We start from the raw sequence: 142,307 nt of genomic DNA on the forward strand, positions 1-142,307 counted from the left end.
AGCCAAGAGCACAAAGTTTCATACATCCAAAGAGAGAAATGTTGGGTCAATCAAACGCAACGGGTACATAATAGATCCTTCTGAATCAGTCTCTTTTTTTTTTGTGTGAAAATAACATGGATTAGATAGCACTAGCCATGAATGGCATCTGTTAGGTGTACATCCAAGATACATGGCGGCAGAAATGGACTAAGGGGTGAGAGTGGGACAGTTGATCCTTGAAAATTTCAAATTCTCATACATTTTAGATATTTTATTTATATTTTCTATTGATAACTTGTTTTCGCCTACCTTAAAATTTTATAAATTCGCCCCTCCTAAAATTTTATAAGTTTGACCCTTAATTTAGAATCATACATCAGTCCATACATCACGGAGACTCATATACATAATAAACCAGCCTAGGTACAAATAAAGTGTAGTGTGCACATGAGCAGCCGCATTGGCGGAACGCCTAATGCAATGAACACTAATATGACCATGTGCATGTAGTAAGTGGCCTAGGTACAGAATCATATAGAAATTTCACCCATTTGAACAATAGTTTCTTACTAAAAGCAAATATTTCCTTGCATAAGGCATAACAACATTACCATGCTAGCATTAAGGGTGCGTTTAGTTCACGGAATGTAAGATTATCAGTGGGAATAAAAGATTACCAGAGAATAGAATTACTGTGAATGTTGTATTTTGTGTTTGATTGGTTTAGCAGGAATATAAGATTACCGTGTTTGATTAAAAGAATAAAATATTTTTAGAATATATATTTGACCAAATTGTCCTTATTATATATTTGTATAATATTACAAATTATAAAATATTTATATATTTTCTTTAAAAAAATTAAATTCATAATATTTATATAATATTTTACAAAATTAAAAATATAAAAAAAAATTAATGAAAGAATAAATTTTTAACCCATTAACTTCATATAAAATTTTAATTATAGACTTTTTTTTATAAATCTAAAATAATTTAAGAATAAATTTGTAATTTAACTTTCGTAGAATTTTTATTATTCAATGATAGAAGAATATTTTTGAAAAAAAAATGAAAATTTAAAGACATTTTAATCAAAAATGACGATAATGTTATAATCCCTAAGAAAGAGAGGTAATGACATTTTTAATAATATACTCTAAAAAATTTACTATTAATAATAAAATATTATCATGAATAAAATTCTTAGCCAACCAAACGAATCCTTGAACCAAGGGATAGGAGGAATATTAGGACCCATCACAGTGCCTGGATTCACAACCACCACGTCCAAACCTTTCTCCTTGGAGAATTCCCACGCAGCCTTCTCAGCAAGTGTTTTAGAAATCGGATACCATAACTAGCTCAACCAACAATGATCAAAACCCACAATATATCAGCCCATACGGTGCATCATAATATAGCCACTGAACAAAAGAAAGAAAAAACATCATATATTTACTTCATTTTGCTTGCAGTACTCAATATCAGTCCAGCACTCCTCCGTTATGATCTTATCAGCCGGCCAGTTGGGGCTGGGCCAACTAGCGGAGAGATGGAAGACGTGAGCACCACGCGTTTAACCCCGAGTTCTTTGGCAGCTGTGAGTACATTGAGCGTTCCTTTAATTGCAGGATCCAAAAGCTCCTTCTGTAAAATACATCACCAGAGTAATACCATCTACTATTAAAATTGAAAATAAACAGTTGTAAATGGATTAGGCAAGGCCGCGTGTACCTGAGGGTCTTGAACTTGGTCGACGCTGCAAGGAGAAGCGAGGTGGAAAACGCCAACACAGCCGTTGATAGCGGCGGCGAGTGAATCGTAATCGAGGAGATCGATCTGGAAGAGGCGCAGATGTGACGCAGCTCCTTCGAAAGATTCTAGATGCTTCGTCTCTTTCCCATCCTCTGCGACAACAAAACAGTAGAGAAGATGAAAAATAACATGTAAATCGAAATGGAATGAAGAAACATGAGGGGAAATAAAGTAACTGAGATTTCTGACGGTGCCGTGGACGGTGTAGCCGCGAGCAAGGAGGAGGCTGACAACCCAAGATCCAATGCTACCGCTGGCACCGGTTACGCAAACCACCTCTCCTTCTCCACTCATTCTCTTCGTTGCTCTGCCACTCCACTCCACTCCACTCCACTCACATCGGTGGGGTTTTTACAGACACCGTTTGATTTTAATTTTACTTTTCTGATACCGTTTGACTAATATTTCCAGAACTAGCATCCTTTCTGCTGAGTTGGCAAAGACGCGTCCTCGGGGGCGCGCTTTACCCGTGTTTTTCGCTGAGTTGGATGTCACGTGTGAAAGGCGCGTCCCCGGAGACGCGCCTTTGCCAACTCAGCAGACACTTATTTTGTTTTATAATAAATAGTTTATTTTTATTATTATTATAAATTAATAATATATTATGTAAAATGTTTCGATTATAATATAAGAATTATCAAGTTTCGAGTATTTTTGATTTTGATTATCGATCTATTAATTTTATCAGTTAATTATTTAAATGTTATCAATCTAGTCATCTCATATCAATATTTAACGAAAATATTGATGCATAAGTTAATAAATTAGTATAATTACATATTTAATCTTCAAGACTTACATATTTTATAAAATTAGTCTTATTGAAAATTTAATTTAATAAATTTAATTCTCCAATTAGAACATGAAATGTGTCATCGTATACGTAAATTTTTTAATAACTTTTAATTTGTTTAATTTAATATTTTTCTCTACTTAGAAGGTGGAATTATTATTATATTTTAAAAAAAAAATTATAACTAATAATATTAAATATTATATTAAATAAATATATTAAATATATTTATGTATTTAAAAGTTAAAAAAAATTATTTAGGTGTACATACATTGACAAATTATATAAATGCAATAACATTAAATTATTAGAAATAAAAAACATTCATTTAAATACAATATTAATTACATAAGAGTTAACGGTTATATGATGATAACAGAGCTGGACATTTTTTTCTATTGTGCCCGATGTTTCTACAATGCCCACATCGTTTTTGTTCTGTTGACTTCTCCCGAATATCCATATCACAATGTATTCTAGTAGATTTTGGACGACCTGAGTCCCTCAATAGCAATGGATCTGGTACAATTGTAAGCCAAGTTTGAATCTCATTTGGGTCTCTTTCGTTTCCTATGGGCGGAAACTCAAATTCATATACCTTGAAAACTTGTGAAAGTTGGTATACGGGATCAACATAATTTTTGTAGTCCAAATGCGAATGTGAGCAAGCAGCAATGACATGAGAGCATGGATATTTGAGTGCTTGAAAGAAACCACAATCGCACCACCTCTCTTGCAGATTAACTCTGAAAGAGTTAGCTTCAATCCCTTGCAGCGGACGTGGCATTTCGGTTACACGAAACAATTCACGGGTGCGAGAAAAATTTGTAACTAACATCCCATTTGATGTAGCCACTTTTTTCTGTAAATCGGCTACTAGTCTTGGGTGGTAAATATGTCCGTTTTGCATCCAAGTAAGAGCTTGTCCACCGAGTTTTGCAAAGAGTTGACCCAAACGAAAATAAGTCGTTTTGACCAACGTCGTGACTGGTAAATGACGCGCCCCCTTTAAGGTTGAATTTATTGCTTCAGCCAAGTTTGTTGTCATATGACCATAGCGATACCCCCCGTCATATGCATTTGTCCACATTTCTTTGCTGATGTCCATAATGTACTCGCACCCCTTCTTATTTTTGCCAAACAGCTCTTGTAGCATCGACTCAAACCTTTGAGGTAAGAGTTCGTAACCTAAGCCATTAGGAATATGTAATAGTTAATATGAAGTATAAATAAGTAATAAGAAATTGATAGAAAAATTGGAAAAAAGTAACATACCCATCCGCACGACTAACTGACGTTCATCGTTCTTCTTGTATTTTCCGTAATAGTTTGCAGCAATATGACGGACACAATAACGATGTTGAACATGTGGAGGTCTATACATTGTACCCAAAGAGTCCATTGCTGCTTTTATCCCGGCTCCTCGGTCTGAAATAATGCATAGTCGTTCCCTGGTGACAACATGTAAACGTAAATTTTTAAGGAAAAAAGCCCAAGACTCAGTGTCTTCTCCTTGAACGAGGGCAAACGCAACAGGAAGAATATTGCGGTTTCCATCTTGGACCACAGCCAATAATAAAACTTGCTTGTATTTCCCATACAAGAAAGTACCATCAATTTGGACAATTGGTTTACAGTACTTGACTGCATTAATACACTGAGGGTAAGTCCAAAAGACTCGGTAAAATTGGCAGCGATCGCGAACCATTCGATCATTCACGTAATGATGTTGAGTTTCGAACTCAACAATTGTCCCGGGATTAAGTCTTTGCACAACATGAAACCAACTGGGCAGCTCGTTGTAAAAGGAATCCCATTCGCCATGAAGTTTGCAAATGGCATTCTGTTTTTCCAACCACGCTTTTTTATATGAGACAGTGTACCCATATTGTGACTGTATAGCAGAAATCAACACTGCAACAGCTATATGAGAGCTTTGCTTCACAATGGGCATGATTGCTTGACAAATAATGTTGGAGTCCAAGTTGGGATGATCCTGGTTTATACCTGTTGCACAACATGTATGAGGACCGTTGTATCTGGTTAGTTCCCATAAGTTGTTCTTCCTCTTCCTCTTTGATACACGGACCATCCATTGACATCCGTTGTGACGTTGGACGCAGTAGCAGACATATTTCTCTGTGTTAGATCGATCAACTCGGGACTGAACTGAGTTACGAATATTGTAACTCTTTATTGCCATCATTGCTTCCTCCTTCGATGCGAACTCCATTCCAATATGTAAATTACCGTCATTGACTGATGATTGAAGTCCATAGTTGCCAACATCAGGAAGATCTGGAAATTCAGGCTCATACATTGCATCATAATCAGCCTCATACATATGTGCAGGAAGTTCGGCTGGTGTTGTATTTATCGGAACGTCATCCTCGTCATCATCAGAATGTACGTTAAACTGTGGTGAGTCAGGTTCAACGAATAATCCCGTTTCAGCACCATCTACACCTGGCTCCCGAAGAGGTTCTTTTGGTGGAGATGAGGGTTCCTCCGATAATCCAATGTTGAGGTCAAATAAGTTCCCGCTTGCGTGTCCTCCCCTTGAACTTGAGGCCATTGTATCATGTGGGATGTGAATAGACTGTCGTCTCGTTGGCATTTCCATATGTAAGTCGAAAACATTGGCAGATGAATGTCTGCCCCTTGAAGTAGAAGAGATGTTGCCATATGGATTATTGGTGAAGCCACGTGGGTTGAGATCATAAGCAGTTGCAGATGAATGCCTTCCTATTGAACTTGATGGCATGGTATATGGCGTTGGATCCGCCATTAATGATGTGAAATCATTACAGATCAGTTGTGTCGGGCTATCAACTTGATCAGTTTGATATGCAATGCCAAAGTGAGAGGAATATGAGAGACCACGAGTTGCACGAACCTCAATAAAAGTGGCATACATTTCAATAAGAGATTGTGAACTCCCCATATGAGCATCAACCATCATAGAAATATCATCATCGTTTGAAAGCTGAAATGATGTATACGTGAGCGGAAAAAGTTCAGTAGGAAATCTGTACTGAAGTGAAGATAGTCTTCTCTGGCCTGCTACACGAATCTTTAACGAAATTTTTGTGATTAACTCCTCAATTGTGATGTTTCTCTTCAAGGTTAAGGGGATATAATGATCTGACTCAAAAACAACCCCCTCTTCAGCTTCCTTAATTTCTCCATCATACAAAACAACAGCAGAAAGACGACTCATTTTCAGAGAATTTGAGAATTTAGAGTTTGGGAATTTGAGAATTTGAAAGATTGTGAACTGAAGTTTGTTTTGAAAGTTTATAATACGTTGCATATAATAGTGTCTATAATCGGTTCACTATTCACATGAAGGCGCGTTCCCGGGGGCGCGCCTTCCATTATTTCGTCAGAGAATATGTTATCATTGCCCTATTATGTCATTCATGTCCCTCGGGGACACTAGATATATCAGTACCTATTATTTCACTATTCACATGAAGGCGCGTTCCCGGGGGCGCGCCTTCCATTATTTCGTCAGAGAATATGTTATCATTGCCCTATTATGTCATTCATGTCCCTCGGGGACACTAGATATATCAGTACCTATTATTTCACTATTCACATAAAGGCGCGTTCCCGGGGGCGCGCCTTCCATTATTTCGTCAGAGAATATGTTATCATTGCCCTATTATGTCACTCATGTCCCTCGGGGACACTAGATATATCAGTACCTATTATTTCACTATTCACATGAAGGCGCATTCCCGGGGGCGCGCCTTCCATTATTTCGTCAGAGAATATGTTATCATTGCCCTATTATGTCACTCATGTCCCTCGGGGACACTAGATATATCAGTACCTATTATTTCACTATTCACATGAAGGCGCGTTCCCGGGGGCGCGCCTTCCATTATTTCGTCAGAGAATATGTTATCATTGCCCTATTATGTCACTCATGTCACTCGGGGAATAACTTAAATTTAACTTCTTTTGAAAGTTCAACAAGTTAAGAATAACTTAAATTAAAACGTTATGTGAAGTTTGAATAAATTAGATAAAATGTTATGGATAAATTGAATAAATGTGAAGTGATAAGTTGATTGTGACATTGAAATTGTATGGAATGAGCATTGAAATGTGACATTGAATAAATTGCCAATTCACCCCCCTCTTGGTTGATTCCGTCGATCGATGAACTCAACATAAGTTGATTTTAATGTATACGTTTTAATATATATGTTAATGATAAAATCATATGTATGGATAAATTTAATTTCAATTTAAGTATTGTGAACTATAATTGGAATATAACTTTTAATTTCGAATACAATTGGAATATTAAGTTGAAATTTAATGTTAAATTTCGAATACTATAATTTATATTTTAAATTTAAATTTGAATAATATTATTTTTATTTTTATTTTAAATTTCGAATAATATAATTTGTATTTTAAAAACATTTATCAAACATTTAATGTTAAATGTGAATAAAAATAACATTAAAAAATATGTATGTAACAACCATGAAACATTTAAATAACATAACCAAATTACATAAAATTCTGAAATTTAATTATTTAAATAACATTAAATATAATTGGATCACCGATGTCGTCTTCTCGAATGAGTTCCACATGGCGGTGGTTGCCTATTTCGTGGAGGATTTCTTCGTGGAACTTGTTCTTCAGTCTCCTCATCTTCACTATCATCATCAGCAGCATTTTCTTCATTTGGTGTAGATGACGCTGAAGGGGCTGAAGGGCCTGTATAAAATAACGACCCTGGAGGAGTGCTAGTAACAATCCCACCGCTCCCCGGGAACTGTGGAAACTGTGGAAACATTGGCATCGATGTATGTGATCCAGATGAAGATTGAGGTGTCTGCGGAGAAGCACCACCAGCCAAATAAGATGCATATGAACCATATGCTGGATCATTAAACATAGTCGTATATGCACCTCCATATGGTATAAAACCCTGCGGGCTAGGCATGTAACCTGGCGGGCTAGGCATGTAACCTGGCGGGCTAGGAATGTAACCCTGCGGGCTCGGAATGTAACCCTGCGGAGATGGCATATAAACTGGTGGGCTTGGCATATGAAGTGGAGGGCTGGGCATGTACCCCTGCGGCATCGACGAATAAGGACGTTGTGGTGGGACTGATGCAGAACCGGTAGCGCCTTCTCTCCGTCCACGCGTCGGGGGACGATGATATTGAGACGGTTGACGTCTTTCTCGGCGCCTAGGAATGTTAACCCCTCGTGCTTCCGCCGAAAGTAGAAACGGCTTCCCATTTTCATTAAACCAGTCCATATAGTTATCTGTAACCATATGACCAGTTTCAGCGTAATATTGTCGAGGGGCCAACAGTGTATATCGGTTCTCCCAAAGCGCAATCCAATCTCTGTGTCTCACCACCCAGTTAACATCTTTCTTTCCCCGTCTATCTATGTTATGCACGTCGTCTAAATTTCTAGGAGCTCCAGGAATATATTGCGTACAACCATACTGACGGAGCACGCGATCAACTGGATGCCACTCAATAATAGCATAACATATAAGAGGTATAACCGATATCCATACCTCTAATGACCCACTAAGGTGGGGTGGGATGCAAGCTTTCACTTCATCGCTCGCATAAGGTATCCACTGAAACTGAAATATAAATATACAATTCAAATAAATAAAATATTCTAATTATATCTAACATTTTAAATTAAAATATTAATAATTAAACAAATTTAAAAACATACCTCAGACCCAGCTTTCGTATCAATAAGTAAACGAATTTCCTCTAACCCAGTAGGTATACTTTTATGGTCCTTTCTTTTCATCGACCACCTATGAAATATAATATAAACTAAATATCACCCTATTTAATTTAAAATATTTAAATCAAAATTTAGTTCGAAAATTACCTCAACAATAAGGGGAATACGTATGGTTCATTCACGATCGGGCATAAGAAAGGCATGCGGAACCACGCCCATGATTGTAGAAGCAGAAGACATCCACCGATAGCAGTTTTCTTATAATTCGTCGCCCGACACATTTCTCTAAAGAGAAATGCCAAAACTGCAGCACCCCAACTATATCTTCCAGCTTCATCAAAATCGATCAGATGCCGCAACCACATACAATGCACCTGGTTGCGAGATTTGTCGGGCATCAATATTCCTCCAATTATTCGTAGAATATATGCCCGATCACATGCCTTTGCTTGATCCTCTGAAGCATTTTCATTTAAAACCTCAAAATTAACTTTCAACCAAGATAAAGCTATTCTACCTCCATTAAACTCTGGCGGAGCAGCTCCAAGATAATCAATGCACATTGATTGCCAATCACCATCCGCCATACCACACATCATATTTCCGTCGACGGGAAGCCCCAGATGCATAGAGACATCCTCCAATGTAATTGTTGCCTCTCCACATGGAAGGTGAAAAGTGTGTGTCTCGGGCCTCCACCTCTCAATCAGTGCAGAAATTAGGACAGGTTCGAGTTTGCAACCGCCTATAATTGTTGCAATATACCCGAACCCAGCAGAAGCCAAATATGGCAAAATACGTTCCGGTGTCGGTATACGTGGATTTTTAATAAAAGTTTCTAAAATACGATCAGCATCCTAAATAATATATATTATAAAAATTAAAAATTAATATAAATTCATAATAACTTTAAAATAAAAATAAATTTAAATATTAACATTAATTATAAAAATATTACCATATCGCTAAAATGTCTGGAGATATGATCAATATCCAATCGCAACAGCATTTCGTTTTCCATTATAACTGTAAACAAAACAATATAATTAGCAAAAAAAATTAATAATTCTAAATAAATAATAATTATATAAATATTATTTTAATAAAATAATAATATTTACATAAATATATTAATATAAAAAATAATAACTATTTAAAAAAATACTAACATAAAAAACTTTCTTACCACTAATAACAAATTTAAAACTCAAATAGTTGGAGAATTTGAGTTATATAAGAGAGGAGAAGATGATTTTGGTGTGAAGAATGAGTGAGGGTTGAGGGGGTTTATATAGGGGAGGAGGAGAGGTAGTTAGGAAAAACGGATGGGGGCATTTATGACATTTAATGGAAGGCGCGTCCCCGGGGATGCGCTTTCCACACGTGTCTGCTGATATGGCAAAGGCGCGTCCCCGGGGACGCGCCTTTCACACGTGGCATCCAACTCAGCGAAAACACGGGTAAAGCGCGTCCCCGGGGACGTGCCTTTGCCAACTCAGCAGAAAGGGTGCTAGTTTTGAAAATATTGGTCAAACGGTATTAAAAAGGTAAAATTAAAAACAAACGGTGTCAGTTATGTAATTTAGCCCGTGAATGTCAAGTGTTTTAAGTTCCGTGTTTTTTGTGTGTCCTGTTTTTGTGATTGATAGGCTTTCCCTGCAATGTGGGCCGAGGCCCGTTATATGATGGAGAACAGCTCTGAAAATATCTCTATTTATTGGCTTAAATACAAAATAGCCCCTCGTAATTGTACCCGAAAATTAATTGCCTTATATCAAATAAGTCCTTAATTTAAAAGTTGTGATAAAAAAAGCCTTTTAATTTCATTAAATGTTAAACACACAAATAACCATTAATTTTATTGGCGTAAAAACATTTAATTTATTGAAAATTGTTTTTCTTTAAAACTATTAAAAATTTGAGAAACAACAATCATAACAAATTATAATTTTTTTTAATTATTAGAGAACATAAAAATAATTAATAGACGTGAGGTTGATTTTTTATTTGTGAGAGAAAATTCTAATAATGTTATATCTCCAGAAATCACTAGCTTTCCGCTAATAAAAAGTTTTAGATCGGCCACTTCGACTATAAGAGTCTCCAAAGATAACCTAACACTTAACATCTGGGCCTAAATACTATGTTAAGCCAAATATCGCACACAGATGTACAGAACAAAATCAAGGAATGCATTTTAGGAATATACAAGTACGACCCCAAATATATGCACGTACATAGAAATATATATGTGCATGCTACAAATATCATATAAAACATCACATGTCAAAGTATCATTATACAAAGCAAAATTTCAACCAAATAGAACAAGCAGCATAATTTATCTAACATATTAGCACAAAAGAATTAAATTAACATAAACGAGGAAAAAACACACACTATCGTGCACCAAAATATTTATCTGACAGGTAAGGAATTTATTCGAACAAAAACAAGGGAGAACACATGCTTATATGGCTTATTTGAATTTGTCAGAATACTCTTGGTGCGATTTGATGTAATGATGGCTCATGCTGGGTTTGACCATATCATGAGAATCCATGATCCTTACTTTGATTTCAAAGCTAATCAACATAACACGAATAACTAATAACGACTACGTTATCAATTTTATAACTTACATAAATAACATTTAATATAAAAGTTTGCTCCCTTACCACCGAATTCGAACCTCGTGCACAACACTTACCACTCCAAGACATTGGCTTGCATATACCAATTTCTATGGAAAAATTAAATCGCATACCATTATATTTACCATTATAATATAGACTTTGAGAGATAAACACTTGGACCACTTTAATATTTGCTAGACATTTTCAGTATATAGAAGTGAGATTAATTTAATGATTTGAGTTGAGCTAAATAGGGTTTGGGTCTACTTGAGTTTGCGTCATTGTCAGGTTAATTTCAAATCAAACTCAATTTGTGTTTAGGTTACGATAATTTCAGGTAAGGTCAAAATTAATTTAAGCTAAAATAATTTGGGTCTGAATCGGTTAAATATCAAATTAATTCATGTTGGAAGGGTTTCGGGCTAGGTCTCGTTCAAATTGAGTAATATCTATTTTGAATGGACTTCAAGTCGGGGTCTTACCAAGTACATAAGAACTTTAGGTTGGTCATTTTTTGGTGAACTATTTTCTACGTTTCATCAAAGTCTAACTATAATTGTACTATATATAATATAGGATACAATCTATTTACATAATATAAAACTCTTTTAGTTATATACAAATTTAGGACTGTTGATGAGTAAAAATATATGGATGAGATTAACTTGTTTTTTCTCAGTGAATATCTTCTCATTTATTACTTTTAATCTCAAACATCTATTTTTACTCATTCAACGACTCAAAATCTATGTAAAACTATTTTTTTACATTGTGTAATAATATCCTATCCCAAATATTATATATATATATATATATATATATATAGAAAATCTTATGGAATTATATTATATGCTTCTCGCCATAGGCACAGGCTATACATATAGCTATGTAATGGGGGATAAATATAAACAGAGACATTCAAATAATTATTTCTAAATAAATATAGAAAATTATTACAAACCCTTGGATTAAATTGAAAAAATTAAAATTTAAATAAATTAAATAACGTACAGTGATTAAATTAAAATAATTGTAAAATGTAAAATTGAATATTTATTTTTATTTTTGAAAAAGGAGTGTTTTGTATGTTATTAAATGATCACACATACAAAATATGACACGAACACGGACCTCATTAAAAAATATCCATAATCCTCATTAATGCTAAAATGAATATTAAACTAAACTAAATTGTGTTTATTTGAAAAAATAGGTGTTTATGTCGAGTTCAAATCCAAAATACTTAGATCTAATTCATATTCACTTTAACATTAATTCAAACTCGAATCAAATTCAAATTATCATTATGTCATAACACCAACAATTCAAACTCATATTAATTTCAATGAATTTTGCAGGTCATGTAACTTTTTTTATATCCTTAGTTCGGTAAACAAAACTCTAGAACCCCATCGATTGCATTTATTATTATTCCTGTCCTAATTAATTTAAAACCCACGAAAGATTGAAAGGAAAATAAAACAATATCGGTTATTGTTTATAAGATATTTATTCAATTAAAACATCAGTAGCAGATCTATATGGCGCTGAGATACAAATATATATTTTATATTAAAAAAATAAATTTAAAAATGTATGTAAAATTTAAGAGATTTGGAATTCTAAAATTTTAAAAATATAAAATTAAATTATCAATAAAAAAATATAAATTATATATTTAAATTATATATAAATTTAATTTTTTAAAAATATTCAACCTTTCAACACTTGTCAATCCATCTTAATGGTACTAGGCCTTGCATGTCGAGGTTCTATTAGTTGGGGCCCGATCTTCCACTGTTATTAATGTCATGTACATCAATATCTTAGTTTTGGAGTGTGAACGTGGCAATACAGCAGCCAGAGCTTTATGAAAGCAGTAGCAACCAAGTATTTGGGTCTCAATTCTCTAACAGTAGTGACATACATATCTCACAATTTCATCGACTGCTGGATTGTGCTGGGTTATGTCTCGTAAATGTTTCCTGTAAAATTCAATCTTCCAGTTTTGGCCATTAATATACTTATTAAGCCTCCAAACAATATTAATATTACAAGGATACCTTATCATATAATTTGTAGGGTATATTACAGCTAACCCTACATGTAAACTTTCAACAACAATTCTAAAGTAAAAACTACATGTATAATCCATTGATGGGGTGGTCATCGCTCCTTCAACTACATTCAATCATCCACTTGTCTGTGGGTCTATTTCATCACCAACTTTGGTCATTCTTTCAATAAATTCTTAGTCTGTATATTACGTAATTATAATGTACCTTTTGATTGAGTAGTTTTAAACAAATTTCATTGTTTCTCTTGGCTTATTAATAAAAGTAACAGGACACCTTTTGACTCAAATATTATTATCAATTCTCGTCCTCTTGAATTGTTTTATTCTAATATTTGGAGCGCTAAACATGCACCTTATGATAGATATCCTTATTATGTGATCTTTTTTTTTTTATCATTTTACCAAATACATTTGGTTGTATCCATTGAAATGGAAATTTGATGTTGCTATCATATTCCCTCGGTTCAAAAGGCTTGTTGCTATCATTTTCTTTTTTTTAAAAAAAAGAATTGGGTTCAAGTTCGGGTTGGGCCAAGGTTTTTAGAGAATATGTTCGCGTTGGGTCGAGTTTGAGTTTATGGTGAAAAATATCTGACCCCACCCGAAAAATAAAGTAATTATATCGTATATATTTAGAGATAATTGTAATAGTATCACTCTCAATATGATTTTTCAATTATATCCCTATTTTTATTGAATGAAGTAATATTTTTAAAAAATATATATTTGTTTCGGATCAGATCAGATCATGTACAAGTTTTATCTCAAAAAGTTCAATCAGGTTCAAGTAAGATCGAACTCCGAATATTTTTCAGGTCAGGTCGGATTGATGATAATATATTTGGGGATAATTAGTTTTTGTGTGTGATATTATGCTTTCTAGCAATAATATTGCATTTCTTGATCACTTTATTGACTGGTTACCCATATGATTTTCTCTAACGAGTATAGGATTTCTCGATCATTTTTTCGGTGTTTAAGCTGTGTCTGACCCGCCTGGCTTATTTATATCTTAGGCATAGTAGATTTAAGATATTCTAACTCAATTTTACGTGGATGGTGCCAAGCCTATTTCAACACCCATGTCTTTCCCTGAACAGCTACCATCGTCTGTTCTTGGTTGTATAGGTGTTTTGGTGTAAATGTGAGTGGTGATTTCGTCATGTTGTATTACTTAGCGAAGGGTCTCATCGATATGTCTGAACAAAGGCATTTCTGTCATGTCCTGGTGTGGTAGTTTCTTCGTGGAAAGGTTCTCAATACTAAATGTAAAGATATTAATTGTATAAAAGGAGTAGCGGAATGCATCTACACAGAGGGTGATGTCTCAGGTAGAGGATTTTAAAGAATATATTAAAAACTTAGTGAAAAATGATTTATAAAATATCATATAAACATCGTCAAATAACTAAAAATATAATTATCTAAAAATATTTTTAGTAAAATAAACATACCCTAAATTATTTATAATTTGAAAAGATAAAATAATTTACTTTCTTTATGGATCAATGATATTTAAGTTCGAATTAAACTTTAAGCAGACGAATCAGATCTTTTGAAGCAAAAAGAGAGAGATAAAGAAGAAGAAGATACTAGTATCAATCAATCAGGTCCAGTATAGTCATAGCGTAGGAGCCAATAAGATTAGTTTAACAATAGCTACCCCAAAAATTAAGTTGATGGAACAAGAATCTCTATAAAAATCGGGTACAACCTAAAATTTAAAATTAAAAAAACGTTGGAAATGGGACACGATTAAAAGTGCAATACAAAACATAATATTTCTTCAACTTAACTTAAAATATAATATTATTCATAATATTTTTTATTGTAATCTAAAATAATATATTATTTATAATTTTTTAATTAATATATTTTTTATAACATTTTAAATTATAGCAAAATTATTAAGAAAAAAATCACAATTTTAAATTATATTTAACTTAAAATATAATATATTTTATCATATTTTCAATTACGTCTTTTTTAACATTAAATTAAGTTACATCTTTTTAGAATTTGGTATAAAAACTAATATATACAAATCTTTATATTAGAGCAGATCAATTTCTTCTCTCTTTCCGTACGCTCTTCTTTCCCCTACCGAACCAGCTCGCCTATGGCTATTTCTTTAAACGGAAACAGCAGGCTGTCCGCTGCCATGGAGAGGACCGGCCAGTGGTACAAATACTTAGCTAAGGCCAATTCTTTTGTATATGATTTGTAGAATTCTACTCTGATTCTTAACTAATCATCATCATTTACGGCTAATTTCAGGGTTTTCTCCCAAGATATCCCCACTGATGTTATAGTCGAAATTGGTGAAGCCAATTTCAATCTTCATAAGGTATGAAATTAATTTTTTAGAACTAATGTTTAGTGCGAAAATGAGGGCATTTCGAATTGTGTAGTTCTTGCTCTAATTCGTGACCGAAAATTTTTGATCAAAAAATCCTAATTTTGGTGAAATATTCTCTATAAAAATTTTCGACCGAAATCCTAATTCGTCAAAATGAAGCCTTCTTGCATGTTCTTGCACATTCAAAACACGGTGCATCTTCCAAGGAAGCTAGTTCGCAAGAGAAGATTTAGCCAAAACTAGGTTGTTGGCTGAAAATTCTGTCACGAATTGGAACAAGAAAATATGTATTTGTCGCAACCGTCTTTCGGGTTGGGTCTCAGAATTGGGCTTCGACGTGGATTGATTGGGTTAGAGTCGCCACCGACCATTTTAAAATGAATTTAGGTGGGTCGGACACCATCTTACCTGATCTGCGTTATACCAGAAACGTGTCGGGTTCGGGAGTCGATTACGGTCAAGGAAGGGTTAGCACCCTTGAACCGCCCTTTCGGTACCAATTAATTTGTCGATTGTCTTAGTTGCGAAAATTTAAAACTTAAATTTAAATTTAAAAACTCGATGCAAATCACTTACCTTTGATCAATTGGAATTTCTGAAAACAATGAGTCGAAGATGTTAGGGAAAAAAAAATAACAAATAAGTAATGAATTAGGAAAAAAAATAAATAAATAAATGAATATAAATCAAATGGCAAGAATTTTTTTTAAAAAATACTAAAGTCAAAATAAATAAAAGAATAAAAAGATAAAAGGTGAAGAAAACGAGATAGGGAAAATAAAAATAATATTAAAGTAATAATTAGAACGAATATAAAAAACGTTAACGTTTAAAAGTAAACAAAATAAGAGGAAAAAGTGAAAAGTGTAATATGGGAAAGAAATAACAATAATAAAATAAAACAATAAAAATAGATAAAAAAGGTTAAAGTTTGGAATTAGAAAATGTTAGAAAAACAAAATAAGGTAAATAAATAAAAGGATCAGAATGAATTAAATTGGACCTTGCGCACTGAAAGTGATACTAAAACCAAACTGTAAAAAAAAACAAAATTAGAGGGTTAATTCACAAAATATATAAAAATGTAAAAGGTGACCAATTTGAATGAATTGAGAATCCAGAGACGAAATTACAAGTGATGGCCAAATTGAAATGCGATTTAAACTACCAGGGACTGCGGAGAGAATTAAAGAATCTTCTATTTGCATAATGGTCCCTGCTATATATATATACAAACCAGCTGAATTTCGTTTCATAATCTTCATTTACTCTCAAATTCTTTCTCCCTCAGCCGAGAGAAAGCTCTCAACTCTCCCAGAACTCTCCCTAGGCGATTTCCGGTCGCCGCCTTGTGTCTCCTCCGCCACTCAGGCCACCGCGCCGGCCGCCACTGCCGGCGGCCTATGAAAACCCGAACCCCCACCAAAATAAACCTCACGTCCCCGTGAACCCAAAATCAACACTCAAAAACCCAAACAACCCCCTTGTCGGAGTAGATCTAAAGAAAACCCTTTCGGGTTTTACCTTTCCGGTGACTTCTCGCTTTTCCGATGGCCTCTTTGATACGTGCTCCGATGTTTTTTCTTTTGCTCTGCTTTTGGTTTTGGCTTGTTGTGTTCAATGATTTACTGTTTATTGATTTTCTTTGGGTTCTCTGTTCGGTTGTTGGTGTGTTTGGCTATCTTGTTTGTGGTGTTTGGCTTACTATTTGTTTTCTCTGTTGACGGCTTTGTGATGGCTCGGTTTGTTCGACCGTGGTGGTCTATTTCACTGTGTTCTCAGTTTTTGGTTGTGATGCCTCGTGGGTTCTCCCTCGGTTCTGGGTTCTCCGATGATCCCTCCCCCTTCGTCGTGGGTACTGTTGTGTATTTATACAGTCCCGATGGGGGCTGTTTCCGGCTATCTTGGGGTCGATCCCGGATTTTCCGGGGTTCTTGTTACGGGCTGTTGTGATCCCTTGTTCCCCGCCGGCCGCCTCGGGATGGTTCAGTCCCGTTGGTGGCCGGGAAGTGCGCTGGGCACTGACTGTGTCGCTCCCTTCCTTGCGGCGCTGATGACAAACATTGGAAACCCTAGCGTGGAATCCGGGCTGGGTCAGGCCCGTTCTGTGGACTAGACTTGGACTGTTATTGGACATGGACCCTGCACAAAAATAAATGAGAAATAAATAAATTAAAAATAAAAATAAATAATAATATATATATAACGTTTTCAAAAACATATATATAAATTTTTAAAATGTTTTTTTAAAAAACTATATATATATATTTTCAAAATGGTTTTTAAAAATTATATATATAAATGTTTCATAACGTTTTCAAAAGTATATATATATATTTTAAAAACGTTTTCAAAAACTACATATTATATAATTTTCAAAAATATTTTAAAAACTATATAATATACATATTTTCAAAAATGTTTTAAACTATATATTATATATGTATTTTCAAAAACAATTTGCAAACTGTATAATATATATGTGTATATATGTATAAAATAAAAAATATGGACGGAAATTAGTGTCTACAGCTGCCCCTCTTTGTCCTTTTTCGTGGAACGAAAAATAGGACAAAGACAAAAAGACACAAATTTTCGTTCGGTGGAGTTGAAGAATAACTCCCTGTCGACTTGAGTTGTAGATGGCTCCTCCGTCGTGAAGTCGAGTCTACATTGAAATGATATGGAATTGAAGCTGCAATTCGGAATTTGAATCTGGATGTGGCTTCTCTTTTCCAAATTGTAGTCAACTTCGGTCTTCTTCTCGGTTTAAAGATCTGGGTTGGAAAATTCGACTTGAAAGTAGTCTCTTGACTCCACCCTGTGGTTGATAGGCCCTCGAGCTGAATAAAATCGAACTCCGAAGGTCTTCGTTGACAAATAGCTTTTCTCGTCTTAAGCTATACTACCAGAAAAACGGTTTTATTGTTACTAAGGCACGGTTAACCCAGGTGTTCTTCTCGACTTGAAAACCTTGATTGCAGCCGGACAATAGTGTGATTGAGGTGTCATCGAGCTTATTGGAATCGAACTCGACAATTTTATTGACAGATAACCCTTCTTGCCTTGAGCTATTCTGTAAGCTTGATTTTCCTCTAAGTTGAATATAATCGAACTCAAAGGTCTTTAGCAGATAACCCTTCTTGACTTAAGCTATGCTGCAAATGATGTGCCTTGGAGCTGAGCGGAGTCGAACTCGAAGGTCTTTTGGTCACAGATAACCCTTCTAGCCTTGAGTTATGCTGTAAATGATGTGCCGTTGAGCTGAGCGTAGTCGAACTCAAAAGTCTTTTGTTGGCAGACAACCCTTCTAGACTTAAGTTGTACTGCAAATGATGTGCCCTCGAAGCTGAGTGTAATCGAACTTGGGGGTCTTTGGCAGATAGCCCTTCTCGACTTAAGCTATGCTGCAAATGATGTGCCTTGGAGCTGAGCGTAGTCGAACTCGAAGGTCTTTTGGTCACAGATAACCCTTCTAGCCTTGAGTTATGCTGTAAATGTTATGCCCTTGAAGCTGAGTGTAATCGAACTTGGGGGTCTTTGGCAGATAGCCCTTCTCGACTTAAGCTACTCTGCAAATGATGTGCCTTGGAGCTGAGCGTAGTCGAACTCGAAGGTCTTTTGGTCACAGATAACCCTTCTAGCCTTGAGTTATGCTGTAAATGTTATGCCCTTGAAGCTGAGTGTAATCGAACTTAAGGGTCTTTGGCAGATAGCCCTTCTCTACTTAAGCTACTCTGCAAATGATGTGCCTTGGAGCTGAGCGTAGTCGAACTCGAAGGTCTTTTGTTAGCAGATAACCTTTCTTGACTTAAGTTATACTGCAAATAGTTTGTTAAAAATGGCTTCCCTTTACGGGTCGAAAACGATCATGATTCTTCAGGTGGTTCCCCGAAGCTGGTCTGGGAAAACCTACTGATAAATTCTGACAGCCGGATATCTTCCGTCGTGGAATTGAAATCTGGCTTGAAAGTGTTAACTGAAAACATGTTGCTCATTGTTGAGTTGAGCTGAACTGAATTTGATCTGAATTGGTTCTCGAACCCATCTGAAATTGGTTCTGAGATCTGAGGTGTAGCTTCTTGCTGCTGAATTACACCATCGTTCTTTAAAGGTGCTTACAAGTCAAGTAACCTTCATCCTGAAGTCGAGGCTTGCCTCTGAAAGCTGCAAAATTATGTATGCTAAAATGATGAATGTGATGCACCTAAGTATGTCTAAGATGCATGCAACATGAATAAATTATGTGTTATTTCTTGGACGGAGTCTCGTGCTTTGCCTGCCAATCTGGTCCATGGAATCGATCGTGCCCCATTTGCTTCTCGAGCTTGGGCTTTACAGACATTTCATATCTGAGATTGTTCTGTTTGAAAACGTTTTTCTCCTTTTTCTTGTTTCAGGAGAGAGAAATGATAAAAATGTTGTAAAGTATTGTTCGCAATTGAATCAAATTGTAAATGTGAGTTCAAAAATATCAAGGAATCAAGAGCTCTTTTAATGCTTTCAGAGTTACAAATCTTTGACAAATGTTCAAAGGGATGAGTCGGCTTTAGGTTGGCCTCCTTTCTAAGGTTTTTTTTTTGGTAAAAAATGTCATTTTTTAAATATCGCAACATGCTTTGGTACTTTAATTGGGTGCGGACAAAATGACGCAACTAGCATGATCAATTACTAGACCTTTTATCTCAGTCCTCTGAAATCTTCCATTTGTTCAAGCTTTGTAGGCTCTTCCAACAAAGGCAGTGCAAAAAATATCGGTCTAAAAATGAAATTCTTGAGTGCTCGTGTGTAGTTGACTATAACAGGTGTTCCTTAACTCCCTTAGTCCATTTTATCGAAAATTTCTTAGATAAATTTGATTTAATTTATCATTATCTGGCTAGCTGAATCCATAAAGCCGGGGCATTTGACCAATTGCTTTAGAGGGACAGCTTAATATTATAATCACAGTTATCAAGTTAACTGAAGGGTTCATCTCATCACAGAGTCTTCAGCCTGACAAGAGCAGTGGAGCAAACACCGAATTGTCAAGTGTCCGAGCAATGTCATGGTTTGAACGTAATCTACTCATAAGGCCAGGGCTTTCAAGTTTCCTCTAGAACCAATTGCCTTAGCGGAATAGCTCAGTTTTTTAAGGATTTAATTTCCTAAGATTGTCAAGAAGAACCTGTTATAGCCTAGGTGTTTTTTGAAAGTCAAGGAATCTCATCTTTAGAGTTCAATTTTCAAGCAACTGACCTAAACTGGATTCACATACTCGACTCTTTCATTTGTAAAGATCATCATCGTCATTGAACATCTTAAATAAAAAACATAATAATTGTCATATGCAAATGATGCCCCATGTTGTCCGTACCTTATGAAAGGAAAATTGGTTAATTCCAAGAACGGGGTATGGTGTTTGAGGGTATATTCTGGATAAGGTCAAAGTCCTTGTTTTAAATCATGTTACTTCGTCAAAGATTCGTAACTTTGAACCGTTTACAGAGTTTCTTAATTCAAATGATATGCAAAGAATTACAAATTTGCAAATATGATCCATTGCTTTAACATCTTTTAAAGTAACATAAATTTGATTAAAATGTCTTTACAAAAACTTGAGAAAAAAATGGAAGAAAAACAAAGTCAAATAGAATGCCTCAAATGATGAAATGATATTCCTCACTTGGATGCCCCCAAGTTGTTGAAGTCAATCAGTTCTGGTTACGCATCTTTTGTACAACCCTTGAATGCGTAACAGTCTCAATTGTGTGCCCTGGGACTCCGCCGTGATATTCACAATACGCATTCTCATCATACCACTTGGGGTATGGGGGTTTCATGGGTTCTACTGGATATGGTGACACCACATGGGTGTCAAGAAGTTGCTGGTAAAGCTCTTTGTAGGTCATGGGAATTGGGTCGAAATGTTCCCTTTCCCTCCTGGAATCTTGTTTAGAAGTACCTAACGGTACAGCTGCAGTTGATTTTGGGCTGGAGATTGTAACACCTTTGCTGGAGTGTTTGATGTTGTTAACCTCTCCATCCCTCTCCCTCATAGGAGGCTTCTTACTGGCTTCCCCATCCTTAATCTTGCCTTGCTTTATGGTCGACTCAATCATTTCTCCGGCATAACCAAGTCTGAAAAGCTTCCTGATGTGATCGCCACCAGATGCCCGAAGTATGGAGCCTTCAGAGTCTGCACGAAAAGTTTCCGGGTTTCCTTTTCATCTAACTGTGGATGAACTTGCACAGCCAAGTCCCTCCATTTCTGTGCGTACTGCCTGAAACTCTCGTTATGCTTCTTTTCCATGTTTTGTAGCATAACTCGATCTGGCCTTATGTCATTGTTATGCTTGTATTGTTCCAGAAATGATTTGGCCAGGTCCTTCCAGGTCTTGATATTTGATCGGCTTAGCTGGTTGTACCACCGAATGGCTGAGCTCGACAGACTATCCTGGAAGCAGTGGATCAGGAGTTGGTCGTTTCCTCCATATCCTGTCATCTTTCGGCAGAACATAGTGATGTGAGCGGATGGACAACTGTTTCCGTCAAACTTCTCGAACTCCGGGGACTTAAACTTCGGAGGAAGAACTAAGTCCGGGACTAGACTAAGTTCTGCTGCATCAATTTCATGGTAGTCATGGTCTCCTTTGACTACCTTCATTTGGTTCTCCAATTGTTTGATTTTTTCCTCCATCTTCTTCGCTTTGCCATCCTCGTCCAAATCCGGTATATGGTAATACCCCGGATTGTTCTTAGGGTTAAATACAGAGGACGAGGGCTTTTTTTTTGCAACAGATGAGTCCCCTCGAAGTTCTGGTAGGATTTCAGGTGAGATAACCACTTGCGGGGTAGGTTGTATAGTTACCCCTTCCGGTGAACCTGCCCCGGGCGCACTGGTCTGTTGTAGGCCAACTAACTTGGCAACGATCTGATCAACCAAGGACTCTTGGTTCTTTGATATTGTTTCCAGAGTATTTCGACTGTTCTGGTTTATTTTGTCTTCTAGTTCCTTTTGTAGTTTTAACATATTCTCCTCGATTTGTGTAATTCTGGCTTCCATCCTCTTCTTCTTCAAACGAGTGTTATATGGATGGGGTGTGTCCAGTACTTGAGGCGGTGTATCCAGTATTTACTCCTTTTGATGAGACATGTTATATTAGTTAATGTGAATGCAAACAAAATGCACAAAAAATAAGAAATGAAAAATGTCTAAATATGTATGCATGAAATGTCTGAGGCATTGATCCAAAAAATGTGTCTGTTATTCTGAATAACCCTTATTGGTGACAAAAGTGTTACGTCTGAAGAGACAAAAACTCTTTTTGATGGTACGAATCCTGTACAGCTTCTGACAAGTTGATTCGTCTTTTCACTAGTTGAATCCTGCCGAACCATCTCGGCTCCTTTGGCTAAAATGTGCAAATAATGAGATGCTTGCCCCCAAAAGGTCTCGAAGGACTGCATCTCCGGCTCTCACTATCTGCCGAGCTTGTTTCTAAAAATGCCATTGGAGCGAGAGAAACTATCCAAAGCTTGCTTCTGAATTCATCAGCAATGGCATCCCGCTCAGTTAGGGTTTCACCATCTTGTTCTTGTAGTTTTTTAAAAAGAGCGACCGGGTCAGTGACCTTTTCGTATTGCCCCTGCAACTTTGCCTTTGAGTATTCTCTGACCACGGCTGGACTTTGAGCTTTTTATCTCTTTGTATTGTAACCCCTTTGTCCATTAATGCTGATTATTCATGTTTAACAAACACATTTTTGGTGGATCAACACCTCGTTTTAAATGATGCGAATGATGAAAATAAAATAAAAGAAACAAAAAAAAGAGTTAGTGAGGTAAATCAAACAAAAATGAAAAAATCCTACCCCACATGATATCTACCCCACATGCTTTAATTCCTACCCGGACATGATCTCTATCCTGCATGCTAATTTCAAACAAATCCTAACCGCATATTTGTCTAGTTCGCATGCTTTTGAGCCGAAAATAAAGTAGGAAGTAAACATCCTAGGGTTTGGAATGAGGTTTCGGTGGGCTCTAATTCCCTGTACCTCCGGTTTAGGTTCTAAAAAGGTACTCGAGTTCTCCTTGCCGGTGCCCCTTGGCTTGTCAGACCTAGTCCTAAGCCCATTACAAGCTTGTGTGGACTAAGTTAAACTCGAGAGGAGACATTTGCTAGGCATATGCGGTGAATAAATTCACACGAATGCGTCGCTTTCACCCCACTTAAAAGGGTTTGGAGCTCGGTATAGAGCCAAAGATGAAATTTTGAAAATCTGAAATCATTGAACAAACGTTAGTACAAATTTATTTGAAAAATAATCAAAGGTAAATAATTGGAATCGAATAAATAAATTTAAATTTAAATTTACAATTTTCGCATAAAAGACAACGGAAAATTAATTCTGGCCTGACTCACTTACCTGTCCCCAGCAGAGTCGCCAAGCTGTCGCAACCGTCTTCGGGTTGGGCCCCGGAATTGGGCTTCGACGTGGATTGATTGGGTTAGAGTCGCCACCGACCATTTAAAATGAATTTAGGTGGGCGGACACCATCTTACCTGATCTGCGTTATACCAGAAACGTGTCGGGTTCGGGAGTCGATTACGTCAAGGAAGGGTTAGCACCCTTGAACCGCCCTTTCGGTACCAATTAATTTGTCGATTGTCTTAGTTGCGAAAATTTAAACTTAAATTTAAATTTAAAAACTCGATGCAAATCACTTACCTTTGATCTTGGAATTCTGAAAATCGAGATGTAGGGAAAAAAAATACAAATAAATGATTAGAAAAAAATAATAAATAATGAATATCAATGGCAAGAATTTTTTAAAAAAACTAAAGTCAAAATAATAAAGAATAAAAAGATAAAGGTGAAGAAACGAGATAGGGAAAATAAAAATAATATTAAAGTAATAATTAGAACGAATATAAAAAACGTTAACGTTTAAAGTAAACAAATAAGAGGAAAAAGTGAAAAGTGTAATATGGGAAAGAAATAACAATAATAAAATAAAACAATAAAAATAGATAAAAAAAGGTTAAAGTTTGGAATTAGAAAATGTTAGAAAAACAAAATAAGGTAAATAAATAAAAGGATCAGAATGAATTAAATTGGACCTTGCGCACTGAAAGTGATACTAAACCAAACTGTAAAAAAACAAAATTAGAGGGTTAATTCACAAAATATATAAAATAAAGGTGACCAATTTGAATGATTGAGAATCCAGAGACGAAATTACAAGTGATGGCCAGATTGAAATGCGATTTAAACTACCAGGACTGCGGAGAGAATTAAAGAATCTTCTATTTGCAAATGGTCCTGCTATATATATACAAACCAGCTGAATTTCGTTTCATAATCATTTACTCTCAAATTCTTTCTCCCTCAGCCGAGAGAAGCTCTCAACTCTCCCAGAACTCTCCCTAGGCGATTTCCGTCGCCGCCTTGTGTCTCCTCCGCCACTCAGGCCACCGCGCCGGCCGCCACTGCCGCGGCCTATGAAAACCCGAACCCCCCAAAATAAACCTCACGTCCCCGTGAACCCAAATCAACATTCAAATACCCAACAACCCCCTTGTGGAGTAGATCTAAAGAAAACCCTTTCGGGTTTTACCTTTCCGGTGACTTCTCGCTTTTCCGATGGCCTCTTTGATACGTGCTCCGATGTTTTTTCTTTTGCTCTGCTTTTGGTTTTGGCTTGTTGTGTTCAATGATTTACTGTTTATTGATTTTCTTTGGGTTCTCTGTTCGGTTGTTGGTGTGTTTGGCTATCTTGTTTGTGGTGTTTGGCTTACTATTTGTTTTCTCTGTTGACGGCTTTGTGATGGCTCGGTTTGTTCGACCGTGGTGGTCTATTTCACTGTGTTCTCAGTTTTTGGTTGTGATGCCTCGTGGGTTCTCCCTCGGTTCTGGGTTCTCCGATGATCCCTCCCCCTTCGTCGTGGGTACTGTTGTGTGTATTTATACAGTCCCGATGGGGGCTGTTTCCGGCTATCTTGGGGTCGATCCCGGATTTTCCGGGGTTCTTGTTACGGGCTGTTGTGATCCCTTGTTCCCCGCCGGCCGCCTCGGGATGGTTCAGTCCCGTTGGTGGCCGGGAAGTGCGCTGGGCACTGACTGTGTCGCTCCCTTCCTTGCGGCGCTGATGACAAACATTGGAAACCCTAGCGTGGAATCCGGGCTGGGTCAGGCCCGTTCGGTGGACTAGACTTGGACTGTTATTGGACATGGACCCTGCACAAAAATAAATGAGAAATAAATAAATTAAAAATAAAAATAAATAATAATAATATATATATAAACGTTTTCAAAAACATATAATATATAAATTTTTAAAATGTTTTTTTAAAAAACTATATATTATATATATTTTCAAAATGGTTTTTAAAAATTATATATTATATAAATGTTTTCATAACGTTTTCAAAAGTATATATTATATATATTTTAAAAACGTTTTCAAAAACTACATATTATATAATTTTCAAAAATATTTTAAAAACTATATAATATACATATTTTCAAAAATGTTTTAAACTATATATTATATATGTATTTTCAAAAACAATTTGCAAACTGTATAATATATATGTGTATATATGTATAAAATAAAAAATATGGACGGAAATTAGTGTCTACAGTATTAAATAGATAATGATGAATAGATAAAAAAATATATATATAAAAAATCAACGAAAAAATAACTAAAATGATTAACGAAACGAAGTTGAAAATTCACCCTAACATGTATAAAGTTGGCATGAGAGGGTTATATGGCTTGTGAATGGCATGAATGATGATGATGACGACAATGAAAATTTGTGTCCTAAGCATTCTCCTAATCGCAATTAACTAGACAATCGATATGATAGGATCTAACCGACCCACCTAACCACAATCAAAATGTAACCCGAAGTGTGAAGATATTCCTCACGTTTTTTTATTCAAGAAAAAATTGATTTACAATGGTAAATGGAACTTCCTTTATATAGGTGAAAAGTTCCAAAGTTCTAAGCAACTAATCCAAAGATTTAGTAGCCCATGAGACAAAAATTAACACAAGATAGCATCGAGTAAAGCATGAATATTAAAGAAAACTCATAGATATTGATTTCAATGGAGGCTGAACCAATCCAAAGAATCAAAGTAAAACTAGAAACCCTAAGCAATGATCCAAGGAGAAAATATGGATCGGTGGCTAAAAGTCTCTTCCTCTTCCTTATGGTTCTGTCATAATGTAGTTTCTACCAACTTTAATTCGCATTTGGTAAAACAGGACAACCAAACAAAAAAAACTGATCAGATTTACCCCAACCCCAAGGAATATTTTTTCCTATGGTATTGAAATACAAATCAAAGTTTAAAACCCTTTCAACATATTTCAAATTAAAAAAAGAAAGTAAAAGCCTATGCTCCTGAACAAAACTAGAGCCCGAGTTCTGCAACTAAACACTTCAACTAAAATTTGAAGCCACCAGGTGGAAAACTGGGCTGCTGGTTAGCTCCAAAATTAAAGCCCTGCTGATTTTCATTCCTACCATCTTAGAGATTCTGCTCGTCTTCTTCCTCTTTAGCCCAGTATTTCTCCAAGATCTTTACAGCCTTCTCGTAAATCTCATGATTGTCATGATTTTGACGGTTTTCAATTTTATCCAACCCATCACATTCATCAACCATTTGTGCATATAGATTGATTCCACCGTTCATTCCCATTTCTTTATCAGCCTCACCAACCTTCAAAATGTTCTCAAGCCCCTCGAGGCATACAGTCACAATCCGTGGATCCGGACAGATTAGTAAATCACAGAGAGGCTTGATGCAACCTTGAGTCACGAGGAATCTGCAAAATTAAACATCATTTGAGGTTCAGGGCACTGTATCTCCCACTGTCTCACATGCATATGATTTAAGCATGCGGTTAAGAACCATTATCATGTAAGGTTTAATCAAATGAGAACCAGATTTTCAATATAGATTACCAGTAAAGCATATAGCTGTTATTCACTTATTAAAACTAGATTCATAACCAAAAACTGATATATGATTTGTCATTATAATTATGATGAAAGAAATTGAAGAAGAAAACAAGACAAGCATTGCATTCATTATTATCTTGATAACTAATTAATTGAGTAAGCCTAAAGCTCCATTACCCTTGATATCTGAGTACACGTGTGCAGAATGATACTGATATTGCATTTGGACAATATCTGTATATATTCTCAAGTTAATCCATCCATGGAGGTTTACATGAATCTATGTGTCTTATAAACATGAACGAATACTGAATCCAAAAATGAAAAACTGAAATGTAAGCAGAAAGGGAGCAGGACGTACTGAATCTGCTCATGAGATCCTCCAGAGGTTGCATTTTAAATGGCTCATGCAGCCTCCTTAATATCAAATTCTGCATATTGAAGAAGGTGTACAAGAGGGAGAATAATATTGGCCTCAATAACTGCCTGTGCCACAGAAAATCAACAAAAATATCAATAACACAATTACACTAATAAGACACTGCCCCACAACTAGTATCAACTGAAGTTACAGTCCAAACAAGAAATGGCACTGTTGCCATCAACTAAATTTCTCAACACCTCGGAATTTTCAGCAACATATGGTACCAGTTCTTAGGCAGGCACGCAAGATGGCCTTTCGGGCAACTGTACACATTGAGGCAATATATCTTCAGAGAGAGAAAATATTCCTGTATTTGAGATCTATTCCCAGCTGTTATATTGGAGATTGTCCAGCAAGCTTCTTTCTTGATGCTTTTTTTTGTGATTTTGTATGAGAAGTTGATAGAGATGAGGGAGCACCTTGTTGTCAATCACATACTGAAAAATATACCTAGAGTTATTGCAGCTTTTGAAGCAAAGAAAGAAACAACTTGACAACAATTGTTTTTCCATGTAAAAGAATATGAAGCTTGTTAACTATTTCCTTACATTTGCATTAATGCTGATTGATGACAATCCAAATGAAACAAGGAAAGCAAGTGTGATAAACAACAGAAATGAAGCCAAGACTGGTGTGAACATGCATACTTGAGTCTGATTATCATCTCCTGTGACAATGTTCCCTACAGTCCGAAGAGCAGGTACAAGAACTGTAGGCGATGGATGACTGGCATAAGTGAATTTTGATCAGCATCAGTAGTCAAAATATTGGAACAAGAATAAAACCCACAAAGCATACAGATAAAAACCCTGTTACAGAAGTGAAAGCTATTGGCAGTAGCTGAAATGGAAAGGATGCATGATATCCACGCTGAAAAGATACTTGGAAAAGGATAGCAAACTAAGGTTGTTAGCATTCCAGTATTTCTAGAGTACTTCATAAGCTTACCCTAGAAGTTCCACCAGTCGTGGGCAAACCCCAGCCTCAATGACTGCCTGAATTTTGTCATTTTGGCCATCTGAAAGATAAGATAGTGCCCAGCAAGCATCTGTCAGAACTTCTTCATCATTCAAATAAATAAGTTAGTCAAAGCCCAGGCAGCCTCAAACTAAAACCAAAGGCAGTTAGTCTCAGTAATAACAATAATATCTCTTATACAAATTATTTCAATTTAAACAAAAGGCTCAAAACATCATACTTGCAATTGAGGTACATCCTGCCTTCCAAGAAACTCCACAAATCAAGGGACGACTCCAGCTTTGATTACTTCATCAATTGGAGGACTGCGCTCTACAGATAAAGTAGATGAAAGTTGACAACGTATATGGACATATTCCTTAATAAAAGAACTGTTCTAAGAATATGAATTAGAAAATACAACTCACCTATAGATAACAGCTTCCTAAACTGAGTTGTGGCTTCTAACTGTGAGGCAGGGTCATCAGACCACACAACTTGTACCAACAAAGGACCAACAAAGGAATACTTTCAAGCTGTTAGAAATCATCAGGAATAATATGATCGGGATCCATATAGAAAAACCTAAAATTGAGAGGATCAAAACCATAACAAAATCCTCTCCCACACCTTCTCTGCATTCTAGCAGACCTCTAACAGTTAGATAACCTAACTCAAGAACACAACGTCAAACACATTTAACCTTTCCCAAATCTCAATTTTGCCTCATGAAAGAGATACGATCTAAAATGCTAAATTTTTCCATCACATAAATCCAGTTTATCAAGCACTAAAACCAAACAGAAAATGGTTATTGAAAACACTCCACTAGCTGAAAAGCTAATAGATAATAGAATATCAGAATATTTTCATCCTAAATACACAAACCAAAACCTCCCCTTTTCACTTTTCTGTCAATTAAAACAAATAGGTATTTCGGCAAACCCTTCAATCAAAAGACTACTCAATCTCAAATCCTTGAAACAATAGGGGGAAAACAGAAGCGTGCATTAAAAGAAAATGTTTTATTTTTCTTATTTTGAATAGAAAGGTAGAAAAGACCCTTTCTTTATTAAAATACTTCCAACTTGAACCACTATAAATCAGAAAAAATAACCCAAATCTCGAGGAAATCTATTCTTCTAGCTCAAGTTGATAAAGGAAAATGCATCCTTCCCGATCATTAGAATAAACAATTGTAATTGAAGAATAACAGCAACGATAACTAAAATGAGTAGTAACAAGAAATAACTCTGTCGCATCGGGATCCCTAAATTTCCCATCAACAAATTAAATCCAAACCCATCAATAAAAAACCCAAAAGGAAAAGAAAAGGCACCCTCTTTTCAATAGCGGAAGCAATTTGGAAAGCATCGAGCAAGGGCTGCTGAGACTGAAGTAGAAGGCCTTCTCTACGTTTTTTGAGGAGATTATCTTTGCGCTTGTTCTTCCTGATCTCAACCAAATTGTCTTCTCTTCTCCTCCTGGCTTCCTCTGCGTCCACTCCCGTCTTGTAACTCTTCTTTCGCACCTCCGTTTGGGTACCTGGTCGAAGCGACATTCTATTCTATTTTGAATCCTTGTATTGATGTGTTTGTAAAATAAATGGAAGAGGACTGATTCCTGGGTGTAAGGTACAGGGTTAGACAAAGATTGTGAAGTAGAAAATCGATCGTTACTCTCCCGTTTTAAACTATATATTTTAGGGTAAAATGTTTAAATAATCACATAACTTTCAAAACATTTTTAATTTAGTCACTATTGTTAGAAAACCGTGGAACATCTTAGGATCCGTCAATTAACAACCACTGCATCCGATTGAAATATTTATACACAGAATTGCAAGTAAACAGTTAAGTTAAACAAACTTAAATAACCCTACCCAAAATAATTCGATTTGAGCAATTCGATTGCCACCTCTTTAAAAATTGGTAAACTATCAGATTGGTTACTTATCTTTTATATTTGTACATTTTTTCTCACTAAATTTAAAAATTTACGTTTCAATCACTTACATTATCAATTATTATATTTTGATCATTGTACCGTTAACTTATGTTAGTTGTATGTTAGTTTAACGATGTGACATATTAGTCAAAATGAGTTAATTTTATTGATATCTAAATTTTAAATAAAATATTAATTTAGCTCTCAATTTTAGGTGAAATGTCATTTGACCCCAAAACTTTAAATAAAATTGGACCCCTAAATTCAATTAAAATATCTCATTATCGATGGAAACTCACCATCATCTTTGTCGGTCACCGTTTGTCGACACGACTACTGTCATTGCCGACTATTAATTTATTCCTCATTTTAATTTTAAATAATTTATTAATTAAGAGTGTAATATTTTATTCTCTAAGATTTTTTTTAATTTTTTATTATCAAAAAAACTACTCAAACTCTCAATTTGATAAAATATTTAAATTTTCAAACTAAAATTATTGAATATAACTATTTTCGTTAAATCAACAATTAAATTTAAACAAAACATAAATTTAAATAATAACCCTAGAATAAATGAAAAGAACAATTGAGCTGCATTTGCTGAAAACAGGAAAGTTTGCCACATTATTTCTCATTTCTGAAAATGGATTCATATCTATTTTCAAGCACTAGTCACAAATCCGTGCTCTACTTTTTGATATCTTGTTTAAAAATGTTGGTATACCACAATACAAAATTGGGTCTTGGTGTCCAAATAAATTACAAGGAATATTCAGACAGAAAGCCAGGAAATTGGTGTTATCTAAAACAATCGGCTCTGTTGGTGGCGATGAACCTAGTTTCCTGTATTATTGTCAAATGCTAAATTGAATATCTGAGTGTAGTCGTCTACAAAGTGCACATCAAGGCCTTCTCTTACATTTGGTGCAAGCTCATCATAATCACGTTTATTTGCAGATGGGAATATAACGGTTTTCACTTCACTCCTCCTTGCTGCTATTGTTTTCTCCTTCACCTGATGATTTCAATATTCACTTTTGTAAGTTCAAAGGCGAAAGAAAGAGGAAAGACCCAAGCATATTTATGTAATCATAAAGCTCAAGTTGGAGAAAGCATGGAGCTTAACATGGTAATATGATTACATGACCAGAAAGAAGGTTTGTTTAAGCTTACCCCTCCAATTGGAAGAATCTTCCCAGTTAGAGTCACTTCCCCAGTCATAGCTAGATCTTTCCAAACAGGCTTTTTCAGGGCAAGGGATAGCATAGAAGTGATCATAGTGCAACCGGCACTGGGCCCATCTTTAGGGGTGGCCCCGGCAGGAACATGGAGATGGAGCTTGGTATTGCCAAAGAATGGGTTATCTGGTTCTTTCTCTAGCAAAATGGCTCTGGCTAGTGTGTGAGCAATTTGGGCACTTTCTTTCATAACATCTCCGAGTTGACCAGTGACATGTAGGGCACCTTTCCCTTCTCCTTGCTCAACAAGAGTAGTTTCAATGTACAAGGTAGAACCACCCATGGCAGTCCAAGCTAGACCCATCACAACCCCAACCGGAGTCTGATCGTAGATGCGTTCTGCATGGAAAACTGGTTTCCCAACAAAATCGGCTAGGTTTGAGGGATCCACCAAAACTTTTTCAACTGCCTCTGTTGTTTCAGTTGTCTGAAGATTATCAGTTTCTGTTGCATCCTGAAGGAAAAAGATTTTTGAATAACCAGTTAGAGCAATAAGCAATTGGGTCACATTGTCTCATACTAAAGCAAGAAGGGGTTAATATCTTAACAATTAGCTCAAACTATTGAAGGTGCCATAGTTGTATCTTGCTTAAAATGTTATAAGTTTCCCCAATGCCCAAAACCATCTTTTCAAGTGGACAACTTTTAAAATACCTTTGAATCCTTAGACTGGTCAGTTGTCTGAACTGAGGATTCAGATTTAAGTTCATGACTGCTATTCCCTACAGATTCAACTTCAACAGTGGCCTCGTTTGCAGCTGCATGCTCATCAATTGCATCAACAACTTCAGCGTTGGCTTCAGTCGATAGGACTAACTTTCCACCAATGACAGATCCATTTGATGATCCTTCTCTCACGAGTCGAAGGGCAATCTGCCATACATCAACATAGTTTTAGTCCATGTCCTAGATTCCATACAGTTCCTAAAGATGAACCACAGGAAAGTGTGTGCAATGTGAACCAATGTGACATTCATGTAATGCTTTATGACTGAAACCTAGTAACCATTGTAACACTAAAGTTCTTCTTCATCACAAGGGAAGCTGAGCAAACCTTGCGATAGATCTTTTCAATGTGCTTTTGAAGGTTTCTGACCCCTGCTTCTCGGCAGTAGTTTTCTATTAGGCCAATAAGAGCTGCATCAGTTACCTCAACCTGGATGAAACAGTATGAAGAGAAGTCAAAATACTCTTTCTTTTTCAAAATATACCCATCAGAAAAAATAAATATCATCATGGTAAAATTGATAACAAAAAGACCTGTTCAGGTTTGACACCACATGCTTCTTGTGCAGTTTTCTCTAGGTAGTCTCTGGCAATGTGCATTTTCTCATCAGTGATGTAACCAGCAATGGCAATGACCTCCATTCTGTCCAAGAGAGGATTTGGTATGTTGTCCACGACATTAGCAGTGCAAACAAACAGAACCTGCAACAAATGGCTCATCATACGTGAAGCATCGAGTTTCCATATTAGATACTAAAGAAATGCTTGAAAATGATCACAAGACAAAGTAAGCTAACATAGATCCTACAAATCAACAATCACACCTTTGATAGGTCAATTGGGACATCAAGATAGTGGTCCAAAAAGTTAGCATTTTGCTCGGGATCAAGTAGCTCTAGCAAAGCACTAGCTGGATCACCAGCATGTCCCCTCCCCAGCTGCCATTATGTTAGAATTCAAATGGTCAGCCATTATCAAATTCAAGAACACTATGTAAAACGGCATATCTCCAAGGAAAATCATTACAGAAAGTCAGAAACCTAAAAACAAACTATAAATTCAAAGTTCTCAAATATTAGTTTTTAAGATACCTTGTCTATCTCATCAATTAGTACAAGAGGGTTTGCTGTCCCAACATTTTTTAGGCACTGCACCATCTTTCCTGGCATAGCTCCAATATAGGTTCGACGATGCCCCTGGATACAAATTAGGATATAACAAAAGGGATCAATAGAATGATGTTGCGATGTTTACTATCTTAAATAGAGCACAGAAAGGTAACGACCTTGATTTCAGCAACATCAGACAGTCCCCCAACAGAAAATCGGAAAAAATTACGGTTCAAAGCACGGGCAATGGAACGGCCAATACTAGTTTTGCCCACTCCAGGTGGGCCTGAGAGACAGATAATTTTACCTGAAATATTAAAAGATCATGAATCAGACTTTTTTCTGTTATTTTGAAATTAAAATAGATAGCCAATTTATACAGCTTTAACTTTCATGCATCAATGATGATTGGACTTGACATGATTAATTTAACAAAACCATGTTAGGAAACAACATTTCAGACTAAAAAGTCATCAAAATCAAACTAGAGATTGCTATATCAACAACCCTATTCCTTGCAAGAACAAATTTATATTAAAGGAAATAATAAAAAAGGGTTTGGTTTCCGGAGATTTTGATTCATTGAACAAAATTTATAACCCTTTTAATTCTTAAAAGCAAAAGAATAAATAAAACACTTGACAGAATTTTTTTGAAACATTGGAGCAGCCATATCCTAAGAACTGGTTTATTGTGTCATGGAATATTTTGCATATCAGAGCAGCCAAACATATTTATCACTTTCAGATTGCTCTCACTGCAATCTGTTGTTCAGAATATTCAGGTACACAGTGGAAATTGATCAATGCTACTTCACTACAATGGAATACAAGTGGAAAGGGTCAACTGTGGCCAATTTTATTTTAAGAATTCAAGAATATGGTTCATCCTGAAGGCGAAATGAATTGTCTTTATTTTAATTCATGCCCATGATTTTTTTTTCTTTGGAGTTAAAGCTCTCCCAGTATGAACAAGCCTGCACTTCCTCAAGCATCTTTAAGCTAGCATGATTATAACCACTGAGACAGATAATTTGGTATTGCAGATGCCCATCAGAGGAAAACCACCGAGACAGAAAACATCAAACATCCCATTCAAAGGCATTTTCTTTAAGAGAATAGAAACTAGACCGACCTTGTGAAGTTCCTCTGAGTTTTCCGACAGCTATAAATTCCAATATTCTTTCCTTAACATCAGTTAATCCGTAATGATCTTCATCAAGAATTGTTTGTGCCCGGATAACATCAAAATTCTCATCACTGCAAAGAGAAATGAAGGACATTGGAAATAAGAAAACATATGGAACTCTTGAAGTTCGCTGAGCTGTTTTTTAATCTAGCCCCTTCTTCAGGCATAACAATTACAGGATTATAAATTAATATACATAATATCACAATCACTTGTATTTGAAAATCAGGAATCATTTAACAAATATATTTATATTCAATTATGAATCATCCTAAGACTTTGCATAATCTGTCTTAACAAGTGTTCCTTTGCAGGAAGAAACGAACCTGTAATTTCCCCAGGGTAGTACTGTTAACCAATCCAGATAGTTTCGAGTTACATTAAATTCACTTGAACTGGCCTCTAACAGCTGCAGTTTTGTTAGTTCCTCTTCAATAACTTGCAAGACATGAGGTGGGCATTTCTCTCTATTTGGTTCAAGTCTTTCCCTAAACTTTGCTGCAATGAAGGAAAATAAACATATAGAAAAGGACACTCGAATGATTCAAAAATATAAAACTAAAAATTATATAGCTTCAAAAGTACATAACTTCTGGAATTCCAGATACCCCATTATGACAAACTGATTCCAACATGAAGTTAAGCAGTACTTTTTAGAAGGGTTTGCTTGCAAATTCACTAACTTAACTTCAATAATAAAGTAGGTTCAAGGGCAGCATCCATGCTTGCAAATCACTATTTATACAAGAGAGGGAAAGAGAAGAAAAGAGGAAAAGCATGTGGATAAGTAGTATATTCTAATTCAGCCAAATAAATCATGAAACAGAACAAACCCGAAAGTGCAGTTTTGTCATCCGTTTCCAAACCAAGTTCCTGCCCCAGAACAAATGAAGTTCATTCTAATTGGTAAAATCATTACCACCAAAAATACATAATAACAATACAGTGGGATCAAATACCTTTTTTATAGCCTTAAGCTGCTCATTCAACAAGTATCGGCGTTGTTCACCACTTATCTTTTCCTCAATTGCTTTTGCAATTGATTCCTAAAAATAATCGCCAAATGATTTGAATATTACAAATCAAATGACAATAAAAAGGCTTAATTAATGTAGAGGTACTATGAAAGTAATGGCATCAAGTACCTGAATCTTGCTGATTTCCATTTCCTTTTTTACTAATTCCAGTGTAAGTTGTAAACGCTTATGCACCTATTAAGAACATTATAGCACAAGTTTAAAGAGAGGAAGAAGATAACTACGCCAGTCTCAAAAAGTGTAAAAAACAAACAATAGATTCCAATGCCAATTCCATAAGGTGTAGAGAGCAGTACAACATAGTTAACATGATACGAGTGTGTGACTTTAGTATCCCCAAATACAAAACAAACTGAACCAGAACTGCCTCTCAAAGATTAGTAACCAACAGTAACATATATCCAAGGCACTTACATCCAACTCTTCAAGAACTTGTTGGCATTGCAATTTGTTTGCACCAGATATCGCAGCTCCAAAATCTGCTAATCTTGGAAAATTGAAATCACCTATATGCTGCACATATTGAGAAAAAAGGCGAAAAAGAAAAAAAATACATTACCATTAGCTTATTCAAGCTAACTGATCAAAACAACTAGTACATTGATATAAATATGATGAACATATATTATAACAATTTTTGTCTCAAGTAACTGCCATGAAATAATACTAACATGTTGTAATTTAATCATGGAATATTTGCTCAAGTATATTGGCAATGTAATCCTCAATAGAGAGTCTACCTACTCTGAGGCAATATTTTAGGAAGAAAACATCTAGAAATAAAACGAAGATATAAAGCGATATAAGAAACAAAGATCAAAATTTTGGAAGATGGAACACACCTGACTATATGTTTGAACATGATCCCTCCAAAGTGAACTAGTTTTCAAAACGTCTCTTAGGGTTGATATAACCTCAAATGATGTTGCCTTTATGACATCATCATCCTTATCATAAGGCTTTTCCTGCATGATAAAGACAAATAGGTGAATATATGTAATATTAAACTATTGATTGCATACAAGGAACCATCAATTCTATGAATTGAATTTTGCACACAGAATTGTGGAAATGATAACATATAGAAAACATACCTTGAGATGATCAACTTTGACAGTAAGAGGATCTTCACTGACCTGCTCAGAAACCATGTTTTTAAGTTTAGAAGGTTTTGCATTTAACAGACTCAACTTACGCAGGACATAGATAATATTAAACAAAAACCAAATTCTGAAAGGCAAAAAAGGATGTATCTCAGGATCATTCCCACACACCATTTCTGTAATTCGAAGCCGCCTGTGACCAATAAGGATAACCTGGTCTCCTTGGATGCTTGAGATCTGAAAAGATCACATAACAGATATATGCATCAAGGAACATGCTATATGGTTGTAGATGCTTTTAATTGCGTGCATTTAACACTAATCAAGTATAGGAGGACCTTATTTTACTAAAATAATAGTGCTATGGTACAGGCTCCCATAGAAATCTGAGGAAGTAAAAAAGTTGATTTGTAGGAGTAACTTTAGAAATTATATTTGATTTTCTTTATTTTCTTCCCATTTTCTAGTTACAATAACATGTATAAATAACTTTTTCTAAGTGGAATATAATTGAAGAAGAAATTCTTCCATTTGTAATTTTCTACAAATGCAACAACAATACATACCTGCGCAAGGGTGCCAACTTCATGAAGACGATTATACAACTCCTTCCCCTTAATATCATATACACTTTTCTCAGTTTCAGAACTAGGGCTGGACTCTGTCCCTGGTTCATCTTTAAGAAGGAAAGCACCAGCATATGGAGCTTGCCTTTTTCGACTTTCTTGCAAAGCTGCTAGCAACTTAGGATCCTGCACAAGAAAACATCTTTGTAAGTGATCCATTGATCATGATTCCTAGCTACTAGTGCAAGCTACAAACTGATAAAGATATTATCACCTAAGTTAAATAGCAGAATAGAGAGCACAGTGTGGGTATTTTCCTGAGTTATTTTTTTTTTGATAGGAATAGGAGGTCTCATTAAAAACCTCCCTCATAGTTGGCTCTTGTGAAAGAGGCAACTAGCGGAAGGAGGAAAAGAGTACCTCATTATATTAAAACCATGTTTACATAAGATTACAGCTTACTAAATAAACTGTCCGAAATAAAATACAAACCAAAACAACCATAAAGCTCAAACATCAACCAATACCCTCTTTAGCTAGCTTATCAGCCTCCCAATTGCATGTCCTAGGAATCCATCTAACAATAATACCCCTAGCAGAAACTAAGGCCTCAATTTCCTCATTTTCCTGAGTTATAAAACAAGAAGTTTGCTCCAAACAGAAAAAAGAAAGTTCTAATCTATGAAATATTCCACTTAAAGGTTCTAGTCAAATTAACTCAGCAATACCATGGAACAAGTTGGTTAAGATAAGATCTACAATCAAATTGATAAGATTTCATTAATATCATTAAACACTTAATGCATGCAAATAACCAAATAATATTGTATCATGCCAGCCAAGCTATAAACTGCATTACTGTAAGACAACATAGAGTTCAACAATGTAGTTCATGATTCATACTTCATACTTCATAAACTACCACTACCCTAAGAGCAAAAATATATGGGGAAAATTACATAGCCAATGCAAGTGGACAGCATGTCATACCTTAACATAAATTGGCATATAGAATCCAGGGAAAAGGGGTCTATGTGGTAAAGGTAACGCCAAAACCTGCAAACAAGTGAGATAAAAAATTCATTAAACAAATGTGGGAGAGAACAAATACCGAGCTTTATTTGAAAATGAAGTTCATAATTTCAACATATACCCTAAAGTAAAAAAACCTTACTATTTGTTTGAATATGTTATAGGGAAAAAAGTAGCACAAAATAAGGACTTGTAAATTCACTAATTTCCTCTCATTTCATCAACTCCAATCAATGCCATAATATTATACGTGTTTTATGGAAGTAAAAAAAAATCATCACAAATGTTATAAAAAGAGTGTCCTTTACAAAAACAATAGCTTGGAAGGGGACAAACTAATAAAAACTCAACAAAATTTAACAAATTTAAATAGAAACAAAATCATTTAAAAAGAAGAAAAATAAACACTTTTCTGTCCTCTCTTTTACTGCAATTTCACATCAACTAAACAAACTCCGACTGCAAAATGACTCGTAATTTCAGAAACCAACCGTCAAGTAATCCTCTGGCCTGGGATAAGTCGACACAATTGCCGATGATGCTTTCAAGTCAGACCCAGACTCTGATTCGGCTCCCTTTTCCTCGACTTCAACCGGGGGTTTGGACACGGAACCATCGCTTGAATCAGAACAGAAGCAAGCCCTGAAGAGCGAATTCCTAGGGCTCCTCCGAGTCAACCTGGTAAGTTGACCCAACGCATAAAAGACCGAATTGGGCTCATGGTTGATTCGGAGGCTGGGAGTTGCTGTTGTGAGGCAGTGGACGCGAGAAGAGGTGTAGGATATGAGCTTCAGCATTGGAGGGGATCTGGAAGCTGTGGAGGGGAAGAAATGGAATCTTAGTGAAGGCGGTTGGTTAAAATGGATGCAGGGCATACTCCATCGGAGGGGAAGGTTTAAGGGGGAAGGGGGATTTTTAGGGAGTTTTGGAGGTGGTGCTAAAACCCTTCGTAAACCCTTAGTTGTTGTTGAGTTCGCCGTTTTACCCTTCTCTGGGGCCGAATCCTAGAAACTACTGCTTTGTTTTTTCGGGTAAAGTACAAAACTAGTCCCCTAACTCTATAATAATATTTTTTGAGTCATCCAACTACTAAAGATTATAAAAAAATCTCCGGATTCTAGGTAGTTAACTTTTTAGTCATTTGACTATTAAAAGTTACAAAATTGTCACTCAAATATTTATTATGTTCCAAATTAATCCTTTTTTTGTTAACGATTGTTTGAGATATGATAATCGTTTGAGATTATGAGATCAAATTTTATCATATTTCAATTAGCAGGTTAACGTCTAACTAAGAATATCGTTAATCTTTTCACGAAAAATGACTAGTTTGAAACATAATGAATAGTAGAGTAACCATTTTGTAACTTTTAATAGCCGAGGGACTCAACAAAGCAACTCCCTAGAGTTGAAGGACCATTTTATAACTTTTAATAGCCATGGTACTTAATATAATAGTATCCTATAGTTAGGAGACTATTTGTATATTTTACCCTTTTTTTCTTTTCCAATTCGGTGTCTCCCAGTTATAATAAAATTTAGGGTAAACTACACCAATAGTTGCTAATGTCTGAGTAAGTTTTTGTTTTTTCTCACTAAAGTTTTAAAATTAACAAATTATCACTAACCTAATTGATTTGTAATAAAATTGCCCCTCCATCTTCATCAAGTTAAATTAATGATGTGGCAACGTTAATAAAAAATTAATATTTAGTTTTACCCCTAAACTACTGCTAAAACATCAAATAAATCATTGAACAATAATTTTATATCTAATTAAACTCAAAAACTTTCTAATTTTCAAATTTTTTCTAAACACCCCTTTACCTCCAATTTTTTTCTTCCATTTGATGTTAATAGAGATAAATCATTTTCCAAAACTGGTTTCAAAGACCAATAGCATGCTTTTCACTGGAGTAGCAACAATCTTACACCATGTTCACAGTAGTAAATTATATGTGTCAGCCAATTTGTGGATACAATAAGCTTCCAGTTGAAGCCATTATATTATCAAGCTGAATACAATATTGGGAAATCTTTGTAATTTTAGTACTTGTTTAGCTAAGTTTCATTTATTGGAATGAGCTTTTGGACATGGAAGAAAAAATGGAAGTGGTGTGATGTTTGGGAAAAAATGTAAATTATAAAGTTTTTGGGAGTAAATTACATATAAAATCATTGTTCATTGACTTATTTGACATTTTAGTATTAGTTTTGGGGTAAAATTAAATATTAACCTTTTGGTTAACATTGTCACGTCATCAATTTAACGAGTCATCAATTTAACGAGGTTGACGGTGGAGTGACTATTTTGTTACAAATCAATAATATTAGTGACTAATTTTTTACTTTTAAAACTTCAGTGGGGAAAACAAAAACTTACCCAAACATCAATGACCTTTAGTGTAGTTTACCTTAAAATTTAGGGTAAACTACATATTTAGTCGCCCGACTATCACTTTAGTTCTATTTTGGTCACTACTAACGTTACATTTTGGTTTCATTTTGTTCACCCGTCGTTAAAAAATTAATAGTGATGTTAATGTGTCCCCATAAGATAATGTTATGTCATCATTGAAAAAATAAAAATGTCACATCAATAGTTATGTTAATTTTTTAACGGCGGGTGCCAAAATGAAATCAAAACATAATGTTATTGATGATTTTGAAAAAAAAAAGTTTAGTGATGAAAATGAAACCAAAATAATAGTTGAATAACTAAATACATAGTCTACCCTAATATTTAAAGTGTAATGCTATTTTTTCATAATATTAAAAGATACCTCTAACATTTAGTTAAATAATTATTTAGAATTTTATCCTTCCTTTTTGGAATATTTTTGTCCTCAATATTCCATTTTGAGGTAAAAAGATTTTTACGTGAATGAAAATTATTAATCAATAAATAATTAATACGTAAAAATATGAGTTTTTTTTACATAATATTCCAAAAAATAAATAGAGATCAAAGTGAATATTTAGTCAAACGATAAGGGTCTTTTAGCCATAAATAAAATGCTGAGATCAAAATAATCCAAAAAAAGAAAAACAAAGTGACTATTAATCGAACATTAGAAATATTGTTTGATATTATGTTTATTTTTTTTAAAATATAATATAATTTTAAAGAAAATAATTAATTATATTATTAATTGAGATCTACTAATAATATAAGAATAGATGAGTATATAAATTTTAGTGGAAAGATTACAATTAGAATTGCATTCTCTTTATTACAGTGTTTCAACTTGTAAAGGAAGTTTGCATGCATAATTGAAAGCTTGTAGCAATGTCAAAATGTGAATTAGCTTTCTTGTAGTAACGATCGTCTTGAGTGATGTATTAGCTTACGTTTACAATTCTAGAATCATGAAGACATTTCAAGTCTCAAATTATACCTTTTTCAACAATGTCAATCATCTTATTCCTGGTTGCGGCTGTTCTACTACTTTGCGTTTACAATTTTAATACCATAAAGACGACGACGACCAATCCAGAAATTTTTTAAGAACCAAAGTGATTTGTAAGTATGTACATTTCCTTTTTCACCTGTGTACTATTATTGACAATGATCGCCAAACACTTTATAAGAATTTAAAGACTTAGTACATTTGGTCATGCATCATCTCAACTAATGTATCAAATCGAAGTTTTAATTTAGAATTTCTTACGACTAACTCATGCAATCACTTTTTTTCTTCTTCTTAATAGTATATGGTGTATTTGTTCAGAATATTTCTTAATTATTAACTATATATCTTATAGATGCAGCTGCCAAACCAGCGGCTTTCTGTAAAGTTATAGTAGCTTGTTTCATCACTGGTATTTGCAAGGACCAATCCTTTTTTTAACACTTGAAAATGACTGAAACATCAAAGGTATAAAAAGCAAATCAGCCCATGGTATTGTCTTGTATGCAAGCACTATTAACGTGAAGTTTTCTAATGCTTACATATGTGAAAAAGAAAGGTGGAACCTAAACTAGTTGCCTGGCCTTTGCTAATATTAACAAAAAACATTTCTTGGTTAGCTCTCAAATATCAATTGAACTTTAAAAGGTGAGATTCAGATGGAGAATATAGCAGCTGTAAATTCCAAACAATTGACAACTAAAGGTTGAATAAGCTTCGTGGAAATGGAAAAGTAAATGAAGTTCTTAATTGGTCTTCTTCATGTGCTTTCATATGTTTTAGACTTGCATTATTATCATCGATTTCTATATGGCCATTGACTGCCAATGGATGAATAAGCTAGTCATGCGTGAAAGTGAAACATCATGGTTAAGCAAAGTTCTTAAATGAATATTTCTTCTAGGATCAAGTAAATACCACTGTTTTGATCTTATCTCCCTACGTTGTAAATTCTTCTTTTTATCCAAACTTATCCACAGCCTGACAAAACCTTTACAGCATGAAGTTAAATACTTGTTAATGGAGCACATTGGTTAATGATTAGTGACAAAACTCAAAACTGCAAATCAAAACAACCGGTAAACACAGTCCAAGGTTTAGAAGAATCTAATAAGTTTGTCCCATCTGTCGTTCAAAACAACCAGTCCATATATTTTCCATTGAGTTCTCGAGAACAGCGGCCTTTTTAATCAATACTTCTAAAATCACATGCTAGTTTTTTGTTACTATATTTTAGCTAGGACAAGCCGAGAAACAAAATGAGATTGCCAAGAGTTTTCTGTTGAGATGAGTCCCTTGACAACCCAAATTCTGATACTTGTAGCTGCCTTGTTGGGCATTGGTTTTGCTTTGCTTCAATGGTTTTTGGTCTCCAGGGTGAAACTCGCATCAAATGATTCAAGCAATGGATATAAACAAAAACTGATCGAATCCGATGAAGAAGAGGAGGGTGTTAAGAATCTTGAGATGTCCATCAACCGTGCTGAGATTCAACATGCCATTTCTGTTGCAGTGTTTTGCACATGAACTTTGATTCATAGCGTCCGTTGCTTTCCTACTAACAATGTCAGGGCTATGTTCCCGGTGCAACCTCCTTCCTCTATACTGAATACAAGTGCCTAGGTATCTTCATGGGTGTATTTGGTGCAATCATTTTCCTCTTCCTTGGTTCAGTCAAGGGATTCAGCACCAAAAGTGAACCGTGCACATACAACCAGGGAAATACTTGCAAACTGGCCCTGGCGAATGCCTTCTTTAGTACCGTTGCTTTCTTGCTGGGGGATCTTACTTCAGTCCTTTCAGGTTTTCTAGGGATGAAGATTGCAACTTATGCCAACGCCAGAACAACTCTAGAAGCAAGGAAAGGAGTTGGCAAGGCATTTATAACTGCTTTTCGCGCTGGAGCGGTCATGGGTTTTCTTCTTGCTGCCAATGGCCTTTTGGTGCTCTTTGTATCCATCAATCTGTTTAAACTGTATTACGGTGATGACTGGGAGGGACTCTATGAGTCTATTACTGGTTATGGTCTTGGAGGTTCTTCTATGGCCCTCTTTGGAAGAGTTGGGGGAGGAATATATACGAAAGCAGCCGATGTTGGTGCTGATCTTGTCGGTAAAGTCGAACAAAATATCCCTGAAGGTGATCCACGAAATCCTGCTGTAAGTTGCCATAGTTCCTTTTACACTTGATGAATATTTTAGGTTTCTTCATGAGAACTATGGTAGATACTTCTCAAGCTCTAACACGGCACTTAAACAGGTTATTGCTGATAATGTGGGCGATAATGTAGGAGACATTGCCGGAATGGGATCTGATCTATTCAGATCTTATGCCGAATCATCATGTGCAGCTCTTTTTGTTGCATCTATATCATCCTTTGGCGTCAGGCATGAGTTCAAAGCAATGTCTTATCCCTTGCTCATTAGCTCAATGGGAATTGCAGTATGCTTGATAACTACACTGTTTGCAACTGATCTGTTTGAGATTAAGAATGTAAGTGAAATCGAACCATACTTGAAACAACAACTCCTTATCTCCGCCATCTCATGACTGCCGGGATTGCCGTCGTTAGTTTCTTTGCATTGCCATCTGAATTCACTCTGTTCAATTTTGGAACCGAAAAGGCAGTGAAAAATTGGTGTGCAACCTGTAAACTGTTTTCTCTTCGTTTGAAGGTTGTCTTCCCTTTGCTTTGTTTAAGAAGTCTTGTTGATCATGTATAATGCAGGCATCTTTTCTTCTGTGTTGCTACTGGATTGTGGGCTGGACTTATTATTGGTTACATTACAGAATATTACACTAGCAATGCTTACAGGTATGGATGTTTCAGAGTCTTCTTCGGTGTCGTAATTATTAGACTAAATTCATTGAAAGCCTTCGGATCTTTCATAATTTCCCATTATTATCACCCTCTTCGAATATTTTTGCAGTCCGGTGCAGGATGTGGCAGATGCTTGCAGGACAGGAGTTGCAACAAATGTGATTTTTGGGTTGGCTCTGGGATACAAATCTGTCATCATTCCCATGTTTGCCATTGCCATCGCAATTTACGTGAGCTTTCGTCTGGCTGCAATGTATGGAATCGCAGTCGCCGCTTTGGGGATGCTCAGTACTATAGCTACTGGCCTTGCAATTGATGCTTATGGCCCCATAAGTGACAATGCTGGTGGTATTGCAGAAATGGCTGGAATGAGTCATAAGATACGCGAAAGAACCGATGCTTTAGATGCTGCAGGAAACACCACTGCAGCTATTGGCAAGGTAAATTTATGTTAATTCATTGATCTTTTTCTTCCAATTCATTGTTGGTCCTAACACTGAAAAGAATGCCATGTTGTGCCCTTTTCATTTCAGGGTTTTGCAATCGGATCGGCAGCCCTTGTTTCTCTTGTTTTATTTGGTGCCTATGTTAGCAGAGCAGGCATCAATTCCGTTGATGTATTGACGCCTAAGGCTTTTATTGGGCTCATAGTCGGAGCTATGCTCCCTTACTGGTTTTCAGCCATGACAAAGAAGAGAATGGTCGAAGAGGTTCGTCGGCAATTCAAAACAATTCCAGGACTAATGGAAGGCAGGGTCAAACCAGATTATGCAAATTGTGTCAAGATTTCAACCGATGCCTCACTCCGCGAAATGATCCCTCCTGGCGCGCTCGTTATGCTTACTCCACTAATAGTTGGAACCCGTCTCGGAGTCGAAACTCTCGCTGGTGTTCTAGCCGGCTCACTAGTTTCCGGTGTCCAGGTTGCCATCTCAGCTTCAAACACAGGAGGAGCATGGGATAATGCCAAAAAATACAATGAGGTAATGCACAAGTTGTGTAGCATTTGTAATCTTTGTTGATGGAAGTGTTCGGAGATGGACCAAAGGAGGGTGGTCACTGGTCGTCTCTTTAAAAAATTTAAATTATCTTAAAATACTAAAGTTCGTTAAAATCATGAATTATTGTTATTGTGTGTGTAAAGGAGGGTGTCAGCGAACATGCAAAGTCACTGGGTCCAAAGGGTTCGGAATGTCACAAGGCAGCAGTGATAGGGGACACAATAGGAGATCCACTCAAGGACACTTCTGGTCCATCACTCAACATACTCATCAAGCTCGTGGCTGTTGAGTCTTTGGTTTTTGCTCCTTTCTTCGCCGGTCGTGGAGGCTTGCTTTTCAAATTCATCTGAATTTCAAAACCTACCCTTGTTTTACATACATAGAACTTGTATAAAAATAAATATTGTGCCAATAGAAGAGATGTAAACTGAGGAAATGGTGCAACTTTTGTGTAAGAATAAGATATGCCAAGGAAAATTAAGCCTGGCCTTTGCAAGTTGTCACATATATGATATTATCCTAATTGTCATCATATTAAAAAAAGAGTAATAAGTCGTCACCATCCTTTAATTTATAAATTAAAATATAACTTTAATAATAATTAAAAAAAATCACTAAATAAACTACTTACATAATATTCAAATACAAAAAATTTCTCAAATACTTATGTTGTTTTTTATCATTATAATTGTTCTATCAATTGGGAGCATTGTCTCTCTTTAACTTCAAATGAACGTGTATATGTGAACTTCCTTATAATAATGTGCACTTCTATTTGACAAACAAATTCAATATAAAAATGACATGTTATAATTTTATAAAAAAAAATAAAAAAAAAGATATCATAAACTACCTTTAATATTAACCAAAATCTAATTTTACCAAAAACACTACGAACTAGTTTGAAAATCATTCTTAAACTCAACATTTTAAGAAAAACTTTTTTTCTAATAGTATAAGGTGACTACAATATAGTATCTATTTAGAATTTTCTTAACATATTGACAACACACACATACCCTGCAGACACAACTGTTCAAACTTATAACCTTTAGAAAGAATATCATTAAGTTTAAATATGAGTTCGAGTTATTGTGTATGCAAAAAATCTCCTTTGAGAGATTAACCCTATCAAAGTCAAGTGTGCGACGCAAATTTATCCGAATTAGTCAAGACAAAGTCCTAAGAACCGGGAGAGCAACACAAAAAATTATTAAAAAAATAAATTATAGTGACTAAAACTAAAGTAATGTGAAAATTAAGTGATTAAATTAAAAATGTTTAAATTTTATTGATTAAAATATGAGTGAGAACCTGAGCGAATGATGCAATTTATCCCAATAAATATATGTTTTTCCCTTTTTAGAATCCTATTCTTTACTTTACTTCAATTTATCTTATTGATTTTTTTATAATATTAATATTTGATTTATTAGTTAATTAAATATTATTAAAATTTATTATAAAAATATTTTTTTTAATTTAATTTATTTATAATACTAAAATTCGATTTTTTAATCTAATTTAATCGTTACAGGGTTATTTTAACCATGAAATTAACTAATAAACGAATAAAGAAACAAACCTAGCTTTGGAAACATCCTCAACGAAATCCCAACTCTCTCTCTCTCTTTCGCCAACTCTTCGATTATCAATTCCAAAGGTTTGAGGTAAGAATCCCAATTTCTATATTTATTCAAACTTTTCTAATTTTAATTTGAAACACTAACGTTTGTGTGTTTTTCTGTTTCACAAGTTGAAGTTCAATTTCCCTATTAACATCAGAAGGAACCCTTGATTCCATCAATTAGGGTATTATCATAATCGCTTTAAGATGCCGGCCACCGCAGGGAGGGTTCGCATGCCGGCGAACAACCGGGTGCATAGTAGCGCCGCCTTACAAACCCACGGGATCTGGCAAAGTGCAATTGGGTATGACCCTTATGCGCCTAATAAAGATGATGCCAAAAATTCATCGACTCCGATGACTGCCGCTGCTGATCCTGATGGTGAAAACGCATATGCTAGCTTTCAAGGGCTTTTAGCCCTTGCTCGAATCACTGGTTCAAACGCCGATGAGGCTCGTGGAGCTTGTAAAAAATGTGGGCGTGTTGGGCACCTTACTTTTCAGTGTAAAAACTTGGTAAGTTTGAAGGAGAAAGATCCTGAAGCGATCCAGGCTGCGGTTCTTAATGGACTGGATAAGTTGAAAGGAGGGAAAGTGAATGGGAAGAAGGTAGAGAGTGAGGACGAGGACGAGGAGAGTGAGGATTCGGATTCTGCTGTGGATTCGGAGATTGAGAGGATTATTGCTGAAAGATCTGGGCAGAAGATTACTAGGAAAGGGAGGAAGTCTTCAAAGAAGAAGAAGAAGAGTGATGAGGATGATAGTTCGGATTCAGATCATGGGGAGAAAAGGAAGAGAGGGAGGTCAAAGAAAAGGAGTAGTAGGAAGGGAGGAATTAGTGATTCGTATGACGAGGATGAAGGTAAGAGGAAGAGGAGGAAAGAGAAGAGAAAGAAGAGGGATGAATCTTCAGATGAGGAGAATGATCATCGTCGTCACAGGAAAAGAAAGAGTAGGAAGGAGAAGAGGAGAAGAAGAAGTCATAGGCATTCTGATGATTCTGAATCATCAGATTCAGATGTATCAGACGGTTCTGGTAAACGGCATAGGAGAAACAGCCATAGGCATGAATCTCCCTCCGGTTCTGATGTTAGTGGTTCCGATGATTCACGGGTTGGAAGGCGTGCAAAGAGGTCTGAGAAAAGGAGCAGGAAACGCCATCATGAAGACGATGAGTAGAGGCTTGTTAAAAAAGGTAATACTTGTTCATCAGTCCTCAAAACTTTTGATGATTTCGTCTGTATTACCCCTGCACTATGTTTACATTTAATATTCTATCTAGTTAACTACATAACATATAAAGGTGCATTTGGAACTTGCTTTTATCTAGTTTTTCCTGTGGTTTTTTGGTTTCTTCCAAGTGATTGTTTGCTTCCAAAAGTTACCGATATTGGGCCTGGTTTAAGATGAACTCGATAAAGGTATTTTCAGTGCTATAGGTTCAATGGTGGGGTTTTTTGCATGAATGATTTCAAAGTTGCTCATCAATTTTGGTATAATCTATATTTTTATGTTGGAACACCAAAACATGTATGTCAACAAATTAGTAAGTAGAAGAGATGAAGAAAACAGTGTTTGATCGAGGCTTTACTACTTTTACTGATATCAAACGATTAATGTGAACGTTTCAGTTGGGAAGGTCTCAAGTGAGGACTGAGGAGGTATGAGCTTTGCCTTGCAAGATGTTGAAAGGGATTGAATTACTTGGGTTTTCATTTTCCCTTGAATGACCTCCAAATTTATCTTTGTATTGGCTTTGGAAACATCAATAACTCAATGCCATCAGTCCCACATCACTAGATCCTTGTAGAGCTACTTTTATTTGTATATTGTCCCTAATTTTCTAGCTATCCTTTGCTTGGAAACCTCTCTTGCATCAAATAATGTGGAATATATCACTTCTTCCTTTTCTTCAATGGAATTCTTTGGTAAAATTTATAGATCAACGTGTGTTACTTTTCATTTTGCTTGTTAAATACCTATTAAGCATCTTTCTTGCCAGGTAAGGTCGATGGCTGAAAAATCTTCAATCATATTGTTTATGACGTGATTTATTTGGCGATGAGTTGTGACTCATTCCTTCAAAACCGAGATTGTGCCACTTTTGAAAGGGATAACATCTTAAATTGTGCTTTTTGTCAATTTTGCAGGGATTCAAAGGAGTGGGTATAATGTTTGCGCTAGAAGTTGTTGATGTTCTGGTGGACAAGATTCTATAAGTTATCTGTTATGGTGCGTGATATTTCGAACATGTAAACTTTTCTTTGAAACAAGAACAAAAAGAAGCAAAAGAATTTGCAGAGGTATTTTATGTCTTGTGTTGAATTGCCCTGTGAATAAGGCTGAGGAGGTGTTCAATCTCCTGTGTTGGGCATCAGATACTAGTATAAGATTGTCATGGACAATTGCTTGTTCTTTGAAGGTGTTGCTATTAGATTTGGGTATCATTTTGCATCTTTTTGTAGCAGTTACTGGGAATGTTGAGAGGGACAATCTGGCAGTAAGAGTTTGGAGTTTGAAAAATCGCATTATAATCGAGACAAAATAATGAACAATTAACATATAGCGACTGATTATTTAATACTAAGCTAGAAGCCTAATCGTAATTGGAGCTGTTTTGCAATCATAAATTAACGAGGGCAAGGGAAGTCTTTGTTATTACTATCAAAGTGTTTTTAAGAAATAAAATATCAAACAATATTTTTAAGAAATAAAATATCTATTTTAGACATTATATAAATTAATTTAAATGGTGTTTAAATTAAATATGGTATTAATTGATATTATAATTTTTTTATTAATATTTGATAATTATAAAATAATATTTATTTAAAATAATTTTAATAATTTGACAATATTATGCGTCCAAACCCGACGGAGAAAATAATCATCCCCTAACATAGTAGATCTCTCCAATCCCTTTTGAATCTAGCTTAACACGTGGTATTAGATGATGACACACATCTTAATACTATTTAGGGTAAATTATCAATTTAATAACTGGTTTTTTATCATTCTTATTTTATTCATTGTATTTTTTTAAAATTTTAATTCAATCACTCAACTTTATAAATTGATTTTTTTACTCTGTCGTTAATTTTGTGACGGAGTTATGAAGTGGTTAAATTAAAAGATTTTTAATGCTAAATTAACTCTCAATATTTACCAAAATGATCATTTTGTCCTCTATTCTAGTTTTTGGAGCATTTTGGCCTCCAATATTTTATTTTAGGACAAAAAGACCCCTAAAATTTTACAGAATAATCACTTGGTCCCTTATTCTTTTTTCTATGGTATTTTAGCCATCAACTTTTCATTTTAGGTTAAAAATACTACTATTTTAAAGTATTAATCGTGTGTTAATTAATACTTTTCATATATAGAGGGAGCTTTTTGATCCAAAGTGAAACGTTGGAGGCCAAAATTCTAAAAAAAAAAAGAATATAAGAATGGAAATAGACAGTAAAAAATTCAAAACTAAATCCTAAACTCACAAATATTCAAGCAAGGGAACTGAGCTCAAAATTTACCAATTAAAATCGACTTCAACTGAACAAGTTTGAGTGCTTTTTTCTAGTTGTAGTCTGAGATTTAAAATCGAAAAGAATGAGAATAGACAGTAACCACGAATACACCAGCAGGAAATTGAATGTTCAACAACTGCCGAGGGAAAAATAAAATTAACCAATTTGAACTCTATCGTCCATTGTCTCACACTGTTTCAACAACATGAACATTAAGAAAATAAGGAGAAAAACAGAAAAATTAAGAGAAACAACAATATATCAAAATCTTGAGAGCTGAACAGCTTTTCTTGCATTCTGAAGAACTAGAAGCACTTCCTATGCACTCTGCCTTAGCAATCCACATCTGCACTCCGACCACGATATGTAAATGTCATTAGTACCGCGAAAGATGCATGCTATAGCTAAGATTAGAAACGATAAGAAAAACTATATACATATACGTTAAAAAACAGAAAAAAAAACAAATCAAAGTATTAAACCATGTATAAATATAATAAACAAAAAGGTAAAGTAACATAATACGCAAATATGCAAATAATATATAAAACTTGAGGCAGTGATAAAAAAACATACATAAATTTAGAATGCAAAATTAAAATAATAAACTATATTTGAGGATTATATTGCATTAATTCAAAAGTGGGTGTAGCCCTTACATGATTAGCACATTAAAATTTGTCATGGTTGACCTAAATCCCTAAAATCCGTTGTTTTGTGTAACTTATATTATATATACGCAGTTATAAAATTTTAGAAACCATAGCCTCATTTTTTTTTTGTTTCCCTTCTCCGCCGTTTCTCTCTATCTCCCCAACTTCTCTCTCACATAAACAGTAAACAGTAAACGGATAAGCCCGTTTAGCCCGCTGGTTAAATGGACGGGCCAAGGGCCTTAGAATTCAAGACCGTTTATGATTGAGGGCTTTTTAAACCGTTCCGTTTAAGCCCGTACCTTCAAAACCCGCAGGCTACACGGGCGGGTAGCCCGTATACCCAGCTCTAGGTGGAGCCACCACCTTAATTTTCATGCTGCTTTGGGCTAAGGCAGTGATTTCTTTGCTCATTCTGTCTGCAATTCCTGGGAACATGGTAGTTCCACCGCTGAGAACAATGTTTCCATACAAATCCTTCCTGATATCTACGTTGCACTTCATGATAGAATTATAAGTGGTTTCGTAAATGCCAGCAGCTTCCGTCCCTATCATGGAAGGCTGGAAAAGGACTTCCGGGCATCGGAAACGCTCAGAGCCAATGGTGATCACCTTGCTCAAAATCAAGTGCAATATAAGCCAACTTCTCTTTTACATCCCTCACAATTTCACGCTCAGCTGTTGTTGTGAATGAATAACCACGCTCAGTCAAGATTTTCATCAGAGCATAAATAGGGACAGTATGGCTCACAGCATCTCCAGAGTCCAGAACAATACCTACATACAGTATCGTGGAGAACAGTTAGCACATGAAAAATAAGCAGAGTTCTTTAGGCATTAGATCAGTAAGACGTTATGATCATTATGAAAATCATTAAATCAAAACATGGATAGGAAGAGCCAATGGGGAAAAATAGCAACCAATTTTCCCTAATTAATCTAAAAACAAACCGAAGTGTAAATTTGAATTTGAGATGGTTTAGCTCAAATTTTATCCATGAGGTCATGTGCACTCATTGGCTTACCAGTTGTACAACCACTGGCATAGAGTGATAGAACAGCCTGGATAGCAACATACATTGCCGGAGCATTGAAAGTCTCAAACATAATTTGGGTCATTTTCTCGTTTCGGGTTGAGTGGTGCCTCAGTGAGAAGAATTGGGTGTTCCTCTGGAGCCACACGAAGTTCATTGTAGAAGGTATGATGCCAAAATCTTTTCCATATCATCCCAGTTGTTAACTATACCATGTTCAATAGGGTATTTAAGTGTCAGAATACCACGCTTGGACTGAGCTTCATCCCCAACATATGCATCTTTCTGTCCCATCCCAACCATCACACCAGTGTGACGTGGACGACCCACAATGCTAGGGAAGGCGGCCCTTGGAGCATCATCACCAGAAAATCCAGCCTAGAACAAAATGAATCATTAGGGGGGAAATTATGCATAAATCTAAAGACAAACCCTTAGAAAAAGATGAAAGTAAAATGATACCATGACCATTCCGGTTCCATTATTGCAGACAAGTGGTTGAATATCCTCACCATCTTCCATATTGTATCACCAGCTGAAATAACATCAGAACTAGATCAACATCACAACAATAAGGAATGCAGATCACAATTCAACAAGCATTATCTGAATCAGTTATGAGCGATGATGTAAGTGTAACGCTTATGAATCTCCATTCACCGGAATATTGCAATTCAAAGATATATACAAAGTATAATTTATGACAGTTTTAGTCCATCATTGAGTATTACATCACAACAAATTATTAAAAAATAAAAAGTATTATGATTAAAATAGAGAAGAGAATCCCTTTATAAATTCATAAATTATCACATTTTTAATAATTTTCATTAATAAATGAATTAGAAATGGGAAAAGACTAAAAATTTATTTTTGGTATTCCCACCCTATTCGACCCATGATCAGCTAATCTGAACACGCTTCCAAGTCACTAGAATCTAAAGAATCACAAATTATCTAAATATTCCAAGCAAGAACCTCTAAACTAATTAAAATGAAATCGGATACATACAATTCCTACAATATTAACACAATGTGAATCAAAGTTAGATTAAAAATCAACGAAGTGTGCATATTCATAGTAAAACCGGAACCTGAACTAGTCGTTTCTTGTCTACGTTCTTTGTTTCCTATACTTTCTGGGTAACCAAACAGAAGCAAATAGAACTCACCTGAAGCAAAAGGAAAAGTGGAAAACCAGATGAAGACGATCTGAGATACCCGCCGTTTCGGATTCCAAAAGTAAATATTAGAAGAAAAAAAATAAAAAAATAAAATAAAATGGCTGGTGAAAATGATTATACAGTCGTATTGAAATTTAAAATGCAAAAAAAACCTTTTATTTGTTTTTAACCCTTTTACCGGGTCCTTCAGTTGCATGCTCGATTTGGAGCTAATGAACGCTTCAACAGCTCTCATACCGGTAAAACCGGTTTCCCATTCATCTTAAATACTATATTTTTTTCAAAAATTAAGCATTAAATTATAGGTTAGTCTGTCACGCTGACGATTACTGCTGAAATTATGAGTACCGTATCATTAATTTAATTTAATTATTAAAAATTTTAAATTTTAAGAGACTCAATGTATAATTATAAATTAATTAAAATTTTAAAAGTAAACTGTATAAAATAAAATATTAATTATATTATTTTTCATATTTTTTAACAATAATTAAATTAAATACCCACCCATGAATAAAAAAATCTTAGATATTTTTTCATTAATGTGGTAATTGCCACTTATTATTTATCAAACATAATTAAGGTTTATATTTACATTAGGGTTTTTAATTGTCGCAGGGATAAGCATTTAGAGTTTTATTTATCAAACATAATTAGGGTTTTTAATTTAATTATTTATGGAAAAAATATGGTTTGTATGAATACGACTTTGCTTATCCCCTGTGGCAATTTAGATAAATATAGAATTAAATTTAAAAATATTTAATGTTTTTTTAATTTAGGGTTTATATTTTATCCAAATATTGTTAAAAAATATTATAAAAATAATGTAATTAATGTTTTATTTTAAATAATTTATCTTAAATTTTTTAATTAATTTATAATTATACATTGAGTCTTTTAGAATTTTAAATTTTTATAAATAAAATTAATGATGCTCAACAATGTTCATCGTTAGTGGTGCTCACCGATACTCGTCGAGCATCGTATAATTTTCTTTAAATTTTTAATTATTATTATTTTTTTAAGTTCGAATATTATAAATTTATATATCGTAGTTGTTATTCATTACGAATGACGATATTAATATTTGAATATCCATTATCTGTATTCATATTTGTTATATTATTGTAAACATAGATTAAGCGGATTCATTATTCACTTTATAGGCAGCCTAAAGAAAATGATGGTTTCATTTGAAACAAGTGGAAAATAACAATAGTTTCATTGGTGCCATTGAACAAACCTATAAAGTGCTTCAACATGAGAGGATATCAAATATTATAATTCCTCATGGATGTTTGAGGTATGACAATTTTAATATACGATTAAGGAAATGTGCTATAAGAAATATTAATATTTTTTTTAAAATTTTCAGTAAAACACTACTTAAAATATTATTTTTCTATCGAAAATATTAATATTGGACACTACCTAAAATATTTAACATTTCCGGTAAAATACTACCTAAATATTATTTTTTCTACCGAAAATGTTAATATTGAATTCTAAAACATTATTTTTTTTCTACCTAAAATGTTCATATTGAATTCTACCAGAAATCAGCTAACGAAATTAACATTTTTAATAAAAAAAATAATATTTTAAATAATATTTTACAAAAAAATATTAAAAAGATATTAACATTTTGAATTACGCATTTCCTTAACCCGCTACAGTAGAAGTACCCTAATTCCTCAAACAGAGACCGTCATTTTCTCTCAACTGATTATTATAATTGTCTTCACATGAGAAAATAAATGCAGACCATATGATTTTCCATGGACTAAAAAACTTGCCTCTTGCAGATGATCTTAGCTGGCTAACAATAATTAAATAAATCCAATACCAAAATAAAATGAAGCTTAATTGGAAAATAATTAATTCTGCAAAATTGCCTCTGATGTGGGACAATACCATTATAATTTTTAGTCTTTTCTTACAGTAAGATGAAGAGACTAGACCAGTCGTTGCTTCATTCAGCAAGCTGTTATTGTTTCCTTTGAATAAAAATTGTTACTTTTTCATTTTTATTTTTATTTTTAGTTTCTTTAAGCTTTGTTGTTACTTTTGAGGGGAAGATACAAGTTTGGGTTTATTGGAGAAGATGTATAAGCAAATTTTAATGGGGGATGCATGGATGAGGGAAGCCGAAGAAGCATTGAAGTTGGTGGAAGACATAGAAAACAGAGTAAACAACAAGAACCCATCTCTGAAACCCCATGAAAATTGTGTTATAGACATTTCTTCTCGTTCCAAGCTTTTGGAATCTGGGATCAAAATTGATAGACTTGAATCACTTCTTAGAAACCCTCCTTCGAAACCAATTTTGTATGTTTCATCTCTCTCTCTCTCTCTCTCTCTCTCAGTTACACTTTATTATTATAGATTGCTTGTTTTTGGTGACCAGTTTAGTTTCCTACTGTTATACTGCTTTTTATGGTAACTTGACTTTTAAATCGATTAGGTCTGCTTGTATTCAGAACTAACGGATGCTTTTACCTTTCTTTGTCGAGGATTTGGACCGTTTGGTTGATTCTCTAGTGTATATATGTGTATCGAACTATCAATTGAAAAGATAAACTATGTGCTGAATTTGTTCTTATTCTGCTTCATAAGTAACCTGTTGCTGCAGTACATTTGCAGAACGGATGAAGATATCGATTATCGATGGAAGATGTTGTCGGATATGCGGCTAAGAACCAAAGCATTGGCTCTTAGCCTGTCTGCCTTACCAACTTCGAGCAGGTATCGTTTTTCTCATCTTTCATTTTGGGCAATTGAATTAGATAAGGCTAAAGCATAGTCGATAAATAGGGTGTTCCCCGGTGCACATGGCCAATTCTCTATCGTATGCAGCCTTTGCCTCTCATGTTGCAGAGTTTCCATGTCCTGAGCTCCTGCTTTTCCCAGTTTCGAAGGAGCAGCCTTAATATGATGATACCAGGAGAGCATCAAGTTTTGTTATGAAATAGCAGGGTTTGAACTTAATTATCTAAGAAATGTTCTTCTTCTTTGCAGGCCTGGAAGCTTAACTCATGGAAACAACAACGAACTGAAAAAAATGATCGGCGACTGTGTACAAGGTAGAACCGATCTATAATGGTTTGTAATGGTTAATTCTTGTGATAGTTATTCAAATATCTAGTATTCGTATTTGCAATTGTGCATGTAACTATATGTGTAACTTTGAAAAAGCTAGTGTAGTGAATTAGAATATCCTATCATCGGACTGTTAGTGTGCATAAGATTTTCGATTAGGATTTTGACTTCTCTGAGTAATGTTGTAATCTGCATGGATTGATGAACTGTTTGCTCACCGGGATTGACTAAATCTCACCGATCTTTAGCTTATCATACCTTGAAACACAAACCAGATATATTGCATTATTTCCGTACATATGTCATGGATGCTGATGTTTAGGAAGGTCTCTTTTCAATGCTTCCAAATAAACAGTCAATAACTCTGATTAAGTTTAACATCATGCAATTGCAGATCAAACAAAAACATTACCGTCTGAAGAGGAACAAGAGCTTTTACGACCGCTTATTGTATGTTTTTAGTATTACCCGTAAGATATTGTTGTTGAAAACAATTGTTCCTTGAGCTTATGTATTCTGAAAGGACCCTTGTTTGTTCCTTTGTTTGTGCAGGCTAATGATGTATCAATTCCCAGCCAAGTGCAGGTATTTGATGCGTATTTGAGCAGAATTGTTAACAAGTTAAAGCTTCAAATGTTTTAGTCATCTCTTAATCGGTTTCTCGATCTCTTTTCATGTTAATGGTGCAGATGAAACGATGCAGTACCTCAACTTCACTGAGTTTGCTCCAGAAGGTTTTCTGGATCTTCGGTGCAATACTAGGACTAGCTGCACTTATATTTATCTTAATTGTTATCTGTGCAGTCATATAATCTAATACATTGTATAGCCTTTTCGATTTTAAGCAGCAATTTGTCATCTATAGTTGACTGGTATGGCAATTCAGGACATTGGAAGCCTTGTTTTAGTGAAACATACTATGTTACTCAAACCTAGGTACGCGTGTCGGATACGAGTATGGTTGGACATGGATAGTTAAAGAAAAACAACTAGTCAGAGCAAATATAGAAACAAATACATAGTTACATACAAATTTATTTAAGCAAATGCTGAAATACTTTTATGATCTAGGCATAAATTGCAGAGAAATTTCCAAAGAAAATGTTGAAAGCTGTGTTTCCGAAGAATTAAATTAATGAATGCTAGAAACTCTAGTGTTATATGTTTAATAAATATATTGGAAGATGAAATTTTCAGTATTATCTTGAAATGGAATTCAGTTGCTTAAAAGCTAATGTTCTTCATAAGCATTTTCCAAGCTGCTCTAATGGCAAAAATAAAGCTGCAGTTATGACAGATAATTGTAGTCTTTAGATAACCACGAGTTTAGATTGTGATAATAAATAATAATCATATATCATTTACAAGCGTCTAAAACACTTGTGAGCTTTCTGTTTGCCGGAGCACACGCTAGAAAGCTTTCCATGGGTTAGATTCCATTTGAATTCCGATCAGCTACATGTTGCTCTGATGGAGCGTAATTAACCAGGAGCTGCTGAGCAAGAACCTTCTCATGAATAAAATGAACATCAAGGTCGACCTGTTTTGATGTACCATGGAGGACTATGTTGCAATGATACAGATACGGAGACGGATTTTGATACGTAAAACGGAAATATTCAAAATTACATAGTAGAGATACGGTAATGGTACGGTAAATATAAATAAACTTTAAAATTCCTAATTACTACAAATTCACATATTAAATCCGTATCTAATTTTCTGTTTGCACTATCTTCGTTAAAACATAAATATCTTGAGGTTTCGACGTCTGGTTTTGGTGTTTCAAGATGCTTTAAAAAGATAATCTAAAAACGGTTCATACATAAGAAGACACATCAACCCAGAAATATTTGATTCCCATCCAAAAATTAATCATAATTCAGCTTATATTAACAATCACCACACTGTTTTGTCTTTTCGTTTACCATTTGATGACCCTCCGACTCTCATGTCTTCGTTTACACGTAGTGGACATATTAACAAACACAAATTTATTGTTTAGTAATAATTTTTATTTAAATTAAATTTACAAAATACTAAATATTTAATGTTTGCTACAAGAAAAATAAAATATTTTGGAACTACTGTCTAATCCATGAAAACACAATTACTCCATACTTCGATTAATTTTGACAATATAATCATATAATTATTTAAGAGGCTTCAATGTAATCACATGATATAAACTTTTGGGTAAACTACTCAAATAACCACTTAATTATGGAATTAGTGTCGACATGACCACTATACTTTCATTTTTGGCAATATCACCACATAATTATATAAATGATTTCAATGTAACCACCTCTCGTTACAAAACAAACCACGTAATTAATGTGGTTGTTGTTGACTAACGGTGAGTTAGATATCCACATCAACTATATCGTTTATTTTGTAACGGAAAGGGTTACATGAAAACCACTTAAATAATCATGTAATCATATTACCAAAATTAAAAATATGGTGGTCATATCGACACCAGTACCATATTAAGTGGTCATTTGAAAACCCCCCACCCAACCCATTTTGGAAATCCAATTAAAACTCACACACACTACAATATCTGTATTTCTTGTACTTAAATTATTCTTTGCCAAAAGAATTCAATTCAAACACTTCTGCTGTCAGTTCATGTTGTCATTCAGTATATATATATATATTTCTGATGGTATAAAAAGTGTGATAGATTTCAGTTAGAGTGTTTTAGGCAGCATTGTAGTTTTACATTATTTGTGCTTCTTTTCAGTTTTCTTTCCTTGAAAAAGGGTTTCAACAATTCCACCCCTGTTACTAGTTGTTCCCATTGGGTTTAAAGTTGTTCATGTTGTGAGCCTCGCAAATAAAGGATCTAAACCTGGCACTTTTGGTGCTTGAAAAAAAATGCTACAATAAGTTTCTCTGTTGATATTTGTGTTTAAAGGGTGTAAGGTGTTGCAGTTTATAGTAGGAAGATGGCATTTTCTATTAATTTCCAGGCATGGAGTTGTTTTTGGGTGAAGGAGCCTCGTCTTAGAGTGAGAGCTGAGAGATCAGACTGTAATGATTTGTCAGTATTGTCATCTGATGGGGTCTCTGTGAGTGGATCAGTTCCTGTGATGGGAAAGAAAGCAATGAAAAAAGGGTCAGTGCTTGAAGATGGGAAATGGAATTTCAAGTCTACAACTGAGAAAAATATTGTTTCTGAAGAACTGGAACTATTCTGGGACGATGGTTATGGAACTAATACTGTGAAAGATTATATCGATGCTGCAAAGGACATGATTAAGCCGGACGGTGGACCACCAAGGTGGTTTTGCCCTGTTGAATGTGGGCGCCCTATCAAAGATTCTCCTCTACTTCTGTTTTTACCTGGTAAGTCTATACTTCCCAAGTTTTTTTTCTGTGTATTTGAATCATATCCTTGAACTCAAGTCGAAAATATATGTTTGAGACCCACATCTAAGTCATGAATACTTTAAGTTTACTGCTTTAAACAAGTGTGTTTCCTTCTTTTGTTTCTGAAATCTGATGCATGTAGGGCTAGATGGTGTTGGGATGGGCCTCATTTTGCACCATAAACCTCTTGGAAAGTAAGTTATTTTTATCTACGTTGAATACTTAATGCCCCATTTTTCCTGATAATTTTGCCTCACAACATCCATAGTTTCCTTTCAACGGTGGCAATTAAAGTTGGTTCAAGCAATAACTATTTGAGAAGTAACAATTTGTATTGAAGATTTTTGTTGAGTAATGCAGGGTTTTTGAAGTCCAATGCCTTCATATTCCAGTGAATGATCGAACACCATTTGAAGGTTCTTTGTCTTTTATGATCCTTCTTTGACTATAACAACTATATTAATCCGTCTCTTTATTTTCTTAAAATATACCCGTGTTGGCAAATTCCCGTATCAAACTCTTACGTCTGAAAAATTCGACCTTTTTTAAAATACGAAGGACTGGTGAAACTAGTTGAAGAAGCTGTTAGGATTGAGCATGCTTCCCATCCAAAGAGTCCAATCTATTTAGTGGGAGACTCCATTGGAGGATGCTTAGCCCTTGCCGTTGCTGCTCGTAATCCGAGTGTTGACTTAGTGATGATATTAGTAAATCCAGGTCAGTTTTCATTCACAATGAAGATCCTTTCTTTCATCAAGTAATTCAAAATCTTCATGAACTGAACTCTGTTGCTGAAATGCCAAGGTCAGCCTGATGGGGTTTTTTTTTCTTTCACATAATTTTAGCCACATCATTTGCCAGTTCTCAACTGCAACAATCTCTCCCTGTATTGGAAGCTTTCCCTGATGGATTACATGTTAGAACTATCCCCTTTCTTCTCAGCCTTATGATTGGTAAGCGTTAGCAGTGGCAGTCTCCTCCACCAATTAAGTTCCCTGAAAAGCGATTACATTCCATCATACCAGATCCATCTCAGCATAAACTATGGCAGTCACAACCGATTTCAGTCATTTTATTTCTGTTGATTTATTTTCTTTCTAGAATAGATTTTCTCCTTACACAATAGACTATCCTGGGACATATGGAATAATAAGATCTAAGCAGAAATTATATATATATATATATATATATATATATATATATATAATAAAGAAAACTTGGTTTCTCTCCAACCAGTCCTGAGATTTTAGTCTCCCTTTAATTGGTTGAAATAGCAACCACAATACACGGTAACACAAACTCTAATGCATAGCAGATATGAAATTCTAATACCATGATTCCCTACATGCATCATATATATAACCGCTGTTCTGTTACAGCATCCTTAGCTTTGTTCAATTTAGGTTCCATTGTTCAACAAAAGCTGAATGTACGACCAACATAGACAACTTTAGTTAGGTTGAAATCACTTGATTCGGATTACAGCTTCTGTTTTTATGAAATAGGGGAACCATTGAAAATGGCTAAAGTTGGTGTTGAAGCTAGGCTTCTTCCCACACAGAAATTTGAGAAAGTTTCTAGTAACCTCACTGCTTTGCTTCCCTTTTTTTCTGTAAGAACCATTCTTGATTCCTTGGATTTATCATTTGTTTTTGTTTGTTCCTGGCATTTTCTGCTTGTAATAGTGCTTTCCTTGCTCTATTTTCAGGGTTTACCTGAGATTTTACCTAAGGAGACTCTCCTTTGGAAGTTAAAGCTGCTTAAATCGGCTTCTGCTTATACTAATTCACGTCTCCATGCTGTTAAAGCTGAAGTATTAGTGATTGCCAGGTCTTTACTCGGATTCCAGGCTAGTGTCTGATATGGTTTGGCTAGGCTGCACTGACTTTTTGTTTTGCTTCAAGTGTCCATGTCTGACCTGATTTCCCACACATTTTTAGAAACGAGCATGAGGATATTGGCTCTCCTAGCGACTTCAAATACATGAAAAAACATAGAAAGACTTCAACATCAAACCCGATACTCACACCCTGAACAAATTAGTCATTCAACATAGGAGATTCCTATCTTGTTTTTTATATTCTGGTGATCTGTTTCTAAAAATTTATGTGCTTTAGTGACAAGGATCATCTATTTCCCAGTCGACAAGAAGCACTTCGTCTTAAGAAAGTATTACCAAATTGCATAGTTCGCATCTTCAAGGACAATGGTCATGCCCTTTTATTTGTAAGTCTTTGCTATCAGATCCTATGATGTCACCTTCTTGCTTTTATTTTTTTCAACTTTAGAATCTCTGTTGCTTTTGATTCAATCTTATGTGTTAGAAACCGGAAGCTATGCCATTTCAGCTTTTCGTGAGTCAGAATAACCTCGAATTAACTAACATGTTCTTTTGTGATGGTATAGGAAGACTGCATAAATTTGCTTACTATCATTAAAGGTACCTGCATATACCGGCATTCCAGCAGGCATGATTTTATCAAAGATTTTCTGCCTCCCAGCATCTATGAATACAAATGTGCATTTGATGACTTTTCAGGGTAATTCCACTAGCCATATATGCAGATAATATACATGTATAGATGCATATAAACATACAGACATATCTGAGAAACCTGTTTAAGTTGCATCATTTGATTCATTTCTCCTTATTTGGGACTCTTCAAGCTGATATTTTCCGCCACTTGGATTGCAGAATCTTACGTTTTCTCGTATGTACAACGATGTTCTCAACCATGGAAGATGGGAAGATAGTTGGGGGGCTTGCAGGGGTTCCGGATGAGGGTCCCGTATTGTTAGTTGGCGACCATATGTTATTGGGGATGGAAATCAACTGCCTGGCAGAAGCATTCTTAAGAGAAAAGAAGATCATGATCCGTGGAATGTCGCACCCCGAGTTGTTTGGGGGAAATTTCCAGAAATTATCCACTACATTTAACTTTTCTGATTGGCTCAAAGTGATGGGAGCAATGCCTGTCTCACCAAAATCACTTTTCAAAGCTTTATCTGCAAACTCCCATGTACTTCTTTATCCTGGTGGTGCTCGTGAGGCCCTCCATCATAAGGTGAGAATATGCTTCAGGCTTTATCCAATGGAACCAAGTCCGAGAACCTGAAATCCAGGTTTTTAATTCCGGTTGCAATCGCGGTTTCCATGTGTTGGACTGTGAATATCGAAAATAGTTTAAGATTTCCGCATTTCTGCTTTACTCATGAGGATCAAACAATGTGTTCTTCATTGCAGGGAGAACAATATAAACTATTTTGGCCTGATCAACCAGAATTTGTGAGATTCGCGGCACAGTTTGGGGCCACCATTGTACCATTTGGGGTTGTAGGAGAAGATGATATAGTGCAAGTAAGTTCATGTTTCTTTTAACCATGTATATATATGATATCATTTCATTGTTGTATAGCCATATTTATATCATTTGTTAGCAGATGCTCCTTGATTACAATGACTACATGAAAATCCCTATTGTTAATGACAAAATCAAAGAAGCCATTCAAGATGGTGTGCAATTCAGGTCACTATTCTCTCTCTAATCAATCATTTGTTTTATAAAATTTTAGGGTGAAGTAGACAAAGGGTACCCGATTATAGGATATTGTTTTGTTGAGTCCCTAACTATTAACAGTTAAAAATAGTCCCCCGACTATTAAAAGTTATAAAATAATCACCGGCTATTCATATGTTCCAAACTCGTCCTTTTCTGTTAAAAAATTGACGGCGTTCTAAGCTAGACGTTAACTTGCTGACTGAGTTATGATAAAATCTGATCTCATAATCTCAAACGACTATCATATCTCAATCAGCACATTAACGTCCAACTCAGACAACTGTTAATTTTTTAACGGAAAAAGACGAGTTTGGGACATATTGAATAGTCAAACGACCATTTTATAACTTTTAATAGTTGAAGGACTCAACAAAACAACACTCTATAATTGGAAGATCATTTTATAACTTTTAACGGTCGATGAATTTATTAAAATAATATTTTATAATCAGAAAATCATTTTTTTTATGTACTTTACCTAAAAAAAAATTTCGTTTAGCATTATCGTTGGCACATATGTTAACATAAAAAAACTCTGCTTTTGATGTTAAAAAAGTTGCATTTATCCAGTAATGGGATGAATAGATAATATGGTGTAAATGCAGGGATAAAGCACTAGGAGAGGTTGCTAGCCAAGAGATCTTCATTCCAGCTTTGTTACCCAAAATTCCAGGCCGGATTTACTTCGTTTTCGGAAAACCGATGAAACTGAAAGGCAGAGATGATTTGGTGAAGAATCGAGAAGCTGCAAGTGAAGTATATTTGCAGGTAAAATCTGAAGTTGAACACTGTATTGATTACTTGTTAAAGAAGCGAGAAGAGGACCCTTTTAGAAACATATTTAACAGAATGATCTACCGAACTTTCTATTCTCCTTTATACGAAGTTCCTTCTTTCAAGCCTTGAAGGAAACAAAAATATCCCCCCTGGAATTCACCATCTCCATTCTGTAATTCATACAACAATTAATCATGGCTTCTGGTTTCCGGTTTTCTCTTTTATGGGTGTGTTTGTAGGGTAGCCGTGGTTGATCACTTTTTCTAACCTTATGTTTTGGTTTTGTTCTGATTATTTGTTGTTGAAAAAATTAACGTTGATATTAATGTGTCATCATAATATAATGTTATTTTAATATTAAAAAATAAAAAAAATCATATCAATGTCATTGTTAATTTTTTAACGGTGAGTGACCAGAACATAATGTTAGATATGATTTTGGATATAATAATAGTTGAATGATCAAAATAACAATTAAGTAATAGATGGGTGACCAAATATATAGTTTATCTATTTTACTAATGATAAAAATAAAAAGAATACAAGAGGATATGAGACTGTGCGTCTCGACTTACTTTTAACTTTAATTCTGATTATCCATTTATATAGATAATTATTTGATTATAGAAGAAATCAACTTAGCAACAAATATATTCAAACAAGAATTTTTAAATTTAATCAACGTTCAATAGTAGAAGTATAATTTTAAACAGATTCAAATGAAATTTAGGTTACAAAACTCTAATAATCTTAAATCACTAAATATTCAAACAATCATATCGAACATTTAAACCTTTATTATACTAGAATCTACAACATTACAACAGACATTATTCCTTCAATTTTATCTAAGCTGAAGTAATTACTCGTCCACATAAAATCGATTGTGTTCACAATAACTCTGTATGGTCCTTATGGATTTGGCTCCGATGAATTTGAGTTTGTTTCATAGCTTTATCAGTACAAGATGAAGTTCAGCGCGGTACGTTTTAGTTGTAGTAATTCCTTAATACAGAGCTCAGCTCCGATGAGTGTGAGTTTGAGTTTGTCTCCCAGCTTGTCATCAGAGATTTATATTGCGGTTTCCATTACGTTTTTCAACATTGTATTTATCTTGATTGCGGAAATAACGGTGTTATTGTGATCATTGCATGTACCGTGATTTTATAAACTTAACTCGACTCGAAAAAAATCAAATTCGAATCAAGTTATAAAATAGAACTCGAAATTTTTAAAAGTTACAGAATTTATTTTTTACCTTGAGTGGAGTCCCTCTACTTTGTATGATATATGTATATCACATATGAAAATAATATGAAAAAATATATAAATTACATATGGTTATAAAAACCCGTTTAAATAAGAATCAAATAGTATCATAATATTATAAATATTTACAATTACATTTAAACAGGAACTCGAACAACTTGACTCAAATTTTATAAACTCGACTCGAAAAAAATTCAAAAATTAAATTCGAGTTATAAAATAAGACTCTTCAACTCAAATAACTCGAAATTTTTTTACTCGACTCGATCGAACACTCATTTCTAACTGCAGTGTCACTGTTATAGATATTACATACATTATGATATAATTTATTTCTTAAAAATAAGTATGATTTTATATCGCGAATGTAATGATACTGTCGTGATAACCTTAAAAAACATTAGCTAAAATCTTACACTACGTTACAGTCACAATTTAACACTTTACGGCGGTGAGCAAGAAATAATCAACTTAACTTGGTTTCGGTTTTTGAACATATAAACATGATACTACATGTTGTCTACATTAAGGGAAAAAAAACACAAAAGAAAAGTATAGTTCACAAATTCATAGGTTTTGTTTATTGAAAAAGAAGAAAATATGTTAATTTTTTCTTTAAATACTAAATATTAACAAAGAATGGTATAAGGTTATTATTATTATTATTAATTTGGGGTAAGTATAAAGTAATATCTATTTAAAAATAACTCTCAACTATTTAACATTGAACGCTTACAACCTAATATTATTTATGTTCGAATTTAAGATTTTATGAAACAACAATAATTTATTTACCATCAAAATCGTCTGATAATGATGGAATGATACAAGGTTTTTGATTAGATGGATGGTTATGGTTAGTATTGTATCTTTCTATCCTTTATTAAAGCAACCAAGCCACTGAACATGCCTGCCTTTACAAAAATAAATATTCACTTTAACTTTAGGATTTTCTCATATTTTCTTCCATATTTTTGTGGAAAATCCTATGAAATAATAATCAACTTGAATATTACTCACCTTAATTTAGTCCTAAATACCGGCCACTAATAAATTTATTCATATTCAAATTTTAAAATATAAAATATAAAATGTGTTATCATATATTTTCAGTTTAAACTGATTTTAAGAATATTAAAACTATCTATCTTATTTTTAATTAAAAAGCATCTGATTTTACTAATACAAGGGGATTAATACAGAATTCATAGAATGATCTTAGTAATTAAAGGGAGTGTTCTTTTTATTAGAGGTATTGAATTCAAACAGTTACGTCTGCAAGGTGTATGCACGTTGTCAATGACTAAGAAAGATTCTAAACATATACTACCTTGTAATATCTCTAGATTATTACCAAAAAGAGAGATTCCAATAATTATAGTATTAAATTTTATAAAATTTATTCACACTACACTTTATAAAAACTTCCAACATATACTTTAAATATTTTTAATTTTCACTCACTATACTTTAAAATATTTTTATTTTTCTCACTAAACTTAATACATTAAGTTTTTTTGTCACTCAGTCGTTTTCTTACTAATATTGTTATAAATGTATTGTTATATAGATGCAAAACGACATCGTTTCAGTAAAAGTTTTGTTTCTTTTAAAACAACATTATTTTAATGACGTTAACTATTTAAAGGCGGAGTTAAAAAAATATAATGTATTAAGTTTAGTAAAAGAAATAAAGATTTTTAAAGTTTAGTGAATAAAATAGAAGTGAGAGTAAAGTTAAGTGACGAAAATTGTAGTTTACCCAAATTAGCATTGAAGAAATACAAACAGCTAAAAACAAAGAAACCAAATACATTTAACCAATAGAAAGTAACACTTGAAGAAACCAGATATCCTCTTCTTCTTCTTCGCTCTCTCTCTCTCTCTCTACAAATAATCTTTTATCAAGATCTCATCCACTTTCTCTCTCCAAAACTGTATCTTCTTCTTAATAATAATAATAATAATACTTTCGGGTCATTTTTATTTGGCTTCTCCAAGTTTCTTCTTAAGACCTATTAAATTTAACCTCTTTTTAGTTAGCTAGCTTCAAGATTATTGTTTCCCCACTTTTTCCTGAAATTTGGAAGCTCCCAAATTCACAGCGGTAAAAAGGGAAAGGTTTTATGATTTTCTTTGCATAGTGAATTCTACCTTATCTGTGTGTTTGAATGATTAGTTTAAGCTGTGCATTTGGCAATTTCTTGTGACTGGATCATGCTTTGTTACAATTCCTTGATTCGTGGTATCTAATTATCTGTTTACTATTTAGTGATCTAAAAGCAAGACCCAGATTAGAATATGTTGAGAAATGGGGTGTGTGTTGGGAAGAGAGGTATCTTCAGGGATCGTTTCAGAGTCCAGAAAGAATAAAAATGGAGATTTTGAATCCAATAGGGAAGTAGATAATGTTGCAGTTCCGAAGACTGATGCTAGTGTTGTAGAGGTTGAAAGTGAGGGTACCCAGGAGGAGGAAAAAGCTGATGGTATTGGTAAAAGAAAACAAAGGGTGGAAAGGAGAAAACCAAAGCCAAATCCAAGGCTTGGTAACATACCGAAACATTTGCGCGGAGAGCAGGTGGCCGCTGGATGGCCTTCGTGGTTGTCAGATGCATGTGGAGAGGCCCTTAATGGGTGGATTCCACGAAGGGCCGACACATTCGAGAAGATTGATAAGGTGGGGCAGTTTTTGCTTTTGTTCAATGTTATACTTGTCGAATGATGATGTCGAAAATGTAGTTTTCTTTGGATTGTTAAATGCTTTTAGTTGTGTTCTTTGTTCGATTTGTGGCATATAGATGGTCAATTTTGTAGCAGCTGACTTTATTTACATTATCTTGGATACTGTTTGATTCTTGGTCTTGTTCTCGATGCTGATATTTTTGAAGATGGTGTTTCGGTTTAAATACTTATCTTTCCTTACTAAAAGATAAGGTGCACTATTTTTCTTTTGTTCAATGTTATCCTTATTGAATGATGATGTAAAAAATGTAGTTTGTTTTGAAATGTTGGAGCATTTAACTGGTTGTGCCATTTAAGTTGTGGTCATTGTTTAATTTGTAGCATGTTGATGGCTGATTTTGTCGCCTCTGGTTTTAGTTACATCATCTTCAATGTTGTTTGGTTCTCGGATTGGTGTTCTGATTCAGACACTTACATTTGCATGCTAATGATAGATTGGCTCAGGAACATATAGCAATGTGTATAAAGCTAAAGATATGGTGACAGATAATATTGTTGCACTAAAGAAAGTCCGGTTTGATAATCTGGAACCTGAAAGTGTGCAATTCATGGCTAGAGAGATTCTCATATTGCGGAGGTTGGATCATCCCAATGTTATAAAATTGGAAGGTTTAGTTACTTCGAGGATGTCGTGTAGTTTGTACCTGGTATTTCAGTATATGGAACATGATTTGGCTGGGCTTGCAGCAAGCCCGCTAGTAAAGTTTACGGAGCCACAGGTTAGCCCCGACTCATCTTGTGATTTAAATTGGTAGTAAAATTTGTGGTTACATCCTTGCCAAGGTGGTGACTCAAGAAGTATGCTTAAAATATATGATACCATTGTAGGTTAAATGTTACATGCATCAACTACTCTCTGGACTAGAGCACTGTCACAACCGGGGAGTGCTTCACCGTGATATTAAAGGGTCCAATCTTCTTATTGATGATGAAGGTGTGCTTAAGATTGCTGATTTTGGGCTGGCAACATTCTTTGATCCTAACCATAAGCACCCAATGACTAGTCGGGTGGTTACTCTGTGGTATCGAGCCCCTGAGCTTCTTCTTGGGGCTACAGAATACGCTGTTGGTGTGGACCTTTGGAGTGTGGGATGCATTTTAGGTGAGCTCTTGGCTGGGAAACCCATTATGCCTGGTCGAACAGAGGTAGGGTTTTATTCATTTTGCTGTTTTTCGGGATTATTTTCTATATCTTTGTGCAAGATTATAGCCGGAAGGTATTTCGGCATCACTGCTCATCTGGGAAGTTATTTCTTTCTCACTTTCTCGTTTAACTTAATTTCTTAAAAGTTTGCTGTATTCTGTGTTTAGGGCATACATCATATTGACTGGAGGGTGATATTTTGCAACCAATAAATTACAATATCATATCTTGAATATTTCATTATTTTCTCTTTCTGTTCTTTTGCATGTTGAAAATGAACAGGTGACATTTGGTGTAATTGTACTACCGTTTATTGCCGCTAACTGTTTATGTTTTGATCAATTAGGTGGAACAATTACATAAGATATACAAGTTATGTGGTTCACCATCAGATGAATACTGGAAGAAGTCAAAGTTGCCAAATGCAGCCTTGTTTAAACCTCGAGAGCCTTATAAACGATGCATAAGGGAGACATTTAAAGATTTCCCACCGTCATTGCTGCCCCTTATAGATACTCTTCTTGCAATTGATCCAGCAGAACGTTCGACTGCTACCGCTGCATTAAGAAGTGAAGTGAGTTCTTTGTTTTCAATGAACATTCTCTTCATCTCTTTATTCTTGGCATCTTTTTGACATTTTATTTATAACGATTGATTTATCGTGGAGATGCTCTTTTGAAATGACCATTTTAATATCCTCTACAGTTCTTCACGACGGAACCTTATGCTTGTGAACCTTCTAGCCTCCCAAAATATCCACCCAGTAAAGAGATGGATGCAAAACGACGAGATGATGAAGCTCGGAGGTCAATTCTTTTGCTTTAATCACCGACTGTTTTACAAAACTCTGCTAGCAGATTAGATTTCAAGAAATGTTTTAGTTTGATGGAATGTCATGGAAAAAAGGTTATATTCAGTTATACACATGCATAAGAATGTGAGATACCTTTTAGTGCTTGCTCTGTTGGAAAGATCGAACATGGTTTGCATGTTCAGATACGGAGATTCAGGTCTTTCTGGATCTTACTTGCAATGTCTTAAATGATTCTTTACTAAATGTATATGATAGAACTTGTTATGACTTGAGAAACTTTGAATTTTGCTGGTTGGTTAGATCAGTGTAAATGTGCAATGTTTAGGATTTTTCAAAGCGGTATTGTTCGAGTTTAGTTCCATTTGAGTTTTAACCACACTGTTAATGGCGTGGGAATTTGTTTTCTACCCATGGTTGTCTGCTTAGAAAGTTTTCAATATATTTCATTATGATTTTTGAAGCTCGTACTTGTGTCCTGCTCTCGATTTCACAGGAAAATGCAAATATACATTTGAAAGCATCAAGTCATTTATATCTCCTGTATATATTATCTGTAATTGACAGTGACATCTAAATTTGCAAAATCAGAGCGGCCGGTAAAGCCGAGGGTGATGCTGCAAGGAAGACAAGGACACGCAATCGTGCTAGTGCAATCCCTGCTCCAAAAGCCAATGCTGAGCTTAGGTCTAATCTTGATGTAAGTCGGATGATTAACTTTTGTCAACAACTGCTATCTCATTTATTTTCTTCAAAGATGGACACTCCTTTTTCTTTTTGTTTCATGTTTCTTTTATACCGTGTTTCCCCTAAGCAAACAACAAGCATCGCATCGCATTGATCCTGCACTCGTTCCTTGTGATTACAACGAGAAGTTCTGGGTCTAGCCGTGACCAACATAGTTAAAATCTTCATAACTAATTTTGGGTTTCCTTCTGAAGCAGAGAAGGCGCCTAATATCACACGCCAATGCAAAAAGCAAAAGCGATAAATTCCCCCCACCACACCAGGATGCAGCTCTCGACTTTCCGTTAGGAGCATCACATCGCATTGATCCTGCACTTGTTCCTCCGGATATCTCCTTCAGCACTACATCATTCACTTATTTGAAAGAACCAATCCAAACTCGGTCAGGTCCATTGGTCGAATCTGCCAACACTGGTGCTTCAAGACGAAAGAAGCATGTTGCAGGCGGAGGTTCACACGAATCATCTAAGTCTTCAGCAGGATCCCAAAACGGAAAAAGTGGTGATACCAGGATTAAAGGAAAGAAAAGCATACTTTAAACTTTGAAAGTGTATATAAGAAAAGGATTTATGAAATTAGACGATGGAATTCGCTGACAGTGTCTACAGTCAATGCAGGTATAGTCAATAGGTTCTTGTTTGTTTTCAGTCATAGAAGCATGAATATTGTTTTGTTAAAAATGCATTAAAGGGTTGAAAGAAACTGTTCTATGTATATATACACTCACGCATATATATATATAATATAACAGATCATTTTTTTGTCAAATATATATATATATATATATATATATATATATATATATAACAGATCATTTGTTACTGTTGGGACTAAAGAGGCCATATATGTATGATATTAGAAAAGAAAAGAAATCATATTCTAATATATCCTTAACTTGGTGGTCCTTTGTAACTTTCAGATTCCTCAATTAATATTCTTGACATATATATATATATATATATCAAAGAACTGATAACTCATGTATTAATGTCGTACCTGTGCACTATATCATGTTACAATTCTATTTAAGGTATTTTATAATAATTCATATATATATATATATATATATATATATATATAATTTTTGCAGCAATCTTGTGTACGTATTGTTTTGTGTGTTTTTTTTTTCAATTCCATATTTGTGTTATGCTTAATTGTCTTATGTAGAGATGATCTAGGATATTATGTTGGAAGAGAACTTATGAAATTTAAGGGTCAAAAATACAACAAATATTTAAATTATTTGAAAATTTAAAATTTTAAGAGACACCTCGGTATTTCTTCATCCATCTTGGGTCATATGTATGTATGTATTAGCAAGGAATCATGGAGCTGATGAACACAAACAATGCTTTAAAGTTAGTGATAGGTTAACAATGTTCCCATCTTGTTTTATTTGTATAAAATGGGATTGAAACCTTTTTGAGGAAATCTCTTTAAATTGATGGTTGGTAACAATAGAATTGGACCCCAAAAATAAAAGAAGAAAGATGCAGTTGGACCATGCAAGCCTACACAACAACTTGGGTCACCCCAACAAATGAAAATGATTAAGAATATATGCATCAAATATGTTAGAATTCAAATCTAATTTTACTACTTATGATGGCAGTATGGATAATTCTTGAACATTATGGAAATCAATGTTGGCAAAAGAAAAGAAATTAAAGAGGCAACAAGATGATATAGTTGCATGAAGTTTGAAATTGTCAAAGTTGTCAACACACTTGGCAAAAGGTGGCAAAAGCTAGAAGATTCTTGATTAGTGAAGCATGATCTTGAATTACTTAAGAACTAAGCATGGAAAATAAACATGTGACAATTGATGATGGAAGGGAATTTCGTTAAGATAAGGAACTCCATGTGGCAATACAAGAAGGATTTGGAAATGCCTAGATCTTTCATTAAGGAGGTTAATTACCCTTATAAATATATGTCTATAGCATTAATATAAATGTATGCAAAGTGAAAGAGAAGGTATATGAGGAAAAGCTTAGAAAAGCAAGGACGAGAAATAGCTTAGCAAAGCTATGAGAGAATTGAGTAAAACTTAGAATAGTGAGATTGTATTTGTAAACAAGCCGCAGCTAGTGTTGTAGTGTTGTAATATTGTAATATTGAGGTAACGTTGTTGTAACATATTTTGCCTCGTATTAATAATAGGGCGAGTTTTATAAATTACTCGAGTGCCCACCTACGTTTCCAACAAAATAAATATATATTTTTTAGGAAAGAAAACATTCTTTAATTAATCGGAAATATCGTCTTACAAGACAAGAGAAGAAATAAAATCCGGAAAATCACAAGTAAAGTCGACAGAAGCATTTGCAGTAGATGACCAACTAGCTAAAGCATGAGCAGTGGAATTTTCCGACATGAGGAGATGCATCCAGTAGTTGACGAACTTTGATAAGGTAATAACTTACGACGGAGAGATCAAGGAGACGACTAAGTAGTTGGTGAACCAGATTCGAAGTATCGCTATCAACGACCACAGTTGGAACATTAACCTATCACTAACTTGAAAGCATGTTGCAAAGGGTAGTAGTGAAACTGAAAACAATTAAGTGAACATTATCGATATTATTGAATGGTTGAAACTTGAAAGTGTTTTTTGCACATATAAAAAATAATTAAATGGTTTTTAATTTATTAAAAATTTGATATGTATGAGTATGATCTTTGTTTATATGTATACAATTATCGAATTAAGCTTTAATTTTCTACTGTGATGGTTTTTACATGATATTGCAGATTTGTTGTTGATAATATAATATACGAATTTATGATCTGCATTAGCTGGTGATGATCATGTTACGTGTGGATATTATTCTTTTTAATTATTAATTTAAGTATTTAAAATAGGTATATAGTATAATTCCTGGTTATCTCCATGATTGGATATCTCACTGTGCAAATGCTAGCTATTATAGCATAAGCATATTGAACTTACACTTGACACCTTGCATGAGCCTATTGAACTTACATTCTACCATAAACAAACGCCTTATTATAAGAAAATTCTAATTTCGAGTACCATAATCTTATCTTAAAAGCTTATTCCAATAGGATTAATTTCTTATGGATTAAATGATGATTTCAAACAAGGACGGACGTAGAATTTTAGAAAATGATAAAAATAAATTATCAATAAAAAATATCTAAAATATATGATAATTTGAAATCTCATGGCATGCATGAGTACATGCAAGGCATATATAGTTAGTTCCATGCTTTCTACGTGCAGATTCATGCAGGTAAAAAGCGGAAGAATTTGCATGTATTTGTCATGATATTTTACATTGATTTCAGCTGCCATTTCTGTTTAAGAAACTTTTTCCAATAATATCTTTATTAAGATAAAGAATAGAAGATATTTTGGGTCCCCATTCTTCTTTGTAAAAAAATACTGTAAAGGCTTGAATAAGTACCAAACATGCTGAAGGAGACAAAATGGAATGAATTCCTTATTCCCATTCCTTGCTTCCAAACAATCTCTAAGAGCATTTCCCCCCCCCCCTTTTTTTCTTGTATTTATTAAAACTAATCCCAATGCTTGCTTCATATAAGTGATTTAGTTCAAAGAGTCCAATTTTTTTTAATATAAGGTTATAAATATGGGGATTTGAATTTTAAATTTATTAAAGGTATATTTTCAATGAAGGGAAAAGCGACGCTAAGGCAAGAAAGGCATAAGACTTACGCAGGAATCTTGGTTGAAGTTGAGAGCCCATTTTTGAAGGTCTGGAGAACAAAGATAGATAGTGGATTCCCTCGAAACTTTATAAAATCCGTGGAATAAGATTCTTGCCTTTTGCCAGTAGGGACGAAAATGATGAATTCTCACGAATTAATGGATCGATTCCAATACCTAATGTAAGCTAATAATAACAACGTGTTACATAATTTCCAGGAAAGTTGCTTCTTCAGAGCCATTCAAATGGCTTTTGCACTGCTTTCCCAACATGGTCTGGTCAAGTTTATCATAATTATGGACGTAGTATTTGCTGCAGTGGTATATATCTAACATACATACATACATACATACATATATGTGTGTGCGGGGCCTACAGGAGGGATAATATCACTTTTTTTCTAGTGAGTGTGAATATTGGATGGGGGAGGTGAGGTTGTTCCATCAGTTTCAGTCCCAGATTCTATGCTTTCCCTCCCTATGTTGCTTTATAAAGCCATGCTTGGGGCTTACATTTTGCTTGTAACAAGTGGCCATACGAGAGGGGGTGAAGAGGTTTTCGAGCAAAGGATCGATCAAATTTGGGAAGAACATGAACCCGAGAATGGGGATTCATAATGAGAGGCATTTGTTCCTGCAAGGTAACCATGGAGATTCCGGCCTTGTACTTTCGACTGATGCCAAGCCTAGATTGAAATGGACTCCTGATCTTCACGAGCGATTCATCGAAGCCGTTAACCAGCTTGGCGGAGCCGACAGTTAGTACACCAATGACCAAAGACTCCAAGAATTACCCGAATAAACCATGTGCATATATACTTATTTTCTCTGTATTTGTTGCAGAGGCCACACCTAAAACCGTGATGAAACTAATGGGAATTCAAGGCCTTACCTTATGCCATCTCAAAAGTCATCTTCAGGTAATTTATCAAACATCATCCGGAAACATGACTGTTTTTGTTCTTGTTGTTGGATATCTCGATTGTACACATCTTCTAGATGATTATCGATTTTTCGATGATTATGATATACCTATATCTGGTTTTGACTGCAGAAATACAGGCTTAGTAAAAATCTCAACGTACAAACTAACAATGGCTGTGCCAAAATAGGTAAACTACAGTGTTAATTCCTTGTCCAACAAGTTTTCAATTATCTATGAAGATTGCATTTTGATTCAATGAATATAGGTGCGGCTGCAATGACAGACGAAAGAATATCTGAAGTAAACAACATCCCAATGAATTACTTTAGTATTGGACCTCAGACAAACAAGTAAGATGATACATCTTCATTGTTATTTTTTCATTCAATCATATATGTGTATATATATGTACATATATTGACTTTGATGTTCATCGATCCAGGGGAATACAAATAGGGGAAGCGCTGCAAATTCAAATTGAAGTGCATAGAAGGCTGCATGAGCAGCTCGAGGCGCAAGGGAAGTACCAACAGTCGGTGTTGGAGAAAGCTCAAGAGACTCTCCATAGACAGAATTTGGGCACCGTGGGGCTCGAAGCGGCCAAAGTTCAGATATCGGAACTGGTGTCGAAAGTGTCGAACCAATGCCTGAACTCGGCGTTATCAGATTTGAAAGAATTACAAGGTTTATACCGTCAACCGAATCCTGCCAATGACTGTTCAATGGATAGTTGCTTGACATCATGTGAAGGGTCTCTAAAAGATCAAGAAATACACAATAATGGAATGTGTTTAAGAAGATACGGTACTCACAAAGATCCATTGATGCACCAAACCGAGCCAAAATCGTCCGAAAACAAAATGATCGGCGACGAATTGTTTACGGACAGGAGCTGCAGTGATTTATCGACGAGTGTGGGATTACGAGGAAGCTTTTCCAATGGAAAATTCGAAGAGCATAGTTTCACAGATGAAGGAAACAAAAGGGTCGATTCAGTTAATAGATTGCCTTACTTTGCAACGAAGCTGGATTTAAATGTTGATGAAGAACACAATCTTGGGTCTTCAAGTTGCAAACAGTTTGGTCTCAATGGTTTTAGTTGGAGCTGAAGATTGAGATTCTCGGTCTTCAAGATTTCCGAACACAAATAAGATTTCTTTCGATTCAACATTGGATGTCGGTGAAGAAAATTCTTGTTCTTTATGATTGCATCTTACATAGCATTAGATATTTGGAGCTAGATTATAGTTTTGTTTTGGTTTTTTACGCATCGTTTAAGACCACACTTTTGATGATTTTAAAAAAGTTTATTGAAATGATTATTTTAGTTTTTTATTTCTCTTAGAACATTTTAATCTCTAATGTTTTATTTTATGGTAAAAATGTCCTTAATATTATAAATATATACTTGAAAATATATATGTTGGCGTTGATTACAGAATGCAAAGTGTACATGTTCATGATATGCAAATGATGCTAAGAAAACAAAAATGAAAACAATCAGTTGGAGATGCGGGGTATCGATCCCCGTACCTCTCGCATGCTAAGCGAGCGCTCTACCATTTGAGCTACATCCCCGCTGTTTTGATTTTCGAATTTGTTAATATAAGATACAATTTAGACTCTGGACAAACACCAATCCATTGAACGCGCACTAAACTCAAACTCAAGGAATCTGAAAATGGATGAAACTTTAAAGCTGTTTGTTGAAAGTTTCGGAGTTTTCTTGAGTTTTGGGTCCCATCAATTCTTTTCCCGCTCGGTTCTTCGGTGGGTTTAAAGTAACGCTTCCCCCTTTTTTTTATGGTATGTTGAGATTGCGTGCTTCCCCTCTTTACAAAATGACAAGTAAAACGTTTGTTTGATTAGCTGAATTAGGTGGTTGGGTCATTTTTGGAATTTGAAATGATCCCATTTTCTGATTCCCGTTGTTTATCATTTGTATCTTTTTACTGTTTTTATTGTAATTTATGTTTATTGTTCGTTTGCTTCAACAATTTCCGTTTAATTTCCATGATTTATGGTAATTTATATGTGCAATGAGCTCTTGTGGGGTTTAAGAACTGTCCAATTCAGTGAAAAAGATGGATGATTGTGTTTAATGGAGATGGTCATAGTAGAGTCAGATATTCGAATATCATACTCATTGGAAAACTGGGTCTGCTCCAGTTTGCTTGTTCTCCCTTTCTAAGTGCATACTATTTATTTATGGAAAACTGGTTCTTTGAATTCTATGGTTTACTTAGATGAGTGATTGAAGCAGAATTAAGGAATTATAAAACATCCGAATCTAAATCCTTGATAAGTGAGCTACTACTCGTAGTTATATTAATGTTTTGACAATTATCTCTTATATTCCAAAACTTATCCGATTTCGCTTGTATATTACCTGCATGCAAATCTCTAAAATTCCTATGAGGAAATGACTTTATGGCCTTCCAAAGTTATGTCTTACCTCTAATCTTTCATACCGAACATGGATTCCCTCTGTTGGCCAAATGATACTTATTTTGTGAAGATCGAATATTCTTTTACAATTTGTACTTACAGAATGCGGAGCATGTCAATCCGTCGGTTTTGGTTGGCAAACATTGTTGCGACCTTCTTGGATAACTCCCATCAATGCCTTAAACTATTCTAAGGGCATTCTTTTATTTTTGCTTTAATCAGACTCTAATTTTAGGTTTGCATCATTTAAATATTTATTCGGCATAGTTTGTAACAACCCGGAAAATTTTGAAGAAAAAATATTATTAATTAAGTAAATTGGCAAAGTTTGAGGATTAAATTGGAAGTTTTAAAAATTTGAAGTCCTTTTTAGAAGTTGAAGAAAATTCAATGATCAATCCCTGAATTATACCTTTGAGTGTCGACAGGCTTTTCTTTTAAAGGAAATGAATTGGTTTCTGCGTGAAAACACAGAAAACCAATTCATAAAATTCCTTTTCTAGCAACCTTCTTTCAAGTCCGATCCCGACGCCGTTCGACATCCAATCACCAAATTAAAACCACCATCGTGTTCATCTTCGACCCGTGATCAAAACCCAATAAACCAATTATAGCGAAACGCTGCCAAACGACGTGAATTTCGAGTCAAAGTCTCGACGTTTTTTTTAGCACCACCGCCGAGAAAATCTTAAATTCATCTTTGATCGTTGATCAGTTTTCGACACCTCTCGCACCATCGTGTTCCTTGTGTCGTTCCGAGTCCGACCGTGTCCTCTTTGTCTCTGTAGGCGACGGCGCGTGAGGGAGGAGAAGCGGTCAAAGTTCCGATCGAGTTGAAATTGAGCTCTCCACCATTCAAAATTTTGAACCGAGGTTGGTAAGTGACTCAAAAGCGCTTAAAAGAATTTTTGGAATTTTTTTCGGGAATTTTTGGAGACCGGAGGACGCCACACGAGCCCCCACATGCCGTCCCTACGCGTGGGGAAGAATCGGACGAGTGATAGGTTAGGTTGACCGGCTTGACCCGACCCGACCCGGTGATATTTTGGGAATTATTTTTAAAACGGTGATATTTTGGGAATTATTTTTAAAACAGTGATATTTTGAGAATTATTTTTAAAATGGTGATATTTTGAGAATTATTTTTAAAACGGTGATATTTTGGTAATTATTTTTAAAAAGGTACTATTTTGTAATTTTCGAATGTGACTATTGAACTCCTTTGACCATAACTTTGACTGGTTTTAAACGGCCATTAAACGACCTTTGATTTTGTTCGAGTATACTTATTCTGACATTTTTCGATGTGTTGAATCCGTTTCCGAAGTCCGTTTTGCCATATTCAAACCTGAAGACCTCCAAATCATCAGTCAAACACGTTGACTTTGATTTTGACCAAGAATTTGAATTTTTGAAAAGTCAACTTTATGTTTTTCGATGTCCTGATTCTGATTCCGCAATCCGTTTGGTCAAATTCAGACTCGAAATCCTCCAAATTTATAGTCAAACCCAGAAAATGCTTATATACTTAAGAATTTTAGCTTTGAACAATTAAGTAAGACTTGAGACTGATAAATTATTATTGTTTGAAGGTGCAAGAGACTCTCCTGATCGTTCGACAGCTCGACCCAGCTCCTCTAGATCAGTTAAACCACGTGTACCAATATTCACCCGTAAGACCCGTAAATTTTATAATTTTAGAGATTAATTATGTTACCCATTAATAATATAGATTTATTATGAATTAGGTTCGAAAACTGTAGAAGAGCGTGGTGAGACCAGCAATCAGTAGATATACTATTTGAACCTATTATCGAGGTGTGTTCCCTATTTATTACTGAACTATTTTATTTGTTTTAATATGTGGTACACTGAATTCTATGGTTATTGTTTTATTGATGCACCGATTTAATGTGATGGTTTCTGGATTATGACTGATATCTGTTTTTTTTTTGAAATGGTATATGATTACCATGTTTATGGATTTATGGAATTTATGTCACGGTGCAATTGAATTTTTGGAATACGAATTTATAAAGTACAGACCTAATGTGACTCTTAGATAGGCTCTGTGGCCTTGAGATCATTCTCGGGTAGGCCCTGCGACCCTAAGATGTATTCTTAGGTAGGCCTCACGGCCTCGAAATCTATCTTGGGTAGGCTCTCAGGCCCTAAGATGTTCCCTTAGGGTAATTCTTTTAAGAGATTTACTGTAATATAATTTTATGAGATTTACTGGACTATGATTTGTTTAGTGTACCTATCATGATTTTATAGTAATATTGGGACACACTGAGCCTAGCTCACTTTTCGAAAATGTTTTCCCCTTTCAGATACTGTTGGTTAGATACACCTGATCGAGCACTTGGAGGATCAACATATCTCTTGAAGTATATCGTATTGTAATGTGTTATCTTTTAAGTTGACTCTATTTTGGTAACATGGCCCTTATTTTAAAGTATTATATTTTATAATGATTACTCCTTTGCTATTTATATTTGGGTTATCGTAAATTTGGATTTTTAAGACATGTTTAAATTAATTTTTTTTTCATTATATTTATGAGTTGTGTTTTTATAGTATAAATTATTATAATTTCATAAACGTCATTTATAATGTGATTTTACCTTGATTGAATAATGGTTTCGGAAAAATATCTTTAAGAATCATGAATGTGATCCACTAGACTTAGTCGAAACGCATAGGTCGGGTTTAGAGGGTTATATTTAATTGGTATCAGAGCTTTTGGTTTTTAAACCTCGGACTGTGTATGAGTCCAAATTGAAAATATGGTTTTGAAATATTTTACAAAACAAGTTATTAAGGCCATGTCACAAAGTTTTTACGGTTTTAATTGTGTTCGAGACTCTAAGTGCTTATCTAACCCTAAGTTTTATCTTCTGTAGTAAACTAGAGATCTATCAAAATGAGTGCTAGACGTGGATGTCAAACTAGACGAGGTCGAGTGGCTAGATTTACAGACCCGATCGACGAGATTCGAGTAGATCCCACACATCTGACAAATGATCTTACTCCTACGACCCCACCTCCTACTGCTGGTATTGGCATGACTACACCGATCAGGGGAGCAACCGATAGTGAGCCAGATTCTACCAAAGTTGCATTTGATGAGAATTTGGGTAAACAATTTCTACAGTTGATTCAAGGAGCGGTCAGAGTTGCTGGTGTTGGATCTGAGGTGCCTATTTCTCATACTCTGATTGCCAATGGAGTCAGAACTGTTGGAGGACAATTTGGTGGAGTTCCTACTGAAGCAGAAGATTGGATCCAGGATACTGAGAGACGTATGGATCAGTTGGGTTTGGACCTAACTAAGAGATATTTGGGGGCAGTAACGATGTTAGATGGCAATGCACACACCTGGTGGGAGTCAGTGGTTAGTAGTGTTTCGACCGATCGTTTGACGTGAGATTTCTTTAAAGAGCGCTTTAGGAGCTGATTCTTGGGTGAACGTTACTTAGTTCAGAGACGACAATAGTTTCAGGACTTGGTTCAGGGTGACATGCTTGTTTTAGAGTATGAGATAGAGTTCTTGAAATTATTAAAGTATAGAATTAGTCTGGTGTCTATCGAGAGAGATCGATGCCGTAAATTTGCCCTCGGACTCAGATACGAGCTACGTAGGCAGGTGGTTGCTCTTCAAGATGATATTTTTGATGTGCTGGTGAGCAGAGCCAAAGATGCTGAGGAGATGGAGGCTTTAGCTTTTGGTAGAGAGTGTGTTGATCAGGAGCGATCTAGGAAATCTTTTGGTCCTACTGAATCATTCGCACTATCCGATAAGAGGACTCGTACTTCAACCCCTTAGAGGAGCAATACACGCTTCAGGCCTGCAGCATCTTCACCTTCAGTTATTAGTAGAGGTGGTTCTTTGGTTCCATTTCAAGTGCCTCCTTGTGACTTTTTTGGTAAACGACACACATGAGAGTGTTATAGGAAGACCGGAGCATGTTTTCATTGTGGATCTAGTGGTCATTTTCGGAGGGATTGTCCTCAGCTAGCTTCGTCTGAGTGGACCGTTACCCATACTCCTGTGCGTTCTTAGACTACAGTTCAGACTCCAATTAGAGATCGTAGCCAAGGAAAGGCGAGATGATCAACGTCCAAGATAGACAGTAGAGCCCGAACTCAACAGCATAGAGGGCCAACAGTTTCTGAGGCTAGACAGCCAGCTTTGGTTTATGCCACTAGACGTCGGGATGACAGAGATGAGCTTGAGGTTATTGCAGGTACATTTACTATTTATTCTATCCCATACTTTGCATTACTGGACAATGGCTCCACCCGTTCCTATGTATCGAGCTCATTATCTTGAAACCTTCAGATTCCGATCGAGAATACTGATAATACTGTAACAGTTACGAGTCCAGTAGGAAAGGCAGTATTAGTGAATAAGGTATTTCGGCGTTGTCCTCTGGAGGTTCAGGGAGAAATTTTTCTCGTTGATCTTATGGAACTTCCTTTAGAGGAGTTCGATCTAATTCTTGGGATGGATTGGTTGAATAAACACAAGGTAAATCTGGATTACGAATACAAGCGAGCTACTCTGAAGACTTCAGATGGTCGGACTGTTGTGTTAATTGGTGAACGTCACGGATATCTATCCAATATAGTTTCAGCTATGGAAATAGATCGTATGATCAGAAAGGGATATGAGACTTTTATTACCTGTATTTTGAACACTAAAGGTTCCTTGTCCACGATCAAGGAGATTCGTACAGTTAGTGAGTTTCCTGATTTTTTCCGGAGGAGTTGCTTAGGTTACCTCCTTATATAGAGGTAGAGTTCGAGATTGAGACTTATGCGGGATCTTCACCTATTTCTATGGCACCTTATCGCATGGCTCCAAAGGAACTTAAGGAGTTGAAGGTCCAATTGCAAGAATTATTCAATCGAGGATTTATTTGGCATAGTACTTCACCCTGGGGAGCTCTAGTTCTATTCGTGAAAAAGAAGGATGTGTCGCTAAGGCTATGTATTGACTATCAGAAGTTGAACAAGATAACGATCAAGAATAAATACCTATTACCCAGGATTGAAGACTTATTTGATCAATTACGAGGAGATATTGTATTCTCTAAGATTGATCTTCATTCGGGGTATTATCAATTGAAAGTTAAGGGGTCGGATGTTGCAAAAACGGTCATTCACACTAGATATGGTCATTATGAATTCTTAGTAATGCCTTTTGGTTTGACGAACGCTCCCGCAGCTTTCATGGATTTGATGAATCGTGTGTTCCAGCCATATTTGGATCAATTTGTGGTTGTCTTTATTGATGATATTCTGGTTTATTCTCGGATGGAAACAGAGCATGACGACCATTTGAAGATTGTTCTACGGACTTTGAGAGAACATCGTCTATATGTCAAACTAAGCAAGTGTGAGTTTTGGCTTCAAGAAGTGTCGTTTCTGGGGCATATTACTTCTGCGCGAGGTATTCAGGTCGATCCAAGCAAGATCGAGGCTATTATGAATTGGAAACGACCCAATAATGTCTCTGAGATCCGCAATTTCTTGGGCTTGGTTAGATATTATCGACGTTTTGTCGAGGGCTTCTCGATCATTGTTGCTCCTTTGACAAAGTTATTAAGGAAGAACGTGTCGTTTGACTGGGGCGAGGTACAACAGGAGAGCTTTGAGAAATTAAAGGCGGTTTTGACTCAAGCACCAATGTTGATTCAACCAGAGTCCGAGAAGGATTTTACAGTGTATAGTGATGCTTCACATTTAGGACTTGGTTGTGTTCTAATGCATGAGGCTAAGGTAATGGCTTATGCGTCACGTCAACTGCGACCGCATGAGTGTAATTAGCCTACTCATGATTTAGAGTTAGCAGTGATTTTTGCCTTGAAGATTTGGAGACACTATCTTTATGGAGAGAATTGTTACATTTTCACTGATCATAAGAGCTTAAAGTATCTTCTGACACAGAATGAGCTTAATTTGAGACAACAGCGCTGGCTAGAGCTTCTAAAGGATTATGATTGTGTGATTGATTATCACCCTGGTAAAGCTAACATTGTGGCAGATGCTTTGAGTCGAAAGGCGGTATCGGAGTTGAGGTCTTTATTGGCTAGGATGAATTTATATGACAATGGCACTTTGTTAGCAGAATTACAAGTTAAGCCGGCTTTGGTTGATGAAATTAAAGTTAAGCATCCCCTTGATAGCTCCTTGCTATCCATCTTTGAGCAAGTAGAGCAGGGGACAAGCTCAGATTACGCTCTTGATCATGATGGATTTTTATGCTTTATGGGTCGATATTGTGTGTCTGATGATGCTGAGTTGAAGCAGATTATTCTTAATGAGGCCCACAGTAGTCCATATGCTATGCACCTTGGTGGAGATAAGATGTACCGGAATTTGAGAGAGAGGTATCATTGGGTCGGCATGAAGAAGGACATCTCGGATTTTGTGGCTAGGTGTTTGACTTGTCAGCAAGTTAAAGCAGAGCATCAACATCCATCAGGTTTGTTACAGCCTATCAAGACTCCTGAATGGAAATGGGAGCGTATTACTATGGATTTTGTTACCGGCTTACCTATGACTCCTTCGAAAAAGGATTCAGTTTGGGTGATTATTGACAGACTTACAAAGTCAGCTCACTTCATTCTTGTACAGGTAAATTATACTTTGGACAAGCTGGTGAGATTGTATATTTCGGAGATTATCAGATTGCATGGTGTTCCATTGTCTATTATTTCTGATCGAGATCTGAGATTTACTTCGAGATTTTGGAAGGCGCTACATACGGCTTTGGGAACAAGATTGGATTATAGTACATCCTTTCATCCACAAACTGATGGTCAATCTGAGAGAGTGATTCAGATTCTGGAGGATATGTTGCGGGGTTGCGTAAATTATTTTCATGGTAGCTGGGAGAACTTTTTGCCATTGGCTGAATTTGCTTACAATAACAGTTATCAGACCAGCATTCGTATGACACCCTACGAAGCACTCTATGTGTGTAGATGTCGCACCCTGATTTGTTGGACTGAGTTGCGTGATCGGAAGACTTTGGGACCTGAGTTAGTTCGCGAGACGGAGGACATAGTCAAATTGATCCGTGACCGTATGAAAGAGGCATTTGATAGACATAAGTCTTATGCAGATCAAAGGAGAAAATATATTCAGTTTGAGGTTAGAGATCATGTATTTTTGAAGGTATCTCCGTGGAAGAAAGTACTGAGATTCGGGCGTAAGGGTAAATTGAGTCCAAGATTTATTGGACCATTTCATATTTTGAAGAGGATAGGACCTGTTGCATATCAGCTTGAGTTGCCCAATGAGCTCAGTCGTATTCATGATGTCTTTCATGTATAAATGTTGAGGCGATACCGTCCAGATCCAAGTCACATTATTCAGGTTGAGGAGGTAGAGCTGAGGACTGATTTGTCATATGAGGAGGAGCTCATTCAGATCTTAGAAAGTGATGAGCGAGTTCTTCGGAATAGGCGGAGTAATCGAGGCCCCTCTGAAGCTACTTAGGAGACATTAGAGCCAATGGAGGCTCAGTTTCCTCAACTATTCTCATGAGGTAAATTTCGAGGACGAAATTTCTTATAGAGGGGGAGAATTGTAACAACCCGGAAAAATTTGAAGAAAAAAAATTATTATTAATTAAGTAATTTGGCAAAGTTTGAGGATTAAATTGGAAGTTTTGAAAATTTGAAGTCATTTTTAGAAGTTGAAGAAAATTCAATGACCAATCCCTGAATTATACCTTTGAGTATCGACAAGCTTTTCTTTTAAAGGAAATTAATTGGTTTCTGCGTGAAAACACAGAAAACCAATTCATAAAATTCCTTTTCCAACAACCTTCTTTCAAGTTCGATCCCGATGCCGTTCGACATCCGATCGTCAAATTGAAACCACCATCGTGTTCATCTTCGACCCGTGATCAAAACCCAATAAACCAATTATAGTGAAACGCTGCCAAACGACGTGAATTTCGAGTCAAAGTCTCGACTTTTTTTTAGCACCACCACCAAGAAAATCTTAAATTCATCTCCGATCGTTGATCATCGTGTTCCTTGTGTCGTTGTGAGTCCGACGGTGTCCTCCTTGTCTCCGTAGGCGGTGGCGCGTGAGGGAGGAGAAGCGGTCAAAGTTTCGATCGAGTTGAAATTGAGCTCTCTACCATTCAAAAATTTGAACCGAGGTTGGTAAGTGACTCAAAATCGCTTAAAAGAATTTTTGGAATTTTCGCGCCGTCCCTGCACGTGGGGAAGAATCGGACGGGTGATAGCTTAGGTTGACCGGCTTGACCCGACCTGACCCGTTGACCCGACCGGACCCGACCGGACCCGACCCGTTGACCCGACTTGGTGATATTTTGGGAATTATTTTTAAAACGGTGATATTTTGGGAATTATTTTTAAAACGGTGATATTTTGAGAATTATTTTTAAAATGGTGATATTTTGGGAATTATTTTTAAAATGGTGATATTTTGGTAATTATTTTTAAAAAGGTGTTATTTTTGTAATTTTCGAATGTGGACTATTGAACCCCTTTGATCATAACTTTGACTGGCTTTAAACGACCATTGATTTTGTTTGAGTATACCTATTCTGACATTTTTCGACGTGCCGAATCCGTTTCCAAAGTCTGTTTTGCTAAATTCAAACCCGAAGACCTCCAAATCATCAGTCAAACCCGTTGACTTTGATTTTGACCAAGAATTTGAATTTTTGAAAAGTCATACTTTATGTTTTTTGACGTCCTGATTCCGATTCCGCAATTCGTTTGGTCAAATTCAGACTCGAAATCGTCCAAATTGATAGTCAAACCTGGAAAATGCTTATATACTTAAGAATTTTAGCTTTGAACAATTAAGTAAGACTTGAGACTGATAAATTATTATTGTTTGAAGGTACAAGAGACTATCATGATCTTTCGATAGCTCGACTCAGCTCCTCTAGATCAGTGAAACCACGTGTTCCAGTATTCACCCGTAAGACCCGTAAATTTTATGATTTTAGAGATTAATTATGTTACCCATTAATAATATAGTGTTATTATGAATTAGGTTCGAAAACTGTAGCGGAGCGTGATGAGACCAGCAATCAGTAGATATACTATTTGAACCTATTATCGAGGTGTGTTCCCTATTTATTATTGAACTGTTTTATTGATGCACCGATTTAATGTGATGATTTATGGATTATGACTGCTATCTGATTTTTGTTTTGAAATGGTATATGATTACCATATTTATGGATTTATGAAATTTATGTCACGGTGCAATTGAATTTTTGGAATACGAATTTATAAAGTACAACTTTGATCAAGCTGGAAAATTTTACGGATCTAATGTGACTCTTAGGTAGGCTCTACGGCCCTGAGATCATTCTCGGGTAGGCCCTGTGAACCTAAGATGTGTTCTTAGGTAGGCCCCATGGCCCCGAAATCTATCTTGGGTAGGCTCTCAGGCCCTAAGATGTTCCCTTAGGGTAACTCTTTTATTAGATTTATTACAGTATAATTTTATAAGATTTATTGGACTATGATTTGTTTAGTGTATCTATCATGATTTTATAGTAATGTTGGGACACACTGAGCCTAGCTCACTTTTTGAAAATGTTTTCCCCTTTCAGATACTGTTGGTTAGATACACCTGATCGAGCACTTGGAGGATCAACATATATCTTGAAGTATATCGTATTGTAACGTGTTATTTTTTAAGTTGACTCTATGTTGGTAACATATGCCTTATTTTAAAGTATTGTATTTTATAATGATTACTCCTTTGCTATTTATATTTGGGTTATCGTAAATTTGGATTTTTAAAACATGTTTAAATTATTATTTTTTTCATTATATTTATGAGTTGTGTTTTTATAGTATAAATTATTATAATTTCATAAACGTCATTTATATGTGATTTTACCTTGATTGAATAATGGTTTCGGAAAAATATCTTTAAGAATCATGAATGTGATCCACTAAACTTAGTCGAAACGTATAGGCCGGGTTTAGGGGGTTACATAGTTAACTTCAAGGATATATACAATTTACTCTGGAAGCTTTATCAGGCCAAAGAAAATCTCTTAGGGGGCGTTTGGATGGGGGAATGTGGGATTCCCCCCGGGAATGGAATCCACATTCCCCCGTTTGGTTTGGCCGGGAATGTCATTCCCGGTAATGTTTTATTACCAATAGTAGATTTTTTGGGGTATATTACCGGGAATGTCATTACCTCCCTTCCCTTAGGTATTGTAACGTTACCGGAGTTTTAGACTAAAATGCCCTTAAATTTTTATTTTTTTTTTCAAAAATATCGTTCTTCTGTCATTGAATAATAAAAATTCTACGAAGGTTAAATTACAAATTTATCTTTAAATTATTTTAGATTTACAAAAAAAGTCTATAATTTAAATTTTATATGAAGTTCAGGGGTTAAAACAAAATTTTACCCTTTCATTAAACCTTTTTTATATTTTTAATTTTGTAAAAAAAATATATAAATATTATGAATTTAATTTTTTAAAGAAAATATATAAATATTTTACAACTTGTAATATTATACAAATATATAATAAAGACAATTTGGTCAAATATATATTCGAATAATCTTTTATTCCTTTAACTAAACACGGTAATCTTACATTCCTACTAAACCAACCAAACACAAAATACAACATTCTCAGTAATCATATTCCCTAGTAATCTTTTATTCCCACTTGTAATCTTACATTCTGTGAATCAAACGTACCCTTAGTGATTATGATCAAGGGACCTTTTCTACAATTGTCATATTACCATGCCTATTTTACCCTCCTGCATAGTCCCAAAAATTTAATTCATATTCTTCCCTTCTTATATAAACTCCATTTTTCTTTGTAGTCTACATCAATTTTCTTCTTTCTTTCTTCATTTTCTTATCCAATTTCCTTTGATCATGGTTCACAAGAAGAAGAAAAATGACAATTCTTGATCTCGTCATATGACTTTATAAAATGTAGGGATAGCATTCTCAGGAGGGCTGCTGACTTATCTATGTTAAGTGATATCGATGTTGGACTTATGATGTTTTCTCCTACAGGTCAATTTACTAGTTTTACTAGCAAGGGAAGGTGATGAAGAGTCTCTAATAGATAATAATGTTATTTATGTTATTCTTTCCATATTCTTGTGTTTTTGAGTTCTAAATGCATCTTGTGATAGAAAAAAATTATCATGCCCTCTATAGGATTGAGGATATCTTTCTTTGTATATTGGACTGTTGTGATGAACGTGGATAATATGTTTTGATGATCTTTGCTATTTTTATTCATAAAAGATTTCACAAATAGTGAAGCTAAGGGTTTACTAATACATTTGTATCTGTCCTTGTCTTTGTTCTGCCCCTGGTTATCCCCAAATTATGTCAGACCACTCAAAAACCTTGAGGTAGCCTATCTCTCTTTCATTCTCTCATTTGCCTCATTTTCTAAGACTGTTTTTGTCTTCCTACTATGTTGTATATCGCCTGTGCTTACAGTTCTTGCGCAAAAGCTTGAAGCATTTGAAGTATGAAGCAGAAATACTGGATAAAATGGGAAGGTAACATGCTGTCTCTCTTTCAATCCAAACATGCATTCTTTTTTTATGCTTTAATTTATTTCTATCTCACCATCGTTCTTTTCATTTCATCGTATGATCTATTGGCTGTTAACGCAATGCATGTTCAGCATAGAGGTAAACAAACTCTGAATAACTTGCTGTTCTTTTGCTCACTAAAAATGATAGTTCCCATAACTTTCCAGTTGTCTTTTTGGTTTGGTAGGAACTCGAGAGTAAACTCTCCGACCTCAACCGGAAAAAAATTGAAGCTGAGGAAAAGATGAGGTCAATTTTTTTTATGAGTTAAGGCTGGGAATCTTGACTATTGCTTGTGAAAACCTTTCTTGTTTGATATGTTTTCTGCTTCGAATTATTATTGGAGAGTAAGGTCTTACTATCCAGATATGATTCAGAAGCTCTCAGTTTCTGAAGCTACTCATCGGCAGCAAATTGTTATGGACGAAATTCGACGAATTGAGAAGTTGAAAGTGAGTATATTTTCACCTATGAATTTTCCCCTCATCTAATGAAGTTCAATCTCAGCAATTTTTTTCTCCCTTTAGCATGAAAAGCTGCTTGAGAAAGAGATTTCACCTTCAAATCCGAATAATGTCAAGGTGATGTAAAGAAAATGGGGGGAAGAAACGGGAGGGAGTATCTTCTATATATGGTAAACAGTCAATTATTGTTGCATGCAATAATTCCTTCCATGTTTGATTCATAGATGCCTTCAATAGAGGTGGGCTCAAGTTCGGCAGAGGCAGAAGTTCCAAACTCGGAAATGCAAAGGTATAGAATTTTGGCTTTTGCATATGGTTTCATGAAATTCTAAACCATCTCGAATTTTTTTACAGCCCGTACCTTGTGAAATCCTGTTTCAAATTAAATAAAGGAATCTAAATTGTCAACGCAAATGTATGAATGCTGAATACGTATTGCCGTTGTATTATGTAGGAATCAGTTACCAGATTATCACAACGACAAAAATATTGAAGAATTGGAACCTTGGACAAGCTGAGGACATGGTAGTTAGCGGAGGTCATATGTCTTAGAGGTGTAAGTTTCGAGAAAATTGCAACATCGTTGTGGATAGACTTAAGTTGCTCTAAAAGTTAATGATTTTCGTAAAAGTAAACATCGTTAATAGCTTTAACACAGTCAAGCAGTTCCCTTTCTCCACAGTGTTGGGGTTTAAGGTTTAACTATCCCTTCTCCTACCTTAGACTTCTTTGCATGTAAAGAATAAAGAGAAACTTGTTAGTGTGTGCCTGTAGTACTTGCAATCTTGTACTCCTTGTCTGAAGTCTGAAACTTTGGAAATGGCAAGCAGGGTTTCAAATCATGGTCCGAAAACGTAATAGCTCCCGCAAAATAGTTGTTTTGCCGCCGTCCGCGTTACCCGCTACACCTGCAATAGCGCCCAATAGCGCCCGCGACGGCCACAATCACGGTAAATCCGAAATGACCGAAAACGCGACCGCGGCCACGATTTGAAACCCTGATGGCAAGTTTTTATGGTTATTTTGAATATGCTTTTCTATAGACATTCTGTTGGAAAATATATTGTCCGAGTCGCCGATCTGACTGCTAAGTCTTGTAGTAGGCGAAAGTTAGTGTATTTTTTTTTCTTATATCTGATATCTCAATGAAAAATTGATTAATGCTTTTGCTTCCACTCAAGCTTCTTCTTTTGTCTTTGCTTCAACTTTTGCATAAGCTGGTTTGCAAGATTTCTTCCACAACCAAAGTATGTTTGCTATCCTTGTCTTCCATGTCCGAAAATTGTCATGCTTCAGTTCATAGGATTGGTGATTATGTCCGGGAGTTGTTTTCAGATGTGCTCTAGAATCTTATATGCTTTAATTTGGCATTCATGGTTTGTTGAAGTTTGCACTTGCATAGTTTGTCGTCAATTTGTGCTCATTTTTACCCTATGTTTAGCATATATTTATTCAATATTTAGAATTATGTTCATGATATTTTGTGTTGTCCTCAAAATTGCTAGGTCTATAATCCGATGATTGCATGCACTAAGGTAGAATTCAACATTAAAGCAAGAAATACAAATGACAAAACTTCATTTGAAGCTCCTCAATGTAAATGAGGCTTTTACCAAAATAGTGGACAAGAATTAGGAGGTTCATAGTAGCCTCCATGTTTATTCGAAAACCAGCAGCATTAGCAATTTGCATTCTCATGCTTCCCAACCTCGAAGAACAGTAGCCCGAGCAACGCGGTTAACCCCGAGGGTAAAGGCTCCCATTCGAAGGTCACAGTTGTGGGTTTGGCACATCTCCTTAACATCTTTGAACCCCTTGGTCATGTACATCCTTAACTCATTGTTCACCTTCTCTTCATCCCACATGAAACCTTGAATGTTCTGCAATCCAACATGACCAGTTAGCATCTGATAAGTGCTATCATTTGCTTATGTCCATGATTTGAGAAAGGGGATACCTGAACCCACTCAAAGTAACTAACAGTGACTCCTCCAGAGTTTGCATATATGTCTGGAAGAATAATCACCCCTTTCTTTGATAGAATCTGAAAAAAAAAAAGTGAAAAGTAAATAATTTGGGGGTTTTTTTTTGGCTAACTTAAGATCACAGGCACTAACCTCATCAGCCTCTGGATCAGTGGGATGGTTAGCAGCTTCAACTATAAACTTCGCTTTGATCTCATTTGCATTTCCCCTTCATTAAAGATCAAAGTTAAACTATTAGAACCAATTGTATCCGTAGTTTAATTATCTGACAGCAAGTGTTTTGAGTTTGAATTCCGACGATCGTTTACCTGTTGATAACGCCTCCAAGTGCAGCCGGGATGAGTATATCACAGTCTTCAACAAGAATGGATTCTGAATCGATGGAATCTCCATAATGGAAGCCTTTGACACCCTTGTTTTCTTTGACATATTTGACCAAATTGGGAATGTCAATGCCATTGCTGTTCCTGATGCCCCCTGTTATATCACTTACTGCAACAATCTTCCCTCCCTTTTCATGGATGAGTTGTGCTGCCCAAGATCCAACATTTCCAAAACCCTGAAAATGAAAAACGCCATTTTTGAACAACTCTGGTGTCAAAAATTAGTCCTTTTTTGGCATCAAAAAATTGTACCTGAATTACAAATCTTTGTCCAGAGATGGACTTCCCATGTTCATTAAGAAGAGCCTCTGTTGCAAAGAGTACCCCTCGGCCAGTGGCTGCGTCTCTGCCAAGTGATCCTCCAAGATCCTACAGGGAATAAAATAAAAATTATGTCTACTTAAAACTAGTGTAAATACAATATGAAGTTAAATTGCTTACAATTGGTTTTCCAGTGACAACAGCAGGTGAATGGCCATGGAATTTTGAGTACTCGTCTAGTATCCATGCCATTGTCTGTAGTTAACCAACAAAAGGCAAAAAATACCATTACCAATTTATGTACCAAATATCCATGCTGGGATGAAGAGTATATTTGTACCTGTGGACCTGTGCCCATATCCGGTGCTGGAACATCGGCATGAATGCCAATAAGATCGTGTATTTTCTGGGTGAAAACTCGAGTAAGGCGTTGTAGTTCGGATTTGCTTAACTCTCCCGGATTACATCCTATCCCACCTTTAGCCCCACCGTAGGGGATATTGGCAACTGCAGTCTTCCATGTCATTAGTTGTGCTAATGCATTCACTTCATCGGGGTCTACCTGCATTGTTCGAATACCAATTTCAGCACTCGAATTCGGGAATGTTTTCGATTCAGTCATAAGTGTTTAGAATACCTCGGGGTGATATCTGATTCCTCCTTTCATGGGTCCTCTAGCATTGTCATGCTGAATCCTGAATCCAACAAAAGTAGCTAAAGTGCCATCGTCTTTGTGTATGGTGCATTCAACCTGCAAGTTGTTGCCAAGATCAATTACACCCGGAAATCTCTGTTATTTGGACTTCAGATAAACTAAATCACCTTAATTTCTCTGAAAGGAATGAGCAGACTCTTTTCAAGCTTAGAATCCAAACCAAGAAGCCTGGCTGCCAGCTTAAAGTTTCTGTTGGTTGCCACTAATGCATTCATCGCTCTTCTTACCTGTTTAAACTTTCTCGAGAACCAAACAAAAGAAGGAAAAGAAAAGAAAAAGTCAGAAAGTCAGATTTCTTGTTTACTGAAATCCAAGGTGAGGATGTTGAGTCAGTTTATATAATATTTTGAAACTCACAGACATATGTCTATATCAAAATGGTTAGCATAAAAAATGTAGACTTGTAATTGTTCTATTATTACAGTCATTGTAGTCCTAATTTTCTTTTCTTTTCTATTTTTCAATTATATTCTCATTTTTACATCTATAAAAAAAACTTTAATTTATCTCTTAAATAACAAGTTTAGCCTTCACCAAACCAACCTATCTAAATCAAATATCCCAACTTTCAAGAAATTAAATTAAAAATTAAGATGCATGAACCTGAATAAGCCTTAGTAAGCAACTTCCAGATTGAGATGAACTTCGATTATATAAAATATTTTCAAGTAGCATAACTGGAAACCTTATCTCTATCCAACTACTAATTTATGGGTATATTGGATAATGTCAAATGCTACAATACATAATAAAATATAAAAACATAACATATATTAGGAAAGTTCTGTAGACTAAAGGCTTAGATATGGACTACATGTCATATAAGGCTGGCTATGTCGAATATTGCTTATCCATGAATCAAGTCTTTCTTCTTCTTCTTCTTCTTCTTCTTCTTTTATGTTTTTTATTAGACAACTAAAATTTTATAAATACCTTTAGTGTATGAATCGATAAACACTAACACATCCATCATCCATGGAACTAAAATCAAAGAAAAATATTCTAAGGTTCACGGGAAAAAATGTGGTATAAATAGTAAAATATATATTATTCATATTTATATTTAACAGTTATTCAAATCTGTTTATTACTGAAATATGATTAAAATTATCCCAAAAATTGAGATTTCTATATTTAAGAACACAAGATAGAGTAAAGAGAAGGTTATACATATATAACATGCTATGAAGGGTCATACCTGAGATACTTAAAATTTTGATACAAGGTTGAAACAAAGTAGCGAAACATAAGCCAAAGTTTAATTCTGAATCTGAGATTAAATAAGCAATGTGAGAACCAGAATCCTATTCCTTCCGAATTTTTATTCTTTCCAAAATTGTAAATACACAAATAGTTTCATGTTTTTATCGACCAATTACTCAACATGACATGAATATAGACACGTAATACGATTCTACGTAAAATAAAACTCTTTTAAATAAAACAGTTTGATGCAAAAAATTAGCATCCAAATTATACTCTAAGTTAATTTTAGGTGTTTAAAGAATTTTCTATCAAAATAATTGTCTAATGTTTATAACGTTACACTTTTAAGTGCATACACCGTTAACAACCGTTTAAAAAGACCGATACGTAACACGTGTCATGTTTATTTTTATTTTTGAAATTTTTATCTTTTAAAAAATTAAAAATATTAGTAATCCAAAAAACACTCATTTTTTTTTAATTTATATTTGATTTGAACAGTGTTATTTGTATAATATAATAGTTTACTAGTGTTATCTGGGCCTTTATTTGTGTTCTACATATAATTAAAGTAGGGTAAATATACATAAAAGAAATCTCTTTGAAAAGTTAAATATATATGCATGAGAAAATACAATATTTGTTCCTGACAGACCGTGGATTACGGATAATAAATAGAGTACTAAGAATATGATGCTTTCCTTGCACCAGACAGAACCATCTTCCTTCACATTCAATCTAAGTTATTTCTGAATATACAAAAACAAAACACAAGATTTTGGTAACTGATGTTTCAAGGACGTGAATCCAACGCAAAACCCATTTGCTTATGCTTAAAGTTAGTGGAGGTCAATCAGAAGAAAGAAAAATCAACTGAGTTGAACAGTCTTCTATCCCTGACAAATTAGTGTTCAAAGTTGCCAGTTTGTGGAGCAGATCACATTCAATTTCTTTAACATGCATAAAGATATTTGAATTTTTTATTTGATCGACATTTAGATATTGATTTTTTTAAAATGTATAAGAAATTAAATATATCTGTATATCATATTTGATATTAATTAAAACTTAAAATTTGATAGATATGTGTACATTTGACCATTTTGTTGATCTATCACTAATCTGAATCTTTAGGTTAATTTTCTTTTATTAATAAATGCTGTAATTAGTAGAGATGTATCGCGGTTGAATTGTGATAAATTTAACTTATTAAGATGACATTGTTGTTAGTTTGTTATATATATATTTTTTATTTTAATATTGATAGTGTTTATATTTCATCGTCAAAAATTAGGTTTGCATCATCTTTCTAGTTATATAATTAGGTTTCTATTTTTTTTCTTCTTGTATGATACTATTTTTTTTTTAATGGCTAGTTTGTATCATTTGATGATTTTAGGAAAAATAACTTATTTTTTTTTTCAAGTGCTAGTTTGACGTTGTCTTTGGAAAATGTGGGGTACAAGTACTTTTGAAAAGTGTTTTTCAAAGAAAATAAAAAGAATGCAGAATAGGATCTTAATCTATTCTAGTTTTGTAGACTTCTCTTATAATTTGTTATATTTTCTCCTCATTCAATAATATTATGTTATTTGATAGTTAAAAAAAGTGAACGAGGGTATCAATTTTTTTAAAGATTAAAAGAAAATATCAATTTAAACTAGTGGTATATTGTATCATCACGTCAAAAACTTGGTTTTCAGTATACATTAACTTGTAATTATTACATTTTAATAATGGAAACTGTTAGTAGACTAATTCCAAAGTATTAGTATAACTTTTTTTACATACCTTCGTTTTTGAAAGTGCATACATATTATCGAGTTCGAGGTCTTGTGTATATAGAAAATTTTCACTGGGAGACTCACCTACCAAAACCAAGTGTGCGACATTGGTCGATCTAGATTAGTCAGGACGAAACCTTGAAACCAGGAAGGCAACCAAAAAAAAACTTACAAACCAAGTCTTGATCCAAACAAATACGAAGCTTTGAACATTAAATTTCTCTAACATTCATTTAAGCTATCAAAAATCTAACAAGATCGTTAGAAAATACCCAACAACGCAGGTACTACAAACTTACCATCTATCTACACTTTTAAGTACATAAGCAAATATATAAACTAACATGTGCTTGTATGCATCTTTGCTTGTGAAATATGATGGGATCAAAGGACATGAGAATATATGTGATTCAATCAATTGAATAGAAACTCATGAAATCCCCTACCTGATTGGTCATCTATTATCATCATAAAAAAAAATCCCACCACACAAACTTAAAGCAAGTTAAGAGAATTGTTGTAACCTTGAAAGCATTAGTATGAGATAAGGAGCATATGAATAAAGTGCCACCACCCACTAAGTCCTACGTTTCATCCACTCGATCTTCATGTACAATTGTTGTATACAAAAGTTGCAAGTGACCAAAAGAAAATGAGATGACATTTGAGCTCCAATCACTTAGGCTCTGTTTTATTCTAAAATGCGTAGTCAAGGAACCAAGTTGATGGAATAAAGTGGGTATTATTATACCCACTAAATTCATCAAATATGGAACCCTTTTCCATTTACCTTCCTATTTCTATAATATTAACTGAAATTCCAATGACAGAATATTCTCATAATTTTTGGATAATATACAGATACGCCACCTGAAAATATATTAATATAGCAGCAGCACACTAAAATTTAATATTTTAAACATAATTATTAACATGTAAAAATAACACAAACATATGTAATAAAACAAAATTCGATTGCATCTTTGGTGCTTTAGCTATAAATAAGAACAATGTGGGGTCACCAAAGGTCCATTATGCTGTTAGAAGTGAAACAAACATAGGAGAAGCACTTGCAGGAAATCCAATTCATAAACAACTAACTATATATATATTCCTTTGTCTCCAATATGGTCATGGATAGATTCTTTCTTATTAACATTCCATGCATTTTAAATCACTTTAAAGAGAAAATAGTGATCTTTTTACTTTGTAGTACCTAATCATCAAAATGAACTTAAATACAACTGACATATATAGACTACCGAACGATAATACCGAGCAATCAGGAAGCTGTACAATATAGACCATGCTCTTAAATCCATCCTGAATCTCTGGCTTATAACATGGTGACAAGAAGTAAAATATTGACTGGGATGCGGAGTTCGGGTGAAGAATGAACCTGTAATCAACAGTTGACGACCTTAGCCAGATTTTGATTTGGTATGCGAATGCGATGCTCTTGTTGGGACCGGAAAAATGACCTCATACAAATTGTGAAAGAATCCTTTATCATACACATTGTTCTTCGCAACTGCTTCAGTATTCTCTAGAGGGGACCTTCTGAAGAAGGATTTGCATTTGTTATCTGGAGGCTTTCTTTCGCTATCCATCCTGTCGATGCTTGCTTTCAATGCTACCGAGCTCGCTCGTGCTTCACTCAGTTTCTTCTGCCAGCTTACATAGTCTTGCCACTTGAACGTCTGCATTTCCAGACAGATGAGAACATTAAATTCTAGTTTTATGATTACATTAACTTAATAATCGGCATAGCAAAGGATTTCCAGGTTTATGTTCTATTAAGGGTTGCATCAGCCAGATGAGAACATTTTACTCTAGTTTCATGTTTTTATTAACATCGTAATACTTGGCATGGTAAAGAATTTCTGGGTTTATGTTCGGTCAAGGCCGGGCATCAAATTAATCAGGAGTGCTCTCAACGTTATTTTGAGGTAACAAAACAAATAATAGAACAAGGTAAAAGCAGATCTCACCTCATTCGTTGTGGTGTTTGTCAGACAAAGCTTAGCATGATATGCAAAGAAACCCGCCAACAAGAGCGAAACTATAGCCATAAACACCATAAGAAGTATTTGGCTGTTATACGAACCTAACAGCCACTGCATAAAACCGAAAAACAATGTATTGAACTCAATATATCTACAGAAATACCCTAAATGTAAAGAAGAGGATATCTCAAAAACAACACACTCACCTGTATGATATGAGGGGCTAAACTGCGAAAAGAATTTTCTACACCATAATAAACTGGCAAAAAAAATGTCACAGAAAGTTTAGCCAGTAAAACATTAAGAAAAGTTAGAAAACCTCAGCCTGAATTGATATTACCTGTTAAAATGTATACAATTTTCAATTCTTTTAATCTTCCGGCGAGAACCAATCCAATAGCAATTGTTGCATACATGCAAATAAGGAAATGCCTGCAGAACACTTAATATGACTTTAACATGATTTTTTTAAACTAGAAGCGGATAATAGCTTATTTTTTAAGCTTGTACATTGGAACAAGTCGAGCACGGACATGTAGGGAAGAAAAGGAGGAGAAGTTTTCTTGATCTCAAAGAAAGCTAGGAATGAACAAACGACTCGTATTAACAGATAAAACTCAAGGTCAGTTACTAGATTTAGATAATCACTCCAACCAAAAGCAACTTCAGTAGTAATGGAAATCTGATTGTTGTAAAGTTCCAGTCAAAGTTAATGGTGGTTTCAATCGAGTAACTAGAGGATGATCATGTTCCCCATGAAAACATTACTGGCCGAAGAATGAAAAAAACAATTAAAAAAACTAAAACCAAAATACAGATTGCTAGCAGTTGATAAATAGTGAAAAACTCACCATAAAAGAAAAGCCAAAAAGTATCGCGTATTTCTTTCCCCGATACAATTATTCTGAAATAAGTAAACACTATCATAAGTAGATATAAGAATCAGATATTTTAAACATGAGTGTATATAGAACAATTCGCTACACGAAGTACAATAAAGAAGAAAAAGGAAAAATAACAGTTGAAGAAGTCATACCATCCACCCACAATGATGATCAAAGCGGGCAACACATCGATTGCATATGCTGCAGTGCTTGGATCTGGCAGGCCTTGATCAAAAGAATAATCTGATTACATTTTAGAGAATTAAAAAACCACATCAATAGATATGAAACCAATACAATGAACTTACTTTGGAAGTTTACAAGTCGAGCATTCTTTCTTTGTATATATGATATTATCATAAGGATAAACAGATAGATAGTGTGAAACGTTATCAACCGTCACAGTTCCTGGATTTGAAAAGCTAGTCAAAAGAAAGAGCAGAATCCCAATTGCAACTGCCAACAAACTCGTGTACCTGAAAAAATATAAAAATTATGAGTGGCAAAAACAAAAACAATCACTTTGAAGAATCAGGTTACAGCAGAGAATTCAGTTCTAAGAACGTACCTATGGACTCCACTTAGATAATATCCAGGTATATATTGAAAGGACGTCTTCACTATAATGTAATAAGTTGATCCAATTATTGCCAAGTATATAATCTGTCATAAAGAGAAAGTTGGAAAAGGATGACCTTAATATGAATGAAAAAAAGCCCCCGTTTCTAGTATAAAACAAACCTCATCTTTCTCAACAATGGATATTTAAATGAGAATGCAGCGCATTTCTAGATCATCCATTGTTACCATTCGCATCTGAAAGCAATTTGCTTCAATAATGTTGTGAAGGTTTTGTTATATTTGAAGCATGCGGCATTAGCAGTGAGTTATGAAATTTAAATGGAGTTGACTTCAAGCTGAGACAACTGTCTACATTCATCAAATTTACTGCACATTGTTTCCAATCAACTGAACCCCATGAACCATAAGACAAGACAAAACAGAACTCTGCCAATCATCTTATAATCAAATGTAATAACCAAGTCTTGTCCAAGCAATTGTTACTCCTACGTTCGAATGTTAATGCTCAAGTTTCAAGTCCTGGCCCGAACCTAGGACTTCTTAATATGTAGTGTACCAAATGAACCATATAGTTCAATTTTTTAGCATCAAATTAATGTACCTCAAATTACAACAATAACATTCCAAATTACAAAACAACGCATATACAAACTTCATACATAACCATTCATAAACACGCCAAGAATCAAGAAAACGAACTCTTTCAGATAAGAGATGAACCTCAATCTCCAGGGGCTTCAATTCAACAATTTCAATTGCTTAACTTAAAATTATACCTGCAAGATAGGATTAGACCTATCACAACAATAATACTCAACAGAAAGGATCGAATTTATTCCTTTGTCTCCAAAAACAGCCCCTACAAGCTTCCTGAAAACAAATCAAAGGAACCCAAAAATCAGTCACCCAAAAAAATAAAAAGGAACCCATCAAAGAAATCTGCAGAAAGGGGCGTACAGGAAGTATTGATAAGCTCCAAAAGTGATGAAACGGTGGATGGAGCTAATGGGAGTTCCTTGGAAGATTGGCCATTGCCCACAAAGAAAGGAGACGACTACAATAAGAGTTATCAGTCCATGGCATATCAGTAGCCAATGAACAGCCATCTTTGTGAAGGGAAAAAAATACAGAAGTGCTTCTTTCTGGGTATTCGAGATAGGTTAAAAAGAGGGGAATTTGGGAAAGACTTTATGGGGCAGGCTATGGACTTCTTATTGTTTTGACGGTATGACTTAGGGTTCGGTTTTTACATTAATTAAATGCACAAACAGATCTGAGGACAAAGGTTGAAGACAAAACTTAGTTCTAATGTGTGAATGTTGAATGGATTCTGCAATTATGATTTGTGGTTTTGGAATTGAGATCAGAATAAGACAGTGAAATTGTTATTAGATTTATAACGTGAAGGAAAATTCTTCATAAAAATACTTTTTTTTTCTTTTGTGGATGACGAGACCGAGTTCAAAATCATTAGGTCACGGTGAATTGAAAAGTAAAGCAAATTTATAGATATTCAACAACAAAGGAGACTACCACTCCACCACCGCGCCATATCCCAAGCATGCGTCTTTGTGAGTTGTTTCCGTGGCAGTCTAAAACAAGCAACAGACCGAACACCTTTTCACTACAACATGGATACTAGAGTAGAAGAGTGATTAGTCTAGAAAAATATTATTGATTGTGTTAATATAAATAAAATAAAATAAATTATCTAGTATAATATATATATATATATATATATATTGAATTTAAAAAACGTAATAACAACTAAAATTAATATAATTGTATGTTTCAGAAAAAAATGTAAATTTATATAAAAAACCACATTGCCTAAAATATAATATATTCATCAATTAAGATGAAGTCTCCGTTCATAGAAATAAAATATATATGATCGAGATAATAGTAATTTTTTCAGTAATTTTTTTAATATATACAACTAAATTAGAAGTTAGTCATTTTCAATATATCACTTCATCAAAGTAACATGAGTTATTAACTCAATAACTAAAATGTAACAAATTGATAAAATAATTTAAATATATTTTTTCTTTCAAAATTGATTATCAAAACTATATACAATTGAGACATATTATCAAAATTGTCTTCAATGTTTTATTTTATTTTTAATTAAATATTATATCGTGTCAAAGAAAATAATCAAACCATTAGCTTAGTAAAGTGAATAAGCGGTTAAATTCCCCACTCCCCAAGCCATAATTCAATTTAATAAAAGAAATACAATTATTTTAAGGTTAAAGTATAATAATGGTCACTGAACTTTTCTAAAGATTTCATTTAGGTCCCTCAACTTTTAAAACTTGCAATACAGTCCCTTAACATTTAGTCCGTTTACAATATGGTCCCGACGTAACTGTTGGGGGACCATATTGCAAACAGAATAAATGTGGGGGTACTGAATTGCAAGTTTTAAAAGTTGGGAGATCTAAATGAAAGCTTTAGAAAAGTTCAGTGACCATTACTATACTTTACCCTAATAGAAATTGTGGGGGGAATGATGTTATGCGAAATAGGTTATTGGAGATTTCTTTAGCATTACGAACGGTAAAAAGAATGATTCATTTTTTTAATGTTATAGTTGGAGCTGAAGATGATAGGATAGAGTTGCTATTGTCCGAAGTTAAAGGAAAAGATATTACCGAATTAATTGCTTGTGGAAGAGAGAAGTTGGCTTCAGTTCCTTCTGGTGGTGGTGCTGTTGCAGCTGCCGCTCCTTCCGCTGGTGGCGGCGGCGGTGGTGCTGCTTCTGCTGCTGAGGCCAAGAAAGAGGAGAAGTTCGAGGAGAAAGAAGAATCCGATGATGTAATTACTTTTTCATGTTGTAATTGTCTATTGATTCTTATTTTGGTGTGTGCTTAACTAATGCAATTTCCTTTTCATGCAGGATATGGGTTTCAGCCTCTTTGACTAAGCAGGCAAAGCAAAATATCAATGCTCGAGGGTTCCTCGTACAGTTGCCTGCTTTGTTTGAGTTTTAAAATACTTTTTTTCATGTTTCTCGATTCTTATCTCTTCTGGGATCTTTAAGTTTTGTTTGAGAAAATATATTTAAATAACATTAACATTTTTGTTATAATTATGGATTTTCGGATTAAATGGTTGAATTTGGCTGAATGGTTCTTAATGCTTATCATGTTTTAGCTACCTGTAGATATTGTTGTGGTCGCCAGTCGTGTCTGAATGAATCTCTATTGTAGTCTTTGTTAAGCTAAACTTTCTTATTCTAGGCTTGTGATATTTAACTGCTTAATCCTGTTGGGAATTGTTTAGTTCCATTTTGCCTATAAGCGTGAGAAATGGTCTTGATGATTTTGTTCATGGCTTAGGGTCCAGTCAATGTTGCTTTCTCATGCATTCATGTTATACAATTAGACGCATTTGTATAGAGTTGGTTTACATCCAATCTGTTTAGTTTTCATTTTTTAATTATTCTCCAAAAATCAAGGGTTTAACCGGGGATGGCACCGAAGGCTGTAGGTTTTTGGGATGTTGTGGATCCATATTTATTTATCTAATATTAGTTTTACAATACAAGCATATAGATGAGAATGGGTAGTTGTGTATTTTTATTCATGTTATGCAGTAAAAGCTCTTGTGCTCCTAGGTTAAAGTAGTTCTTCAGTCCTTCATTGAGCACAAGATTTTGTGGTATGAATTGATTCGGAACAGTCTTTGGTTCATATTCTGCTGCCTCTGAATGATGTCTAATTGCTTGTAGAATATTAAAAAAAGTTTATAGGGGATTCATAACTCTCCAGCTGATATCCTGATAATTTTAAAGTCGTTTCATTTGAGGGTGTGCCTTGCCTTATTGGTGAGATGATGCTTCTCTCCATCCGTTTATATGTACCGGGCTACTCCCTCACAGTCAACCAGAAACTTGTATAATTTTATGGACTCACACTTTGATGCAATGAATAAGCATTATAGATATATAACGACTTAAACTTGGTTTCTTAAGCATTTAAAATAAAGAGTAAATACACGATAGAGTAAATAAATATAAAATTTTTCATTAATTGAGGATATGCATCGGTTAATTGTCACCAAAAGAAAAGAGTATAAGCATAACAGAATTTAAATAAAAGGATAAAGTATAGTAATGGTCACTGAACTTTTCTAAAGTTTTCATTTAGGTTTTTCAACTTTTAAAACTTGCAATACAGTCCCTCAATATTTATTCCGTTTACAATATGGTCCCCCAACAGTTACGTCGGGGACTGTATTACAAGTTTTAAAAGTTAGGGGACCTAAATGAAAGCTTTAGAAAAGTTCAGTGACCATTACTATACTTTACCCTTATTTTAATTAATAATTTTTTTATTGATGTAACATTATATAATATCATATTAATTTTTATCTTACATAAAAGTTTATTTTAATCCAAAATGAAATATTAAAATTAAAGTATTTAAAAAATAAAATAATGATTTAATATAATGTCAAGAGGGAATTTTAATATTATGATCAGAATTAAAACAAAGATGATGGAACTTATATTTAAACTTTGACAAATTTCTAGGAATTTGGAAATTAGAGAAGCATACAAGGTTTGAGCGGACTGACAATCACTTTGTAAATGGCATTACATAGGCTTAGTATAGGCCTCTAGTGCTCCATTTTCTCTAGCTTAGTTCTTTTGAGAAAGCATCTTTCAACAGCCTACCAGATTTTAGGTGCAGTTGGAAGAAAAGAAAAAAAAAAGTAAGAGGCCTCCCATCGACCTTCAACGTTGTATTCACAAATCCTTCGATAGTGAAAGTTCGATTCAACTCATATTTGTTCACTGCTGAGATAATTAATAATCTCCAATGACTTCAAATTTCAGATTCTAGCTAACAGTTGTAGCAATTAATCATTTATCGATTATCATCATCAACGATCAATAAAATTTTGAAGTCTTTTACAAAATTTATTTTATCTTGTTAAATATAAAATCGGTATCCATTTAATAGAACAAAATCTTAAATTTTAGGATAAAATATATAAATGATCTCACTACTATACATCACTGTTTTGTTGAATCCTTTATCTATTAAAAGTTATAAAATAATCCTCAACTATAAGATGTTATTTTATTAAATCCATCGACTATTAAAAGTTACAAAATGATCACTTAACTATTCATATGTTTTAAATTTATCTTTTTTTGTTAAAATATTTATTGAAAGCCTCAATTGAACATTAACTTGTTAACTAAATTACAAAATAAGAAACTGAAGTTATTTTTGAAGCCTAAAATATTAACTAATTTGCAACAAATTTTTGGATGAGATCTAAATATTTTTAAATTGTGATGCATTCTAACATATGAACCATATTTTAGTTACATTTCTTAAACATCTTAATCAAACATAAAAAAACTCAATAAGTCATTTAACAAAAATAATACAAGCAAAAAATTGAACGCAAATTTTGATATGTGATTTTGTAATTAATTACAAATTTTAAAATGCATTTATACTTACCGTACATTTATCACGTCTGTACCATGTAGTTTTAAAAAAAATTATTTTACATATTCATCCCTGTATTCATATTAGTGCAGCATAGTCGATGAGTGTTGGATTAATATTTAGTTTATGATGACATCAAAGGAACGGGAACAAGAAAGAGAATGACAGAGACAGAAACAGAAACATGTAATGGGTGGCTGGTTGAGAAAATAATTCAATAAAAACTAGTAAAAACATAATCAGAATTAGAGAGAGATGGTGGTGCAAATGTAATTATTAGATTTGATATCACAAGAGCTTGGATAAAAAAGGTAGCAAAACATTGCATATGGTACTAGTGTTTAAAACAAAACTCAAGGAAAGCAAAAGAGAGGCTAAAACTCCTGAGAAGCTGATCCAATATTACCCTTGTTTTTACCAGCTTTACTGGGGAGAAGAGTCTGGTGAATATTGGGCAAAACACCTCCATTTGCAATGGTTACTGAACCCAAAAGCTTGCTCAACTCTTCATCGTTTCTCACCGCTAGTTGGATGTGCCTCGGAACAATTCTATTCTTTTTGTTGTCTCTCGCCGCGTTACCAGCAAGCTCTAGAACCTGAAATCAATATCATAATTACAGCCTCATTTCAAATGAGATTCCCCGAACAAAAGTCATTTCAATTCAATCAACAATTCTATTTATCGATTCACCAATCGCACGACTTAAATTCAATTTAATAACTAAGTAGGCATCAAATCACCTTTTTTTCCTTTAAAAAAGTGATTGCACGAGTCAATTAACCATGAATCGATTAACCTCAATCATAATTTGAAATCATGCAAAATCTTATGAAATCGTAATTTCCCCCAAAAAATGCAGTCTCACAAATCGATTAACCTCAATCCAACATTGAAACAACAGGAAAATATACCTCAGCAGCGAGGTACTCTAATACAGCGGAGAGATAGACGGGAGCTCCGGCACCAACACGGTCGGCATATTTCCCGGCTTTCAAGAACCTAGCAATCCTTCCCACCGGAAACTGAAGCCCAGCCTTATGTGACCTGGAAACCGCCTTAGATGACTTAGGTTTCCCTCTCCCTCCTTTCGTTGATCCTTCTGGGGGGCTCATCTTTGAATATACCAAACCCAAAATTTCGTTGTCGAAGAAAATGGAAAATCGATGATGGCGTGAGTATCGGTTTAAATTTATCAATGAAGAACCCGAGGAGAGAAGGATGCGAGCGGTACAATGTATAGCAAATACTGGTTGAACGTGATTGGTGGATTTAAAGGCCCACGAGGATTGCCAACGTGGCAAACAGTTTTGAGATGAGTAAATTACATCATTTCTTATTGAACTGTATATTTGTCTCTTCTATTTTATCCACCGTACTTATAATTTTTTTAATTTATTCACTGAATTTTCGAATTATTCATATTTTGATCAATTTATATTATTTTATTATTCTTTTTTTTATTTATGACATTTTTATTATTATTTAATTTGAATTAATTAAAAATAAAAAATATAAGGTGGCCGGAAGCCATCGTCGACCACCGTCGACAGCCGTAGGTGGTGGTCGTTCGGTCTCAAATTGCATGGGTCATGTGTGTTTCGACTTTCGACCCCCTCAGTCCGAATCTGATGTTTGTTTCAAAAGAAAATATCATAAAACTTGTGAATATCAGTTGAAATGTTTCGACTTCCTCAATTGATCTTCAATTTATGGACTTCGGAGTAAGTTCCAACAAAATAGAGGACATATTTGGACTCAGGGTGTCGAGACGAACAAGACCCATAAAATTTGGGATCGAACAACCACCATCTATGGCGGTTGACGATGGTTGGTGGAGACGTTCGACAACCTTCTATTTTTATTTTATATTTTCAATTATTTTATTAGAAAATTAGAAAAATAATAATAAAATAATTAAGAGTGATCAAAACATGAGTAATTCAAAAGTTTAGTAAATTAAAAAATTGAAAGTACAATGAGCAAAATAGGAAAGATTGTATAATTTAGTAAGTAAATGTATAATTTACACTTTTGAGATTTCGCGGGAAAAGTATATAATTTCTTGGGTTAATTGTTGAAATGATCAATTTTGTTTCAGTTTTGTTTATTTTACTTATTGATTTTGATAAAATTATGCTTCAATAATTTATATTATCAATTTATTATAATTTGGTCACTTATTGATTGTTACATTTTTGTTAACGAGTAATTAACTCTCGTTAGCTTGATGATGTGGCACGAGATCAATTGTTTATTTGACATCTAAATTTTAGATAGAATACTAATTTAACTATGAAATTTTAAATAAAATATCATTTTGACCCTTAAAATTTTGATAAAATGTCAATTTGAACCCTAAATTCAATCAAAGCTTCCCAACCTAAGATGTCACTGACCATCGTCAGTAATGATCTCCATCAAACGTTACCCATGACGACAATTGAACTCCAAAATTTCCCCTTTTTCTTTTTACATCCTAAATGCAAACCTGATGTCTGTTTCATATAAAAAAATCCTTAAACTCAACAATTCTAGTCTAAAACTCTTCAACAGTGATTAGAACCCCAATGTAACAATTTAATGGGAGATCCATGAGAATTTACGTAACTAATAACCGTTAAGGAAATTTAAGCAGGTGATTTAATTTATCTGTTTACAGGGCAAAATCAACCAACCAGTAAAATGGAAAGAAGAAAAAATCCCAACAGTACATCAGAGAAAAAGCCGGAATTATAAGGTGTCTTCAAAGAAAACGTTATAATTACGAAGTGTTTTACACACGTCTTCTACATAACGACAACGGCTTGTAAAATTCACGGTCTTACTGGGCATACACAGATATTGAAAGGCATTCTGTCATCCGATCATCTTTCAAGAAAAATCATGTCGTCCGGTCATCTTCCTCGAAAATCGTAAATTTCTTCATTTTTCTTCAAAGTAAACACCCATATTTAAAGCATATCCATATGGATTATGAGTATGAAGATGTCACTTTCCAATTTCCACATACATGAAAAAATAACTTTTAAAAGGTAAACCCGTGTTGACTATATACACCTAATAGACACTCGAACCCAAATCCAATTAATGTAGGAGCTATGTACAAAACAAGTAACAAATGGTTCATCTCCTGAAATCAAAGTCAAACTAAAAATTAAAGTGAAGCATGAACACTTGTAATTGTATGAGGCTATGAGCTCTTAGCTTATATTTTCATGTATATATATATATATTCGGGATTAGTCATCACAGAACATACCAGTCAACGGATATATAGAACTTAAAACAACTACTATCTATGTTCAATACCCAAATCCACACTTATGTTTTGCACATAGATATAAAGATATTTCACCTCACAAACAGAGACAATCGTAGAATTTTATATTAAGGACAAAATTTCAGAGACGCTAAATTAGATTATCAATAAAAAATACAAGAAAATATATAAACTATATGAAAAATTGAAACTTCTAGAGGTGCGACCGCACATCCCAACACCTCCTTGGTTCATACATGCTTACAGGAACAAATATTATAGTGAAAACTATTATAATCAAATTAACCAAGAACAAATATTATAGGAAAGCTCTAGTTCAACTAAGTCTTTTTTCTTCCACTTACAGATTTCATGGCATATATAATCAATTGGATTCATCTATAATATGTGAGAAAATAACATATAAACAGACAACACGGATGGATATAACTCAAAATAAGAAGCACTGACATGTACCAGTTAAAAACATTCGTTGAGGTTATGATTCTTGACTTGTCCAAGAACACATTATTTATCACTGAGCTAAAGTTCAAAACTAGACAACATACCATGTTGTCACATTAGAGTTTTCTCAGTAAATCCTACAAGTAAAGAAAAAAACTTGTTCCGAAAATGAAGTTAACCAGTAAACAAAACCACTCAACGTCCTTTTGCAGCATATGCAACAGTAAGTGCAGCCAAAAGTGTTGTTGCAGAAGACACCATAGTCCAGAAACTCTTTTTCTTTTCTGTTTCCACCATGGATTTCTCCATTAACTTAACTTTCTGCTTCAAGTCTTGAGCCACCGTCTCTTTGTCTTTGAATGCCGTTTTGATTGCCTCCAATTCCATTGCATATGGTCCGATTTCATCTCCTTCAATCGATTTCCGATTGTTTTCATCTTTGGATTGACATAACATGGAGGCAGTGCTCTTCAAAAGGGTCAATGCGCGCTCGTAATTAATGGCTGTTGATTCCATTTTAGCTTTCAAATCGTTGAAACTTCTCTTTGACTCCAGAAGTTCCTTAAGCAATCTATCTTTATCTTCAGCTATTGATCCAATGTGACTCCCCATCTCTTCCTTTTCGTTGATTAGGTTCTGCCACTCGGTCCTCTTCTGTGCCAGCTCTTCAGCAGTTTTCTTGAGCTTATTCTCCATTTCTGAAACGTCCGATCTCAAGTTAACACCAGTATGCATCTCCTCACTGAGTCGTTTCAAAGCATCGTCCTTCTCAAGTGTTACCTGATCAACTAAATCTCTAAAACAGCTAACTTCAGAAATCAATTCATTGTTCTTCTTTTGATGATCTAAGCATTCCTCTTGCAGCCTCTGCACAACATTCCTCAACTCACTCACTTCATTTTGTAACTCGATATTTTCAATCTCACCGCGGCTTTTGGCCATTTCGATCTCGGTTTTATCTCCAGACAATTCCTCAATCTTCTTATGCACATCCTTTAATTCCTTCTCATTCATTTCCAACACTCCTCTAGCTGCAGCACTTTCCTCCAACAACTTCTCAATCCTTCTCTGCCTATCTTCTGACTCCACCATTATTGCCTCCAATGATCTCGATACGAAATCCTTTTCTTCCATTAACCTCTCAATACTCCTTTCTTTTGCCCTCTTCTCTTCCACTAATGCACCGATCTCTATAGCTCTTTCAGCCTCCCGATCCATTGCTTGACCGTTATTCTTTTCCAACTCAAAAATCTTGGACCTCAAAATCTCATTTTCCTTCCTGAAACTCAATATAACTTCATTCATTTCCTTTTCCATCTCACCAATCTTCAATTTTTTCTCATTTTTCTCAACCTCAATCCCTTTCTTCTCACTCGCAATCTTTTCATTCTCACTTCTCAAATTCCCAACTTCCTCGGCCATAGCCTTCATGTTTTTCTCCAACAAACCTTTATCATTCATCATCAAAATCTTCACTTTCTCCAACTCCTTTGTCTCCCAAACCAGCCTATCATATTCCTCTTTCAGTTTCCTAATTTCTTCCAAAAACTTCCTCTCATTTCCCTCCATTTCCATCAGTCTCTCTTTCATTAACTTACCCTCATTCACTTGCAACTCGAAATTTTTCCTAGCCAAATATCTTTCTCTGTAAACCAAACTCAGCCTTTCCCTCTCATTTTCAAGACTCCCCATCAATCCATTCACCTTTGTTTTCAAGGCCCCAAGCATCTTTTCCATCTCGACACCATGTTCCTCCATTTGGGTCCCCATATAAACCGAAAACAAATCATTCTGCAACTCAAAGCTCAAATCTTTCTCACTCTCCTCAGCTTCAAGTTTCTTCTTTTCACCCAACTCGGCCACAAGAGCTTCCTTGGCTTGAACCAAGGACTCAATCTGTTGCCTACTTTCAAAGGCCTCCTTTACAAGTAAAGAGTTGAGAGACTTTAGATTTTGGAGCTTCTCCTTGGGATCTTCCATGGAAGATTGGCGGCTCAAAGGGTTGGAAGATTTTGTAAAGGTTGAATCTTTGGAAGGGTCATGGGTTTCCTCACTTTCCTGAGATGGGTTTTGATGTTTGAGGTCATTGGACCGAGGGGTAACTTTCCTTTTGCCCATTCTTGGGAGTACTGGAGATGGGACTCGGATTATGAAAGTTGGGGTTTTGCTAGGGTTTTCTTTACGGTGGAGAATTGAAAGGAGGGATTTTTGAAGACAGAGTAAGGCTGGTTTTGATATTCAAATTTTGGGGCCCAAAGTTCAAGGTTTCAAATAATAAAATATTTTATGGGATTTAGGGTTTGGTGATACATGAGGTGCCCTTTTAATGCATCACTGGACAGTGTCGTTTTTTTTTGTTTTTGTTTTTTATTTTTAGGTAACTTATAAGAATGATCATTTATATTTTATATTCATATGCTTTTGTTAATTAAATTTAAAAATATTAATTTTTGGTGATTTACATTATCGTCGTACGCGGAATTAAGTGAGGACATGTGGAAACCATGGCCCAAAATTTTTTGGAAAATCAGATTTGTACCCTTAAAATTTTCAACAAAAATAATTTGGTCTTCACGGAATTTTTAGAAATTCATTTTAAACTTTAAATTTTGAATATTTTCAATTAAATCCCTCCCATAATTTTAAAAAATTCTCATTAAGTCTCTTAAATTTTAAAAAAATTTAATTAGACCTCAATTTTTTTTTCAAAATATGTAAACTGAACTCTTCAAAAAATTTAAAATTTTAATTCAAACCTCTAAATTTTTTAAAGTTTTAAGTTGACCCTCTGAATTTTATCACCAAGTTTCGCCACTGATTATCCTTTTATTTAATTTTTATAATTGACACATTGAGTGTCGTTAGTTTAATGACGTGACATGTTAGTAAAATGATTTAATTTTTATTTTAACCCCTCTTATTTGAATAAAATATGAATTATATACCTTTTTGTAAGCCAAAAGCAATTTATGGACATATTTTCAATTTACCCTTTTTTAATATGCCTTTCACCCCCTCCCGAAAACCAAGCTTTCCCGTCGCCGATATAAAATGAAGCTGTTGTTTCAGCTGCAAAGATATAAAATGAAGACTCAATCATGGAGTCTTTACCATGTTTTCAGCTTTATGCGCCACCGTGAATGATCGCTATGTAGAAAAACTCTGTAACTGTAAGGACCTTATTTATTCAACGCAATCACGTTGACTGCCTCTGTTGTTTAATTATACTCTGACAGTAAAGCCGACGACAATCGACAAAAGAGATGGCAAAGACAGCGATAGCGATGGTGGTTGTGACCGATGATGGAGATAGTATTTAAGGTTGAATAATTTTTTTTCTCTTTGTAATTTTAGAAAAAATATGGTTTTTTTAGATGCAATAATATTTTGGATAAACTATAGAGTTGGTCACTTTTGTTTGAGTTTTATAAACTTATGATCACTAGATTCAAAAAACACAATATATAGTCACTTTCGTTTTATTTTAATTAAGATGTGGTCACTGAAATGTTTGCTTTCGTTAGTTTGATGACGTGACATGTTAATAAAAGGGTATAACTTTTACTTTAACCCTTGAATTTTAGATAAAATACTAATTAGGGACTATTTTATAAATTTAAAGTAATTTATGGACAAAGTTATAATTTACCCTTTTTGAATATTCTTTTCTTCTTCCCCTAGCTTCCGCAGTTGCGCCGCCTCACACCCCTTTCTTGATGTTCATCTTCTTCGTTTAAACGACCATCTTTTTGCTTTTGGTTTTATATTAGACTAGTTTTCAATACAAGTCAGATTGTTGCATCAGTAGCTGTTCTAGAAGTTTCCAGGAATGAGAAGCCACAAGCTCCATTGTCCACTTGGATTGTAGGTTACGCCGCAGGGTGTGCTGCTTGTATTTCCATCCAGGGTTTCAAAAAATGGTTCGCGACCGCGATATAGCGGTTTCGCCACCGTTCGAGTTACCCGTGACGACCGCAATAGCGTCCGCGACGGCCGCAATCACGGTAAATCCGAAATAATCGAAAACACGACCGCGACCGCAATTTAAAACCCTGTTCCCATCCTTTTCCACCATTGTTTTCTTCCGTATCCCGCGTAAGCATTTACCTTACTTGATAGACATTTTTCAATGCTAAAATCCTTAGTACTTGATGTTCATAATTAGCTAGCTTGTGCTTTAAGATGTTTCTCGATGTTCTACTGTTCTTGGTGTGGAATCATTTTCTTGAATTATATATCTTCGTTTCCTTTGCCTTTTATTGAGAGGTTTGAAAATTTTGCCATTGCCATTATAACATGGCAGGCTTACCACATTGCTGGAGCTATTTAAATGGAAGCTAAAAGCTTACTTTTTTTGTCTGCTAAAATTTTTGGCTATTTAGAGGTTACTCATCCGCAGCTTTAAATTTGCACAGGCGTCAACACTTGCTTGTATAAGTATTATACTACTTGTTGGCTTTTCTCTTGTCCGGAAACAAACTGATTTGTCTGATTCCATTGTTGGTTATATATATATATATATATTATCGAAAATAATCATCGTTTAAACGAAGAAGATGAACAGAAAGAAAGGGGTGTGTGGCAGCGCAACTGGGGAAGCTAGGGGAAGAAGAAAAGAATATTAAAAAAAGGTAAATTAGAACTTTGTCCCTAAATTACTTTAAATTTATAGAATAGTCCCTAATTAGCATTTTATCTAAAGTTCAGAGGTTAAAGTAAAAAATTATACCCTTTTATTAACGTGTAACATCATCAAACTAACGGAAGTAATGTTGAGTTAATCGATCGATGGAATCGGCCAAGAGTGGGGTAAATTGACAATAAAAATTTTGATGGAAGTTTTTGCAGAAAATTGAAAGTAATTACACAACGATTTACAGTGGTTCGACTTTATCAACCAAAGTCTACGTCCACTACCTTAGCTATCCACACTAAGGATTTTCCAACAAATTCACTAATTTGTTCTTTTTTTCGAAGCCAAAGAGATAACCTTACAACTCCCTCAAGAATATACCCCAATTCTTGAGAACACTCTTTTCTCAAAGAGAAGATTACAAATTTACAAACTTACAAGAAAAACCTCACAAGGCAAATATGTTTGCACAATTCTAGAATAAAGAAAGGACACTCAAGAATAAATACAATTGAGCACAATAAGTGTTCTTGAAAGCAAAATGAATATTGAATGAAAAATAGGCTTGAAATGCTCAAACTTGAGGTTTGGTGCTTTCTCTTTGATTCTCTCTTGATTCTAGTTGCTTGATGTTTCTTGTTGTTAATCAATGGCTTCTAAGCTTGTTTAAATACACCTTCAAATGATTCTGAACGTTGGGGATGATTAGTGGAGCCAATAGAGTCGTTTAAGTGTGAAAACAATTAATAAAATTAGTTGAGAGTGTCAGTGCATCGATGCATACCCTAGATGCATCGGTGCATCAGTGTAAAATTCAAATATTTTGACCGTTGGACTCTCAGTGCATCGGTGCACTAAGAGTGCACCGATGCATTCTTAGTGCACCGATGCATGAAATGCATTCGATGTTTTGAAATAGCCTGAGTGCATCGATTCATGGTCTAGTGCATCGATGCATGGTATGTGCATCGATGCATAAAATGCATTTGATGTTCAATTAATTGCATGGTGCATCGATGAATGGATTGGTGCATCGGTGCATCACTTTGAAAATTTGATTTTAGGCTTGATTTTGTTCAAAATACTTTGTGAAAATTGTTTCAAAAATAGTTTAAGTATAAAACACAATTTTACACATTTAGTAAGGTTTGAAATGATCTTGAAAGACTTGGAGTAATAATTTGATATTCGATTAATTGAATCAAATATACTTTAGAAAATCATTTGTAAAATCTTAAAATTCATTTAACTTAATTTGTTATATCAAAACATCAAAATGTTTTCAACAATCTCCCCCTTTTTGATATAACAAAAACTCTTGACTAATTTTAAGATTTTCTTTGAAAAATAAGTTTTGAAATCAATTTTGAAATTACTCCCCCTTACTATAACACTTCTCCCCTTTAAAACTTTTAACACTTCTTCCCCTTTTTGTTAAATCAAAAAGACTCAAAATTTGAGTGAAAGAAGGCTTTGAAAAACATAGCCAATTGATTAAACATTTTAATTTAATATAGCTTAAGCTGCTAAGATCAAAGATCAAAAGAGTTAGCCATTAGTGTTCATAATCAATATTCAAATCGAATGTGAAATGGTAAATTGGTCATATTTCAACTAAAAAGTAAATGATGCATATATTGAAACAAACCAAAATATATATGAAATAAAAGTTCAAATATCCATCAAACAAACATCCAACAATAAAAGAAAGACAATCCAAAATGTTTTAACAATTTAAATTCAAGTTCAAACCCAAAAACAATCAAAGCAAGATAAGTCTATTCATCAATCGAAAGATCGGGAGGAGGAGGAGGGTAACGAGCTCTCATCTCAAGCGTGAGTGCATCCAAATGATCATTCATATCTTGTTGTCGAGCTCCCAAGGTAGAGAGCTGGGACTCAATGAATGTGAAGCTCGAATCCATGGACGCATACCGTAAATCAAATGTTTCCAAAAATGAACGAAAATATGGAGACATTTGATCTTCTTGTGGAGTTGGTTCCGGTGCAGGCTCGTCATCGGGTACGTGATCATCGATGTCTTGCATAAGCTGCTGAAATTTAGGATCATCGTCAAAAGCCGGAACAGGAGGAGGAGGAGGAGCACGAGAGGAGCTAGGAGCAGCTCGTCAGGAACTAGCTCCTGGAGTTTGTTTACTGGGTTTAAAAGCCCATAAACCAGTCACCTCATCCAATTTCCAATATGATTTCTTCAAGGATGTGATATTGATAGGTTTTGAAGTGGTATAGGATTATCAAGGGAAACATCTAGACCTAGTTTGATAAAGAGATTACTTAGAAGACAACCATAAACTAAGGTTTCGACATGTTTGGACGGGATAATGTTTATGGTATCGACAAGCTCGCTGAACACAATATGTGGAAATTTTATTTTCTTCTTATTCTTTATACAGTGCATCCACCATAAATCTCTAATACGTAGTGTGGAATACCTACCCACTGATGGTCAAAACCACCATGAGATCATGAAATGAAGAAAACGATCGTGATGAGATCGAAGGGTATTAATACTACCGTTTGGGAGATATGGATAATCCACAATTTCTTTTTCGTCATAGACACCATCGTCATCTAACCCAAATTTTGAAGCTATAGTTGCAGAATCAATAATAATATATTGTCCTAAAAGGTATGATCTAATTCCTATAGTTCCACATTGAGTTTCGTTTTGAATACAGACCGTATTAGAATATAAAATGCGGACTAATTGATGAAAGACGACAGGTTTAAGAGAGAACAGTTTATCAAACTTCCATGTTCTAAGAATCGGGAGGTATTCAAATTTAAAGTCTATCATGGCTTGTAGAGATGAAATACGTTCTTCCCTAATTCTATAAGATTGGAAAGAATTTATGTACCTATGGTACAATTCTTCTCTCTGACGTTCAGGCATATTAAAACAAGATCCTAATAGGCTATTGGGAGGCTGAGGAACGGGAGGACGGTTTTGGTTTGACCGACTCGAAGATGACCTATGTTGTTTAGGGTTTGACATAATTAAAAGAAATCGAAATAAGGAATATCACCTGCAATTTGAAACACATATATACAAAATCAATCCCAAAACTCAAATGAGTCCTCAATAATTGAAGGTTCTCTAAACCATATCCTAATGGACATGTTTTGAAAACTATTTAATAATATTTGATAATCATAATATAGTTTTCATGAAAACAACACAATTAAATCAAAAATATTACTAATTTTCGAAATCATAATTTTTTTTAAGTTCGAAATTCAAAGAAAAATCTTGAAAAATTGTTTGTTTTTGACGAAATTGGTAGTAAAATCTAGTTTAGAACCAACAAACAATCAATGCCCGATATAATTTTCATCCTAGAACTAATCAAAACTAGTTTTAAAATCAAAAATCAATAAAATAGAGGTTTTTGAAATATTACCTTGAAAAATCAGATTGAGAGGGATGAGGAATTGTTTTTCACGATTTAATGATATAAGCAGGTTTTGAATATGAAAAGCATGAAGAAACCGATGATTTTGAGCAAGAGTAGGATTTAGAGTGAGAGAGGGACGAATGGTGGGAGAGTTTTTAGTTTTAGGGTTTGATAAAAATAAAGAAAATAAGGCATTTTAACCCAAAACCCGACGGATGCATCGATGCATGGATCTTGTGCATCGATGCACATTCAAGGGCGTGCATCGGTGCATCAGCTGATGTATCGATGCACATTCAAAGGGATGCATCGGTGCACTGTTAAGTGTATCGATGCATTAAGCACAAAAATGTCAAAAATCCGTTTTAAACACTTAAAATGCTAATTTAATTAGCTCTAGTGGTATTGGCAACTCATTTATTGAAAATTAATCATGTTAAATCAATCAAATTAGTCTTTAAACAACATTTGAACATAAAATTAATTTTCACCAAATAACATAAACTCCATCTAACTAATAGCATAGAATACAATCAAAAATTATTATTATAAGTATTTTTCATTTATTCTTAAAAGTGCTAAAATTATTTTAAACACTGAGTGAAGATAGGTTGGTTAAACCTAATTCTCTCCTAAGTGTCCAAAATATTTCGGCTTTGTAAAAATATCCGCTAATTGGTGCAAAGTATCAACAAATTCTAGAACTACATCTTCCTTAGCGACATGGTCTCTAATGAAGTGATGTCTTATTTCAATATGCTTAGTCCTAGAGTGTTGGATGGGATTTTTAGTGAGACAAATAGCACTCGTATTGTCACACTTGATAAGAATAGTACTTACATCAATTCCATAATCAAAAAGTTGTTGTTTCATCCATAAAACTTGTGCACAACAACTACCAGCTGAAATGTATTCCGCTTCAGTGGTAGATAATGCAACACAATTTTTTTCTTTGAAAACCAAGAAATCAACATATTTCCAAGGAATTGGCAAGTACCGGAGGTGCTTTTCCAATCTAATTTGCATCCTCCATAATCTGCATCAGAAAAGGCATGCAAGCTAAAGCTAGAGTCTCTAGGATACCAAAGTCCTAAACTATGAGTGCCTTAAGGTATCTAAAGATTCTCTTAACAGCTAGTAAATGTGATTCCTTAGGGCATGATTGAAATCTAGCACATAAGCAAACACTAAACATAATGTCCGGTCTACTTGCAGTTAGATAAAGTAAAGATCCAATCATTGACCTATATAATTTAACATCTACACATTTACCTCCTTCATCTAAGTCAAGCTTTGTTGAAGATCTCAATGGAGTGTTATGAGACTTGCCATTTTCCAGTCCAAACTTCTTGAGCACATCTTTTACGTACTTAGCTTGATTGATGAAGATGCCATCTTTTCTTTTCTTGTTGGAGTCCCAAGAAAAATGAGAGCTCCCCCATCATGCTCATCTCAATTTCACTTTGCATTAGCTTAGAAAATTTTTGGCAAAGAACATCATTAGTAGAACCAAATATTATATCATCAACATAAATTTGAACTACTAATAAATCTTTACCTTTATGCTTTAAAAACAATGTAGTGTCAAACTTTCCTTTTGAAAAACCTTTTTCAATTAAAAAATTTGACAATCTTTCATACCAAGCTCTAGGAGCTTGTTTTAAACCATAAAGTGTTTTTGTCAATTTAAGAACATGATTTGGAAATTTTAAATCTTCAAAACCTGGAGGTTGTTCCACATACACTTCTTCCTTTATAAAACCATTTAAAAATGCACTTTTAACATCCATTTGATATAATTTAAATTCATGAAAACATGCAAATGCTAATAACATTCTAATTGCTTCCATCCTAGCTACGGGAGTGTATGTTTCATCATAATCTATGCCCTCTTCTTGAGTATACCCTTGAGCAACAAGTCTAGCCTTGTTTCTCACAATATTACCACTTTCATCAAGCATATTCCTAAATACCCATCTAGTACCTATAATAGATTTATTACTAGGCCTTTCAACTAATGTCCATACTTTAATTCTCTCAAATTGATTTAATTATTCTTACATAGCCATAATCCAATGTTCATCTTTTAATGCTTCTTTGATGTTCTTAGGCTCTATGCATGAAATAAATGTAACATAATTACAAATATTTCTAAGAGAGGATCTAATTGTTACCCCTTTTGATGGATCACCTATAATCTCACCATCCTTGACATAGTTGTACTCTCTTGGATAAGATACTTCCCTTTCTTCAATGGTTGGATTCTCGAGAGGATCATGAATTTCCCCATATTTCGTTTCTTCCTTTGATGATGATTTTCCAACGTCATGTATAACGTCATTTGCTTGTACAATACCTACATCATCATTAACACCAGAATCCTTCCTCGGAAGGAGATTATCATCGAAAACAACATGTATAGACTCTTCTACAACTAAAGTTCTTTTATTAAATACTCGATAAGCTTTAGAATTTAAGGAATAACCCAGAAAAATTCCTTCATCACTTTTAGCATCAAATTTGTCAAGGTTTTCTTTACCGTTGTTTAAAACAAAACATTTACATCCAAAAGGATGAAAATAGCTAATGTTATGCTTTTTTATTTTTGAAAATTTCATATGGAGTTTTCTTTAAAATTGGCCTAATCATTACTCGATTTACAACATAAAAAGCGGTATTTGTGGCTTTCGTCCAAAAATATTTTGGCAAATTGTTTTCACAAAGCATGGTTCTAGCCATTTCTTCTAAAGTTCGATTTTTCCTCTCAACAACTCCATTTTGTTGAGGGGTTCTAGGTGCTGAAAAAGTATGGCTAATACCATTAGAATTACAAAACTCATTAAATACAAGATTTTCAAATTCAGTGTCATGATCACTTCTAACACTAGTGATAAAGTAACCTTTTTCGTTTTGGATTACTTTTGAAAATGTGATGAAATTTTCTAATGCTTCATCTTTAGTACTTAAGAATAGAACCCAAGTATATCTAGAATAGTCATCTACCAAGACAAATGCATATTGTTTGACTAATACTCAATAGATTATGCTTTAATCCATTCACATATAATACATTTTTAATTTGTATGGAAGAGATATTACCTATAGTACCAATACCTTCAATGTGACCTTTTGAATTATCACCAAAAGTCACTTCTCCTCCATTTTTGGCGTTAAGCTCTATGAATCGGTTTTTGTCCTCGGTCATGTGTCTCGAACATCCACTATCAAGGTACCATGAATTTGAATTTGTTTCCCGTGCCTTGTAGCAATGCTCCTTTCCCTACAAACATAGATTAATTTTTTATTTTTGGTACCCAAATTCTTTTGGGTCTATATTCAGTAGTTTCTAAAATCCTTGTCCCCTTTGGTATCCATTTATGAAGGGCATCCTTATCTTTAGTAGTAATGAATTCTTTAGGGACCCATATACTCCTAACAATTTTACCATTCAAGGTTCGTTGAGGACTTTTATGATTGTAGCTTCTAAAACTTTTCTTAATAAAATTGGATTTTGAATTCTCACATTTTTCAAAACTTTTTGTTCCAACCTTATTAAAAGAAGTTTTAAGATCATCAATCTTCTTTTAATGATCATCATGAACTTTTGAAAGTAAGTTATGCAAATCAATATTTTTCTTTTCAAAATCATTAACTTTGATTTGCAATTCTTTGATCTTACTTTCAAGCTCATTGTTGGTCTTGGATATAAGATTATTTTCGTTTTTCAATTTTGAAATATCATTTTTGTATTTTGAAAATAGAGTCTTATAATCCGAAGCTAATCCATTTTAATCCTCTATTAACTCATCATAAGATAATTCATCCAAATCGAATGAGTTAGAGGTTACCTTAGAATCTTCCCCGATAGCTATTAAGCACAAGTTTGCAACTTCTTGTTCCTCTTCATCAGAACCTTCTTCATCGCTCCATGTAGCTACATGAGCCTTGTGCTTCTTTTTGGATTGACCCTTTTTCTTCAATTGTGGACAATCATATTTGACATGCCCCGACTTTTTGCATTCATAGCAAATTATCGGGTCTTTCTCCTTCGATTCAGTTTTGAAGCCTTCATTGTGTTTGAATTTTCTTCCTCGGTTGGGCATCATCAACTTTCTGAATCGTTTGGCAAATAATGCCATTTCCTCGTCATCATCATCGTCATTCGAATCACTATCATCTTTTATGGATTTGAGAGTAACTCCAATGTTTTTCTTCTTCCCCTTCTCCTTTGGTGTCTAGTCAATCTTATCGAGGTCCACTTCATCTTCAAGCATCATTTCATGAGTGAGAAGGGAATCAATTAGCTCTTCAAGAGTTAAGGACGTTAGGTCCTTAGACTCGATGATTGCCGTCTTTTTTGATTGCCACGGTTTTGAAAGAGAGTAGACTAACTTCCTTACAAGCTTTTCATTTGAAATGATCTCTACATATGATTTGAGACCATTGACAATCGTTGAAAATCTATCCGTCATAGCTTTGATATCTTCATTTGATTTCATCCTGAAATTTTAATAGCTATGCGTTAGAATGCTAATTTTAGATTTCTTTACCTCATCGGTACCTTCATGAGTGACTTGAAGCTTGTCTCATATTTCTTTGGCGGTTGTACAAGATGAAACTCTTCCGTATTCATCTGGTCCAAGAGCACAAAATATGATATGGATGGCTTTGGAGTTGAGCTGGAACATTCTTATCTCTCCTTCACTCCACAACCTTGGATGAGTGAGAGGCTGATGTATCCTTCTTCTACGGCATTCCATGCTCCCATGTCACTTTCTTGAATGAAGTACATCATCCTATTTTTCCAATAGGCATAGTTAGCTCCATTGAAGAAAGGAGGCTTGTTGACAGGCATTGAATCGAGACTGGAGTCGTAATTTGAAGCGGAGGCCATTGATGACTTGATAATCGATGTAACTCTTCCCGAATCGACTAAAGAGGCGATTAAACCTTCAAATGAGTGAGGCTTTGATACCAATTGTTAAGTTAATCGATCGATGGAATCGGCCAAGAGGGGGTGAATTGGCAATAAAAATTTTGGTGAAAGCTTTTGCAGAAAATTGAAAGTAATTGCACATCGATTTACAGTGGTTCGACTTTATCAACCAAAGTCTACGTCCACTACCTTAGCTATCCACACTAAGGATTTTCCAACAAATTCACTAATTTTTTCTTTCTTTTGAGGCCAAAGAGATAACCTTACAACTCCCTCAAGAATATACCCCAATTCTTGATAACACTTTTTTCTCAAAGAGAATATTATAAATTTGCAAACTTACAAGAAAAACCTCACAAGGCAAATATGTTTGCACAATACTAGAACAAAGAAAGAACACTCAAGAATAAATACAATTGAGCACAATAAGTGTTCTTGAAAGCAAAATGAATATTGAATGAAAAATAGGCTTAAAATGCTCACACTTGAGGTTTGATACTTTCTCTTTGATTCTCTCTTGATTCTAGTTGCTTGATTTTCTTGTTGTTGATCAATGGCTTCTAAGCTTGTTTAAATACACCTTCAAATGATTATGAACGTTGGGGATGATTAGTGGAGTCAATAGAGCCGTTTAAGTGTGAAAACAATTAATAAAATCAGTTGGGAGGTTCAGTGCATCGATGCATACCTTAGATGCATCGGTGCATCAGTGTAAAATTCAAATATTTTGACCGTTAGACTCTCAGTGCATCGGTGTACTAAGAGTGCATCGATGCATGAAATGCATTCGATGTTTTGAAATAGCCTGAGTGCATCGATGCATGGTCTAGTGCATCGATGAATGGTATGTGCATCGATGCATAAAATACATTCGATGTTCAATTAATTCCATGGTGCATCGATGCATGGATTGGTACATCGGTGCATCACTTTGAAAATTTGATTTTAGGCTTGATTTTGGTTCAAAATACTTTTTGAAAATTGTTTCAAAAATAGTTTAAGTATAAAACACAATTTTACACATTTAGTAAGGTTTGAAATGATCTTGAAAGACTTGGAGTAATAATTTGATATTCGATTAATTGAATCGAATATACTTTAGAAAATCATTTGTAAAATCTTAAAATTCATTTAACTTAATTTGTTATATCGAAACATCAAAATGTTTTCAACAAGTAAACATTCCAGTGATCACATCTTAATTAAAATAAAACAAAAGTGACTATGTATTGTGTTTTTTAATCTAGTGACCATAAGTTTATAAAACTCAAACGAAAGTGACCAACTTTGTAGTTTACCCAAAACATTATTGCATCTAAAAAAGCCCTAATTTTTCTAAAATTACAAAAAAATCTCTAACCTTAAATACCATCTCCAATGTCGATCACAACCACCATCGTTATCGTTGTCTTTGTCATCTCTTTTGTCGATCGTCGTCGGCTTTACTGCCAAAGTCATCGGGTCACGTCATCAAACTAACGGAAGTAAATGTTTCAGTGATCACATCTTAATTTTTTGAAAATTGTTTCAAAAATAGTTTAAGTATAAAACACAATTTTACACATTTAGTAAGGTTTGAAATGATCTTGAAAGACTTGGAGTAATAATTTGATATTCGATTAATTGAATCGAATATACTTTAGAAAATCATTTGTAAAATCTTAAAATTCATTTAACTTAATTTGTTATATCGAAACATCAAAATGTTTTCAACAAGTAAACATTCCAGTGATCACATCTTAATTAAAATAAAACAAAAGTGACTATGTATTGTGTTTTTTAATCTAGTGACCATAAGTTTATAAAACTCAAACGAAAGTGACCAACTTTGTAGTTTACCCAAAACATTATTGCATCTAAAAAAGCCCTAATTTTTCTAAAATTACAAAAAAATCTCTAACCTTAAATACCATCTCCAATGTCGATCACAACCACCATCGTTATCGTTGTCTTTGTCATCTCTTTTGTCGATCGTCGTCGGCTTTACTGCCAAAGTCATCGGGTCACGTCATCAAACTAACGGAAGTAAATGTTTCAGTGATCACATCTTAATTAAAATAAAACGAAAGTGACTATGTATTATGTTTTTTGAATCCAGTGACCATAAGTTTATAAAACTCAAACGAAAGTGACTAACTCTGTAGTTTACCCTAATGTTTTTAAGTTTTTTAAATATCATAATATTTTTAAGTTTTTCTAAATAAAATTTTTAAAATTACCTGAATGTGACACATGTCATTTAACGAACTTCTTTAACGTCCATTACAATTGAAATACTTAAAATGGTAACATTTATAACGTTAGACATCTAAATTGACCGAAAAAAGTTTATACACCTAAATAGGAAAAATGATATAGTTTAAGCATTTTTTTGTATTAAGCCTTAATATAACAATAAATTTAGCTTTGAATATTTATATATTATATTAATTTAGTTCTAAATTTAAAAAAAATGAATAATTTTAACCCTCAATATTTATAAAACGTGTAAATTATATGTCAACCTTTTTAAAATTAAAATTGAATTAATATAATGTATAAATATAAATGATTAAATTTAATATTATCTTAATCCGAACTATATAAACTTGGCAAAAAATTATAGCTACAATAAATTATCATTGGTTGCTTATTTTTTAGATTGAATAAGAACTAAATTGGTCTTTCTAAAGGGTCAATTTGTCCAATTCTAAAATTGAGAGGATCTAAGAAAATTTAGTTATACTTATGAACCTTTAATTTTGATCTAATTGTATACATTTGAAGAAATCCAATCATATTCATATTGACTAAATATAATATTTTGTACTTACAATAAATAAATATTGGTCCTATATTTTAAGAATGGTAACCTTTTAAGGAAATTGAATTAAAATAAACTTTTATGTTTACAATTTCATTAAATAAAATTTACATAACACATTTATTTGATTAAATATCATGTATAATTTTAAAATTTATTTATAATAATATATAACTTTTCATTTAGTTATTTTCAAATACTTTTTTGTTATCTTTAAATTTTTTTGTACGGACGGCATAAACAGATATATATTTTTAGAACAATGATGCTTAGTAATAAAGCAGAATCAATATAGGGTGAGGCGTCAAGTTGTGATGTGTATGTATCAAAGTAACAGAAAATTTGGAGAATGTTAATCAGATTCCTTGAAATATAAAAAATTATCACTGAGAGATTCACACAGTAAAATTACGTGTGTGATCCGAGTCTGAATTAATTATAAAGCTAAACCTTGAGAACAGAGAATAACAATATTATATATATTGTTATTCTCTGTTCTCAAGGTTTAGCTTTATAATTAATTCAGACTCGGATCACACACGTAATTTTACTGTGTGAATCTCTCAATGATAATTTTTTACATACACAATGACTCGAACTCTTGTAAATAGATTTATTGAAGGTATATGAAGTAAAGAATTATTTAATATAAGTATATTTATTTATTTTTAAAAAATATTTCTCATATTTAAAGTTCGTAAATTATATTTTATATTCACAATGTTACCTTACAAGTTTCAACCAAAATACTTAAAAATAATAAAGAGTAAAGAATGGATAACCTACCTATTTCAGAACACCATATAAACTAATTCAAGAATATAATATTATGCAAATTGTTGAAAACATTTTTTATGTTTTGATATAACAAATTAAGTGTTAATGAATTTTAAGATTTTATATTTTAAATTATATATTCGATTAAATTATTCAAATATCAAAATATTACTTCAAGTTTTTCAAATGACAATTTCAATTCTTACTTAAGTGTAAAATTGTGTTTCAATCTTAAAATATTTTTGAAACAATTTTTACAAAGCATTTCGAGCCTTAATCGAGCCAAAAATAAGTTTTAAATAGGGAGGTATCGATACCCCTCATATAGGGATGGCAACGGGCCGGGTTCGAGCCGGGTATTGGTCCCCCCGTCCCCGTCCCCGTCTAAAAAACTTGTACCCGTCCCCGCTTAAAAAACCGTGAGGATTTAAACGGGGATCCCCATTGGGTAATCGGGGAAAATCGCGGGAAAACGGGTATCCTCGTTTAGCATAAACGGTTATTTAAACGGGTATCGGATCGGGTATATATATTTAAATTAAATATATAAATATTATATATATATATTTAATTTAATTTAAATTTATTAATATTATATATATATATATATAATAATTATTTTTAATATTTATCGGGCCGGGTAATCGGGGCGGGGATTACTAAACCCGAGCGGGGATTACTAAACCCATCTCCGTCCCCGTTTAACATAAACAATTTTTCCTGTCCCCATCCCCGTTTAGCATAAACGGTTTTTCCCCGTCCCCGTTTAATTCGATTTTCAATTTTCTCTGTCGGGTTCGAGTTTTTTTGCCATCCCTACCCTCATAGGGTGTACCGATACCCCTATGCTAATTTTGGCATCGAGAAAAACAGAATGTTAAATGGGTACCGATACCCCTATGTCAATTTTAGCTCCGAGAAAAACAGAATGTCTAATGGGTACCGGTACCCTTAGTCATTTACTGATCGAAATATTTGAATTTTACATTGCATGTACCAATACCCCACGCTCCCAGCAGCCTTTTTCAAGAGGGTTTTCACACTACAACGGCTCTAACATCACCCAAATGATTTCCAACGGCTAGAATCAATCCAAAGTGTATTTAAACAAGTTATGAAGCCATTGATCAACAAGAATTGAGAGAGAATCAAAGAGAAAGCCTTAAACATCAAGTTTGAGCGATTCAAGCCTATTTTATTCAATATTTATTTTGCTTTCAAGAACACTATTTGTACTCAATTGTATTCATTCTTGAGTGTTCTTTCTTTGTTCTAGAATTGTGCAAACATATTGGCTTGTGAGGTTTTCTGTAAGTTTGCGAAATTTGTAATTTTCTCTTTGGGAGAGAGTGTTCTCAAGAATTTGAGGTATAATTACTGAGAGAGTTGTAAGGTTACTCTTTGTCCTAAAAAGAAAGACAAATTAGTGAATTTGTGGAAAATCCTTAGTGTGGATAGCTAAGGTAGTGGATACGGGTGTTCATTCGGTTAAAACGGTGGCCGACCGAACCGAATTACTATTAACTGAATTAACCAAACTTTTTTTCTTTAACCGTTAACCGAACCAAACTTTTTTTTTTGAAAATATTAACCGAACCGATTACAATTTTATAATTTATATAAAAATTGAATATTTTTTAATTCAAAAAACAATTTATAATTAATTTAAATAATATATAATTATAAAATAAAAATTTTATATGGATTTTTTAATTAATTAATATTGATTTAAGTTTAAAAGTTATTAGATATTAAATTATTAATTGAGTTTTAAATGGTTTATATGTTATATATAATATATTTAATATTTAAAATTTAATTTCGGTTAATTCGGTTAATTAACCGATTTCGAACTAAATTAACCGTTAACCGAATTCTAAAAAATTTATTAATCGTTCCCCCACCGAACTAATTCAGTGGCCGAATTAACCAAACTAATTCGGTTCGATCGGTTAATTCGGTTAAAACTGAAAAATGAACACCCATAGTAGTGGACGTAGACTTTGATTGAGAAAGTCAAACCACTCTAAATCGTTGTGCAAATATTTTTAATTTTATGCAAAAACTTTCACCAAAATTTTTATTGTCAATTAACTTTCACAAATTAAACTCAGTATTTCATAAACATATCTTTAAAAAAATATGTGATTTTCACAAACAAAAAATTTAACTGAATGGATGAAGAAAAATGCTATAGTAAAATAAAAAAAATTTAACGATTAAATTTTAATTTATTGTTAGAATAATTCATATTTAATATTACAATGGTTTGTTACGGGACGACCCTCCTAATAGTTCAACTAATTTTATCCATTCATAATATAAGAATTCAAATTTCTTATATTGCTTAAGGGGTCTAGTACCTCATCTCACTAGATAATCTAATTGTTAATGAATAAAATAAAATTTATGGTAAACTACATGTTTAGTACATAAATTATTATTTTGTTCCGTTTTGATACTCAAACTTTATTTTTTTTTCAAAATCATAACTAATGTTTAGTTTATATTTCAATTTTGTACCTCATTGTTAAAAAATTAACAGAATTGTTGGTTTGATAATTTTTATTTTATTTTTTTGAATGATGACATGACATTATTTTATTGTGACACGTCACTATCACCCTTAAATTTTTAACGATAGATACCAAAAATAGAACATAAACTAAAAGTTAGGTATGATTTTGAAATAAAATAAAGTTGAGGTATCAAAACGCTGCGAGAAGCGCGAAGAGCTAAGCCACTGATGTCGTGGAAAAGGTTATACCTCAGAAAGTAAGCGAAGCTAAGGTTTCGTATGTGTTATATCCTTTCGATCGAGCGAAAACTTCTAAGGGTAAAAAAAGAAGAAAAACTAGTATTCTGAAGCTAAATGGTCTTGGATGGGAATTTTAATAGGGGGAGAAACCCTTTTTTGTCCTCTTTTATTTATATTGGGGATAAAAATAATAATTTAAGTATTAAATATGTAGTTTATCCAAAAATTTAATTATTTTAAAATAAATAATCTAAATTAGAGCACTTGATTTTAGACTCATTAAAACACAGAGAATAACATACATCCATTTATTTTTACTACAAATAATAATTTAAATTGGAATAGGCAAATGTCACATCTGTTTGGCATCTGATGTTTTCTTGTGGAAAAGGAATTAGGTCATAAATAAACGAATTCATGACGCTTTGTTTCTGATGAAAACGCCATACCTTAAATTTACACTCAATGTTCTACCCAATCTAACCAAATTCTTCACTTCAATGGCCTAATTTTTATGGCATAATGTCAAAATTAACCCTAATATTTATCAAAATGATTATTTTATCCGTATTCTATTATTTAGAGCATTTTAGCATCAACATTTTATTTTAGAAAAAAAATCTCCTAACATTTGACAGAGTAATCATTTTGTTCATTTTCTTTTTTAAGGGGTATTTTACCCCCTCAATGTTTCATTTTATGTTAAAAAGCTCATATTTTGGAGCATTAATTGTGTGTTAACTAATAATTTTCATATATAGAGGAAACTTTTTCCCCAAAGCGAAATGTTGGGGTCAAAATGCTCTAAAAAAATAATAGGGGCCAAAATAATCATTTTTGTAAACATTGAGGGGCTATTTTTAGCATTATGCCAATTTTTTTTAATTTTTACTATAAAACCATAAATGAGGAAAATATGATCCCACAAATCAAGACGTGAAACTTGAAAGAGTTCATCCATGGCGAGCATCAAACTTATTCCACAATCCGCCCACAAGGCCCTACCGTTCTCAGCTAACCTCGCAAACCTGCTTCCGACCGGCACCGTCTTTGCATTCCAAGCCATTATACCCTCCTTCTCCAACAATGGAAGATGCGAAGTGGCTCACAAATACATGACTTTAGGTTTAATTATTGCGTGTTCGATCTCTTGCTTCTTATCTTCGTTCACCGACAGTTTCGTAGGCAACGATGGAAAGCTTTATTATGGTATCGCCACCTTCAAAGGACTGTGGGTTTTCAACGACGAGGTCGATGATGGTCTTGATTTGGAAAATGACAAAAAAGAAACCGACAAAATATTCAACAAGTATAAGCTCACTGCCATTGATTTCCTTCATGCATGCTGTTCTTTAACTTTGTTTTTAGTGATTGCTTGTAGTAGCTTTGAGGTTCAACGTTGCTTTTTTCCTAAACCTGGACCAAATGGTAATGCATTGATGACGAATCTGCCATTAGGGTTTGGGATCTTAGCCAGTGGATTGTTCATTCTTTTCCCCACGAAACGTCGAGGTATTGGATATGGTGATCATGGCGATGGAAAAGAAGAGAAACAGATCGAGGAGATAGGCCACAAGGGCTCCCTCCCATGCCCAAAATGAATTACATGTCTACTAAAGAATTTCCACTTGTGACATAATGGATGTTATATCAGCAAGAAGGACTGAAACCACAATAATAATTGTAAAATAATGGTTGTATGGTGCAATATATGTGCATGTGTGCTGCTAAACAGTAGCAGGAATATTATACAAAAGAAAAATATGTTGATAAAATAAGTTACTACCGCAAAAGGAAAGGTTAGTACGGACTAAAAATAAAACTAAAAGAAAGTAAACAGAACCTTCGCAATATTGTGGATGAATCATTGTTTTAGAAAGTAAAATTATTTTAATTAGTATAATATTCGAATTAAACGCTGTCTTTTCGAGATTGATATGTACTTTCAAATATCATACAGTGACGGAGTAATAATTAAAAGAGAAAATAATCTCAGTGACTAAAAATTTCATATAATATACGATTTTAATCAATTTTTTCGGATTTGTCAAAATGACCAACAAAATCGCAATGTGATCACTAATTCGCAACGCGATCTCCATTATCGCAAATCAGTTTCCAGATTCGCAACGCGATTATGACTATCGCAATGCGATTTTCCAATTTCGCGTTGCGATTTTCCCAATTCGCAATGCGAATAAGTAAATCGCAATGCGAATTTGGAAAATCGCAATGCGATACTGACTATCGCAACGCGAAACTGACTTTCGCAACGTGATTTTGACTTTCGCAACGCGATTCTGACTTTCGCAACGCGATTCTGACTTTCGCAACGAGATTCTGACTATCGCAACGAGATAATACATAATCGCAATGCGATTTTCAAAGTTCGCAACAGGTTTTAGTTTCGCAACATCTTTCTGAGTGGGACATACCAGATGACTTACAAACAGTTTTGCCACCAGCCATGGACAGAAGGCTACCTGGCCGACCAAAAAGTCACGATCGTATACCGTCTCAGGGTGAAGAGAAGAAGAGATCGACATGTAGTCGGTGCAAGGAAAGTGGTCATACAAGGATGACATGTGGTTCACCAGTGCCATCACAATCATCTTTTCCTCTACCAAAATATGGATCCTCATCAAAATCCAAAGCTCATATGGTGTCAAGCAAAAGGCAATCAAAATCGCAATCATCTTCAAAATCCCAATCACAACCGACTTCACCTTTTGGGACTGTTAACTTAGGTGATTTTTAAATGCAAACGTTGTATTATGTGTATTTTATGTGTGCACTTTTAACATTTTCAGTTAGGCATGTATTAGTAACTTGAGTTTTGAACATTGCTATGATATGTTCAGTTGTTATCACTTATTAGACATTCATTTGACTATCACAACGCGAAAATGACTATCGCAACGCGAAATGGCTATCGCAACGAGAAAATCGCAATGCGAAATGAAAATCGCATTGCGATTTTCTCGTTGCGATTTTCATTTCGCATTGCGATTTTCATTTCGCATTGCGATTCTCTCGTTGCGATAGTCAGTTTCGTGTTGCGATAGTCTGTTTTGCCTTCAACATAATGCAGATTGAAAATCAACAAATCAACTATTACATTTCAATCAATTAAACAAGCACAAATAAGAATTATGTACACATCAATTAAACAAATCAACATTTACAAATCATTTTTTACAAATCAATTAAACAATCAAAAAATAATAATAATTCTTATTTCCTCATCAATTATTGAATCAATGAATCAACTTTTGCACCCGTACATCCATTTCACGCAGCTCACTTAAGGATTAACCTGCAGAAACCAAACATTTGCTCAAACAAGACTTCCTGCACATCTAAAACCTACAAACAACAAATTATTGAATTCTAGGTACTTAACCAAACATTTTCAAACCAAAAGGAGTATATATGTTAACAAAAACTTGCATTTGACTTACCAATTAACAATGGATACTTTCATAACGCGGATGCAGGTAGGCAGCGTCTCGAATATATCGCTCTAGCCATATAATGCCAAAACCACAAGCCTACTGCAGCTCTATCTCTATCGGTGGGAGGTAGAAACTCTGTGCTTCCCGTCGTCAAACGCGCCAAGCACATGCATACGAGAGGACCACAATCCCCTCTGGCTCCCGGCGATTGTTGTGGCGCGGTCTCGTCTCTGACAACTGTGACATTGAACTTCTTTGGCTTCTTGTGTCCAGAATGAGTCCAATAATTAATCCCATCCAAGAATTTAGCCAAATGAGAGCTCCATCCCTTGATAATATCTCTCAAATCAGACAGTGATATGTAATTTATCATGCTGTCATATACTATTATCTTCAGGGATGGGAGATGAAGTTGGACGAGAAGCCAATGACGACGTTCCAAAACAGGGATAAACACCTGCAATCATAAGTAATAATTCATTTATTTGCGCACTTATTTATGAACACCTTTAAAAAATTTAAAAAATAAACACTAACCTTATCGACCTCCCACCATGCAGGATAAAGTTTAGCTTGTCCATTGCCCAACGAAAATGATTCATCTCGTTGATTCTTCAAGTGAACTGCGTGAAAAGCCGCCGGCATTATTGTATATCGTGAATTTTTTTTTATTTTTCCTAAGCTTCCTTATTATTAGAAGACGTGACACCCACGCATCGATATGTTATTTTACAAAAAAAGACATATATTAGTGAATTACATTAATTTTTAAAAAAATTAATCAAAATCATATATAAGACAAATATAAGACTTACCTCCCCATCGAAATAGCCACTGTCTTCAACCCCTAATAACACACCCCACCAAGACCGATTAAGTAACAAATACATCTCATCGTTGAGTTTACTTATGTCAGTGTAACACCCTTGGCTCCGCTCATGTAGATAAAAATCAACTGCGGTCTTAGCCCAAATGGTATTATCCAGAATTGTTTCCGGTAGTTGTCTCCTCTCCACTTCAGATACCGGAAGGGTACTAGCCGGTAACTCATATGAGAGCCAACTCTCATCCATCATGTCCAGCAACGGTGGGGGTTTCTCAATAATTTGATGATATATTACCCCATGTGAATCGGGCTTTGGAATGGTGGGAGGGACATTTTCAACGATGACAGTGGCCTCTTAAACGATTGGAGGGGACTCTTGAGGGATGACAGGTGAGTCGGGCTTCTTCTTTCGGAGTCTTCGCACCATTGGGGTGAACGGAGACGTAATAGCACGTGCACGCCGTCTAATGCGTAAACTCCGTCGTGCAAGGAAAACCCGACGTAAAGCATCCACCTTATCGGGCCGCTAAAAAAATTAATACATAAATCAGTAAATAAACAGACATGATATTAAACAAAGACAAATATGTTTCAAACTTGCATTGTATTCACCCAAGTCATTATTCTATCATAGTTCACAAAATGCATCAGATAACATTCCAGAAGTAAGCACTTATATAAACATTTAAAAGGACAACATATATAAACATTCCAGAAGAAGAATAGTTTACTTTCGCAACACGAAACTTACTTTCGCAACGCGGAAATGGCTATCGCAACGCGAAATGAAAATCGCAATGCGAAATGAAAAACGCAACGACAAAATCGCAATGCGAAATGAAAATCGCAATGCGATTTGTGTTTCGCGTTGCGATTTTGTCGTTGCGATTTTCATTTCGCATTGCGATTTTGTCGTTGCGATTTTCATTTCGCATTGCGATATCCATTTCCGCGTTGCGATAGTCATTTTCGTGTTGCGAAAGTAAACTATTCTTCTTCTGCAAATTGAAACTTGAATGGATTGCATTACTTCAACCAAAAGACAAAAACAAAACCAAAAACAAATACTAACAAAAATAGTTTAGTAGTATTGGCAGCAACCGAATGAATTTATTAAGCAATCTAAGTGAAATGGTTAATCTAAGTAAAATTACGAGTAAATTTGTCATCAAGTTAAATATGAAAAATCTTAAACTTACCTCGTTGCATAGAGTATGAACCTCATTCTGCAATGATGCTACCATCTCACGTAGAGCGGATACCTCACCGCGTAAAGTAGACACCTCAACACGCCATGCACCATCGTCTTTGCGTAAAGTACCGACCTCCTCACGCAAGGCATTGACCTCATCACGTAACTCCCCTAACTCATCCCGTGGAGGTGGAGAACAGGGAGATAAACGTCGTGGCATCTTTGCCGGTCGCCTATCTTGCGGTGATGGTGAAGATGAGGCTCGATGATGTGACAAAATAGGTGATGGCTGTCGTTGTGGAGGTGTATATTCGGGTCGATCAGGTGATGGCTCTGGGTTAGGTGATAGCTCTGGGTGAGGTGATGGCTCCCGAAGTGGAGGCTGCTCATCATCCCTGCCATCAAAAAAACGCTTACTAGATTGCCACCAATCAGTGGCAAGCTCAGCTTCCGTGGGTGTCAGCCTCTGTAATGGAGTGTTGGCCTCCTAACAATATAAAAGCTCAAACAAAGTTAAACGTGTACTAGTAATAACTTGTTTATAAACATATGGTAGTATTTATGTTAACTTACATTATTTATTGTCGTATACCGTAGTAAATCTTCCCATTGCAAGGTCTGTTTCCTCTTCCAGGAAATAGCCCTGGGAATATCATTTGAAGTTTTTATTGCATATGTCTTCATGGCGGGAAAGGCCTCAAATATCCAAATCTACAAACAATATAATAACAAACATTAGTAATTGTTAAATAATTACTTATAATTTTGGAAACATTATATAAAAATTCTTACCTTAAAGGTCCAAATAAAGCCTGTCAAAGTGTATTTGGAACCATCGACATGCAAACTTTTTCGATCATCCAAGGCAGACGATAACTTATTCCATGTAGCTTTCCATATATACGAGCCCCACGGAAACAGGTTCTACGCATTTAGGTCTTCTACCAATTTGATTAGATCATTCAGAATAGGTTGTCTGGCCTCTCTGCCTAAAAAGTCGGCATGCAAAAGTATTAGAAGGCATACTCGGACAACATCGACGTCATCCATCCGAGTAAAACCATCTTTCTTATTCAATAATCTCATCAGGTCTTCCACGTGTAGATTCGGCCTCTCCAGCTCAGGAAAAACCCGGGATAACCATGATGGGCGGGTAATGTGTCTAGTGTACCGACCTACATCATCGTGTCCGAAGCGTAGACTGGTGATTAAGCAAACTCCTCCGCCCAAAACACGTATACGCGGTGGAAAATCAAACCATATCTCTTCATCACGATGTTGTATAGTATCGCTAGTCATGGTTTGAAGAAACAGGTGTGTCAACATCGCATCTCCACCGGGATGTTGTACTTTCAGCCATGGCCCGAAGCAAATATCCTCAAACATTTTTCTTTGTGCAGGTGAAAGCTTCGACGCAATTGTTTTGGCCAGGCTGACTTTATTTCTTAAGGTCAATTGAGCCAAATAAAAGTTTTACAAAAACAATAAACATACTAAGTTAGATATACCAAAAACTACACTGTGAAGATATAAAAAAAAAAAAACATAAAGAGTAGTAGTTTATTCTTCAAACTTAAATTTGCAACACTGTGAATTTCTTATTTGTCTTTTTTTTTTGGTTGAAGTAATGCAATTCATTCAAGTTTCAATTTGCAGAAGAAAAATAGTTTCTGAAAATGAAAATCGCAACACGAAAATGACAATCGCAACGAGAGAATAAAATCGCGTTGCGATTTTGTCGTTGCGATTTTCATTTCGCGTTGCGATTCTCGGTTGATTTAATAAGCAATCTAAGTGAAATGGTTAATCTATTATTGAAATTACCAGTAAACTTATCATTAATTTCAATATGAAAAACCTAATAATAATGCAAAAATTTCGAAAAGAAAATAATTAAAAAAAACTAACCCTCGGTGGTTGATTTGGTTGATTTTCCATTTCTGATTGTGAGGGTGGCTCTGAGAGATGGAGATAGACGGATTTCGCCGGAGATGGGGACGGATTTCGTCGGATGGGTGAGAGAGTGAGAGATGGAGATGGGACTGAGTTGTGATTTAGGTTTTAGGTTATGAGTTGCGATTACGGGATACTGTGGACGGTTCAGTGTTCCAATATATTAATATTCGTGTTTGGAATTTGAAAATAAAATACGCGTTGCGATACTAATGGCGCTTTGAAAATCGCATTGCAATTATGTATTATCTCGTTGCAAAAGTCAGTATCGCGTTGCGAAAGTCAGTATCGCGTTGCGATTTTGTATTATCGCGTTGCGATAGTCAGTATCGTATTGCGATTTTCCCAATTCGCATTGCGATTTACTTATTCGCATTGCGAATTGGGAAAATCGCAACGCGAAATTGGAAAATCGCATTGCGATAGTCATAATCGCGTTGCGAATCTAGAAACTGATTTGCGATAATGGAGATCGCGTTGCGAATTAGCGATCGCATTGCGATTTTGCTGGTCATTTTGGCAAATCCGGAAAAAGGTGGTTAAAATCGTATATTATATGGGATTTTTGGTCACTGAGGTTATTTTCTCTAATTAAAAATTAGTAGGAGCCGAAATATTAGATTATTTAAAAAAATTATAAAGACTTGTTAGGTATTTAAATTCGAAATTCAGCATGAACCAAGCGACTTTAGTGATTAACGAATTGTTGTTATCCTTGAGGTCTCGAGTTCAAGCACTTATGTAGGGGTATGAGCGTTCATTGTCAAATAGTTTAAAGTTTTTTTTTACATATATTATATTGTATTCACCTTAAATTTAAAAAAAACTCAAAACTCAAAAGATAACTTCTAATTTGTCTAATATTTAAACTTACAATAACTTAAATTGTAATTAGAAAAAAATTTGAGCACACAGACTTATCATTATTTAGTTCGATTTCTATTTGATTAAACATTTAATAGATTTTTATAATTTTTAAATTTAAATATTTATATTTACATAAACCAAAATACTATTAAACTAAAATTATATCAAATATATAAATTTAACAGGTCGGAGTACCTTGGGGGAGCTCCGTTCCTGATCATACACCTGAAATTTAAAGGGAAAGCCAATGATATTGCCCTTCTCAGAATAGAAAATATATGGCCCTACTCAAAATAGGAAAAGAGGAGAAAATTCTCAAACTAAAAGACAATGATAGATTTTGATTGTTTTGTTATATATGAAAGGAAAGAAAGTCTCTTTATTTATAAGCTTAATGATTGAGCAAAATAAAGTAAAAAAATGTCAATTAATCGCATTAAATGAGTTTTTTTTATACAATCAACCTTCAATTACATTATGGCCTCGGTAGTAAAAAAATTATTGTTATTTCTTAAGGTCTTAAATTCGAACACCAGGAATTGCCAGAGGTATTTCATGGCTTGGTTTGACCCATGGAATTTATGAACTAAGTTGAGATATGATAACTCAGTAAAAAGACTACTTTAAGACATTTTTCACTTAAGTAATTGTTTGTCTAAGGGTTCATATAGATCATTTTAGGTGCATGTAGTTGCATTTGTGGTGGTTGTGTTATTTTACTTTGTTAAGGTACTATATGATAAAAAAAGTGTGGATGGTTAGTGATGTGCAGGTAACAAGGAGCATAAGGTGAGTTGAGAAGAATGTTGCGACATCACATGTTGCTGAAGCAAACTGCAATGCCTTGCATTTTTGGCGCAGAAAAAGATAAAAATATATTTTTATAATATGACAGTTGTTTGTCATGTACGTGTTTGTTGCTGGTAACCACATGAATGGAGTCCACTACCACCTATGGGGTAAAATTTCACGCACAAGAAATGCATTTAGGGGTATGATGGGAATTTTGAGTGCAAAATCTCCCAAAAATATCCTTAGATTTTAATTATAAGGATACCACATAAGAGAGAGAATCTTGGGGGGATCCATCATATTTTCTAAAGTTTTTCTCTCCCTCCATTGACGCACAACAACTCCTTTTTCTTCTTCTTTCTCCCATCTATTTTTAGTGGTGTTCTTCCATTGATGAATGATAATTGTCGTTTTGTTATCAAAATAATTTCGGCTTCTTAAATAGAAAGGAAAATGTAGTATAAAGAAGCAAAGTCGATCCATAATGACTGTGGTGTTTCTGATTTGGTAAAATTGTTTCTTGATTTTAGGAGGAGATAGAATTCCAAGTAAAGTTGAAAAGATTTAATAAAATAAAATAGATAATAATAAATAAAAGGGAAAATAATAAAATAATAAATCATAGTAGTAAAATAAAAAAAATGGGTTTTTAAAAGTTGTTTTTAAAATAAAAGATAAGAATTAAATAAAAGAAATAATTAAATAAATTATTGAAAGAGATCGAGATAAAGAAAACTTATAGTGAAAGCAGCTTCAGACTTCAGCTTTGCCTCAAATTCCTTGGATCATCGAAACAGATTTTTACTTCAAGATTCACGTCAGCTTACAAGGACAATTCTTCGTTGCCAACTCGGATTGTGTTGTTTTAACAATAACTGATTCCGATCTCAGTTTCCTCTTAGCAAACAATTTTGCTAAATGTGTTCTCGGGAAGCTGAATATGCTTCAATAAGCAAATCCTTCTTCAAACGTTAACCATAACAACATCCGGACCAATGTTGAAATCGTTTTGATTTGAAAAGTAAGCTCAGAAAACAGAGAGAGAAATTTGAAGTGATTTAAGTACCTCACATTTCTCACATTTGGAATTGAGCCTTCGCTTTAGTTTTCGACTTGAAAGAAAATTAGCTAAGCATGGCCAATGTCATACTTATCAATTGTTGAAAACAAAATTTAAAAGAAAATAGAGGAGTATGCGAAAATATATAGAAAGCTAGAGAAAAAAGGAAGATTTTATTCTCAGATGAGATAAATATGTTTCTAGGCTTACCCTGAGAGGGTTTTTATAGCCTTCAAATTCCTAAAAACAATCTAAAACATCTTAAATCCTAATTAAAACACTTAAAACTATTTAAAGTAAAATACCTAAAACGAAAATAATATTTAAAATAATATTCTAAATCCTAATTAAAATACTAAAACTTATTTAAACAAAAATACTTAAAACAAAGATAAAATATAAAAATAATATCCTAAAACTTAATTAAAATACTAAAACCTATTTAAACTTAAACACCTAAAACAAAGATAAAATATAATGTTTAAAATATTATCCTAAAACTTGAGTTTAATCCAAATCCGAATTCCAGAAATGTGCGGCCAATCCATTCGTGCTTCTAGAAACGCTGACTGGATCTTCTAGAAGGTGTTGATGTCATCGCCTAGTCAGATGTTTCATGTCCGAATTCATGCCCACTAATCCATCTTTGATTCCAGAAATAAAAAAAAACAAAATTCTCTCCTTTTTGTGCAATTTCCAGAATCTGACGTCCTGTACAGAAAATGAATCAAAACGAACAATTAAGCCACAAAAATCAATGATTAAGGAGTAATTTAGAAGCAAAATATTAACTAAATTAAGCACTTATCAATGAAGCTCAAGGGAGTGGCGTAGCATCCGAGAGGAGCTCGCGCTATAGTCGTTCATCGTGGCTTGAAGGAAGTGTCGGCCATGCAAGCCTAGTGCTTTCTTCTCCAACCTTTGTTCCATTTTTAAGCTTGAAACTTTAGTTGGGTTGTAAGGTCGAATGACATTTTTGTATACTCCATGGTTTGTTCAAACCCCACCATGAACTTAGTTATATTTGATGGGGTTTATTTGATGAATGCTTGAAACTTTAATGGTTGATGAATGTTTATCTTTTGTTTTTACTTGTTTTGTTTATGTGTGTTTCATCTTCCAAGATTGTAGGAGGCATGAGAGTGTCCATTTCTTATATGAAGACTAGATGTTTGAGAGAAATCTAGTCACTAATTCTTAAGTATTTGAGAGAAACTTAAGTATTATTAACATAAACAATGGGGTATAGTTAATCACTATAACATAATCCCTTAGTACTTGAGAGAGACTAAGCTAGGATTTCAACGACTAATAGGGTAGTACGTTTTCAATAGTGTAGGTTGCCATAGTTGAGACTGAGAGGAGATGTAATGACATTCTATTCCGTTAGGTTCTTAGACTAGAGATAGCAAGAACACTTTTAGCAAACTCTGTCGAACAAGTAAAGCATTAGAAGAGTAGATCAACTAGAAAGATAAGTTTTCAGCTCCTTAATTGACTCCCTACCATTCATTCCCGAAGTAGTTTCTCGTGTGAGGAATATCAAGTTATTCAATTTATTTGCTATTTTTACCATTTTACATTGACTTGGTATTTTCATCATTTCACATTATAAACTGTTCTCTTGCCCCGACACAATTACATTCCCCTACCATCATTCCATTCACCCTTACATCTCCATTATCGAAGCATTATCAGTGTATATATCATTTCTATACTTATATAATTTAGTATAATGTTGTGGTCAAACTCATAAATTCCACCAATCCCAGAGAACTATTTTCACTTATCATTATATTACTTACTGCGATTGTGTATACTTGAACATTATTTGCGTATAATTTTATAGTACTCACAACACGCAACAATCCACCATGAATTTCACAACTAATGCTTGAGGTCTATCTCCCTTGACGAATTTGAAACCATTTTCATACTTAATTTTTGGTAAGCGGATCAACAAGATACCTTTCCAAACTCACATACTCTAAAGAGAGTATTATGTTCCTTATTAAATGTCTCATAGACTGATGCCTTATACAAATGTGTCTTTTATCATCATTTTATACTTGACTCAAAGTTATACAAATCGCTGCTTGTGAATCACATAATAAGGACATCGAATGAGTCAATTTTCCCTATCAAGGAATTTATACCATCAAATTCTCGAGCCAATAAGATTCTTGCCTAGCTAGGCCAAGAACAATAAAGTTTGACTCCATAGTGGAGTGAGTAATACATGGCTACTTCGTAAACTTCCACAAAACAGTTGTTCCACCTAAAGTGAAAACATACCTATTAGTAGATCTTAATTCATCACTATCAGTTACCTAGTTTGTATCACAATACCCCTAAATAACTGCAAGGTAACTAACAAATTATAACTTCCAATCAACTATACCTTTAAGATACTTAAGTGTTTAAGAGTATTCCAATATTCACTACAAGGATTATAGGTACATCTACTTAGTATACTCAATGCATAGGCAGTTTCAGGCTCAGTATAATTTATAAGAATATTAGACTTTCAATAATTTTAACATATTTAGTTTGAGAAACATTATTTCCCTTATTCTGAATCAAATGAACGATGGAATCATGAGGGGTTTTAACTGGAATTACTTTATAACTATTAAATTTATTTAATTACCTTTTAAAGTAACGAGATTGATTTATAGAGATTTTTTTCTTCTAATTTTTGTAACCTTAGCATCTAAGATTGCATCTCTCTCTCTTAAATCAGTCATGTCAAATTTAGTAGACAAAAAAATTTGGTTTTATTTATGACCTTAAAATTGATACTAAAAATCAACATGTCATCTACGTATAAACTTATGATAACATGATTTGTGCCAAATAGTTTTAAATAAAAACATGCATCTACATCATTAACTATAAAACTAAAACTAAGAAAAGTTCTATAATTTTTTGTACTATTTCAGAGCTTACTTAAGGCCATAGAGAGACTTCTTAAGTCTGCGTACTTTATCTTTCTCTCCAGGAGTCATAAATCATAGAGGCTACTCTATATAGGTCTCCTGGTCCATGTCTCTATTTAAAAAGATGTATTTTACATCCATTTAATGTACTTGTAATTGTGAATTGAAGCTAAAACAGACAAGAAAAAACTTATTGAGATCTTAGTCGCAAGAGAGTATGTCCCATATTTATGAATGAACCTCTTGACTATTAATCTTAT

The 142,307-nt window shown here is 34.5% G+C and overlaps 13 protein-coding genes, 1 long non-coding RNA gene, 1 other non-coding gene and 4 pseudogenes across 24 annotated transcripts; 10 read left to right on the top strand and 9 right to left on the bottom strand.

Annotated features, from left to right (window-relative positions):
• LOC120150438 overlaps positions 1–2,139 on the bottom strand; it is a 3,305-nt pseudogene extending 1,166 nt beyond the window's left edge.
• A 24,535-nt stretch (positions 2,140–26,674) lies between these two features.
• Positions 26,675–30,323, bottom strand: LOC120150598 (annotated as a pseudogene).
• A 1,071-nt stretch (positions 30,324–31,394) lies between these two features.
• On the bottom strand, positions 31,395–39,698 carry LOC120150288 (lon protease homolog 1, mitochondrial-like). Its single transcript, XM_039162981.1, has 20 exons — positions 39,203–39,698; positions 38,670–38,735; positions 37,680–37,865; positions 37,285–37,350; positions 37,105–37,146; positions 36,853–36,975; positions 36,425–36,523; positions 36,119–36,184; positions 35,933–36,019; positions 35,807–35,846; positions 35,300–35,471; positions 34,920–35,044; positions 33,962–34,092; positions 33,768–33,872; positions 33,501–33,614; positions 33,211–33,378; positions 33,005–33,106; positions 32,605–32,823; positions 31,886–32,404; positions 31,395–31,727 (listed from the first exon to the last, which is right to left on the bottom strand). Exons 1-20 carry the CDS (start codon positions 39,584–39,586, stop codon positions 31,548–31,550), a joined length of 2,994 nt encoding a protein of 997 aa, XP_039018912.1. The 5' UTR covers positions 39,587–39,698; the 3' UTR covers positions 31,395–31,547.
• Positions 39,699–43,280: 3,582 nt separating this feature from the next.
• Positions 43,281–46,366, top strand: LOC120150289 (annotated as a pseudogene).
• Positions 46,367–47,523: 1,157 nt separating this feature from the next.
• On the top strand, positions 47,524–49,836 carry LOC120150639 (CAX-interacting protein 4-like). 2 transcript variants are annotated; one of them, XM_039163282.1, is made up of 4 exons: positions 47,524–47,613; positions 47,700–48,765; positions 49,202–49,231; positions 49,721–49,836. In XM_039163282.1, the coding sequence occupies exon 2, from the start codon at positions 47,778–47,780 to the stop codon at positions 48,747–48,749; it is 972 nt and encodes a 323-aa protein (XP_039019213.1). In that variant the 5' UTR covers positions 47,524–47,613; positions 47,700–47,777; the 3' UTR covers positions 48,750–48,765; positions 49,202–49,231; positions 49,721–49,836. The 2 variants fall into 2 exon arrangements, with proteins under 2 accessions (XP_039019213.1, XP_039019212.1); XM_039163281.1 differs by lacking the exon at positions 49,202–49,231.
• A 2,214-nt stretch (positions 49,837–52,050) lies between these two features.
• Positions 52,051–54,035, bottom strand: LOC120150640 (annotated as a pseudogene).
• Positions 54,036–55,881: 1,846 nt separating this feature from the next.
• Positions 55,882–57,927, top strand: LOC120150363. 2 transcript variants are annotated; one of them, XM_039163056.1, is made up of 7 exons: positions 55,882–56,053; positions 56,086–56,296; positions 56,612–56,713; positions 56,987–57,051; positions 57,462–57,517; positions 57,620–57,652; positions 57,757–57,927. In XM_039163056.1, exons 2-7 carry the CDS (start codon positions 56,091–56,093, stop codon positions 57,877–57,879), a joined length of 585 nt encoding a protein of 194 aa, XP_039018987.1. In that variant the 5' UTR covers positions 55,882–56,053; positions 56,086–56,090; the 3' UTR covers positions 57,880–57,927. The 2 variants fall into 2 exon arrangements, with proteins under 2 accessions (XP_039018987.1, XP_039018986.1); XM_039163055.1 differs by lacking the exon at positions 55,882–56,053 and having other exon boundaries at positions 56,060–56,296.
• A 1,603-nt stretch (positions 57,928–59,530) lies between these two features.
• Positions 59,531–64,920, top strand: LOC120150356 (acyltransferase-like protein At1g54570, chloroplastic). Of its 2 annotated transcripts, XM_039163047.1 has the most exons (14): positions 59,531–59,536; positions 60,238–60,421; positions 60,588–60,639; positions 60,806–60,861; positions 61,004–61,162; positions 61,291–61,398; positions 61,951–62,057; positions 62,154–62,275; positions 62,563–62,671; positions 62,852–62,985; positions 63,141–63,510; positions 63,690–63,803; positions 63,887–63,972; positions 64,611–64,920. In XM_039163047.1, the coding sequence occupies exons 1-14, from the start codon at positions 59,531–59,533 to the stop codon at positions 64,909–64,911; spliced, it is 1,908 nt and encodes a 635-aa protein (XP_039018978.1). In that variant the 3' UTR covers positions 64,912–64,920. The 2 variants fall into 2 exon arrangements, with proteins under 2 accessions (XP_039018978.1, XP_039018977.1); XM_039163046.1 differs by lacking the exon at positions 59,531–59,536 and having other exon boundaries at positions 59,908–60,421.
• A 3,078-nt stretch (positions 64,921–67,998) lies between these two features.
• On the top strand, positions 67,999–72,052 carry LOC120150659 (probable serine/threonine-protein kinase At1g54610). Of its 4 annotated transcripts, none has more exons than XM_039163302.1 (8): positions 67,999–68,158; positions 68,335–68,728; positions 69,228–69,512; positions 69,622–69,939; positions 70,284–70,511; positions 70,643–70,743; positions 71,334–71,448; positions 71,690–72,052. In XM_039163302.1, the coding sequence occupies exons 2-8, from the start codon at positions 68,363–68,365 to the stop codon at positions 72,032–72,034; spliced, it is 1,758 nt and encodes a 585-aa protein (XP_039019233.1). In that variant the 5' UTR covers positions 67,999–68,158; positions 68,335–68,362; the 3' UTR covers positions 72,035–72,052. The 4 variants fall into 4 exon arrangements, with proteins under 4 accessions (XP_039019233.1, XP_039019234.1, XP_039019235.1 ...); XM_039163303.1 differs by having other exon boundaries at positions 71,693–72,052; XM_039163304.1 differs by having other exon boundaries at positions 71,340–71,448.
• Positions 72,053–75,572: 3,520 nt separating this feature from the next.
• Positions 75,573–77,275, top strand: LOC120150390 (myb-related protein 2-like). The gene is made up of 5 exons (XM_039163072.1): positions 75,573–75,947; positions 76,033–76,109; positions 76,244–76,301; positions 76,380–76,464; positions 76,557–77,275. Exons 1-5 carry the CDS (start codon positions 75,782–75,784, stop codon positions 77,221–77,223), a joined length of 1,053 nt encoding a protein of 350 aa, XP_039019003.1. The 5' UTR covers positions 75,573–75,781; the 3' UTR covers positions 77,224–77,275.
• Positions 77,276–77,619: 344 nt separating this feature from the next.
• On the bottom strand, positions 77,620–77,692 carry TRNAA-AGC. The gene has a single exon. It is a non-coding gene; the product is annotated as a tRNA-Ala (tRNA).
• Positions 77,693–89,811: 12,119 nt separating this feature from the next.
• LOC120150654 lies at positions 89,812–91,453 on the top strand. 3 transcript variants are annotated; one of them, XM_039163293.1, is made up of 8 exons: positions 89,812–89,979; positions 90,071–90,132; positions 90,261–90,267; positions 90,356–90,417; positions 90,521–90,620; positions 90,696–90,749; positions 90,857–90,921; positions 91,087–91,453. In XM_039163293.1, exons 2-8 carry the CDS (start codon positions 90,125–90,127, stop codon positions 91,148–91,150), a joined length of 360 nt encoding a protein of 119 aa, XP_039019224.1. In that variant the 5' UTR covers positions 89,812–89,979; positions 90,071–90,124; the 3' UTR covers positions 91,151–91,453. The 3 variants fall into 3 exon arrangements, with proteins under 3 accessions (XP_039019224.1, XP_039019223.1, XP_039019222.1); XM_039163292.1 differs by lacking the exons at positions 89,812–89,979; positions 90,071–90,132 and having other exon boundaries at positions 90,141–90,267; positions 90,705–90,749; XM_039163291.1 differs by lacking the exons at positions 89,812–89,979; positions 90,071–90,132 and having other exon boundaries at positions 90,162–90,267.
• Positions 91,454–92,144: 691 nt separating this feature from the next.
• LOC120150652 (glutamate dehydrogenase B) lies at positions 92,145–94,268 on the bottom strand. The gene is made up of 9 exons (XM_039163290.1): positions 94,084–94,268; positions 93,899–94,012; positions 93,602–93,823; positions 93,442–93,516; positions 93,253–93,369; positions 92,926–93,176; positions 92,750–92,825; positions 92,590–92,676; positions 92,145–92,512 (listed from the first exon to the last, which is right to left on the bottom strand). Exons 1-9 carry the CDS (start codon positions 94,189–94,191, stop codon positions 92,327–92,329), a joined length of 1,236 nt encoding a protein of 411 aa, XP_039019221.1. The 5' UTR covers positions 94,192–94,268; the 3' UTR covers positions 92,145–92,326.
• Positions 94,269–98,219: 3,951 nt separating this feature from the next.
• Positions 98,220–101,797, bottom strand: LOC120150661 (probable protein S-acyltransferase 17). 2 transcript variants are annotated; one of them, XM_039163306.1, is made up of 10 exons: positions 101,396–101,783; positions 101,215–101,308; positions 100,425–100,519; positions 100,165–100,332; positions 100,009–100,081; positions 99,824–99,876; positions 99,313–99,404; positions 99,179–99,231; positions 98,958–99,083; positions 98,235–98,666 (listed from the first exon to the last, which is right to left on the bottom strand). In XM_039163306.1, exons 1-10 carry the CDS (start codon positions 101,542–101,544, stop codon positions 98,388–98,390), a joined length of 1,182 nt encoding a protein of 393 aa, XP_039019237.1. In that variant the 5' UTR covers positions 101,545–101,783; the 3' UTR covers positions 98,235–98,387. The 2 variants fall into 2 exon arrangements, with proteins under 2 accessions (XP_039019238.1, XP_039019237.1); XM_039163307.1 differs by lacking the exon at positions 98,958–99,083 and having other exon boundaries at positions 98,220–98,666; positions 101,396–101,797.
• On the top strand, positions 98,673–99,046 carry LOC120150663. Its single transcript, XR_005518541.1, has 2 exons — positions 98,673–98,904; positions 98,941–99,046. It is a non-coding gene; the product is annotated as an uncharacterized LOC120150663 (long non-coding RNA).
• Positions 101,798–103,012: 1,215 nt separating the features above from the next.
• LOC120150599 (60S acidic ribosomal protein P2-2-like) lies at positions 103,013–103,432 on the top strand. The gene is made up of 2 exons (XM_039163250.1): positions 103,013–103,261; positions 103,344–103,432. The coding sequence occupies exons 1-2, from the start codon at positions 103,013–103,015 to the stop codon at positions 103,368–103,370; spliced, it is 276 nt and encodes a 91-aa protein (XP_039019181.1). The 3' UTR covers positions 103,371–103,432.
• Positions 103,433–106,171: 2,739 nt separating this feature from the next.
• Positions 106,172–107,113, bottom strand: LOC120150656 (probable histone H2AXb). Its single transcript, XM_039163297.1, has 2 exons — positions 106,828–107,113; positions 106,172–106,511 (listed from the first exon to the last, which is right to left on the bottom strand). Exons 1-2 carry the CDS (start codon positions 107,026–107,028, stop codon positions 106,290–106,292), a joined length of 423 nt encoding a protein of 140 aa, XP_039019228.1. The 5' UTR covers positions 107,029–107,113; the 3' UTR covers positions 106,172–106,289.
• Positions 107,114–109,622: 2,509 nt separating this feature from the next.
• Positions 109,623–111,877, bottom strand: LOC120150637 (coiled-coil domain-containing protein 158-like). Its single transcript, XM_039163278.1, has one exon. It carries the CDS (start codon positions 111,756–111,758, stop codon positions 109,836–109,838), a length of 1,923 nt encoding a protein of 640 aa, XP_039019209.1. The 5' UTR covers positions 111,759–111,877; the 3' UTR covers positions 109,623–109,835.
• Positions 111,878–129,911: 18,034 nt separating this feature from the next.
• LOC120150332 (protein DMP10-like) lies at positions 129,912–130,576 on the top strand. Its single transcript, XM_039163026.1, has one exon. It carries the CDS (start codon positions 129,923–129,925, stop codon positions 130,562–130,564), a length of 642 nt encoding a protein of 213 aa, XP_039018957.1. The 5' UTR covers positions 129,912–129,922; the 3' UTR covers positions 130,565–130,576.
• The last annotated feature ends 11,731 nt before the right edge of the window (positions 130,577–142,307 follow it).

The sequence above is a fragment of the Hibiscus syriacus genome, unplaced genomic scaffold (genome assembly GCF_006381635.1).
Source record: "Hibiscus syriacus cultivar Baekdansim isolate YM2019G1 unplaced genomic scaffold, ASM638163v2 tig00111022_pilon, whole genome shotgun sequence".
NCBI classification, from domain to species: Eukaryota; Viridiplantae; Streptophyta; class Magnoliopsida; order Malvales; family Malvaceae; genus Hibiscus; species Hibiscus syriacus.

What these genes read in the sequence shown, in the direction of transcription:
- LOC120150390 (XM_039163072.1), top strand. Translation starts at nt 75,782, where the DNA reads ATGAACCCGAGAATGGGGATTCATAATGAGAGGCATTTGTTCCTGCAA. An exon ending in CCAGCTTGGCGGAGCCGACA is followed by an intron (nt 75,948 to 76,032) that starts GTTAGTACACCA and finishes TATTTGTTGCAG; the next exon opens with AGGCCACACCTAAAACCGTG. An exon ending in CAATGGCTGTGCCAAAATAG is followed by an intron (nt 76,302 to 76,379) that starts GTAAACTACAGT and finishes CAATGAATATAG; the next exon opens with GTGCGGCTGCAATGACAGAC.
- LOC120150661 (XM_039163306.1), bottom strand. Translation starts at nt 101,544, where the DNA reads ATGGCTGTTCATTGGCTACTGATATGCCATGGACTGATAACTCTTATT. An exon ending in AATTGTATACATTTTAACAG is followed by an intron (nt 99,232 to 99,312) that starts GTAATATCAATT and finishes TTTTTTTGCCAG; the next exon opens with TTTATTATGGTGTAGAAAAT. An exon ending in CAAACACCACAACGAATGAG is followed by an intron (nt 98,667 to 98,957) that starts GTGAGATCTGCT and finishes CTGGAAATGCAG; the next exon opens with ACGTTCAAGTGGCAAGACTA.
- LOC120150363 (XM_039163055.1), top strand. Translation starts at nt 56,073, where the DNA reads ATGTATAAGCAAATTTTAATGGGGGATGCATGGATGAGGGAAGCCGAA. An exon ending in CCTCCTTCGAAACCAATTTT is followed by an intron (nt 56,297 to 56,611) that starts GTATGTTTCATC and finishes GTACATTTGCAG; the next exon opens with AACGGATGAAGATATCGATT. An exon ending in GCCTTACCAACTTCGAGCAG is followed by an intron (nt 56,714 to 56,986) that starts GTATCGTTTTTC and finishes TCTTCTTTGCAG; the next exon opens with GCCTGGAAGCTTAACTCATG.
- LOC120150637 (XM_039163278.1), bottom strand. Translation starts at nt 111,758, where the DNA reads ATGGGCAAAAGGAAAGTTACCCCTCGGTCCAATGACCTCAAACATCAA.
- LOC120150652 (XM_039163290.1), bottom strand. Translation starts at nt 94,191, where the DNA reads ATGAATGCATTAGTGGCAACCAACAGAAACTTTAAGCTGGCAGCCAGG. An exon ending in TTCCTTTCAGAGAAATTAAG is followed by an intron (nt 94,013 to 94,083) that starts GTGATTTAGTTT and finishes AACAACTTGCAG; the next exon opens with GTTGAATGCACCATACACAA. An exon ending in CTGATCCAGAGGCTGATGAG is followed by an intron (nt 92,677 to 92,749) that starts GTTAGTGCCTGT and finishes TTTTTTTTTCAG; the next exon opens with ATTCTATCAAAGAAAGGGGT.
- LOC120150656 (XM_039163297.1), bottom strand. Translation starts at nt 107,028, where the DNA reads ATGAGCCCCCCAGAAGGATCAACGAAAGGAGGGAGAGGGAAACCTAAG. An exon ending in TAGAGTACCTCGCTGCTGAG is followed by an intron (nt 106,512 to 106,827) that starts GTATATTTTCCT and finishes TATTGATTTCAG; the next exon opens with GTTCTAGAGCTTGCTGGTAA.
- LOC120150288 (XM_039162981.1), bottom strand. Translation starts at nt 39,586, where the DNA reads ATGCCCTGCATCCATTTTAACCAACCGCCTTCACTAAGATTCCATTTC. An exon ending in ATGTTCAAACATATAGTCAG is followed by an intron (nt 36,524 to 36,852) that starts GTGTGTTCCATC and finishes CAATATGTGCAG; the next exon opens with CATATAGGTGATTTCAATTT. An exon ending in ACTCAGAGGAACTTCACAAG is followed by an intron (nt 34,093 to 34,919) that starts GTCGGTCTAGTT and finishes TTAATATTTCAG; the next exon opens with GTAAAATTATCTGTCTCTCA.
- LOC120150659 (XM_039163302.1), top strand. Translation starts at nt 68,363, where the DNA reads ATGGGGTGTGTGTTGGGAAGAGAGGTATCTTCAGGGATCGTTTCAGAG. An exon ending in TAAAGTTTACGGAGCCACAG is followed by an intron (nt 69,513 to 69,621) that starts GTTAGCCCCGAC and finishes ATACCATTGTAG; the next exon opens with GTTAAATGTTACATGCATCA. An exon ending in TTATGCCTGGTCGAACAGAG is followed by an intron (nt 69,940 to 70,283) that starts GTAGGGTTTTAT and finishes TTGATCAATTAG; the next exon opens with GTGGAACAATTACATAAGAT.
- LOC120150639 (XM_039163282.1), top strand. Translation starts at nt 47,778, where the DNA reads ATGCCGGCCACCGCAGGGAGGGTTCGCATGCCGGCGAACAACCGGGTG.
- LOC120150356 (XM_039163046.1), top strand. Translation starts at nt 60,022, where the DNA reads ATGGCATTTTCTATTAATTTCCAGGCATGGAGTTGTTTTTGGGTGAAG. An exon ending in CACCATAAACCTCTTGGAAA is followed by an intron (nt 60,640 to 60,805) that starts GTAAGTTATTTT and finishes TGAGTAATGCAG; the next exon opens with GGTTTTTGAAGTCCAATGCC. An exon ending in CTTTGCTTCCCTTTTTTTCT is followed by an intron (nt 62,058 to 62,153) that starts GTAAGAACCATT and finishes CTCTATTTTCAG; the next exon opens with GGTTTACCTGAGATTTTACC.
- LOC120150599 (XM_039163250.1), top strand. Translation starts at nt 103,013, where the DNA reads ATGATTCATTTTTTTAATGTTATAGTTGGAGCTGAAGATGATAGGATA. An exon ending in AGAAAGAAGAATCCGATGAT is followed by an intron (nt 103,262 to 103,343) that starts GTAATTACTTTT and finishes CTTTTCATGCAG; the next exon opens with GATATGGGTTTCAGCCTCTT.
- LOC120150332 (XM_039163026.1), top strand. Translation starts at nt 129,923, where the DNA reads ATGGCGAGCATCAAACTTATTCCACAATCCGCCCACAAGGCCCTACCG.
- LOC120150654 (XM_039163291.1), top strand. Translation starts at nt 90,226, where the DNA reads ATGATCTATTGGCTGTTAACGCAATGCATGTTCAGCATAGAG. An exon ending in AATGCATGTTCAGCATAGAG is followed by an intron (nt 90,268 to 90,355) that starts GTAAACAAACTC and finishes TTGGTTTGGTAG; the next exon opens with GAACTCGAGAGTAAACTCTC. An exon ending in GACGAATTGAGAAGTTGAAA is followed by an intron (nt 90,621 to 90,695) that starts GTGAGTATATTT and finishes TTCTCCCTTTAG; the next exon opens with CATGAAAAGCTGCTTGAGAA.